Source organism: Xyrauchen texanus, chromosome 8, assembly GCF_025860055.1.
Source record: "Xyrauchen texanus isolate HMW12.3.18 chromosome 8, RBS_HiC_50CHRs, whole genome shotgun sequence".
In the NCBI taxonomy this organism is placed as follows: Eukaryota; Metazoa; Chordata; class Actinopteri; order Cypriniformes; family Catostomidae; genus Xyrauchen; species Xyrauchen texanus.
Genome location: NC_068283.1, coordinates 11269663 through 11410216, shown reverse-complemented (window position 1 = coordinate 11410216; position 140554 = coordinate 11269663). Strand labels below are relative to the sequence as shown.

Sequence of the window (140554 nt, the reverse complement as noted above, 5' to 3'; positions counted from 1 at the left end):
GGAGTATTTGGGGTCAGGACCACCCCAATCCCGTGGGAAGAAGAAGCGACGTGGGGGGCGGCTGGAGTGGCATTCACTTTGAGGAATGAAAGCCGCGACCGCAACGTTGCCATGGTCATATTCTCACAGTGAGTACATGTACCATCCACAAACGCTGCCTCGGTGTGATCGTGACCCAGACACACGAGGCAGCGCCGATGATCGTCGGATTTGGAGAGATATCGACCGCATCCAGGAACTACACAAGAGGCGGAAGGGAATCTTTATAAAGACGCGTCCTGAAAAGGAATTTCAACCCCTGCTGTGTACTACTCTTTTAAGAATGAAAATACTCTCTTTTTGAGAGGAAAATACTTCTCTTTTAGAGGGTATATGCTCTTTACAGAAGTGCTGTCGAAGCACCCAGGGGCGTATACTGCACAGCGTGCAGAGGAGAAAGCTGCAGGAAACACACCATAAATCCAACAGCTATGCTCTAATAGAGGTGAGAGGAGCTGTAGTGAAACTCAGCTTGCTGCTGCACAACCGCTCGGCTCTGAAGAAAAAATCTGACTGACAGACGCATGTCCGCTTCCCTTTATACCCGTATGTCCGGGGCAGGACATGCAAATTCTGTCTGCCAATTTCTCATTGGCCTTTTCTCAAATCCAGAGGTACGCGAGACTCTCAAGAAAGACCCCTTGTGTCACTACAATCGACACAACGTCGAGTGATTGACAGAAGGGGAACAGTGTGTTTACAAAATTATAAGGGCAAGGGAGAGGTTGGAAAATGGTCAGGTAAAGGTTTTTGGTGCAAGAAACTAACATTATTAGTGGTCTTCGGGAGAGGATATAATGCCAAAAAAGTGTAGAGCATGGCCTCCTAAACGTTTTTGGTGTGAATACTGTATATTTTCATGCATCAGTGATGAAGAGCTTTCTGAAATACAAACATTTTCTGAACTCTTGACACTTGATTATCTCCCATGTGATGTGAATCATCTGTCAGTTCATCTGCTTGCAACTTAATTCTGCCATGAAGAGATGCAAGTTAAATCACTAAACCTTCCTATACAAAGCAGAGGGGAAAAAAATTACAACAGGCATATTTATTTTCATACGGGGAGGCTGTTCTTGGGTGTGTGACAGGATTACTCCCCAAACAGTTCACCTCTTTTTGAACTCGACACATATGTGGTGATGTAAAATCTGACCTCCAATACATTCTTTCCCTATATTTTACCTCAATAGAACAGAAATGCTAAATGAAATCAACATGTAAACACTTTTGCAGCACCACTTGAGGAAAATGCTATTGCAGAGACAAAAACTTAAAGGGATAGTTCACCCCAAAATTAAAATTCACTCATTATTTACTCACCCTCATGATATCCCTGGTGTTTATGACTTTCTTTCTTTACCAGAAAATGAAAGATATCTTAGCTCAGTAGGTATTTAAAATGCCAGTGAGTGGCGATTTCTCATTTGAAGGTCCAAAAATCACAGATAGTCAACACAAACATCATCCATACGACACCAGCTGTTCAATTAATGTCTTCTAAAGCAACATGATTTTTTAAACTCTAAATCATGCTTCTGATAATAAGTTTTACATGCGTGTGGAATAATCGCATTGGCATTTGAAACATGCGAGAACTGACGTATGTGCGTTACAGACGGAAGAGCAGCGCTGTTTACAAGTGAGAAGGAGGAACGCTTTACAGAAGCTTGGTTGGTTTTTGTTTATATCTGTTATTATCTGTGTCTTTATTTACAATTGTGTGTTTGTTTGCTTATCCTGGATGTCTTAGTGGAGAACATGAGATTACTTCGGTATCCATGGCAGCATGAACATATCACATGAGAAACCGCATGGACTCCACTGTGGCAGGGCAGATGGCGGGGCTGGGTTGTGATGCTACACACACGGCCCCTAATCAGGCCAATCAAGCCTCAGAGAGGGATAAAAGCCATCTGGAGACTGCATTGGGACAGAGAGAGAGATTTACGGGCAACTGTCTGACACATTTGTGTGTTTGTCTTTTTGTTTAGTTCTTCATTAAACTATTAATTTATATCGTCACGCCGGTTCTCACCTCCTCCTTGTTCATTAATCCCTTTACACTGGTGCCAAAATCCGGGAAGGAAGAGGGATGCGCCGTAGTAGAGTCTTCGCCACTACCGTCCGCCACCGACCACGAGGGGAGGAGGAGCTACTAATCAACCGCCTGGAGCGGTTACAGCTGCCAGGGGCGGGGGAGACCCCTACTGTCCACCAAATACACAGCGGGGCATTCCGTCTGCCAGGGGCAGGAGGTCTTCCTCCGATCCATCCAGGGAGGCGCAGCTGTCATCCAAGCTGATGACCAAGCTACGGCATATCGGAAAACCGGCGAGTAAGTGTATTTTTTCTCTCTCTCTCTCTCTCCCCTCTCTTCCACTGCCACTCTGTGTTGGCCTTTCCCTCTCTTTTTTAAAATGTTTTTGTTAATTTGGCACGATCGCCGTTACGGCGTGTAGGTGCCACATTTTGTTTTGTTTCCCTCCCCTTGTCCCCTCCCTCATCCAGGTAGATGGGGGTGACCTGCCGACAGAAGTAGCGTTAGGCACGCCCCTCCCCAGGGAAAGAGAGGGGGGTTATAAGTCATGCCGGGGGCTCCCCGGCCTGAGAGAACGAGGGAGGAATGTGGCAGGGCGGAGGGCGGGGCTGGATCGTGATGCTACACACCCGGCCCCTAATCAGGCTAATCAAGCCTCAGAGAGGGATAAAGGCCGAATGGAGAATGCAGTGGGACAGAGAGAGAGAGATTTACGGGCAGCTGTCCAACACCTTTTTGTGTTTGTCTTTTTGTTTAAGTTCATAATTTAAATATTATTTATAATCTCATGCCGTTTCTCACCTCCTCCTTTCCATTAATCCCTTTACATCCACCCTCTCATGAAGCATTGGATTATAGTTAGAAAGTACTTAAATATTGATATTTTTCGCATCAAAAGTATCGTGTCACTTTAGAAGACATTAATATAACTGCTAGAGTCGTATCGATGACGTTTATGCTGACTGTCTGTGATTTTTGGACCTTCAAAAGAGAAATCTCCATTCACTCGCATTTTAAGGAACTACTGAGCTAAGATATTTTTCACATTTTCTTCAAATGTTTTCTGCTGATGAAAGAAAGGCATACACATCTGGAACATCACAAGGGTGAGTCAATTATCATTTAATTTTTATTTTTTGGTGAACTATCCCTTTAAAACATTTTCCCAAATGTTTTGAAGAATGAAAGCCGTGACCGCATCGTAGCCATGGTCATATGCTCACAGTGAGTACATGTACCATCCACAAACGCTGCCACGGTGTGATCGTGACCCAGACACACGAGGCAGCGCCGATGATCGTCGGATTTGGAGAGATATCGACCGCATCCAGGAACTACACAGAGGCGGAAGGGAATCTTTATAAAGACGCGTCCTGAAAAGGAAGTTCAACCCCTGCTGTGTACTACTCCTTTAAGAATGAAAATACTCTCTTTTTGAGAGGAAAATACTTCTCTTTTAGAGGGTATATGCTCTTTACAGAAGTGCTGTCGAAGCACCCAGGGGCGTATACTGCACAGCGTGCAGAGGAGAAAGCTGCAGGAAACACACCATAAATCCAACAGCTATGCTCTAATAGAGGTGAGAGGAGCTGTAGTGAAACTCAGCTTGCTGCTGTACAACCGCTCGGCTCTGAAGAAAAAATCTGACTGACAGACGCATGTCCGCTTCCCTTTATACCCGTATGTCCGGGGCAAGACATGCAAATTCTGTCTGCCAATTTCTCATTGGCCTTTTCTCAAATCCAGAGGTACGCGAGGCTCTCAAGAAAGACCCCTTGTGTCACTACAATCGACACAACGTCGAGTGAGTGACAGAAGGGGAACAGTGTGTTTACAAAATTATAAGGGCAAGGGAGAGGTTGGAAAATGGTCAGGTAAAGGTTTTTGGTGCAAGAAACTAACATTATTAGTGGTCTTCGAGAGAGGATATAATGCCAAAAAAGTGTAGAGCATGGCCTCCTAAATGTTTTTGGTGTGAATACTGTATATTTTCATGCATCAGTGATGAAGAGCTTTCTGAAATACAAACATTTTCTGAACTCTTGACACTTGATTATCTCCCATGTGATGTGAATCATCTGTCAGTTCATCTGCTTGCAACTTAATTCTGCCATGAAGAGATGCAAGTTAAATCACTAAACTTTCCTATACAAAGCAGAGGGGGAAAAAATTACAACAGGCATATTTATTTTCATACGGGGAGGCTGTTCTTGGGTGTGTGACAGGATTACTCCCCAAACAGTTCACCTCTTTTTGAACCCGACACATATGTGGTGATGTAAAATCTGACCTCCAATACATTCTTTCCCTATATTTTACCTCAATAGAACAGAAATGCTAAATGAAATCAACATGTAAACACTTTTGCAGCACCACTTGAGGAAAATGCTATTGCAGAGACAAAAACTTAAAGGGATAGTTCACCCCAAAATTAAAATTCACTCATTATTTACTCACCCTCATGATATCCCTGGTGTTTATGACTTTCTTTCTTTACCAGAAAATGAAAGATATCTTAGCTCAGTAGGTATTTAAAATGCCAGTGAGTGGCGATTTCTCATTTGAAGGTCCAGATGTTTATATCTGTTATTATCTGTGTCTTTATTTACAATTGTGTGTTTGTTTGCTTATCCTGGAAGTCTTAGTGGAGAACATGAGATTACCTCGGTATCCATGGCAACATGAACATATCACATGAGAAACCGCATGGACTCCACTGTGGCAGGGCAGATGGCGGGGCTGGGTTGTGATGCTACACACGGCCCCTAATCAGGCCAATCAAGCCTCAGAGAGGGATAAAAGCCATCTGGAGACTGCATTGGGACAGAGAGAGAGATTTACGGGCAACTGTCCAACACATTTGTGTGTTTGTCTTTTTGTTTAGTTCTTCATTAAACTATTATTTATATCGTCACGCCGGTTCTCACCTCCTCCTTGTTCATTAATCCCTTTACACTGGTGCCGAAATCCGGGAAGGAAGAGGGATGCGCCGTAGTAGATTCCTCGCCACTACCGTCCGCCACCGACCACGAGGGGAGGAGGGGCTACTAATCCACCGCCTGGATCCCTACTGTCCACCAAATACACAGCGGGGCATTCCGTCTGCCAGGGGCAGGAGGTCTTCCTCCGATCCATCCAGGGAAGCGCAGCTGTCATCCAAGCTGATGACCAAGCTACGGCATATCGGAAAACCGGCGAGTAAGTGTATTTTCTCTCTCTCTCTCTCTCTCTCTCTCTCTCTCTCTCTCTCTCTCCTCTCTTCCACTGCCACTCTGTGTTGGCCTTTCCCTCTCTTTTTTAAAATGTTTTTGTTAATTTGGCACGATCGCCGTTACGGCGTGTAGGTGCCACATTTTGTTTTGTTTCCCTCCCCTTGTCCCCTCCCTCATCCACAATTTACAAAGAGGTAACTTTTGCTTCTTCTTAAATGCACAGATCACTCAAGCTATAAAAAGTTTATGAAACAAAAATATATGTGAATATATTGGAAAATATAATGTGATATATTGAATAATACATTTTCATATATTTTTCAATATTCTGCAATATATGCATGAACCATGTATGGCTATATATTGATACACATAAAAATATATATATAGCAATAACAAGACAAAAACTGTACTACATTTTACATGTATTAGCTTTATTGAAACACTCAAATAATTGCTCATTCATTAGTTAACGCATGGGTTTACATACAGCATTAAATGTCTCAAAAATATTTTCCCAATATGCTTACAAAGGTCCCCAATTCTTTGCAGATTCAGGCAAATGAAGACATAAATGTAAATTCAGTTACATATTTACTTTCCACATAGTATTTCAAACTGTTCTACAACCATTTCTTTTGACATTTTTCACAGATTACAGTTTTTTTCAGTCGCTAACAAGCGTTTGTCCAACCAGTTGTCACATTTTCAAAACTCTAAACACAATTAGCACAGCATCGGTCTTTTGTGACCATACCATTCACACATTTCATGTCGTTTTCACACAATATGCAGTCAGTGAACACATTTCCACAATGCTTACATTTTCTTAACAGACAAGCTATACCTCCCAACTAAATTGTGGATTGTTTTTGCAGTATTTACAAATGTTAACACACACCATCCCACAATAGCAAAAACAATATTCCAAACCTTAGATACAGTATAAAAACCTCTGCTTCTGCAATGATATCAGTTCAAAAACAATATATCTCAGCTGATAATAAACAAACAATTGAATAATTGACACAGAGCTGATTCCAGTCTGGCTTAGACAGGGTTATTTTTTTCTATTACATTGAACTTTGAGGAGTGATGTTTTTCGAAACAGAAAAAGATAAACACTGTAATGTCTGGACGAGGAAGAGTAAGAGCAAGAGCAAGGGGCCCAGGGAGAAGAGCAGGCCCACTGAGAGATGCAGTGAGAGGTGCAGGAGCAGTGAGAGATGCAGTTAGAGATGCAGTGAGAGGTGCAGGAGCAGTGAGAGATGCAGTGAGAGATGCAGTGAGAGGTGCAGGAGCAGTGAGAGATGCAGTGAGAGGTGCAGTGAGAGGTGCAGGAGCAGTGAGAGATGCAGTGAGAGGTGCAGGAGCAGTGAGAGATGCAGTGAGAGGCGCAGGAGCAGTGAGAGATGCAGTGAGAGGTGCAGGAGCAGTGAGAGATGCAGTGAGAGGTGCAGGAGCAGTGAGAGATGCAGTGAGAGGTGCAGTGAGAGGTGCAGGAGCAGTGAGAGATGCAGTGAGAGGTGCAGTGAGAGGTGCAGGAGCAGTGAGAGATGCAATGAGAGATGCAGTGAGAGGTGCAGGAGCAGTGAGAGATGCAGTGAGAGATACAGTGGGAGGTGCAGGAGCAGTGAGAGATGCAGTGAGAGATGCAGTGAGAGGTGCAGGAGCAGTGAGAGATGCAGTGAGAGGTGCAGTGAGAGGTGCAGTGAGAGGTGCAGGAGCAGTGAGAGATGCAGTGAGAGATGCAGTGAGAGGTGCAGGAGCAGTGAGAGATGCAGTGAGAGATACAGTGGGAGGTGCAGGAGCAGTGAGAGATGCAGTGAGAGATGCAGTGAGAGGTGCAGGAGCAGTGAGAGATGCAGTGAGAGGTGCAGGAGCAGTGAGATTTTGAATGTGAACATTACTGTACATGTGGACATACAGTTCCCAACCAAGAAATTTAGTGTAAAAACGGTGGATTGCATGTTTTGCATGCAAATACCTGTAAAACTGAAACATAAAAGTCTATGCAGTTTTTGTAATGTCAACAATAGCCAGTATTTTGAAACCTGGTGTACTTTGATTGACTGCATGTACCTTGTGAAGTGAAAACAAGTGTTATTCTTTGACAGAATAATTTCATTTTGAGTCAGATTTCCAGTGTTTTGGTAAAGTTAGTGTGTGCAGAGAAAGATGTGTTCTATTTTGAAATGAAGAGTTAGTATATAATTAACAAAATGTGTTTTTGAGAAGAAAATAATCCATTTGGCCAATTGTGTTTTGTAGGTGTGAGTCTGTGTTAAGAGTTTAGAAAAAGTTTCTGAAGTATGGGTAAGCACTTGTTAGCGATTGAAAAAAACTGTAACACACACACACACACACATACAAAATGTGCATGGAAATAATGATAAGATCAGAGTACTCACTTGCCTAATAATTGGGATGCAGTGTCACCTCACTTTTCAGATTGTTCCCTTTCCCGCAGTTGCAAGTGTTCTCCTCATAAGAAGTCCAAATCTGCTAAAAATCTGAAACTACTATGCTACTTTAAAGTACATGAAGGATTTGTGGAAGCTGGTTGGCAAGGGGCCTACCTGGAATTCAGAGTTATGAATCCAGATGTGAACGTGTTATTCAGTCACATGACTTTCATTGATGCACATTTTGTATTCCTAATAAATTTAAAAGGGTTTTATTCAGTAAATGTGTTTTCACTCAAACACACGGATTCATTTTTAAACAAAACACCACAATGCAGAGAGCAGAGTTGGGCTTGATGCTTCGGTTTCTTTTGTCACTATTTTTGCTATTTTGAAGAAGTTATTTAATTTGCTTGTTTGTTGTTGAGTTTTGTTCTTGAGTAATTGTCTTATTTTCTGGTAAAAATATCTAAACAACCTAAAAACTAGAAACAACTAATACTCGAGAAGGAAGCAGAATGGCATCAGATATTAAGTCTTGTTTTCAAAGAAATCAAACAAAATTTGGTGGGGTTTTTAATTAAAATAAGACATAATGATTTGCCAATATGGTAGAAAAATATAATTTTTTCCCTCTGAATAAATACTTTTTTTCTTGTTTTAAGCCTAAATCTTTATTTATTTATTTTTATTGATTTTTTAGAATGATTAGATATTTTTACTGGAAAACAAGACAAAAATAGTAAGTAAAAAGAAATGTTCAGTTATAAATGTTTGCATGTGGTTCTTGTTTGTAAAGAAACTGCCAATCATGTTTTCTTTATTTAATCAAAGGTGGTGGAACTTCCATCCCAATTTAACTTTTGTGAGAACGCAAGCAGTCCACTCAATTTGTGATGAAATTACTGTTGGAGAGAGAACACTGTTGCAGATATTAATGGGGGCTGAGGCAATTGCAGGTTTGAGTGCAGACAGCTCAGTTCATCACATATTTTTTTAGGAGACAGAGATAAAGACAGAGGGGCTAAAGTTTTTCACCAGAATGAACCTTATGGTAAATCAGCTAGCACAGAAATTAATTCTAAGCTGTTTGCAGTGTTAGCAGTTGACAGCTAGTAAAAAAATACTCAATCATGTGACAATGCCCTTTTTTCTTTCTCTTTTGCCTTGCATCTTGTGCTCTAATAGTGTTTGTTAAAATGTACACTGGCGGCCAAAAATTTGGAATACTGTAAAGATTTTGCTGTTTCGGAAGGAAATTGGTACTTTATTCACCAAAGTGGCATTTAACTGAACACAAAGTATATTCAGGACATAAAAAACAGCACCATCACTATTTGAAAAAAGTTATTTCTGATCAAATCTAGACAGGCCCCATTTCCAGCAGCCATCACTCCAACACCTTCTCCTTGAGTAATCATGATAAATTGATCATTTGGTACTAGAAAATCACTTACCATTATATCAAACACAGCTGAAAGCTATTTTGTTAATTTAATGCATCTTAACAAGGTATTTGTCTTTGCCATAGTATGCAATAGACTGGCATGTCTTAAGGTCAATATTAGGTCAAAAATGGCAGAAAAGAAACGAAAAGAAATGAAGACTATAAGAGTGTTATGGATCTTAACACCGTTGAGCTTTTGAAGGATCAGCCGGACTGTAAGGTGCATGAGAAGTGCCCGACAAGACAGTCACATCTATGGCAAGTGCTACAGGAAGTGTGGGGTGAAATGTCACATGAGTATCTGGACAAACTGACAGCTAGAATGCCAAGAATCTGCAAAGCTGTCATTGCTGCACATGGAGGATGTTTTGATGAGAACTCTTCAAAGTAGTTTAAAAAGAATTGTAATATTAATTTTTATGTTATTAATGTCCTGACTATACATTGTGATCAGTTGAATGCCACTTTGGTGAATAAAAGTACCAATTTCTTTCCATAAGAACTAAATCTGTACATTATTCCAAACTTTTGGCCGCCACTGTATTTAAAGTCCAAGAAACCTAGGCTGAGGGTGAGCCATCTTTGCATGTGTGCTGGTAAATGGCTGGCTAAATAAATTAAGTGAAATGTCCTGTTAGTACTCTACTGAAAGCAAGATCTGGATCATCCTGTTATTCACAAACAATGACTCACACATTCCATCTCAGAAGATGCAGACAGAGATAAAAATGTGAGACAATCGGCTTGCACAATAAGAGGAACACATTGTGGCTTACCCTTATCTTTTTATAAGTCAGACAGCTTAAAATGTTTTAATATAAACATCATATAAAGGCAGGACTACTAAACATTAGTTCCCCGTCTGTCACTCACTTCGACGTTGCGTCGAAGAAGCGACAATAGGGGTCTCTCTTGAGAGCCTCGCGTATCTCTGCCAATTTCTCATTGGCCTTTTCTCAAGTTCAGACAGAATTTGCATGTCCTGCCCCTGGACATACGGGTATAAAGGGAGGGAAATAAGTCTGTCCATTCAGGTTTTTGCCCTGAGGAGCCATAAATGAGGTTCGGCCATTACAGTGGCTCGGTTCAGCATCGTGGCCGGGAGTACACAACGTCTCATTCCCTCCATCAGGGAACGGAGGTTACAATAGCCTAGACGATCTCTTTCAACCGAAGCACTAATTATAAATTAAATTATTATAGATCATAGTTTGGATACACTCTGTTTGACTGAAACATGGCTTAAACCAGATGAATATATTAGTTTAAATGAATCTACTCCCCCATGTTATTGTTATAAACATGAGCCTCATCTGATGGGTCGAGGAGTTGTTGCTACAATTTACTGTGAAGTTTTTTGTCAATTCAAGTTAAGTCATTTTTATTTGCATAGCGCCTTTCACAACACACATTGTTTCAAAGCAGCTTTACAGAAGATCAGGCATTAAGACGTTGGTTAATGGAGAAAAATAACTTTGGGAGAAAACAGACTCACTGTGGGGGCCAGTTCCCCTCTGACTAACATCATGAATATAATGCCAATATTATACTTATTTATAGTGCAATTCATATTTAAAAATTATTAAACTAAGTAAGTGTTCAGGGTCAGTGTTTAAACAAATATTTTACATGAACTGTAAGATTAATGACTAATGTCACTGAAGTCCATCCTAGAACAACTGCAGAAGTTCACATAGATGCAATTGTCCTTGTTGGTTGTCTGATGAAGTCATTTGTTGGCAATTAATTGATTGTCTATGTATTCCATTTCAAGAGTGTAGTCCATCAATAGACAGAGGTGATATATGATGCAGGCAGAGATGAGTGAGGTGCATCGCAGTTCGACCTGGACGGTATTTGTGGTGGGGCCTTTCCTAAGTCCAAGGTTCAGGCAGTGGCATATGAAGTATCCCATGTCTTATGGTTGGAGTTGGCATCAGTTCATCCTCTGAAGTCCATCGTAATAGACTGAAGTGATGTTTGGCTGGCAATGGCTGCTATTAGTCATCATCACACAGCAACACGTAGCAGTGGAATCCAACACGAAGCAGGAATGGAGCTGGATCCATACGGTTCTGGTGACCTCAGGATAGGAGTCCCGATGTTGAGACATGGATAGAATTATATTAGTATAGATGCCATTCCATTTATTGCAGAGTTATAGATATTGATCAATGTTTCTGGCTCAGGCAGACCTAACTAAAGCAGCCTAATTGTGAGTTGATGCATAAATTAGGTGTATGGCTGAGTCTTTAGTCTAGATTTAAACTGAGTGAGTGTGTCTGCATCTCGAACAGTATTAGGTAGATTATTCCATAGTTTAGGAGCCAAATATGAAAAGGATCTTCCTCCTTTAGTGGATTTTGATATTCTAGGAACTATTAATAGGCCAGAATTTTGCGATCTTAATGAACGTGTTGGAATATAGCGTGGTAGAAGATCACTTAAGTACTGTGGAGCTCAACCATTCAAAGCTTTGCACGTAGTTAACATAATTTTAGAATGAATACAGAATTTAACTGGTAGCCAATGTAACGATGATAAAATGGGGCTAATATGATCATATTTCTTGGTTCTCGTCAGCACTTAGGCTGCTGCATTTTGAACCAATTGAAGTTTATTTATTGATCTTGCTGGACATCCTCCCAGTAATGCATTACAATAATCTAGTCTTGAGGTCATGAATGCATGAATTAGTTTTTCAGCATCAGCAACAGAGAGCATGTGTCTGTCAGGATGCCGGTTTGATCAGCCTCGTTGTGTTTGTGTCTGTGTCGTTGTTCGTCCGTAGCGCTTCGCTGTCTTGTTTGTCCGCCCGCGCGCTTCGGCGTGTGGTGTTTGTGTTCATTCACCATGTGTGTCTGAACGTGTTGTTTTCCATGCGCGCAACTGTCAGCTGTCGCCCCTCCCTCTTGATACCTTGTTAGCTCAACATTACACTCACGTGTCACTCCTCATTAGCCTCTCTTTATATTCCCCTTGTGTTTTTTGTCTCTTGCCAGATCGTGTTTTTGCGTGTGTTATTCACGTCGAGCTAATCTTGCTCTTTCTTGCTATTTTTTGGTAATCTAGTTATCTAGTCAAGTTTTATTTTTTCTTCTATTTAGATTTGCTTTGGATTCCTAGGGTTTTCCTATTTTTATTTTCTTTTGCTGTGTCTTTATCCAGCTTGCTCAACCCTGATTTGATTTTATTATTTTTTATGTTTGCTATTCATTTTGCTATACATTAATTTTGTATAGTTTATAGATTTTTGCTTCATTTTTTCTCATCACCTGTGGCTTGCATTTCGAACAGTTTAGCCTTTCCCCTTTTTTCCCCTTTTCCCCTCTCCAGTCTCACCGTCTTCCAGGCTGCTGGACAGAGCCTATTCCCTCGCCGCCTCCGGGCTACCAGCGGTCATCTCCCTTCCCCCTCGCCGCGCCTCACCTGCCTGCACTGCCCGTTGCTTCCCCCGTCTCATTCGCCATCATCATTGGCCTCTTTTGCAGACTGCTCTTGGATAGGAGTTACCGTCCGATGGACCCATTCTACGTTTCCTGAGGCCGTTACTGTCTGTAGACCTCGTCTTGTCCGGCCCGTGATGGTCAACTTCCCAATAAACTGTTTTGAACCCTGCAATTGAGTCCTCTTCCTTCTGAACCCTGACAGTGTCTTAATTTAGCAATATTTCTTAGGTGGAAGAATGCTGTTCTAAAAACATTGGTAATTTGAAAGGACAGACTGGTATCAAATATAATACCTAAGTTCTTTGCTGTTAAAGATGATGTAACAGTACATCCATCAAGAGTCAAATTATATTTTAGTGGCTTATTTTTAGTCGTTTTTGGTCCAATAATTAGTACCTCTGTTTTGTCGTAATTGAGTTGAAGGACATTTCTGGCCATCCAATAATTTAATTGATACACTCTGCTAATTTAGAGAATTGTGAAATCTCATCAGATTTTCAAGAAATATAAAGTGGTATCATTGGCATAACAACGGAAACTTATTTAATGATTCCTGATAATATCTCCCAGGGGAAGCATATTGTTACGTTCCCGTGTTGTCTGCCCCGTGTTTTCTGTTTCACTCGTCACTGATCACGCTCCATGTCACGTTTTTCCTTGTTGTCCGCCCTGTGTTTCACTGTCCTTGTCTAAAAACTACTATTCCCACAATTCCCGGCCTCCCTCACTGCCTGCACTCATCATTGTTCTCACCTGTGTCTCGTTCAGTCTTCATTGTGTCTGTGTATTTAAACCCTGGTTCTTTGTTTAGTGACTGTCGATCGTTGAATGTGATGTTCCATGTTTCCAATGTTTTATGCCTGCTCTTGTTCCCATGTTTGATCGTTCGTGGATGTTTCGTGTTCGTGTGTTAATTTAATTTTCCCATCGTGGACCTTTAATTTGTTCCAGTGTTAGTGTTCTTTTCACCCGTGTGTTAGTTTGTGTTTGAGTTACTTTTCCCATCCTGGACCGTTTATTTTTGTTCTAGTGTTTTGTGTTCCTCCTATTATTATTTAATAAAACTGCGTTTGGATCCGCACCTCTCGTCTGTCTTGTCCTGCTTCCACACCAGTCGTGACACATATACAGGGTGAAAAGCAGAGGCCCTAAAACTGAACCCTGTGGCACTCCATATTTTACTTTTGTTTGGTTTGACAATTCTTCATTTACATAGACAAAGTGGTAACTAAATAGGACCTGAACCAAGCTAATGCAATTCCACAAATGCCAACATAATTCTCCAGCCTATTCAAGAGAATGTCATGATCTATTGTGTCGAATGCAGCACTAAGATCTAAAAGCACTAAAAGTGAAATGCAGCCACTATCAGATGATAAGAGCAAGTCATTTGTAACCTTGAGAAGTGCAGTCTTTGTACTGTGATGAGGCCTAAATCCTGACTGAAATTGTTTATATATACAATTTATCTGTAGAAATGAACATATTTGGGAGGATACTACCTTTTCTAGTATTTTTGACATAAACATAAAATCAGTCTATAATTAGCCAGTTATTCAGGATCAAGTTGTGGATTCTTAATAAGCTGTTTGATAACTGCCATTTGAAAGTTTCTTGGGACATGTCCTAAGGATACCGAGGAGTTAATAATATTACTAAGAGGTTCTGAGATTACAGGGAAAACCTCTTTTAAGAGCTAGGTTGGTATAGGATCTAACAGATATGTTGTGGCTTTCGATAATTCAATATGTTTTGTTAGCTCTTCATGACCTATGACAGCAAAGGATTGAAGTTTCACATGAGGAAAATAATGAGACACTGTTTTCTGAGGTGTTATGACCAGGGGCGTCGGACTGGGGGGGTAAAGGGTACCGAGTACCCAGGGCCCGAGGCAGGGGGGGCCCCTTAGAAGTCAGTTTTCTATACATACATATTTGGTACGGGGGCCCAGCAAGATGGTTTGTACCCAGGGCCCAAAATTTGGTGCTACGCCCCTGGTTATGACAGATGATTGCATAATTCCAATTTTATTTCTGATTATTTCAATTTTATCAGTAAAGAAATTCATGAAGCCATTACTCTTGTGCTGCGGCATAATATCTGGTTCAGTTGAGGATTTATTCCTAACCAATTTAGCCACAGTACTGAATAAACACCTAGGATTGTTGTGATTATTTTCTATGAGTGTACTAAAATATGAGGACCTGACAGCTTTTAGTGCCTTTCTGTAGCAACAGACACTATCCTTCCATGCACAGCGAAATACCTCTAATTTTGTATTCTTCCACATGCGCTCCATTTTCCTAGCTGCTTTCTTGAGAGCATGAGTGTGATCATTGTACCATGGTGCAGAGCTTTTTTATTTAATTTTCTTTAATCGAAGGGGTGCGACAATATCAAATATTTTTGTGTTACTCAGAGGACAGGATATAAATTTAAGTCTTTTGTACTAATAATGCTTAATATGACACCGTCAGATATAAATAAAAGCAACTCTGTTGTCTTTTGCCCTTGCTAATTTCACAGTTCTCCAAATTAGCAGAGTGTGTCAATGAAATCAAAGATTGGATGTTCAGAAATTTCCTTCTACTTAATTCTGACAAAACAGAGGTACCAAAAAGCCACTAATATATATTTTGACTCACGATGAATGTGCTGTTTCGTTATCTTCTACAGCGAAGAACTTAGGTGTTGTATTTGTTACCAATCTGTCCTTTGAAAATCAAATTACCAACGTTTGAAGAACAGCATTCTTCCACCTAAGAAATATTGCTAAGATACTACACATGTTCTCTGTTCTAATGCTGAAAAACCAATTCATGCATTCATGACCGCAAGACTAGATTATTGTAATGCGTTACTGGGAGAATGTCCTGCAAGTTCAATAAATAAACTTAAATTGGTTCAAAATGCAGCAGCCAGAGTGCTGACTAGAATCAAGGAATATGATCATATTAGCCCCAGTTTATCATCGTTACATTGGCTACCTGTTAAATTTCATAATTATTTTAAAATGCTGTTAACTATCTACAAAGCTTTAAATGGTCTAGCTCCATGGTACTTAGGTGACCTTCTACCATGCTATATTCTATCACGTTCATTACGATCACAAAATTCTGGCTTGTTAATTATACATAAAATATCAAAATCCACAAAAGGAGGTGGATCCTTTTCCTATTTTACCTCTAAACTATGGAATAGTTTGCAAACACACTCACTCAGTTTAAGTCTAGACTAAAGACTCATTTATTGAGCCAGGCATACACCTAATTTATCCATCAACTCACAATTAGGCTGTTTTAGTTTAGTTTAGTCTGCTAGAACCAAAAAACATTTCTCATAATTTATATCTGCAATAAATTGAATGACATCTTCACTAATAATATTTTATTTGTTTCCCTGTCTCAACATTCTGAGGTTACAGAGCTGGCCAGATCCACCTACATTTCAGCTTGGTGTCGGACTCAACTGTCGCTGAGTTATGAAGACTAACTGCAGCCGGTGTCAGCCAGACATCACTTCAGTCTATTACGATGGACTTGATGAACTGATGTCAACTCCAACTGTAAGACATGGGATACTTCCTATGCCACTGCCTGAACCTTGGATTTAGGATAAACCTCACTGAAACGACTGCCAGTTGAACTGTGATGCAGCTTATTGATCTCTGCCTGCATCCAGGGCTGGACTGGTAATCTGGCGTACTGGGCATTTTCCCTGAGCGAGCCGGAGGGGCGACCGCGAAACGGACCGAATGGACTGCGATAAGCTAAAATGAGCCGACGCGTTATGCAGAACGGACCACAAAACGGTGCCGTGATATGCAGAAAAGGCCAGCAATTCAAGCTTGAAGTACCACCTGTTTTCAGCAGGGGGCAGTAAGCAGAACTCCGGCTTTGTTGGCAACGAGCAGCAGGTCAGACTAGAACACTCCTGCACAAGATGAAAAAGCATTTTTCCTTTGAAAAAAAGCTGGATGGAGCGCAATTCTTAATGCAGGGATCTCTAAATGTGTATTTCTAAGTTTTAAAATACATTTAACTTGACACAGCGACCTAAAAACGCTGTTTATAACGCTAATAAGACCCTCCAAAAGTGTCTGTCTGATGCAGGCGTACATTAACACATTCTTAGACAAGCCCTAATAACAAATATCTTGGACAGATTGAAGATTTCATTTGAAAAATGGATTGCTGTTGATTGTAGATCAATGAAAGCTTGTTCAATGAAATGGAAATAAACAATATATTGTCTTCTGAAGTCTCTTTGTATTGACTTATCAATGGTTTAATCATCTGCCACAAAAAATTGATTAATTGCAATTAATTCGATTTGTTAATCATGTAATTAATTTGATTAATAAATTCAAACAATGGAAAGCCCTAATTTTTATACAAAGATAGTCACATTACATTCAAGCTATACGTTTTATCATTATGTGCTTTCCCTGGGAATCACACATGTGAATTTGGCTGAAAGTAATGGTCGATATTTTCCTGTGTCATTCTGTTGCTGTTCTAACGGCAAGAAGCATTTGGGCTCAATGCATTAACCATACCAAGGCAACACCCTGGGATGAGGTAACTCCACACCCTGTCCTCTTGGTGTTCAGAGACAACTCATACTAGATATGCAGGAAATGCTTCCCACAGAGGTCTATCTTATGACCTGTCCTCACCTACCCTATCTCTCTGAACCCCCGAGAGTGTTAACGCTAACAACTGCCATAGCCTCCTGTAATGGCTGTTCATACCCGGGCTCTCAACTCCTAGGTGGAGTTGGCTCTGTGCAACATGGTGGAATTTTTAAGGTAGTCCACTGCTCCCTACACACTAAGCCAAGGATATCTGTAGACGTTCACTTAGTTACAAGAAAAAATTATTCATTTGGAATGCCCTGCAATGTCAACAAACTAAAACAACACGAGTCACACAGATTTGGGGTTTTGTGTGTGATGACAAAATATACTTGTTTACATTGAAAGTAAATACCCTATAAAGTACCAAACTCTAATATACTGTATACATGTATATAATACAAGCTAGTCTATTTATCATATAAAAATATAGAGAATTTTTATATAAATTTGAATGAATATAGAGTATAATTGTCCATTTTGGAAATTCCAATATTTATTGATAAATTATTATGTTAAATATTAAATTACATGTGATTTGATAAATGTACATGTGTCTTCTTAACTATTATGATCTGATCATGATATTGGCATTGCAACCAGACTGATCTTACTGTAAATTCGGCAACAGTAGATCGAAAGTTCTTAAGCTGAAATCGTACGTGCCAACCGAAATTCAAAGTACTTCCCTCCCAGTGGCCAAAGTGGAAGTGTTGTTGAACATATGGACATGTGCGAGTTACAGTTTAAATGTAAATGATGTAATACAGTCATTAAGAATGCAAATGTAATTAACCATACACCCCAACCCTAAACCTAACTGTCAGTGGCATAATCCTAGAGCGAAAATGCAACTTCTGAGTCTCAGAGTCTCATTAGGTGAGTGCAATTTCTAAACGACCTGTTTTCAAAACAGAACAAGAACTTGTGTCTCTAAAGCTGCTGATGTAGCATTAGTAGTTTGACAAGAAAAGGTAAGCACATTTCAGTTGATTAAAAGATGTCTAATGAGAGATGGTGCTTAAGGGGGTCGGCATAATGGGGTCAGTGTCAGGGAACCTGTCCTGAACATTCAGTAGCAACATATTGATATCCTGTGTGATCATGTTGTTATAACAGTCATGCACTCAACACTTGTTCACACTGTTTAAGCCAGTAAGATCTCCAGTAAAGGTGTTTAAATGCAGACCAATTTTGAGGTAATGGGCACAAATCTACAGTATGTGTGCCAATCAGTTTTGTTTTTACTATTTATGATCTTACCCCAATAAAGGGTAGCTGCCTAAGGTGATTACATGACCTTACATGTTGACAGCTTATTAAGCATAATCAGTGTAAGATCGTGTATGTAAGCATGATCAATGAGTAATTGCTACATATTCAATGTGATGGTTAAACATTCTCAGATCAGTTTTTTGTAATAATTTTGCAATCTCTACTGCATCACCTTCTTAAAATGAGATGAAATAAGTTCCACATGATATCTAGAAAGAGATAGCAATGTTTATTGGACTATCAAACCAGCAGGAACATTTTGGGGTTTGGTAGGGAACAATTGCTGTAATCCGAGTGAACTTCAGCCCAGACACCAATTGAGCCAGCTTTTCACTGTGTCCAGATGAGTCTGGGAAAATCTGACCCCTTCCAAATCTTTCACTGGTTCACTGTCACCTCCTAAGGCCACTATAAGACCAATTCCTCCAGCCGTATGACAGTCTGAAGCAGTGATAGGTTTGTGTGTGCTGAAGACATAATCTCAAACAGGAAGCCAGGGCTAATGATTCGCAGATGGTTGGGATGGATGGAGCTCTGAGGCCTGGGATTCATCATGGTGCGTGTTTGTGGTTTATACGCGTGTTAATCTGGAAGATGCCATAGCAGAAAGGGATGAGTTTAGGGATGAATGGGCAGGGTCGCCCGCAGGATTCTTATCCATGGTACGCAGAAGAATTTTTTTATTGTAATCACTACTCGTATTTGAACCCCAGCAGATATTCTTTTACATTATGCTTTCTTAGTTCAAATGTTTTAATTTAACTTTAATTTATATATTAGAATTTAATCTTACTTTAAATAATGTTATGATAAACTAGCATATAAACCTCTTAAATTGACAGTTTATTTGTACAATATTTTATATGTGCAAGATCTTTCAATTGTCCTAAATTAACAAAGCAATAGTCTTACATTTCTGATTAAAAAAACAATGCCTACCTTAAATTGAAAAGTTTATCCCCCTGGTCCCTGACATGTCAAATTAATTCAGTACTTGCTCTGTTTATTCCAAAGTCTTTGTGAATGTTAATTAGTGCCAAGTCTGTGATGCACGTCTCTGTCTTGCAGTTCCTTAAATATGTTGGATTTATGTGTGCAAAAAAGTTCCGAAATTGTGCAAGGCAGAGGTGTTTTGCATTAGTTAAAATGCACATTAAGGTGATGGAAACCTTTTTTTTTTTTGCAAAAAAAGTGTTTTCACCATTTGTGTGGTTGTATGAGTGTGCTATAGCTTGATGACTGGCCCAACGACAGGTATGGCCTTGGCACACAACTCTTTGAACAGAGCCCTAGACATTAGGAAATGTTTATCCCAAAGTGGGTCCTCACAATCCAACAGAACAGTTTTGAGCAGGGGCATTCTCAGGTATGTGGAGGCTGGTGCCATGTGGGCTTCGCAGCTCATTTCAGCCCTCATTATATCTGATATTACACCTATTTTACGGCATCTCCTGGCAGCATTTAATAAAACAAGGTACAATTGCTCCATCACGACAAGGCAGCTCCCTCAAGATAATGCTCAAGATTTTGGATGGAAAAACGCAAGGATTTATATTTTCAGCTAAACATTTCGATGGAAGCCTAGCTATTGTTAAACGATTCTCCATATCAGCTCCGGATAAACAACCAAATATGTAGAGCATCCCACCAATCACATTCTTTCAAAAATAATTACAGTTTCGCTAATGGTTTGAAACATCTGAACACATTTTATTCATTTTGTATTTTTTTCTAATGTATTTTATTTAGTGTGTAATATAAATTTGCTATTCTAGTGTGGTTAATATTCCCAATGTATTTTAACATAAAAATACACACATCACCTTTCATTTCGAAATGATGTAACAGGGAATTCATATTTTCTGGCAATGTCAGGGTACGCAGTGTGCACCAGCGCATAGGCAGGGGCACCACTCATTCGTTGCTCCTATACAGAAAGGTGAGTGCATGGAAATCAAATTGAGTGTTTTGCTAAAATCTCCTGCTTCTCAGGTTTGTGCAGCATTAAAAAACTGTAGTACATGTCTTATCTCTGGTAGGTGAACACAATTTATGCCAACAAATTTTTAATTTGAGAAGTAGAGCACTAAAAGTGACCACTCCCATTATAATGAATAAAGCTGTGCAAGTCAGCTTGCTCTTACATTTAGTAGTAGTATTTAGTTTTTGTTCACTCAAAAGTCAAAACAGTCAGCAGTATTGAACAAAGTTCTCAGCCCCATTTGTTCACAAATGTGAAGGTGCCCTTTTAAGCAGAGGTGCCTTTAAGAGGGCAGAGATTTAAGCAAAAGTGGGTGAAAAAGCATCTGGGCCCTGTGCTTTTCTTGTCTTTTGTTTCCAGAAGACCCGGAACACTTCATCTTCACAGATCTTAAGTGCTTGTTGAGTAACAGGAGAGGGAAAAAGGGTGGTGGCAGGAGGTGTAATTGTTTGTGTGCTGTGAAGGTTAGAGTGGGTGTGGGGTGTGAAACTGGGCATTTCAAATCTACAGTAAAACACATTCAGGTCGTTAGATTGGATGGTGTCTTGTAGTTGGTAAAGTCTTTCAGGCCTCTCCACACTGATGCAGGGTCTTTAGCTGGAAAGAGTTTTTTTCAGCTTTTCAGAATAGCTTCTTTTAGCCACTCTGTATTTAGCCTGATTGTATAAGATTTTATCCCCACTTCTGTAAGCATCCTCTTTGGCCTGCTGAAGCTGCCTGATTTTTGCTGTAAACCATTATTTGTCTTTGTTGTATGTAAATTAAGTCCTAGTAGGAATGCACATGTCCTCACAGAAACTGATATGTGATGACAGTATCTGTGAACTCATCCATGTATGTGGCTGTAGATTCAAAAACACACCAATTAGTGCAGTCAAAGCAGTAGTGATGGGCATTCCGGCTCTTTTCAGTGAGCTGGCTCATTTGGCTCAGCTCACCAAAAAGAGCCGGCCCTTTTGGTTCCCAAATGGCTCTTTAAAAAATATATGTTTTGTATTTTTTTAAGTGAAACAGTTTTCAATAGTTTGACTATAATTGGTGTTAAAACAATTAAAATGAAATGAAATCATACTCTACTTTAACCACAATGAATATAAAAATGCATTAGTTTGTTATGAAAAAGAATGCTATTACACATTTGCATTTAAACTATAACTTTTTATTGTATATAAACAAAGTGCATATAAATCTAACCATTCAAAACAAATACAGTCTGAACATTATAATAGACAGGGCCACAGCTTACCAAATTGAGGTTCGGGGATTCGTCTATGTCTGCAACTGCTTTCGGGTCCTTTAATAACATATAACCTGCGATTAAGTGCAGCCAGTGGATTTTCTGGTGCCCTCCTAGGGTAAGATGGTTCCCCCCTAGGGAGTTGATGCACTACGCAGACTGCGTAGTATGCGTGTAGGGTGGCGGTAATAGAATATTGCACCATATCAAAGAAAATAATTAACAATTTGCAAAACTGCAGCATCCCACAAATTGAAATAAATGTAAAAAGAAGAATGCTATTTCACATGTGCATTTAAAGTATAACTTTTCTAATGTATATATACAAAGTGCATATAAATGTAACAATTCAAAACAAATACAATCTGAACAGCATAATAAGCTGGCTCCGCCCTCCCTCGTGCATTTTTGGTTCATTAGTTGACACAGCGTGTCTGATTGACAGGAATGTCTCTGGTTACTTAACTGTAACCCCTGTTCCCTGATAAAAGCGGAACGAGATGCTGCACTGATTTAGCGCTTTGGGAACAACTTTAGGTGTGACCAGCTGTGAATATGTGTGCAACACTTCAATTAAATTGACCAGAATTTATAGCCTCTGCTGGTGACATCATTGGATGCACCTTTAGCAGGGCTATAAATAGATGCGTCACAGGTGCATCGTCAGGCATTTTGTCTGAAGAGCAGTCCTGGGGCATCCCAGTGTGGCAATGAAGTGCAGCATCTCGTTTTGCTTTTATCAGGGAACAGAGGTTACAATTAAGTAACCCGAGATGTTCCCTGTCAAAAACCTACACTTTGATGCTGCGCTGATTTAGCGCTTTGGGAACGAGAATACCCACACCGCCGCACTGTGGCCACACCCCTTACGGTTGTGTAGTTGTGCTCACAAGAGTGCGAGAGGTCTCAGAAATGAGCTTGTGATGTTGACTCAAGGACATAAGAGCCCGGAGTGGCATGACCATCCAAACTATAAGCTCTTATGAATGTGTGCGGAGAGGACCAGCCTGCAGCATCACAAACATGCTGCAGAGGGACACCTCTAGCCAAGGCTTTAGAGGAGTCGACCCCTCTGGTAGAGTGAGCACTGATACCTACTGGCGAAGCTTGACTGCACGCCTCGTAGGCCAGGGCAATAGTGTTCCTCACCCAATGCAACATAGTCTGCTTGGTGGCGGCCGCCCCCTGTTGCGGCTTCCATGGCAAACTGATAATTGCCCTGACTTCCGCCACTGGCTAGTGCGGTGGACATAAGTCTGAAGGGCATGGACTGGACAAAGTCCGTGAAGTCTTTCCTGCTCCGGCGTGGTAAAGGGCGGGGAGCAGAAGGCTTCGAGAGTGACCGGATGTACAGTTGAGAAAGGAACCTTAGGCAGGTAGTCAGGATGAGGGTGCAAAATTGCTTTAGCCATTCCTGGGACAAAATCTAAGCAGGCTGGCAAGACTGGCTGGCATATCCCCAATTCTTTTTAGAGAAGTAATTGCCATAAGAAAAATCATCTTGAGAGTCAGAAGTTTATCAGACACTGACTCTAGAGGTTCGAAGGGGGTCTCAACCAGACCCTCAAGGACTATTGCTAAGTCCCATGAAGGGATCCTGGTCCTAGCAAGAGGTCTCAGTCATATGGCTCCATGAACGAAGCGAGTGAGCAGAGGATGTCTCCCCAACGGCACCTCGTCAATCAAGGGATGGCAACCAATAGAGCGGCCACGTAAACCCTGAGAGTGGCGGGGCATGTGCCTGCTGACAATTTTTCCTGCAGAAAGTCCAGAAATTAAGCAATCTGGCAGTTAACTGGATCTACATTATGTACACTGCACCATCTTTCAAAGACACCAACATTATTGGCGTAACTTCTTCTAGCACTTAAAATGGTCTCGATATCTTCAGGTGAAAGTCCCTCAGTTGGTACCCTTCAGGGGCCAAACATGAAGGTTCCACAGCTCGGGCCAGGGATGAAATATTGTTTCATACAAGGCGAGCCGTCGAGGAGAGACATTATCTCCGAGAAACATACCCTGTTCGGCCAACGCGGCGCTATCAGTAAGAGGCAAGACCCTTGCTGGCGAACTCTGAACAAGACTCCCGGGAGCAGAGAAACTGGAGGAAAGGCATACAGGCATATTCTGGGCCTTGTATCAGAGAGAAGTAGATGGGACATTGCGCAGTCTGTTGGGAGGTGAAGAGGTCCACTTCCGCTCTGTAAAATCTCACCCAGATTTGTTCCACTACCTCAGGGTGGAGTTTCCACTCTCCCGTCGGTATTTTCTGTCTGGACAGTAATTCTGCTCCCACATTCAGGCATCCAGGGATATAAACTGCTCTGATTGACAGTAGCTTGCACTGGGCCCAAAGGAGAATCTGCCGTGCCAGTCTGTTGAGCTGGCGTGAATGTAGACCTCCTTGATGGTTTATGTAAGAGACTACTGCTGTGTTGTCCACCCGCACCAGGACATGGCAGCCTCTCAAATACTGGAGGAAGTATTTCAGAGCCAGAAATATCACCATCAACTTGAGGCAGTTGATGTGCCAATCGAGCTGATGACCCTCCCATTCCCCTTGAGCTGGACGACCACTTAAAACCGCACCCCAGTCCGTCAGGGAGGTGTCTGTCATTAGCAATTTGCGACGGCAAGACGCACCTAGAGTGGGACCCAAAGTGAGGAACCGGGGTCTGAACAACATAGAAAGTGTAAGAAGCATGACCCTTATCTGCCTTAGGGGACTGGTCATTGGATGAACATCATGATCGAATTCCATACAACGCACAGATAGGTAATTTCCTGAGTGGGAGAGAGAACACTCTTTTTGACGTTGAGTCTCAGACCCAGAGAAACCAGATGAGCTAAGATGATATCCCTGTGCTGAACTGCAAGTTCTTGTGACTGTGCTAGTATCAGCCAGTCGTCTATGTAATTCAGAATGTGGATGCCTCTGAGTCACAAAGGGGCCAGTGCATCCATGCATTTCGTGAATGTGCGGGGTGATAGGGCTAGGCCGATTGGAAGAACCCGATATTGGAAAGATCCGCCCCCGAAAGCAAACCTCAGGAACTTCCTGTGTTGTGGCAGAATTTCTGTATGAAAATATGCGTCTATGAGATCGATCGTGACCAACCAATCGTGATGTTGGATTTCAGACGCAACCGTCTTGACAGTTTGCATCTTGAACTCGAAGGCCCTGATTGAGCGATTCAAGCCTCGAAGCTCTAAAATCGGACACAACCCCCCACCCTTCTTGGGAACCAGGAAGTATCTGCTGTAGTAACCTTACTCTTTCTCTGGAAGGGGATCATGTTCTATGGATTTTCTACTGTTCTTAGAACCCACACAGAAATACCTGGTAGTAGCTTCCACGCTGCCAGGTTCTCTAAGATGGGTATAAATTTTGACATTTCCTGTTGAGGGGATGTCGAGTATTCCACATCCTGGACTAAGGCAGGAAGCAATGGAACACCCAACATTTTGCTGGAAACCTCTAACTCCCGAAACACCAGTGGTGACGGGAATGTAGAGGTTTCGTGGGGGTATCGGGAAGGTACAGGTGAATGCTTACAGGCGAATGGGCTACCCCCACAAGGCTGGGTGCAAGACCGTATGCGTTATTTTCTTAGTAATGACTGCCCTGAGGTCTTGCTTTGGGAGCTTCTGAGGGCGAAGTGCCAGCCCCCAGTTTCTACGAGGGGGAGCACGACTCAACACACTTTGTTTTTGAGCCTCCCTTCTAGAAGGGCGGGGCTGGGTGGCCGACGGCCCCTCCCCCTGAGTGCGGCGAGGAACGAATTGCCCGAAGGCTTCCTCGTGACTCTTTGCCTCCTGGAACCTGGTGATAACTACATTCATAGCGCCACCAAATAAGCCAGAAGGCGAAACCAGAACATCGAGAAGGAAAAGTTTGTCCTTGTCTCCGATGCCCGACAGGTTGAGCCATAAGTGTCTCTCCATGCTGACCAAAGCAGAAAAAGAACGACCAAAGGTGCGAGCCGTCTCCTTGGTCACATGGAGAGACAGATCCATGGCTCGACGAAGCTCAGAGAAAGCCTCTTCGTTGACCATGGTGCACGCACTCAGGTCCTTCAACAGATCAGGCTGGTATGCCTGTAACCCTGCCATAGTGTGCAGGGCAGCGCCAGCCTAAACTTCTGCCTGATAAGCCTTCTCCACAAGCATGGAGGTAGTCCTGGAAGGCTTTGTGGGGAGAGTGGGTCTCTTTAGTAATGATGGCGTGTCTCTTCTACCGGCAGCATCACTGAATACCCCCGTGCCTCGGCACCCAAGATAGTCGAATATGTCGACGTTGAGGGCACGAAGATACGGAAAGTATACGTTTTCCTCCATGAACGAGAGAGCTCGTCATGGAGGTCATCAAAGAAAGGAAGGGACTGATATAGCGTTCCCTTTTTTCTTTTTTTTTGGCCACCAGACAGAAATATGTCTTCTAGTTTGGAGCATTTGGGGGTCTCTTGTTCGTGTGGCCAGTCTAACTGTAGTCTGGCTACAGCCCGAGTAACCACCTTGAGTAATTCCTCAGCCGCTTTATTATTGTGCGTGGAATGTTCAGAGGTTCAGTGTCCCCCTCATGAGCCGCAGAGGCACCAAAGCACACTTCAGGCTTACGAGAAGGATCAGCTGGATCTGGGGAGATCGCGAGCGATAGGGACGGATCCGTCTCTCGCTTCTCAGCCAGATCTATGAAAGACTGGGTGTTGGCTCTTGGAAGTAAGCGAGATGAGTGTGAAGTATTTTGACTGTAAACAGATCGCACTGCTCGCACCCGCCCTGCCCCAACGCAAGAGCAGCATGCTCTTCCCCCAAACACACAAAACAAAACTGGTGTGTGTCCATTTCAGCCATAGAGCATAAACATGGGAACACACACCACTTGCTTTGTTTATCAGTCTTTATTTTAAAGAAAAGAGAAAGAAAAAGGTTTCTGCGCACTGCCTAACAAAATCTAACTCCTAACAGAGGAAAGTAGAAAGATTCTGGCTGGCTCATGAAGCACAACACACACAGAGTGATCTGAAGACAAAAGATCTGACGATGCACCTGTGACACATCTATTTATAGACCTGCTACAGGTGCATCTAATGATGTCACCAGCAGAGGCTATAAATTCTGGTCAATTTCATTGACGTGTTGCACACATTTTCACAGCTGGTCACACCTAAAGTTGTTCCCAAAGTGCGAAATCAGCGCAGCATCAAAGTGTAGCTTTTTGACAAGGAAAAACAGGTGAGGTTGTTAGTCTGAGCAGACAGTCAGAACGAATGTGTGTGCACTTGAGCATTTAGCCCCATATTATTTTATTTATTTCTTCGTTCTTTGAATTAGTTATTCTATTCATTTAAATGTTTTGATTATTTATATCTTAATTTGTTTATATTTTTATAAATAGATTCGGCTCTTCTGATATGCGAGCCGGCGCCAACGTTCACCTACAAGAGCCGACTCATTCACTAATGACCCATCACTACAAAGCAGGCTTGTAGTTCCAGCTCAGCTTCATTGGTCCATCATTTCACAGTCTTTACTACAGGTTTAGCTGATTTTAGTTTCTGCTTGTAGATAGGAAGCTGAACCAGATAGTGATCAGAGAGTCTCAAATCTGCTCAAGGGACAGAGTGATATGCATCCTTTATAGTTGTGTAGCAATGATCCAGCTCTCGTGTGGATTTTATTCTTAGAATGAGGCATATTGTCAAAGATAACAAATTTTAATGTCACATTAGTTTTACATGAAGTGTTGTCAGCATGTGTCTCATATATAAATGCTCCTCTAAACACCAGCCCCAGCAGCATTGGCAATGTCCTAGGGGAATTTAAGAAAAACATCTGAGACAAAGTTGATACTTTAGTGAAGCATAGCTGAGAAATCTATTATGTCTCCCAAGCTATGAAAATGCAACTTCTAAACAATAAAATTTGCCTCTGGAAACACTCTTTGTGTATTAACTCACACTTGGCTCAGTCTTTAGAGATCATATTTTTCTGAAACAACATCTGGCCTCAGTGAAATGTGCGTTGCTGGATCTAGATATGACACTAGCATGGGTGTTTAAGCACTGCCATGGTAAGTGTGCCATTGCTTTCATTCAGGCTGATTCATGGTCCCTCTTGCCTGATATCTGATAGTCATTGAGCGAAACATAAACATTCAGCCCAGTTCTCAGAGCCGAGCCCCTCACAACAGAGCAACTTGTGTAGGAACCATGAAAATCTTGGACGGTGGTCTGAGAGAATGGGAAAGTAAAAGCAGCAACCATAATTGTAGCCCTCCCACAACAAACAAAGCCTTATCTTTCATTATGCCTCAATACAGTTGTGAACTTTTGTCTAAGCTAAAAGTAGCCAAAAGGGACATGTTCTGCAAAGCCTGGTGGAGGACCAACGACATTCCTTCTTCTCTTCAGTGGCCAAAGTTCTAGACAAACCCACAGCCCTATCTGTTGATTTCAACTTAGTGACATATGTGAATTAATGGTCCTCTCCTCCACCCTTTGCATTTCAATATGTTAGCCTCATCTGTTCAGGCTGTACTCCCTCAGATTTGAAGCAGAGTACTCTGGTGACATAATACTCAATTTGATCCACACCCGAGTAGCTTTATTTTTCTTCCTTTCACTGTCTCCGGCGCGAGTCAATGACTTCCATTTGCTCCATATTCCACAGGCTTCACTCCAGAATGATGGTTTCTCTGCCCTCTAGCCAGACACATGAGAAATTCCCAAGGTCGATTTGCATCCAAAACTAATAATGAAACCTCCCTGATTTCTGTCAAACTTTTCCTATGTGGCATGCTTTGAAGTGCCCTCTCGAGCCAGACCAATCCCTAGGTGCTGACTCACCAGGACAGCTCACGCATGAGGAATGCCAGCCACAAATAGCAAAACTACTCAGGACATATTTCACTCATTCAACATTTGACACATTCCATGAATACGTGTTGGGTGTAACTGATTACAAAGTAATCAACAGTTGCTGTAATCTAACTTTTTAAATGTAGTCAAAAGTAGTGTAATACATTGCTTTTTATATTATTGTAGTCAGATTACTGTTACTGACTTTCAGATAAGTTAATTACTTTCAAGTACATTACTTGGTGTGGCAGGGCGGAGGGCGGGGGCGGGTCGTGATCCTACGCACCCGGTCCCGTATTAGGCTAATCAAGCCTCTGAGGTTTAAAGGCAGACTGCAGAGTATCGTGCGGGTGAGAGAGTTCGTTTACGGACATGTCCGTCATGTGTGTGTTTATGTTGTCTTTTAAGTTTCTCATTAATACTATAAGGGGATTAATAGAAAGGAGGAGGCGAGAACCGGCTTTTCAATATAAATAATAGTAAATGAGAAATTTAAAAGACAACATAAACACACACATGACGGACATGTCCGCTAACGATCTCTCTCTCCCGCACGATACTCTGCAGTCGGCCTTTAAACCTCAGAGGCTTGATTAGCCAAATACAGGACCGGGTGCGTAGGATCACGACCCGGCCCCGCCCTCTGCCCTGCTACACTTGGGTTTCACATATTTCTAAATAATGTTATTAATTTAGAATACATTAAAAACATGAATTATGTTCATATGTACGTCTATATGCATTTCTATGGCAGTGTAAACATTACAATATAGACATTTTTCAACATTGTTTGAGCGGAAACTCTTCAGGGTCAGTGTTTTAGAAAGTAACTTAAAAGTAAAGTCATAAGTAATGTGATTACTTTTTCTACAAAGTTATCAGTAAAATAATCTGATTACATTTTGAGAGACTTAATTTTTAATCTGTAATGAATAACTTTTTTAAGTAACTCACCCAACACTGTTGGTCTCTCATTACTTTTTGTATAGCTTGGGACACCTGGTCTGACCCACCTCAGAGGTATTTATATTTTCGACTGTAACAATGTAACACTCTCAATCTTACAATAATGTCATAATTTTCAAATAAACAATTTAAGTAATTTTCAATCAGCTGTAGTAATAAATAAATAAATAAACAAAAATACCAAAAACATAAATACCCTCATTTTGTAAGCAACCCTGTTGCATGAGGTATGATTTCCCCATTATATGAAAATAATTTACATTCCTTAAAAAAATGTACATCCTAGAAGTGACATTATTTGGATCTTTTCTACAGCATGGCGGGAAAGCAAGTAAATAATCTCATTACATTTTCTCGAATATTACCTATATTGTAGCTCAAATAATCAACCCTGTTAACCAAGTTTTTGAAAAAGCTAGCACCTACTGAGTGACAACTTAATTAAGGCAAAATCTGCAATCCTGTTACGTAAAACTCGTTCACCCATTCTGCTGTAGGATTTTTAAAAATATATATAAATTCTATGCAATTTTTATGTTTATTTAAGGTTTATTGCCTAAATATGTTTAATTTCAATGTATTCTTAATTGCAGAAATACAGAAATCAGGATTTTAAACTACAGTATATTAAGACCCACATTTAATTTCCCACATTTTAGTAACAGGGTTACTGTTTTAACTTAATAGAAAATAGAAAATAAACAGCTCATATACAGCATTTATTCTGACCTCCTAAGGTTTACGTTCAACATTTTCTGAAGGTTATGTACCTCTTTCCTTAACTATTTGTTGAAAAAGAAAAGAAAAAATTATTTTGAAGAGTTTCAGGCCCTGTTTTGTTGAAACAGCCATATGGTTTGAGACATCAAAGTGTTCAACATCGAGCTTTTGGCATGTGATAAAATGTAAACACTGCAAAACACATTTGAGATTACAGGAATATGAACACAGAACTTGTCCGTCATTATTGGGCTGATTGATGTGGTGCAGAACTTGGATGTAATCTAACACTCAAGCCAAGTGGTTTCCACCAAACAAACAAAAAGTACACTCTGATACCATGCTTGATCACTTCAATTGACAGTGGCTATTCAAAGTTTATTTCTCATACATTCATTTTAACCATGTGGTACTTTGTTGGGATGTTGAGAAACAGCTGATTGTCCATTAAATACACACCATGACACTGTGATGATCTATTCTTATTCATTAGTGGTCAAGAGACTAATTGAAGACAGACTAAGTGTTCTCTGACTCATAGCCTGTTGATTTAAACCATACACTCTCATCTCAATCGTGAGCCATTTTGGCATCATTAACTGCATCAACACAAGGAAATGTTTAAGCTAGAATATTGAATTTTCTTACAGTAAATAGATGTTATTAATACGATGAAGTCATTTGGCCTGTGGCTCTTTCTGTCAAGCTTTATAACAAACAGTCCCATTAAATTGCTGTTGCATCATTCAGTGTTAATTCTGTGTATAATGGGAGCAAATATGGGACATGATTAAACTTCACAGGAAAGAAACCCTACCTTTTATATGCCTGATCTATCAAGTTATTTGTTCATTGTGCCTTGGTACTTGTGTATTGATTGACTAATCATGGATGCAAGTCTTTTCCATCTTTGATAGGAATAAGTAATCATCTACATATTGTATGGATATAATATATCTATGAAATTACCTAAGTCATACAAGTTTGAAATGGCAATGAACAATTCCTTTAATGGTCAATGAAAACATCACTAATTGCAGACCTACATCTATCCTGCAAGCAATGCCAGAAATGCAGGGCCGGCCCTGGCCAATTTGCTGTCCTAGGCAAGATTTCACCTGGTGCCCCTGGAATCACAGACAATTCCACCACTGATCATTGTGTTCATACACTCACACAGAAACAAACTGCGCAGCTTTGTCTTGTTTTTCTTTATTTTGAAAATATTTTGGAAACACACACACACACACACACACAACTAAATTATAAATATAATATAAATAAATGTATATTATAATATTATTGCGGAAAAAAAAATACGGAAACAAAAAGATACACAAAAAAATAAATAACTATACACAAACTGGAATGCAAAATGTAGCAAATGTTCTACAGCCTTACTCTCCTTGCCTTTCTAGCAGCAAAATCATCTATGATATCATCATAAGACAGCTGTTGGGAGACCACATGATTTATGCTAAAGACTGAAAGTCCACTGAGATGTTCTTGAGCCATTGTAGATCTCAGGTAGTTTTTAATCAGTTTGAGCTTAGAGAAGCTCCTTTCAGCAGCAGCGACGGTAACAGGTAGAGTGGCAGAGACTCTCAGAGCGACCCACATATTGGGGTAAATTTCCGTCAGCTTCTTCTTGTGCAGGAAAGTCAGGAGCTCAATGTTTGTCATGTTTTTTGATGGCAGATGTGGAAAGTTTTGCATTTCCAATACAAGTTCCCTGCCATCAATATCTGGCTGTCCATCATGACTTAAAGCAGTGCTCAGGGTCTGACAGTGCTCTACCAACTCTTCTTTGGACATGTTGGGAAAGTTGAGGAGCACTCCAAATATAACAACAATAATATCTTAATAAAAACCTAAAGTAATATTGACAAACTATATATCATTTGAAACCTCATGTTTGTTTTCATGCCAAGAGTTCAAAAGATAACACCAATTCAATTTTATGAGGAAAAAAAGGTCTGAAAATGTTTTAAATATAAAGAAAGAGATTATGGATTCTCGATTTGTGATGTGGTTGCGAGCTATAACGCACATATGTGCTCTTTTTATGCATTTATTAGAGGTTGAATTCAAATCAAATACTAAATACTACAATTAAACACACAAACAGCAAGAATAATTACATCTGGTATTCATGCACAAAACTATATTGAGCACTTCTCTAGCATACATACAGTAGTTACATTTTCAAAAAATAAATTTTGAAAGTGTTTGTTTTCCAGTAACAGTTAGATGGTAGCAATGTCCTACTAACTACACATTACTAATTTAGCCAATTCAAATAAAAATACCATAAAATAGTGCACAAGTAACTGTCATGATAAGCTATTTCAAATTAGCAAACGTTACTAGCATCGATCGTCGAACTAACTGCTAACTTATGCATAATGCATCATAGATAAACAGATCCATAACATTCATTACCTCTATCTTTATCCCGTTTTTCTTCCTCTTCGGTCTTTTTGACATAATGATAATTTATCTGTGAATTCGGCCATCCGTCACAATATCAAACAGGTAATGGATGTCTTTAAGTGCAGCAGGGCGGGGGGAGACTGATACGTCACTCGGACCGGGGTGGATCGGGAAAGCAATGTAGTTATGTTTTTGTGGGATGATCGCTTTTTATATATATACATATATATATATATATATATATATATATATATATATATATATATATATATATTTTTTTTTAATCTGTAGTATTAAAGTTGTATTGTTAAAAAATAATAATAATAAAAAAACTCCTTTGGACGCCTAGCATTTGCCTATTCCGCCTATGCCACGGGCCGGCCCTGCAGAAATGTTAGATTCAGTCTCTTTACTAGAACTTTTTCAGTCAGAAGATATCCAAATTTACTGTTTCATAACATCGCCCAGTGACATTGGAGACCTTAAAAATGAGACAGCTTATCTCTAAATTGTGAAGACATACAGCTCACTTTTATGGCCCTCCCTATGACCTCCATCAGAGAGATCAGGGTAAACATATCACCCTGCCACTGCTAGCCAGTTACTTTGACCCATAATCCATTTCACAAAACACAGAGCCCTAAAGCTGAGCCAACCCAAAGAAATGCTGCCCAGCGCTCAAACCCGCTGCAGAGCGCAGCAAAACAGGGCTGGCACAGGGAATGCCTCCCTCACTGTATTTACAAACACAGCTGCTGTCATGGGACTCCTGAGGAGGGTGTGTCGGAGAAAGGAACGCTTATGGTCACTGCACCAAAACTGTGCTTAAAAGTCCAGTGTTGAGAGGGTCAAGCATTTGTGAAGAGTTATGAGCAGAAATGCAGATGGTGTGAAAGATTATTGGAATAAAAGTTGTGTTTACATTTTGAGTAGACTTCAGAGCAACTGTGATGGGTTTGTGGGTGTTTAACATTTATTTGCAATGTACTCCAGATGCTGGGGTAAATAGACACATGCCAACATTCTGGGCATACCGTGGGGCCACCGGGAGGGGCCTGTGGAGCTCTGCACACACACACACACACACACACACACACACACACACACACACACACACACACACACACACACACACACACACACACACACACACACACACACGGCTATCCTTATGAGGACTTTCAGCATTTTTACTTGTTAAAAAAAACCAAAAACATTATTTAGTACGTTTTTTTAAATGATTTGAATTATGGGGACACTAGAAATGTCCTTTAATGTCCTGTAATTTTATAATTATCAGTTTGTAACATGAAAATGTCCTCAAAAACCAAACAACCCCCCACACACACAGAGTGCCACTAAATAGGCTAGCAGTGTGTCAAAATGGAGGACACAGCTGACCTCGCTGTATGTGCAAAGCTCAACAGCTTTGTTTAGCATGCATATTGGAAACAAACGGCATAATTTTGTGTAAACATGCATGTTTACCCTGATATAACCAATGTGCCTGCATGTGGGTCAATCTTTTCCCTCAGTCTTATAAGCTGAAAAACGTTCAAATCTTGTATAAAGCACGTGGATAAATGCATCTGACATCGTTGCGTATTAAAAACTATTTTTCATGTTCTATCTAAACTCCCAAAGTGACAAGTTAAACTTGTTGTGGGAGAAGAGAGAGAAAAGTGTGACGTAGTGACGCTCCAGGGCGGTGTTCTCACGTTTCTGAAAAAAAAGAAAGGAAAAAGAAAAAACGCAAATAGTGGTGTGGTCCTACATCTGGAATACAGACTCGTGCTTTGAGAATCTATAGTGGGATCCCATAGTAAAGTAACCCAGTGTTTACTTTCTGCTCTCTTTCTTTTTCAAAGATTTTACTCAGTCTCTCCTACCTGTAAGTTTGAGCACTACTAAAGTTTTGTTTTTACTTGGGTTCATTGATGGATTATGTGTACGTCATTTCAGGAGATCCAGAGCCACACTTCAGTTTACTATAATTTTCCACCTGGATACTGATCGTCTTTTTGCACATCGTTTGCTACTTTTTCCACAATTTGTGCCCGAAATTTTACGTTATTCTTTTGTTATTATTTTGTATAAAGTTTATTACGTCGTTTAATAAGATGTTATTGCTAAAATGACTAGCTTTTTTAAAAAAAAAAAAAAAAGCTTTAATATTCTTGTTGAAATGTTATGTTGTTTATATAAGATTTTCGCGCATTTTCAATTTTCTTTGCTGTGAGTCCCTGGCAGAGTTCAGCGCAATAACGGGTCTGAATCAAAACAACTCCGCTGCGCAGGAGAGTTCTTCCCTCCTTTTCTTTTTTCTGCTTAGGACAACATACTCGAGTCGTATTATACAAGCATATAGCTTATGTTGCTTTAATAAACTCCGTATGCTTTTAGATCGTCTTAGTGCAACTATTAATGTAATGTATTCACAAACTGATTATTGACATTAAAATGGAACTTTTTGCCGAAATAAGAAACTGTGAAAGCAAGGAGAACTTGAGTTGTGCGAATTGAGATAACGTTGTGCGCAGCGACACCTGGCGGTCAGATTGTGAATGGCAAACACTGGTCTTTGTGAAGTCACCAGGTGTATGAATGGGCGCAGGAGGAGCCGTGATTACTTTCTCTTTCTTTTGTTTCAGGCGGACCCCACCATGCTGGCCATTCTGTTTGGAACGGTAGTCTTGCATCTGACCGATCTTATTATTCTCTTCATTTCAACATGTGCAAATGTAAGTATTATTTTGGGGGCTCCTGTTTTCTGAATTTCTTAATTAGAGTCTGTTGGTGACTGTGTTTGAGTCGGAATTTGTTTCATGTGTAATTGTAATCATATGGGTGTGTCTGAAAAAAAAAAAAAAACAGGCCTGGAGAACACATGGAGACACAAGTTATGAACTCTGGTATGACTGCACACATACCAATGGAGGCTATCGATGCAAAGGGACTTCTGATGCTGGTAAGACAAATCCGACTCTATAACAATGTCATTTTAATGCATAATATTCTATTACTGTTAATTATTTTTATTTTATTTGTTATTATCAATGTCATGAATATTTGGACATTTTGAATATATTTTGGAAAAAAATAATAATAGCAATTTGACTGTAAAATCAGCCTATCAAACTGACTTGGTGTACTTCTTCATTAAAGTGTCAATCTGTCAAATTTGCAGCAGTAAGGGAGACCAGGGTTGTAAGATTTTTCCAATTTTTGGGTAAATCTCAGAATAAGCTTATCTATCAATTTTCTGGCACATTTGTCTGTTAAATAAATATTTCCATGATGTAAATATCTAAAGGTATTCTAAATAAAAGGAAGCAAGAGAAATGTTACAAATGATTTTGTGCATGAATTTTGTGCATGATTTTCATTAAAAACACCTATAACCTGTAAAAAGATAAGCAAGAGATTAAACAATTGCAGAGAATAGGAATGAATTGCTTTAGCCAACATGAAAACGACATAAAATGGAGAGAGTATAACGGTTTAATGATTCAATACATTTTTTTTTCATGACATTTTTTTTTCATCAACACTGCTCACAGGAGATGCTCACATACATTGAACACAAATTCTGGAGAAAAAAAAAAAAAATATATATATATATATATATATATATATGTGTGTGTGTATACACACACACTCAACAAACAGCCACAACATTAAAACCACCTGCCTAATATTGTGTAGGATTCATATTATATCAGAAAAGCATTCTGAGATGATATTATTCTCACCACAATTGTACAGAGCGGTTATCTGAGATACTGTAGACTTTGTCAGTTCAAACCAGTCTGGCCATTCTCTGTTGACCTCTCAAATCAACAAGACATTTCCATCCACAGAACTGCTGCTCACTAGATGTTCTTTGTTTGTGGTAGCATTCTGAGTAAACTTAGAATCAGCAGTTACAGAAATACTCAAACCAGCCCATCTGGCACCAATAATCATCCATGCGATTATCTAATCAGCTAGTTCATGTGGCAGCAGTGCATACAATCATGCAGATATGGGTCAGGAGCTTCAGATAATGTTCACATCAACCATCAGAATGGGGGAAAAAAAATGGATCTCAGTGATTTAGACCGTGGCATGATTGTTGGTGCCAGATGGGCTGGTTTGGGTATTTCTGTTACTGCTGATCTCCTGGGATTTTCACACACAACAGCCTCTTGAATTTACTCTGAATGGTGCCAAAAACAAAAAACATCCAGTGAGGGCAGTTCTGTGGACGGAAATGTCTTGTTGATGAGAGAGGTCAGCAGAGAATGGCCAGACTGATCGAACTGACAAAGTCTATGGTGAATCAGATAACTGCTCTGTATGTATATATATATATATGCATTAGTTATTAAAGGTCAAATGATAGTGGATTTTGCAGTTACAATAAATAATGTGGTGGAAAAAGCAGATAACAGATTAATCAGACAATTTTTCTACCTTGGTAACTCAGTGGTAAAGATGCTGGCTACCACCACTGGAGTTTGGTAGTTCGAATTCCAGGGCATGCTGAGTGATTCCAGCCAGGTCTCCTAAGCAACCAAATTGGCCCATTTGCTAGGGAGGGTAGAGTCACACGGGGTAACCTCCTTGTGATTTCTATAATGTGGTTCGCTCTCTGTGGGGCACATGGTGAGTTGTGCTTGGATGCTGCAGTGGATGGCGTGAAGCCACCACACGTGCTATATCCCCTGGCAATGTACTCAACAAGCCAGGTGATAAGATGCGTGGATTGACGGTCTCAGATGCGGAGGCAGCTGAGATTCGTTCTCCGCCACCCGGAATGAGGCGAGTCACTACACAACCACAAGGACTTAGAGAGCATTGGGAATTCCAAATTGGGAGAATAAGGGGAAAAAAATAAAAAAATGTATTTATGAAATGTTAACACAGTTTGACAAAATGAGTATAATATAATATGCCTAGTATAAAAGTTTGTTGTGCAACCAAAATCCCAATAATAACCAGAAAAAATGCATAGCATGAGACTTTCAATTATAAACAAGCCCAAATTACACTAGGGACTCAAGGGAAACAAAACATTTACTGTACCAATCATCTACAATGCATTACAGTAGAAACACTATAAAGTAACATTTGTCAATTGGGCCAATAAATACTGCATGAGCAGTATTTAATATACAGTAGATCATCATTAATCAATAGTAGATCATCAGCCATCTATAGTTAGTTGTCTTTTTGTGTCAAGTGACTTTAAAACATTTAGCATTAATAGTCATGAATTAGTCCATAAACAGTGATGGTGAGTCTTGGCTCTGTTACAATGCTCTATATGTAAATATTCACCAAATTAAGCCTTTTGTAGTCTTATTTATTTACCAGATGAAGGGTTTTTGCCTCAGAGGAACACTGAGGAATTTAAAAAAACAAACAAACTGTAACTAAAGGCATCGTTTTAGCAGATAAAATATTTTAGTTCCAAAAAGCAATTATTGGCACTGATTAATCAGTACAACTGATATTTCGGTCGACCTTTTATAGTAAGGCTTAATCAGCATTTATTTAGAATAACTAACTTTGCAGGTTTGCAAAGGGAATGGGTCAGTTGTAACACTGTTAAAGTTGACCCACCCTATCTGCCATGATGAAATTGTTAGCTACATGCTTCAGCACTGACACATGTCAATCATGCTAAATGATCGCCAACTAGACAGTGATAAAAACAAGACTATTTTTGTTTCATTTACATAAAAACTGACAACACAATCACAAATGTTTTATATTGCAATAAATTACATACAAGTAGCCGTAAATAGGTAGAAAAGGAGCAATAGTAACAAAAGTATTAGAATTTAATTATAAGATGTCAGATATGTATCTGTCCCTGTGTATGTCAGATTGGCTGCAAGCAGTGCAGGCTCTCATGATCCTTGCCACCATCTTCTGCCTCATCTCCTTCATCTTCTTCCTCTGCCAACTCTTCACCCTTGTAAAGGGAGGTCGCTTCTTTATCACGGCTGCCTTCCAGGTCCTCGCCAGTGAGTGTTACTTTGGCTGATCCATTAGATCCCATCTCAATAGTTTCTTCTGAAAAAGGCTACATGTTTGAATTAACTCTCTCTCTCTCTCTCTCTCTCTCTCTCTCTCTCTTTCTTTCTGTCTCCTGCAGGTCTGTTTGTGATAAGCGGAGCCATCATCTACACAGTGATGGGTCCAGAGTGGAAAAATGAAAGTGAAAGTTATGGATACGCCTTCGTGCTGGCTTGGCTGGCCTTTCCTCTGACACTCATCAGCAGCTTAATTTACATTATCCTGAGGAAGAAAGAATAAGAGTATATCCTTCAGGTATTTTTCTGGAATTGAGAACTTTACTCAGCCTACAGACTCAGCAAATGGCCATCTCCTCCAGGGCTGACTATTTAGACCAATGTGATCAAAGAAAGTGAGAATTCATGAAGACTCAATACAGCAAAGACAGTGTGCATGACACCAATGGGTGTCTTTGGCTGGTGAGCCTATTTATATCACTTTTACATAGCTTTTTTTTGTGTAAATATGAATGCTATGACATGTCAATACAGGCCCTGACATTTTAAGATTTTACTGAAGGTGGAGAGATATAGGAAACATATCAATCTTTTTTTTTTTTGTTGTATTTTATCATAACCCTTTTCAATTATCACATTTAATAAAATGTTATAATATAGTGTATTCTCAAAGGTAACGTGTTGATGTTGACTTGAAATGTTTTCTTATAGCCATATAATTAAACAAAGTGAGTTGTTGTGTTGCCTTTGAATTCATGTAAATGGTGCTATGTATTTACCATCATTGAATTTCATTGCTAGAAATACATATAGGCTCAAATGTTGTGTAAAAACATTTTACAGTGTGTATTTTATCTGTGACTATATTACTTTATGGGACATATTTGTTTCTGTATTATTGTTTGTTTGAAGAATAACTACATATATAATTTTTTTCCGTTGTGTCAATTTGCAATACTTAATAGGAACACTAAAGCTATTATGCAATGTGCACAGAATTACTAGTAAGTTGTCACTTTGTAATTCAGACTTGTCTGTTATTTTGAAGTGGTAGATTATAATTCTTATTTTGGTTTCCAGTCAGAGATGATCTAAAAAGTGAAGCAAACCCCTCCCAAAAGAAATGGGGAGTGAAGTCATTTTACTGGCTTTCTGTGAGTGGAGGAGAAAAACAGATGTGACAAAGAGATGACTTTTCATGCACGACCTGCAAGTCATCTCAGAGGATCCTTAGAGCAATACAAATCAGAAAAGTCAAAAAGAAAGCTAACAAGTAATGACGAGTCAGTGTGTATAAGTAGAATATAAGCTCTCTGCCTAAAGGTTTTTAAACCAACTAGAAAATATTATTATTTGTAACAATAAAATATTTCAGTCTAAAAGAAAATCTAAACTACATTGTGAAGTCTACGAATTTCAGTTGAAAACATTTGCATGAAACCCTGTTTTTGAATACTCAAAGTCTATACGCTTTCATGGTGGGGAAAAACATGCATCCAGAATCCACTGAACTTGAAATAACTTTGAAATTATGTGTGCTGTGATTAATGATTCATTTTAACCATTGTTGAAATAATGGTGGTCCACGCCTATTACTAATCTAGCTTTCATTCCTTGTTTTTTATTAATTACTTTCCAGATTCATTTTCATGTAAAAACTACAGCTTCCACACAATAACATTCAAAAAGCACAAATAACATTCTAACAGTCAGTATAAGATTAATATAATATTCTGTTAACATTTAAACCTTATAATACAATGATTTAAGATGAATATCTGTCTGAAGAACAGTGCATGAGGAGAAATGAAAGGTAAATTAATAAAATGGGGAAAAAAAGAAAAGCAGCCAGATTGAATGAGAATAAATACATTAGTAATAATATAATAAAACAGAAAATATTGCATAGTTATAAGTCAGTTTAATGCCACTATTGCTTATTTAAGAGTTTTTCTTCAACACTGGGTGCTACCATGTTCCAGAGGTTGGATTGTTTTTTGTTTTTTTTTATCGAATCTAACAAATTTAGACTTTTTTTTTTTTTCTTTTTTTTCTATTGCCAATGATGGTCACATACATTGACTCTGAAACTTTTTACCATGCCTTTATAATTTATTTTTGGTAATTTATTTACTACTGCAACATAGGCTACTTTATTCTACATTTTTGTTTTAGCCTTATCCCAGATCTAGTTTTTCATTGAATTCTAAAAATGTAAAAAAATAAATTATGGCTGTCCCACCTGTGACGTAATTTCCACCACACCAAACAATTTTGACTACACTCAAATGTACACATTTTCATCAAACTGAATTGAGTAATCTTTAATAAAATATATAACCTAAATATTTTATAAATAAAATTGTTTTATTCATTATTAATTTCTATGACTTTCAGAAGGAAATAAAATGACAAAAATGTCACAGGTTAATACTCTTGTGATGCAAGCATGTGCATACATTGTTGGACATTGTTAGTAGACAGCGAGAATCTGAACAATGTTTAACGAGACTTTACTTTCTAAGCCGCATTCTTCACATGCTCAGCTGTTTTAGATTTCTCCACTAGATGGCGCCAGACACTCGCTTGAAAGTCTGATGGATGGCCAAGTGTTAAACCTACAGCATATCACAACATTAGAATGTTGACATCAGGTAATAATGAAATTTATTAAGAATAATTAATTATGAAACATTCATTTTAGTTTAACAAATCTTAAGTTCTTTAAACATTAAGGATTTTTTTAATGAGACACCAATCCTCTTTCAGAATTACCATGTACAAAATTCAACATCATGAGCCTACTGGATTATTTGAAGTGGTCTGTCTTTGCCTTTGATCTATTGGATTATCTCAAATCCATCATGATATGATGTACTGGAAACTCCAGCAGTGTCTAAATGTGATTTGCATTCACTCAACTAAACATCTGGAAATTTAGTAAATATCTTGGAAGAGCGTCAACAGTTGTAGTTTAACACTGATATCACCTCAACAGCTGGAAATCACACTGAACCACTGTTTAAATTTTAGCTGACAAATTGATTGGGTTTCAGCTGCCTCATAATTGCCTGAAACATTTGGAGACCACTGTATTTCTATCAAAATCCCTTAATTACTTAAATAAACATGACTAGGTGAACCTGTTTTTTCTTATCAGTCCTAATGATTATCATCTCAACATGTATCGGCCCACACAAAAACCTGCCTGTGTGACATAATCTTCTACAAGTGTTCATGTTTACATCAAACCTCCACTATTCAAACACCTCTCAGACTTGATTCAAGAGGTTCTAACAGCATAATTTGTTATATACACTTGGCTATTCCTTTACAAAACAAGTACCATCAGAAGTTCTTAACCAAGGCAGAGAATGCTGATAACATAAAACTCTGCTGCATTTCAAACATGGTTAACCTGAGAGGTTATTTATCACCTACTGGGTCGTGAGAGTTGAACAGTATTTACTGCAGGACAATTCGATTTTCATCACGGAATCAGTTGGGTGTATTTGAAGGGTTAAAAATGAAGAGGACTTTACTTTTGTTCAAAATAGAATACTAACATGCTATTCTTACTAGATCTGAAGTATGTATCAGTATGTAAGCAGATTTTCCACATTCATATACAGACTGATTTTACAGTGAAATCGGAGACAAAGGCTGACTTTTCTTTAGCTGAAATCGGCCCGCGCTTACCAAAATTAGAAATATTGACCCCAGTGGCCAAAGCAGTAACTGTTGTTGGGCGTACGGGCACGTGTGAGCTCCATTTTCCGGGTGTAATGTCCAGGGAGGGGCGCTAAAAGCGAGCTGTGAAGCTTGTTTTCAGCTGTACAGGCTGTAATACAATGAAGAGGAATGCATATTTTATAAACTCTTAAGCCCAACCCAAACCTAACCATTAGTGGAGTAAGAATTTAACGTTAGAGGGAAAAATGCAATCTCCGAATCATGATTGTCACTGATTCATACTTCTTGGTTACAACGCCGAATTTTAACAATATAAATCTATTTTTTTTTACAGAATTTATTCATTTTTGTTGGTTAAATACAGTTCATTGGATAGTTCATGTTGCATTAGCTTTTGATTTTAAAAGTTTATTAGTATTTGTTGAAATTAACTAAGACTAATAAAGTGTGAAAAAGCTTTGTTAATTGTTAGTTCATGTTAACTAAAGCCATTAACTAATTTTAACAAATGGAACCAAAATTTTATAAAAAATGCAAAATACTAGTTTTTATTTCTATGATAACTGGATGTAACTCACATGTAATGTGATGAGGTCATGTGAGAACAATGTAGTAAACTAAAGCTTCCTAAACTTGTTTACTACACACTAAAGTAAGTAGTAACCAAGTATTCCATTCTGAATATTTCCATAGTCTTGATTATTTTACTACAACTGTTCCCTGCTCTCTTATAGGTCAGGACAGAAATAAAGCATGATATATTTACTGTAAAGGTTAGTTCAACCAAAAAGAAAAAGAAAAGGAGATTTTATCCAGAAAGTTATGTACTGACAGCCTCAGTCACCATTCACTTTCAAAGTATGGAAAAGAGCAGCATCATTCTTAAAATGTTCTCCTCTTGTGTTCCATAGAAGAAAGTAAGTCATAACAGTTTTGGAGCAATTTGAGGGTTATTATACGATGACATAATTTTTAGTTTAACTACTTGAAGTCATAGGCACTTTTCATCATCTTGACACAAAATTGAAGAGGAATGGGGCCCCGAAGGACCCAGTTTGTTCTTTCTTCTCCTGTGGATCCACCTCTTTGATCCACATTGGCCCACATCAGCTGAAGGGAACCTGAAAAGAGCATCTCCGGTCAGCCGGGTAGCCCTCCCCTCACCACCCCTCTTTCAGTGCATCGCCTTTTCATCCCAGGCGTCAGTCTCCTGGAACAAAAGCACTCCATTTAGATCTTGGTAAATGATATAGAAAATGAGAAACTGAGTATATTCAGGCCTGATTTCATCACGCCCATAATCTCAGACAAATCAAAGCTCAGTCCCCATCCAGACCCTCCCCTCACGCTTTGTCTTGATAATACACATTAGGATGCGGCTGGCTGGTCGCTTTGACGGCTGCTGCAACAAGAGTCGCGCGGCACTGCAGATGCACACCCCGGAGACGCCTTTGAACTCTAACCCCACCACTGGTGTGAGCCAAGGAACTCATGAACACCCAGGAATCTCTCTGATTGACTTTCAGCCTCCAGAGGTCTTGAGACATGAATGTCTAAAGATGGTGAGGAAAGAAAAGGGATGCAAAACCTATTGCAAGCAGAATTTTGTGTCTTCTTTCTAGACTATTGCAAACATTTTTATCCTATAACCCTTTTAAGAGCCCACACTTTGGTACCAACAGTGGGACGATAACACTGCTACCAGAGAGGAATGCATTTCATTGAGAGCGTGGAGAAGAGGCTTTTCTAAAGCCACTAAATAACCCATCTTGCAGACCCTCACATTCTTTTCTTCTCTGTGACCTCTTCACCTTCCGATTCAGTTTGTATGGGGACAAAGCATTCCTCTGCAGTCAGCTAAATTGAGTGATCTGGGGAATTTTTCTTGCAACCGTATTCTTTGGCATTATGATTTTCAAAAGCTTAGAGAAGCTTCCTGTTCTACAGGGGCCACCACAAACTTGTCTTTAAAAATAATGGGGGAACAATTGCCTAATTAACTGCTGTTTTTGAGCCCCAAAGAAATGCTTAGGCCTACTGTCCAATATACCAACTCAAAGTACTGTACATGACCAGTCAAAGTTGGGCACACCTTCTCATTCTTTATTATTGCTATTTTGCATATTTTAGAACAGGAGACTGGAAAAAAATTTCACTAAGGAGACAATTTCTTTGTTATTTTTAGTTGATTAATTTTTTCGAAAGAGCCATAGCACAAACTAATAATTTACTATTTTCAAAAAACAAAAAGAAAACAAATATGCAACAATTGGTAATATGTTGTAATGTGGAATTGAGTACACATGTTTGTGTGGGTGTCCAAAAAAATATTTAATTTAACAATTGTTTCATGAAAAAGTTCACTGCCGTTTTAGGATTGGCGATATGCAAAACAACATTTAAATATAATTGACTTAAAAAATATTGCGATATCCAATTATATCGTCAAACCTCAAATCCCAATGAGCTCTAAGTCCTCATGGTGGCATAGTGACTCGCCTCAATCCGGGTGGTGGAGGACAAATCTCAGTTGCCTCTGCGTCTGATACCGTCAATCCACACATCTTATCTTGTGGCTTGTTGAGCATGTTACCGTGGAGACATAGTGAGGTTTCACACTATGCTACACGGCATCAATGCACAACTCACCACGCGCCCCACTGAGAGCGAAAACCACTAATCGCGACTACGAGGAGGTTAACCCATGTGACTCTACCCTGGGGTGGTAATCAGCATCAATACTCGCTGAGCTATCCAGGCCCCACCAAGGCCACAAACTTTAAAAAAAAGGATGCCATCAGAGGAATACTGTGAAAATAGAGAAAATATTTCAAACCTTAAGTCACAGTTAAAAACATGTGTAGTGTCTTGTTAAATGTCGACAGCTGAAAATTGCCCATTTGCAGAGTGTCCTGATCATTAGCTTTATAGCTAACCTGGCTGACTGTATGAGTCTGCTATTTTAATTTTAACCAAGTTTCTTGACTGAAACTCCTAGATACATAATGGAAAATGTATGAACTGTATGTGTAGTCTAAACCTGTACTCTTAAGGTTACATGGCAGATCAAAACAGACACGCTGCTAGACACTACAAAAATCAGTAGTATAGGTAGTATCTTTATAAAAATGAATCATATTAGATGATCTTAGGTACACAAACTATAAATGAATACCCTATATTACACAGTGTACAAGATCTGATATGCCAATAATTTGGTTTCACATTATGTTAATGTATTTAATAAAAGTGTTCTTCAGATTACCTGTTTGTCACTGCTAGCTCGCATGCGGTAGGTTCACAGAGCTTTAATACTCAAAAACGTGAAATATTAATTTGTATTAAGCATTCCTCTCTGTAGATCAGTGAATCAGGCCACTACATAATGATTATGTCATCATCAATAAATAGCCAACAACACCTGATCACATTTTCTCTCAGATTTTCATGCCATAACGAATGTGTTTTATAATCAGCCAGAGAAAATCTTTTTGTAAATTTTTTTTTACAGTGTAGTAATAGCCCAAGCCCTAGCTGTGCTAATCCTGCTGCCACCGACCAAAGCACTGTAGGCTTGCTACGGGCCGTAGATTAGCTTTACCTGCCTATCCACCATTTGGTCTGTAAATTTTTTTGGCGGGGAGGGGGCCCATACATACCTTCGCCTTGGGCCCCCAATTTGCTAAATCCGCCACTGAATGCAAATGATAAATGAGTCATGCGCGCTAGTAAAAGAGATTAGATGTCATAAGATAGCATTGTGTGAGGAACAGGGTGAAAAGTTGAGGCAATAACATGAAAGTAGAAATAGATCCATGAGGATATAATTGCATGTCAACTCTTTTTACTGTGGTCGATTAGTAAATAAAATTAAAGGGGGATGGTGTAGTGTAAGGTTCACCCTTGTGTCATGTTCTCAGAAATGTAATCTTTATGTCCAATTTGATTTCATACAACCATCAAGAAAAAAGTATTATATTTTCTTTGCACCTTTAATACATGTTTAAACTTAATTATTAATTGCCCAAAACGTTTTCAAACACATGTATCAAGGTAAAAAGTAAAAAAAAAAAATTTTTTACTTTAAGCCCCAGAAAAAATATCAAAATGACTTTAAACTCAGAAATGTAAATTATGCTCATCGTAGAAGAGGTGTATTCTAGTCATTGTTTAGTGTGAACTGCATTTTTATTTAATGTATTTTTAATTTAATAGATCTGGGCAAAAATGAGAGTCACTTCATTGACCCTTAGGACACTTGACCATAATATGCACCTGTTACCCTCTGTTATTGTATTTTACGATGAATCTTGTGAAAATAATCCACAATATAATCACGGAAAAAGTTTTTTTCTAGATTGCTCGCCGACTGTCACAGACACATTTTTTCTCTACTCCAATAAGTGAACTAGTAGAGAAGGATACTTAAACAGTGATATAACATAATGTTTCTACACAAAAAAGCATTTTATGGCCAAAACCTTGAAAATAGTTTGAATTAAAAACATGTAGGCTTACATGTTGTAACTTTACACTCGTCATAGCAATATCTCTGATTTTGAAAATTTGCATTACCTTCAGTGGTGTAATTTTCATGTGAACTCACTGGGAAGGACAAGTCAACCCATCGCTAAACTCCGAAATACATGTTTGCCAGTGTTTTCAGAAAACTGGTGTTTTTTTGCAGTGGAGAGAGAGAGAGCTTGTACGCTCAAGGTTGCCCGATTGCATGAATAAAGTGTCACCCTGGCAGAATATATCCAAACCATACATGTATCCATATCTGATTGGAGGACTTCACCTACAGAAATCTGGCAACCTCACACATCGAAATATAATTCTGATTAGCTAATTGCCCTTATTTAAAGTCTGTTTTTATCAAACTTAGAAAATTGTATATTTTACTTGCATGATAAAGTAATACATAACACAATTGATCTAAAGGGGATGGTAAGGGGGGATGGTGGTTTTACAAGGGGGATGCTTTTTGGTATTTCTTGCAACAAGGGGGATGGCATCCCCTCCCACTCAACTCGAGCCCTGAGTGTATCCCCTTGTACTTTTTCTCAGTTCTGCTCTGAACTTCGGAGACATGATTCGTAACAGACCTACTTTGCAGAATTCCAAATGTTTCTATGGTTTCTTGCCTGGGCATGCCAATCCTTGTCACCTTGTCAAATCTGTCTGCTCTCCTACATCTTTATTCAGCACACTTTTGAAGAGAGATCTGAAAGGGTTTTCCCTACTTTGTTGTGTTATTGTTGTTTACAGAGGTGGGAGAATGAAAAACTGATAAAGGTGGATATGGCTCTTAACAAAACTGCATTGGGTCTAAACTTTTGTATACAAAAGTACAAAGAAATTACTTTTCCAGTACTATGGTACAGTGTTGGTAATAGATGATTAGGACTAGGTAAAATATAGATTTTCTGATGCTTCGCCATCTTCATTTAAACAATCTCAATATTGATTCTTAATTCCCAAGATCGATCTTTTACTGGACAACCCTCTACAATGGGATTAAATTACTTGTACAGGTGAAACTCGAAAAATTAGAATATCGTGCAAAAGTTCATTAATTTCAGTAATTCAACTTGAAAGGTGAAACTAATATATTATATAGACTCATTACAAGCAAAGTAAGATATTTCAAGCCTTTATTTGATATAATTTTTATGATTATGGCTTACAGCTTATGAAAACCCCAAATTCAGAATCTCAGAAAATTAGAATATTGTGAAAAGGTTCAGTATTGTAGGCTCAAAGTGTCACACTCTAATCAGCTAAACACCTGCAAAGGGTTCCTGAGCCTTTAAATGGTCTCTCAGTCTGGTTCAGTTGAATTCACAATCATGGGGAAGACTGCTGACCTGACAGTTGTGCAGAAAACCATCATTGACACCCTCCACAAGGAGGGAAAGCCTCAAAAGGTAATTGCAAAAGAAGTTGGATGTTCTCAAAGTGCTGTATCAAAGCACATTAATAGAAAGTTAAGTGGAAGGGAAAAGTGTGGAAGAAAAAGGTGCACAAGCAGCAGGGATGACCGTAGCCTGGAGAGGATTGTCAGGAAAAGGCCATTCAAATGTGTGGGGAGCTTCACAAGGAGTGGACTGAGGCTGGAGTTACTGCATCAAGAGCCACCACACACAGATGGGTCCTGGACATGGGCTTCAAATGTCGCAGAAGCGTCTTACCTGGGCTAAAGAAAAAAGAACTGGTCTGTTGCTCAGTGGTCCAAAGTCCTCTTTTCTGATGAGAGCAAATTTTGCATCTCATTTGGAAACCAAGGTCCCAGAGTCTGGAGGAAGAATGGAGAGGCACACAATCCAAGATGCTTGAAGTCCAGTGTGAAGTTTCCACAGTCTGTGTTGGTTTGGGGAGCCATGTCATCGGCTGGTGTTGGTCCACTGTGCTTTACTAAGTCCAGAGTCAATGCAGCCGTCTACCGGGACATTTTAGAGCACTTCATGCTTCCTTCAGCAGACAAGCTTTATGGAGATGCTGACTTCATTTTCCAGCAGGACTTGGCACCTGCCCACACTGCCAAAAGTACCAAAACCTGGTTCAATGACCATGGTATTACTGTGCTTGACTGGCCAGCAAACTCGCCTGACCTGAACCCCATAGAGAATCTATGGGGCATTGCCAAGAGAAAGATGAGAGACATGAGACCAAACAATGCAGAAGAGCTGAAGGCCGCTATTGAAGCATCTTGGTCTTCCATAACACCTCAGCAGTGCCACAGGCTGATAGCATCCATGCCACGCTGCATTAAGGCAGTAATTAATGCAAAAGGGGCCCAAACCAAGTACTTGAGTACATATGCATGATTATACTTTCAGAGGGCCGACATTTCTGTATTTAAAATCCTTCTTTTTTATTGATTTCATGTAATATTCTAATTTTCTGAGATTCTGAATTTGGGGTTTTCATAAGCTGTAAGCCATAATCATAAAAATTATATCAAATAAAGGCTTGAAATATCTTACTTTGCTTGTAATGAGTCTATATAATATATTAGTTTCACCTTTTAAGTTGAATTACTGAAATTAATGAACTTTTGCACGATATTCTAATTTTTCGAGTTTCACCTGTATATGCAACCCAATTGTATTACACTGTAGTATATTATATCTTTTAATATTCATATTAGCAGTCAGTTGATCTAAAAACAACAAAAAATAAACATTTAAAGAAGCCATTAGCCATGGCATTGAATGACCATTGTAGTCATTGTCATATACATGACACATGGTATTAACATGGTACATCTCCAAAAACACATGGCACTACCAATGGTTTTCTTAGTGAATTCACCCAGAAGATTCATTTAATAAGTAGTTTATAGTTTACTTTACAAGGTCTTTAACATGAAATCAAAATATATTTTTGCTTTCTTAATATATGTTCATCAACATTGGACATTATTCTAAAAACATAAAGTTTTCATAGTTGTTTATTAAAGTGAAACAACTCTCTGCCTTTAAATGGCCTTTTCTTCTATTGTAATAGTCTGCTTTCCATGATCTAATCTTATCCCAATACATAAAACCATGTTTTGGCCATAATTTCCCACTTCACTCAAAGATACTTCAAATTATCGAGGTTAACTATGTTAAGAATGTTGTTTCTTGTTTTTGTCTTGTTGTCAATATTTTAAACTAGGGTGACCATACGTCCTCTTTTTCCCGGATATGTCCTCTTTTTCGGACCTTAAAAAAAGCGTCCGGCTAAATGTCCGATCGACTTTAGTTGCATTGTGATGTGCACCTGGTCTTAATACTTAATTGAGTGCGCGCGCATATTTGCATTGCTTTAACCCCTCTTTGTAAGTCCCGCCTTCTCGCACACCAATTGGTCGATTATAAGAGGCTTGTAGCAACTATTGGCCAAATTCCTGCCTGTCAAACTCTCCGCGAACGCGCGAAGCACTTTTGTGTTCGGCGTAAAACAGTTGCTTCACAGTAGCAGCAAATGACAGCTGAATGGAAACAATGCCCAAACGAAAGTGCAAATTTACACAAGATTTGAAAAAAATTCCCACGCTTTCGTCCAGGTCGAGATTCGTGGGAAGCAGAATGTATAACTTGTACAGCTGGCACTTATGTGTCAGTTGCTAATAAAGGTGCAAGTGATTTAGAAGCACTCTGCGAAGCATAAAGGGTCAGCAAAAAAGTTCAGTGAATATTTGTGACCAGGTAAAATTGTTACCACATTGCTTCATTTTCCATGGCCATTAAAAATAATAGAAATAGTAAATGAAGGTACACTCATTGCATCAAATATTTTATATTAGTTCATGGACATTAGAAAAAATATTGGACATTTTTATTTATATATATTTATTTTATGCTAATAGTGTCTTTTTCACTGTATTAAAGTTTGCATTTATAGTAACACTGTTTTGAACCCTATATTAACCCTATTATACATCCATGTCTCTGTCAGCAACAACAACTACATAAAGGATCATCAGCAGTGAGAATGTAAGGATAGTTTGACATACAGTACCTCATTAACATATGCACACAAACACCAAGTGTATGTATATTATGCATTTTGTTTTCCTTTATTCTCTGGATCATGTTTGTGTAACCCAGATGTAAATTGCGTTCTAAATAAAAAGTGCATATTTAACTAAAATATGTGAAGAAACTAAAGACAACTAGAAACAGAATGAAAACCAAACTGTCAGAAAAATATGCAAAATTATATATTTAATATTAATACTTGTAAATATATGTAAAATATTTTGCAGATAAACTTGACCAATAAGAGTCTGGATCAGCGCTGCAAATGTGATTTTCCAATCAGCCAATCTTGCTGTAGCCGCTGAATCCACCCTAGAGTTAACACAGACAAAGCACAGACGAAGAAGCGAAGAGCAACGAGATGCCGATCAACTGCGCTGTAAGAAATTTATAGCAGCAAAAGTCAAAAAAAAATGTAAAACATTTGTTTAATCTTAAACTAAAGCTCTACAAAAAGAGAAAAATACTTACCCGAGGAGTGAATCTTGATGTCCAATCGAGTGATAAAGTAAAATCTTTTATTTCAATGTTCATCTGGATAAAACCTGTAAAAAGTTTAGTTATTTATCGAGGAAATCGGTAAGATTAATCTTTTATTCTAAATATAAATGAGAATTAGAAACGTAAGCTTGTTTATTGAGTGAACGTAGTTGAGAAACTGTGTTGTGTAAATGCTACCACGAGGTATAGCATTTAGAGCTAAAGCTAATTAATGTATTAAGAGTTAAGTAAAATAATTGTCTGAAATGATAGGAAAATGTTTCTGAGAATGTTTTCCAGCTTTGTACTGGCCAGTTTTTGTATATATGTGTTTTGTTCGAGTTGGACCACATTTTCAACAAGGATAGTGGAGTTTGCATCGTGGATGTTTCTGCACGAACTTTCTGTAAAGTTTCACGGCGATCAAAAAACCCAAGAGTCTTATCTGAACTGTGAATATCTTCTGTTTGTGAATTTCCGAATAATCTTAAATTCATCTCTACTTTGCATTCCTTAGACAATGAAAAGGTCGAGATATTTGTGAATCTGGACAATTATTGAATGTTTATTCTTGAAGAACTGAATTTAGTACATTTGGTAATTCAGTTGATTGATTCTTGTTTGTTTAATTGTATAATTGAATTGTATAGGTAATTAATAGGTAACTGTAATCTTATTTGTTTTGTTTTAATTACATTTCATTCATTTCAATTAATATCATTAAACAATTGATTAGATTCCACTAAACTAAATAGGCATAATTAGATAAAATTAAAATAATTTGAAGAGAAAGAATATTGAATTTAATATCTTATTATGTTTACTGTATTTTATTTAAGATTTATTTGTTGTATTGTCTATTGTTTTATCTGTGAAGTTTGTTATTCAAGGCATTCAATATAAAAGTTGTTGAGTGTGTATGTGTACCCTTTGCCTCCTTCAAGTACACTAGTTATCTTTTGATTGGCCCAACTCTTTGCCGCCCGGGTGCCATCACACATGCATCCCACACGCTACATTTGTCCTTTGTGCCAGCATTGCATCTCACGCTGCTTTGATGTTCCTGGCATGTCAGTGACAGGTGAAGCAAAAATAATAAGATAGAATATTTCTTGTCCTTTCATGGAGGAGTGGAATCAATCTTCAAAGTACAAAAGCTCAGGTGTGAAATGCATCCTGCTTCACAATCATGTTGTTGTTTAAAGAAAAAAGTCAACATGAAATCTAGATGAACAACACTGCATGCTCCTGGTCTTGTTTTCCACAATTTATCAAAGCAATAATTTCACATCAAAAGTTGCTTGTTTTTCGTAATCTTTAATCAATTCCACTCTGACTCTGAAATAACTTTTATTTTCAGCTAATATCATGAATCCCTTTTACTTTTCAAACTCACTCCTCCAACCACCTTTCTCCATTCTAGTAACACTCACTTTTCAGTATACAATCAATTTCCGAAGGATAACATTTTATCTTGCCTTAAGTTTTTTTCTCATTTAACCATAACCCCCATGAGGGGTTATGTAAGAATAAAACAGCATTTATAAGGTTACTGATATGACTTGATTCTTCATCATTTTAGTACTCGTGATTTTATACATACTTTTGTGGCACCTCCCTTTTTAACAAACTACATTTTCTTCCTCTGATGATATTATGTCCTTTGTTGACCTTTATTCTACACACCTCTAGGATCTCTGCCAGCTTTCGCAGAACCTGATAATGCCATCACCTATGCTGTCCTTATGCCAAGGCGGTCTTGCACCCAGCTGACATGTGCTGCAGATTGGCACTTTGGGCCTCATAGAGGGGACAACTCCCCTCTTTACCATACTACAAAGACAAATTTCCAGGGCTTGGAAGAGTGTCATAGGTGGATCTTATTAGTAAAACTGGCCTGGGTTATCCTTCACAGGTCTGCCCATACTAAAACCCTATTAGATGCACCTTCCCATACTGTCCAGTGCCCGTTCTGCTGCTGACTGGCTGCTCAAATCATATACCCTTCTTCTTACATCCAAGTTGATTCTGTCACTACAATCGCTTTCTTCTGTGCTTTTTTAGAGGCTGCTGACCTCAGTTTGGGTGCCATCCCTCATCTAAGGCTTGATCTTCCTGATAGGATTCTTCCAACAATCTATTGTTGCTTCAGTCTTGAAATAACCCTTTTTACAACCTCTTGCCTTTCAGGCACAGCTAGTTCGGACCAGGTACTCTGGTTTGGTACAGTGACGAGAAAGCCAGTGAGGGAGAGAGAGTCCAGTCACACAGACCTGACATTCCATGAAGCTAAATGCTGCAAAGATGCTGAACTTAAATATTTAGGATTTTATGTTGTCTCTTATGACTGAAGCTAAAGTAGATACCTTGTTGTGAAGCTGAAGAGTTAATGCCCTGCTGTGACTCTGAAAAGCAGAAGACTGATTGTTAGACTGGGAAAAAGCATTAAAGCTTGATTTACCTGGAATGCCATCCCGCTTCCGCTTCCTTATTGTTGAATCTTCTACACCGAGCAGTAACAGCTAACAGCACAGCTTTCCACTGGTCAGCATTAGAATGCAGAAGAGCTGATTCATCTGCGGGCGGAGGTAGCCGCACCGGTGCCCCTCCCTGAACCAAGACGTATCTCCTGACCAAGCTTACGGAGTAGGATGATGTTGAGCCATACTTGCACACATTCAAGGTGGTTGCTGGCCATGAGGGATGGAACCCTGCTGAATGGGTCCCTATTATTGTCCCCTTTTTAATGGAGGAAGCCCAGCAGGTGTATTACTTGCTGCCGGCCACCTCTTTGAGTGACTACACTGTTTTAAAAAGAGAAATTCTTGCCAGGGTTGTGTTCTTACTGGTATGTGCTGTATTTTCATCCCCATGTTCCGAAGGTCCAGGCGGCTCTCATCTCTCTCGGCTGGCAAATGTGTGGCTCCTTGCTGGAGACCCCACAGCAGCAGATGTATCAGAATGTGTGGTGACTAATCAAATGCTATGGGCTCTACCTTGGCCCCACTGCAGGAAGGTTGGAATGAAGAATGCCACATCCTTAATTGAGCTTGTAGTGCAGTGGAGCTATCAGAATCAGCTCACTTGCTATACACTGGGAAGAGAGCTGCACCATACCCCCGGAGGGCTCCAGGGGAACAATGTCTGCCAGAGGGTGCCCACAAACCTGTAAACTCGCCGTTAGCAGGAGGAGCTCAACCATGCAGAGGCATGAGCCTGGATGGCGGGCTGCATTGTTCATCACCAGAGCCTGCCTACACGAGTCTCAGAGCAAGAAGTGCATCTGAATGGATACAAAGAAAAGGCAGTGTTGGACACCGGGAGCTCTGTCAGCCTCATGCTGCCCCACCTTTAAGGATGGGGAATCCCAGTCGGAGCCCTGTCGGATACTAGGTATTTCCCTGCCCAATCTATCACCATCTCTGCTGAACCTTGTTCTTGGACCCTGGAAGTGGGTGTGGTCAAGGATCTCCCTGATCCACTGCTGCAGGGAAGGGATTGGCCAGGGATGGATAGGCTCCTCAAAACCAAGATTCATCCCACAATCTGAAGACACCCAAAGACCCTTCGGAAGGTCCGTGCCCAGCTGGCTTACCTGGCCACAGAGAGCAAATGAGAGGGTCAAAGAATGCACATCCCAATGTTTATGCAGATGCTGCATCAGGTGGTAGCAGAGGATGGGCAAGACTGGGACCTCAGACTGCCATACATGCCATTTGGGATCCGGGAAGTGCCCCAGGCCTCAACAGGTTCTACAACCTTTGAACTCCTATTTGGGCGACTGCCACGGGGACTGCTAGATGCAGCCAAAGAAGCTTGGAAACAGTAATCATCACTCCATTGCTACATACAGCATGTCATAATTATTCAACCCCTATTGCATGTAGCTGTTTCTTAAATAAGTAAGGCTACACAAGTAATTGTTTTAAAACAAAATGCAATGGCACTTTTATAAGTTTTAAAATATAACTTTAACGCTGTAAGCAAAAATGTATTTCTTTGCAAAAAAATGCAATTAAAAATAAGCTGCCTTAAAAGCTAATAGAGGAGATTATTTCATTACATGTGAAAGGTCATGGCTATAAGTACATTTCCTAGGCACATCAATTTCCAATAGACAAAGATGGCAGCACCATTCATACATTTAAATATGGTACAACAGCAACCTTCTTGGGGTGTGGAAGAAAGCAAAACTTCACCAAGGGAAATGTTGACTGAATATTCATGAAGTAATTAGGAAATACCTGTGGAGTCCTGGAAGAACATTTTATAGACATATTACACTAAACTGAAAATTAGATTTAGACCCATGGGTCAGCAGTACGTCTGGAGTAAGATTTCAAGGTGATGACAGGTTTTAGTTTATGTGTTTTAATTCACATCACCAGAATGTATTGCAACTGTAAGATGATATTGCTCTTGAACTGAAAACCTCAATTCAAACTCGCTGAACAACTTCCCTAAGTGGCAGCTCTCTGTCTCTGGCCTATAGTGAGCGGCTTATAGCAGTTCTACCACTTCATTGAACGTGTACCATGAGGGGCTGTTCACAACCAATTTTGCACATCTGCATTGTTTTTCATTTGTTGTCTACATGCTAGATGGATGTCTTTGACCATTGTACTGTGGCTCGTGCATGTGTCACACAAATTTGACATTCTAAAGAATTTCAGGCTGCAAAGAGAACTTCATGTGACTGTAACTAACACATGATTCCAGATTGTTCTGCACCAAGCAAAGTTTCAGTGCTTTATAAATGGTAAGGCTTTTTTTTTTTTCTGGCTTCTCTGATGTACTGAGGGACTGCTGTGCCATGTTATGTTTACTCTCTGTGGATGTTTACTGTTACTATACTGTTATGAAAGTTGTCTACAATGCTTACATAAAGTACATCCTATTATTATGAGAAGAAATTATAAAGTGAGTTCTATCAGAAAGACAGGCTTGGTAAAGTTGTTGTGACATTTATTTGATGAAAACATATTGAACCAAAGAATATATTTTCTCTTTTGGAATAAGCCCCATCTGGCAGTCCAATTAGATTGCTACTCAAACCATTAGATCCTGATGGAGATAGGAGGCTGGGGGGCGAAGATTCTACCCAAGTGCAAGAAGGGACTCATCTGGTGGCGGAGGGGAGGTGGAGGTTGCTGTGTTGACAATCTGAAACACAAAGAGGTAGATTAAAAGCAGGGTTTTAAAGCAGTTGCTGATGTATGATTGGCTAGGTGCTAACTAGATAATGGTGTGATGATTTACAACCGTGAGTCTGCCACCATGCAGCCCTCTAGTGCATGTACATACAAGCTAGAAAAAGCGTTTTGAAATCACTATCTATCTATATACTATATCAACATTAGAAGTACATTTGTATTAAACCCATGTGATATCTTCTATGGAGGGATTACATTTTTGAAAATTTGATATTCCAAAGTAATACAGTATATGCTAGCCAAAACTCTTGGAATGTGGGTATAGCTCTTTAAATTTGAATCCAAACTTGGATCAACCAGTTTTAATTGGACATTCACTGACTATGAATATACATATTAAGTGAAGTCTTAAGATCAGGTTCCATAAGCCAAATGGGGTGAGAGGTATGCTTCTCAGACCATCAAATGACAAGTTTTGTAAACAAAGCAAATGAAAGTTGAATGACCACAAAAGCTTCAGAACATTTTATTTATTTACATTCATCAACGCTTGGGGATAGTTCACCCAAATATGAAAATTCTCTCATTATTTATTCAGCCTCATGATATCCCAGGTGTGTATGACTTTCTTTCTTCACCAAAACACATTTTAATAGAAAGAAAATAGACAAAATATCTTTGCTCAGTAGGTCCTTAAAATGCAAAAATCACAGACATATAAACACAGCATAATCATCATCGATACAACTTGGTTAAATGAATCTTCTAAAATGATACCATCACTTTGGTGCAAAAAAGATCAATATTTTATCAATAGGACACAGATAAAATGTCTATAGCCACAGAAAAATAGCCACAGAAAAAACTTGAAAGGCTGCTTCGCCAGGAAGAAGCCACTGCTCCAAAACCACCATAAAAAAGTCAGACTACAGTTTGCAAGTGCAATTGGGAACAAAGATCTTACTTTTTTGAGACATTTTCTCTTGTCTGATGAAACAACATTTTAACTATTTGGCCATAATGCCCATCATTATGTTTGAAGGAAAAAGGGTGAGGCTTGCAAGCCAAAGAAGCATGGGGGTGGCAGCATCATGTTTTGGGGGTGCTTTGCAGCAGGAGAAACCGGTACACTTCACAGAATATATGGCATCATGAGGAAGAACAATTATGTGGATATATTCAAGCAACAACTCAAGACCCCAGCCAGGAAGTTAAAGCTCGGTCGCAAATTGGTCTTCCAAATGAACAATGATCCCAAGCATGTCTCCAAAGTTTTGGCAATATGGCTTAAGGACAACAAAGTCAAGGTATTGGAGTGGCCATCACAAAGCCCTAACCTCAAAACGATAGAAGATTTGTGGGCAGAACTGAAAAAGCATGTGCGAGCAAGAAGGCTCAATGGTTCTTGCAATATGATGTCATTACATTTATTCACTATTTCCAATGAGGTTTGATGTTATCAAATTAGCGCCATATTTAATATTAGAAAAATTTAGGGGGCCTGGGTAGCTCAACGAGAACTGATGCAGACTACCGCCCCTGGAGTCGCGAGTTTGAATCCAGGATGTGCTGAGTGACTCCAGCCAAGTCTCCTAAGCAACCAAATTGGCCAGGTTGCTATGGAGGGTAGAGTCATATGGGGTAACCTCTTTGTGGTCGCTATAATGTGTGGTTCTCGCTCTCGGTGGGGCACATGGTGAGTTGTGCGTGGATGCAGTGGATAATAGCGTGGGCCACCACATGCGCTATGTCTCCAGGGTAATGCGCTTAATAAGCCATGTGATAAGAAGTGCGGATTGCCGATCTCAGATGTGGAGGAAACTTTTGGAGATTTATCCTCCACCACCCGGACTGAGTCACTACGCCACTATGAGGACTTAGAGCGCATTGGGAATTGGGCATTCAAATTGGGGAGAAAAAAATATTAGCAAAATTTTTCACCTTTGAGTGAACAATTCTTTTAACTGAAAGACAGGACTTCCGTTCCTGCAGCCGTCAAATTGGGTGTTGCAATTTCTCCCATTCATTTCAAACATGCAGTGAATTAATTAATTGGTGTGTTTACAGGCATGCCTGGAAATGCCTGTCTATGTGAAGAAAAAGGAAGAGTTTTATATGTTTATACACTCACCTAAAGGATTATTAGGAACACCTGTTCAATTTCTCATTAATGCAATTATCTAATCAACCAATCACATGGCAGTAGCTTCAATGCATTTAGGGGTGTGGTCCTGGTCAAGACAATCTCCTGAACTCCAAACTGAATGTCAGAATGGGAAAGAAAGGTGATTTAAGCAATTTTGAGCGTGGCATGGTTGTTGGTGCCAGACGGGCCGGTCTGAGTATTTCACAATCTGCTCAGTTACTGGGATTTTCACGCACAACTATTTCTAGGGTTTACAAAGAATGGTGTGAAAAGGGAAAAACATCCAGTATGCGGCAGTCCTGTGGGCGAAAATGCCTTGTTGATGCTAGAGGTCAGAGGAGAATGGGCCGACTGATTCAAGCTGATAGAAGAGCAACTTTGCCTGAAATAACCACTCGTTACAACCGAGGTATGCACCAAAGCATTTGTGAAGCCACAACACGCACAACCTTTAGGCGGATGGGCTACAACAGCAGAAGACCAATTGGGCATAGTTTAAATGCCACGGCCTACCTGAGCATTGTTTCTGACCATGTCCATCCCTTTATGGTCACCATGTACCCATCCTCTGATGGCTACTTCCAGCAGGATAATGCACCATGTCACAAAGCTCGAATCATTTCAAATTGGTTTCTTGAACATGACAATGAGTTCACTGTACTAAAATGGCCCCCACAGTAACCAGATCTCAACCCAATAGAGCATCTTTGGGATGTGGTGGAACGGGAGCTTCGTGCCCTGGATGTGCATCCCACAAATCTCCATCAACTGCAAGATGCTATCCTATCAATATGGGCCAACATTTCTAAAGAATGCTTTCAGCACCTTGTTGAATCAATGCCACGTAGAATTAAGGCAGTTCTCAAGGCGAAAGGGGGTCAAACACAGTATTAGTATGGTGTTCCTAATAATCCTTTAGGTGAGTGTATATTGCTATCAGATTTATTGTGTGCATACTATATGTATTTAGGGGCAAGGATAGAGTTGTACAAATTAATTAGATTTATGGAAGTTTTTGTGCCCATTGGAAATGAAGAACATCTTGGTGGGAATGTATAATAACGGAGACCTGCTCTTGAGTGTTGCTCTCACAGCTCTCTTGAACTCAACAGACAGTCTAATATGCTTTTGATAATATTTTCAGTGCTAATCAAACAATTATCTGTCATTGTCACTAATCTTAATTTATTCCTGCAATTGTCAGAGATGCCAAAGTGTGCCCTGTCCCCGAGAAAGAAGGTCCTTCCTCAGGGGAATTTGCCAGCGATGTGCTGCAGTGAGGAGCGTGAGATTGGAGAACCAAGTCCGAGTGGGCCATTAAGGAGCCACTAAGGTGACTTGTTCCTCATCCTCCCTAATCTTGCACAGCCCTAGTGAAAGAAGGCTCACTGGAGGTAATGCGTACTTGTGCAGCCCCGAGACCTGGGTGTTGAGAAAAGACTCAAAGCACTTACCTTGCTCCGCGAACCCGGCATGGGTAGTCGTGGGTCCGGAGGCGAGGTGCCTGCGTCTGGGGAACCGGGACTGTAGGATTTTGATGCCGGGGCACCGTAAGAATGGCACGCACTGGGTGGATGACCCAGGGAGTGAGGAAATTGCTCTTTTATTGACAATGTGGGTACCGCAGCCCGAAGGGGGTGCGGCAAAAGAAAATAAGAAAAAGATTTTCCTCCTGTCCTTCAACCAGGGGACGGAGTGGTCCTGATACCAGCTCCGGAGCAAACATCTGACTGGCTGGGTCTTCCGTCTCAGGAGCGCTTAGTAGCTTTCTAGGTCCTAGAAGGGGTCCTGGAGACCGGGGTGTATGCCGCATGCAGGGCGCTCGATGCTGGGGCTGAGAGCTGGGCCCGGGTTGAGGAGGAGCTGCCTGTTGTTTGGACGCAGGGGGATGCCCTCTGCGGGCAGACGGGGCGCGGGCTGCTCTTGGGCAGCGCCACGGCATGATGTGAGAGCCTCCGTCTGCCTCTTTGCCACCGAAAACTGCTGGGCAAAGTCATCGTTGGTGTCGCCACAGAGGCCAAGCTGGGATATGGGGACATTGAGAAAGCGGGCCTTGTCAACATTGCGCATCTCGATCATGTTCAGCCAAAGGTGCCGTTCTTGGACCACAAGGGTGGCCATCACCCACCCAAGTGCCAGCGCTGTGACCTTCGTGGCTCTGAGAGCGAGGTCAGTGACAGAGCACAGTTCCTGCAGTGTCAGGACTACCCAGGTGCAGTTCTTTATGTGCCTTGGCTTGGTGACCTGCAGGAGAGCCATGGCATGCAGGGCGGAGATGGTCTGTCCGGTGGCGTTGTAGGCTTTCGAGGTCAGCAACGACATAATCCTACAGGCCTTGGAGGGGAGTACCGGGCGATCCCACCAGGTGGCGGCGTTCTCGAAGCACAGGTGTATCGCAACCGCTCTGTCCACCTGGGGGACCTCCGTGTACCTGTTGGCCGCCCCACCGTCAAGGGTAGTGAGACCAGACGAGTGAGGAGACCGGTTCCGTGCAGTAAAAGGTACATTCCACGACCTCGTGAACTCGTCATGCACTTCCAGGAAAAGAGGTACTCTGTCTGCCAATTTCTCATTGGCCTTTTCTCAAGTTCAGAGGTACGCAAGGCTTTCAAGAAAGACCTCTTGTGTCACTACATTCGACACAACATTGAGTGAGTGGCAGAAGGGGAACATAAATTAGGCTTTTCAATCCTCATGTCACAACACTTACAAAAATGTACTATGGATTTACTGTAGTAACACTAACTGTACTGTATAACCTATGGTAGTTGTGGCAGAAAAACTTTCTAAATGTATTTAGACTGCTGAGTTTTCATTACAAAAATGCCATAGTACTTTATATAGAAACCATAGTTACTAACCATGATAGTGAGGAGCCATGCATGGTTTTACCTATGGTTACCGTGAACTACTACAAATATCCTTGTTAAAACTATGGATACTATGGAAGGACTATGGTGCATTTTCATAATTATGGACCAAGCTATCAGTTTTCCATCTGTGTAAAATCTGTACTCTTGTAATGCTCTCTAAATGTAGGAAAATGCAAGTTGCTTTATTTGCCTTCAGCAATTCCAAGACATGACTGTGAAAGGAATCTGTAAAGAAGACCCAACTTAGTCATACTGTCAGAATATTTCAATTTAGCCATCTAAAAATGTGGTGCTTATTTTTTCCACAGATGTTACTGTTGTTAATATCATAATTTTCATCTGCACCCCAACCTGAAAATCAATGCTGTACTGTCAAATGTGCATTTCAATGCACATAACATGTAATATTATTTGCACAAGTGCTACCAAAGCAGGTGCTGATGTCACATTTTCAATGGGCCCTTTGAGGGCACAAATAAACCCTGATGTGGCCCAAGCTGAAATTGAGTTTGACACCCCTGTTTTATTCTATTCTTTGACCAACACGTGTTTATGTGGGTCTACAGTTGTGGGCTTGTGGACACGTGCACAACAGCACTGCTGCTGTAAAAAATCCTAAGGGAAACACTGCTATCCATTCTACCCTACAAACCCCAAATACAGTAACTAGGCCAACAATGAAACTGAGAAAAATGGCTTCAAGGTTTTTGGATCGTCCAGCTAAATGAGGATTATGGCATCTCAGCATTTTCTATGAATCTGGGATTGTTGAGCCAAACCCATCTATCATTGTAAAGATCTGATTTCGGTCACAACTCCATTTGACAATGTATAGTTACTGGTTTTTGGCATTGTAGTTTATTGGCTGATGCTGATAATCTGAAAATGGTCAAATATCAGACGATTAATTGTTCTGGCCAATACATCTGCCTTTCATTTTATGGTCCACATTATAGCATATTCTGGGCAATAACGGCTTCATTACACAGTAGATCAACCACAAGTAAAGTGATCAACCACAGTTTGAATTGTTCTAATGTTCTGTTTAATCCCGATAGAGCCACCATGATCATTAAAATCTTTTTTAAAACAATAATTGTAATAAGATTTCGCATCTCTGCAAACTCTTGTGCTGTGAAGAAAAGTTCTCTCAGACACATGTTCAGCTTCAGCGGCCACTCAGAGGCCACTGTTAGATGAGGTCAAGGGGCAAATGAGTCATTAGCACATACTTGCACCGATGGTGACACTGATGGCCACTGCAACAGAGCACACAAGCTTTTGAAGAACTCACTCACAATAAGGACAAAAGATCCTCAATTGACAATATAAAGAGAATGATAGAGTGCTTTTAACAGATCCAAGCAATAACAACACTAGAGGTTTCAAGTTAAAAGCTCTTTGATGAATGTTATGATGATTATGATGTTGGCCTTGAAAGACTTTACAGTATGTATCAAAAATACATAGACTATCAATAAACTGCACAACAAAAGCCTTCATTAGCCAACTAACAAAGGACAATTGCATCTATGTGAACTTCTGCAGTTTATCCAGGATGAACTCCAAAGACAATTGTCATTAATCTTACAGTTCTTACAAAATCTTTGACCCTTAACACTTACTTAGTTTACTCATTTTAAACCATGACTTGCACTGCACAAAAAAATAACTAATATTGGCATTTTATTCATGTTGTTTAGCCAGAGGGGAACTGGTCACCACAGTGAGTTTGATTTCTCCCAAGGTTATTTTTCTCCAACATCTTATGGAGTTTTGTGTTCCTTGCCAAAGGTACCTTCGGCTTGCTCACTGGGTTTCTAAATACAATTATTATTTAATTACTTATTTTTATACACACTTCATAATCATATTTAATCAAACTGCACAATGATGACTCTAAGATTTTATAGATATTACAGTTTTATTTTCTGTTCAAGCATGATTTTCTGTAAAGATGCTTTGAAATTATGTTTGTTGTGAAAGGCACTATACAAATAAAAATGACTTGACCTAGGTGAATGCTCTCGCATATCAGTCCTTGAATAGTTTCTTCAATTAAATACTTTCATAGTGCTTATAAATACATACAGAGGTAGTCCGAAACGCATGTAACCACATAACATTTAAAGTGTTAGTGCAAATACATGGACAAACGAAGTTACTTCATGAAGTTTTATGTCCACTTGTGACCAAATCACCCAGAATGGATGCTAATTCCAGGTGTAAACACAGCCTGCTTGTTCTCTGACATGACTTTTTCTTTTGCCTTTGCACAACTCTGCAAAGATCCGCCATCAAACAGCCACCCACCTATGGGGTGGCATACGTTTATTATTTTCTTGTGTGACTGTTTTTTCTAACAGACTCTGTTTTAAGCCACAGGTAAGACTGACAGTCCTGAATTGCATGCTAGATTGCTCTGAAACTGGGCTAAGCTTTGGTTTTCACCTTTTTTGGAACATTCGGATGAGGCATGTTTTGGACCAATGTGTTTTCTCAGTAAACCAACATTCACATAATCTTTGACCTGGCAAAACACAATTGTGCTGTCTTGCTCAGACCTGGACAATTCTGCTGTCATGAAGGTTGAGAGCCCGACTGAACAAGAAGACCCTAATAATGTAGAATTGGAATGGCCATAAACTTAATTAGCAATTACTTTGACATGCACTTTGCTGAATCTTTGAACTCAGTTGTTAAGAGATGTTCAGGCACTATTAAGTGTCATGTAGTGATTATTCACAGCTGAACCCTAGCCTTGAATGTTTCATTCTCCTGTTGAGACTTTGAACAGGGAAACACTAAGCAAAATGTGTTTTAGATTACACCATTAAATGCAAGAGTATTAATATTGAACTTTAAGACACTAGTTACCCTCAATATAACACTCATTAGTAATTTTGTTAAAGGAATAGTTCGCCCAAACAGTATGCTGTTAGTTTTTTAATGGAACACAAGAGAATTTTTGAAGAATCATTATGCAACTTTTTTCCACACAATGACAATTCATGATGACCAAGCTGCAAAAAGGAAAAACATTATAAAAGTACAATAAAGCAGTGCATACAACATATTCTGCACTAAATATGGAGTCATCTGAAGCCATATGATAGATTTGAGAGAGGACCATACTGAAATGTAAAAAACAAAAACAAAAAAAAAACAATTGAGTTTTTGCATAAAGATTCTTCAAAAGTTCTCCTTTTGTTTTCTTTGGAAAAAAATTAAAACAGCATGTGGGTTTGAAATGACACGGGGGTGAGATGATAATGACAGAATTGTAATTTTTTTGGGTAAACTATTCCTTTTAAGGAACTCTCAGTATTTTTTTTACTCATTACAAATTTGTACTCCTTGTGAAGGGTAATTTTTTAATATTTAATTTTTTATTTTAATTACTGCCCTGTTACTGGACACTTTTACTCATGGATTAAATTAATCATGCCTGAAAGTGAATAGTGAATTCCTACAATAGCATGTGAAATGGAAAACTATCGCTTTTAAATGATGCTGCATCCAGGCCCCTAGGTGTCAGTGTGAGTACAAAACAATATGCATAACAAACGACTGAGTGCACCTTTAAGGACACTGTACTGAAAATGAGAAAACCTTCTATTCGTCATTTGACAACATTTTACAAAATATAGTGCAAACAGAAGGAATCTCAAACCTTGCAAAAATCACACAAGTAGCACAGCTGCTTGGCTGAAAAACATTCTCCATAAAAGTTTATGAGACCAAATTCATGAAGCTCTATGTGTAAATTATTAACCAAAAGAACACAATGGAAAATAAGCTTGATAAAAAAATTGCAAGCCTGACTACTGAAAACAGTATTCATAACAACATTGTTAGTGTATTAGTGCAATACTCAATTATGTGTCATCATTAACAGCTTGAGAATTGCATCATAAAGAGTTTGTATTCCGTTAATCTCAGGGGTATCTCCTTGAGGGAGGCAGACACAGAATAATACTGAGACTGTCTTAAGATGCTTCACAAACCTCGAAATGAGGTGAAAGTAAACATTGATGGTGTAAATACTGAAATTAACAATGTTATCATCTACACACAGACTTATCTACTCTCTAAACCCTGTCACATAGAGTGAGGTATTAGTTTGAATTTGAAGGCTTTTAAAGGTTTAGAGTGGCTGACAAAGTCCAAATGAACCTGTCTGATACATAAGAGGACTATGGGAATATGTGTCTCAAGCATTTCACTGTTTACATTTGTCTATATGTGCCTATATGTCTAAATTTTACCTTGTAATGGAACTTTTTATTTCTAGTTACGTGATTCATGAACTACCCTGAATTTTAAAGGGATGGTTCATCCAAAAATTACATTTCTGCTATTATTTACTTATCCTCATGTGATTCCAAAGCTGTATGCTGTTATATGGACTACTTTTAGGGGTAATTTTTCATATAGCTTGACAACTATGGTCATGGTAAACTGTGGTTGAATTGCAAAAAGCTGCATATAGATTATTTAAATTGGTATATATCAATTTACAACCACAACACCTTCAAGCAATTAGAAACTGACAGTTAACTTGCAAGCTAGCAAGATTAGGGTAACTGTGGGAGGCATGTGCAGATCTGATCTCAGCAGATGCTGGTTGTGCATGCTCCTTTCATAACTGAGGAAAAAGCTCTTCTAAGGAGACTGTCTAAGCAGAGGTGACACTAATGGGGCTTTTCCACTGCATGGTACAACTCGACTCAACTCGACTTTGCTGCGCTTTTTTGGGGTTTTCCACTGTGGATTGTACCTGCTACTTTTTTTAGTACCACCTCGGTCGAGGTTCCAAGCGAGCCGATACTAAATGTGATGTCAAAATCCTGCAGATCACTGATTGGTCAGGGAGAATCGTCACTACCAGCTTCACTGGATTTCCGACACGTGACATCAACCCGCTAGTTTTAAAGTTAGCAACAGCGATAAAAGTCTCATTGTTCATGGGACTTTTGAAATTATAAAAAAGAAATGGCTGTGCGCAAAACCACACCATAGTCAATAAATGAGGTGCAGACGGTCCACTCATTAGCGATGAGCGATGTGGAGTCCACAATGGAGGATGGTACGTTATCTTTATATTCTGCTTGAAAGCTTCACTTTATTTAGTTGACCAGCTACTGGGAAGCTTGCTTCTAAAACAACCAGGCCAATTTACCTGTTACACTTGTGTAAAATCACCATGCAACAACTGCTTTATACAGCACAATGAGCTAGTAGCTAACAGCTAGCGGTAGTGTTATTGTTTTGGTCGGTTTGTGTTGTGTTTAAGATGATGTCACAGCAGTAGAGGCAGCGCAACTATAATCCCACCCACATTGAGATGGTACTAAACTGCAGTGGAAATGCAAGATCAGAAATGTAAAGTGAGTAGAGTCGAGGTGAGTCGAACTGTAACGTCCAAAAAAGTGGAAAAGTGCCTTTATAGCCATTGGGGTAAACCTACCATTTATTTGGTTTGGCAGTGGATGTTCAAGTGTCTGCAACTGTCTACATTCTCTGGGTGAAGTCTTTGGTCAGGCAATTAATCTGTCTGTGCCACTCTCATCAAAGTCTCCATCAGTCATTTGGGCTAAAATGTTTACTCAAGGAGTAATGCGTGCTCTCATTAATCGAATGCCTGGACTAGGTCCACTGGGCCCCTGATCATTACTCACAGAGGAAGAGGGTTCGAAGGGGCCAAGCAAACAAACCCATTTAAGCAACACCTCTTGAATGTAAACCTGGAGCACTTTGACACTAACAAACTCAGGGCTGTAGGTAAGGAGGTCAGAGGTGTTAAACTAACTCAGAGAGGTCACTCCAAATCATGTTGTTACCTATACAGGATTCCACTGCATAACAATCAAATTGAGACATTTGCTATGTCCCAAACAACAAACTATACACTCAGCACTTACAAAATATACTATGCACTTAGTGAATGAATTTTCAAAGTGAAAAAGGACACAACGTTTTTTTAATACACGGTAGTGTTCACTGTTTAACAGTTGGCGGAATGAACTTTAAAGAGCATGTGATCTGTTGTCGCTAGATTTAGCACAATATCAAACCTCAGTTCAACACTTGTATCTTAAAAACGTACGCTTGGGGTGATGGTAAAGCATTCAACTCACATTTGTAAGGTGCTGTATCCACTCAAGTTTTGCTAGCTGCTACATTCTTCATTATTTACAATTTTGTTAGACCAGCAGTGGTAACTCCGACCCTTCCGATATGTATGGCAAACTGCGTGCCATACATAGTCTCCAACATTTCACATTCCAGTTGCATCATCCGATGCTTTAAGTACACTTCTTTTTTTGCTGCAATTTCAGTGTTAATATACTACTCGCACTACTCACACTACAAAATGACGTAGAAGAGGGCAAAAGTAAGGAATTGTCCCAATCACATGTTGCAAGCATCACTTTTGCTATTGCTCTTACTTTAGGATAGGGATTTGTACAAACCCCTCACCATGAGTATTAAACTTGATGCAGAACAATTTTTTTGCTACATACATGAATGATAGCTCATTTAACATGTTTTATTTTTGTTTTGTTTTTTGAAGAAAGATGTGTAACTACTTTTCTCAGCAAACAGATTTACGATATACAAATCTCATAGATCTACATTGAAGAAGGGACCTGAGCAATATTTTAAAACCGCAATATTATAGAGCATGTGCACATCCAGAACTCCTTAGCAACTGCATTGCAACAAACCAAAATATCCCAGCAAAAACACAGGAATAAAGTAAAAATACTCAGAAAACCTTAGCAACTGCATAGAAACCACCCAAAATACCCTAGAAACAACATACAATTGAAGTCAGAATTTACATACACTTAGGTTGAAGTCATTAAAACTAATTTTTAAACACTTAATATTAGCAAACTATAGTTTTGGCAAGTCATTTAGGACATCTAGTTTGTGCATTACACAAGTAATCTTTCCAACAATTGTTTACAGACAGATTGTCTCACTTTTAATTGACAATATCACAATTCCAGTGGGTGAGAAATGTACATACACTAAGTTAACTTTGACTTTAAGCAGTTTGTAAAATTCCAGAAAATGATGTCAAGCCTTTAGACAATAAGCCAAATAGCTTCTGATAGTAGGTGTACTGAATTGGAGGTGTACCTGTTGATGTATTTTAAGGCCTACCTTCAAACTCATTGTATCTTTGCATGACATCATGGGAAAATTAAAAAAAATAATCAGCCAAGACCTCAGAAAAACAAATTGTGGACCTCCACAAGTCTGGTTTATCCTTGGGAGCAATTTCCAAATGCCTGAAGATACCACGTTCAACTGTACAAACAATAGTACACAAGTATAAACACCATGGGACCATGCAGCCATCATACCGCTCAGGAAGGAGATGCATTCTGTCTCCTTGTGATGAACATAGTTTGGTGCGAAAAGTGCAAATCAATCATAGAACAACAACAATGGACCTTGTGAATTTGCTGGAGGAAAAAGGTAGACAAGTATCTATATCCACAGTAAAACGAGTCCAATATCGTCATAACTTGAAGGTTTTCTCAGCAAGGAAGAAGCCACTGCTCCAAAACAGCCATAAAAAGCCAGACTACAGTTTGAAAGAGCATATGGAGTCAAAGATCTTACTTTTTGGAGAAATTTCCTATGGTCTGATGAAGCAAAATGGTCATAATGACATTTGTTATGTTTGAAGGGAAAAGGGTAAGGCTTGCGAGCTGAAGAACACCATCCCAACCATCATCGTGTTGTTGGGGTGCTTTGCTGCAGGAGGGACTGCTGCACTTCACAAAATAGATGGCATCATGAGGAAGGAAAATTATGTGGATATATTGAAGCAACATCTCAAGACGTCAGCCAGGAAGTTAAAGCTTGGTCGCAAATGGGTCTTCCAAATGGACAATGACCCCAAGCACACCTCCAGAGTTGTGGCAAAATGGCTTAAGGACAACAAATTCAAGGTATTGGAGTGGCCCTGATCACAAGCTGATAACACATCTGTGGGCATATCTGAAAAAGCCCTACAAACCTGACTCAGTTACACCAGTTCTGTCTGGAGGAATGGGCCAAAATTCCAGCAACTTATTGTGAGAAGCTTGTGGAAGTTTACCCAAAATGTTTGACACAAGTTAAACAATTTATAGGCAATGATACCAAATTCTAACAAAGTGAATGTAAACGTCTGACCCACTTGGAATGTGATGAAATAATTAAAAGCTGAAATAAATAATTCTCTCTACTATTATTCTGACATTTCAAATTCTTAAAATAATGTAGTGATCCTAACTGACCTAAGACAGGGAATGTTTTCTAAGATTAAATGTCAGGAATTGTGGAAAAAATGTGTTTACATTTATTTGGCTAAGAGGCATGTAAACTTCTGACTTCAACTGTAGCAACACATTAAAAAACACTAAGAAAACCTTAGCATGAACCCTGGCACCCACAAAACCCTTACAACCACATCACAGCACAGTAAAATAATGAAGGAGAAGTGAAAGTGGAGGTTTATAGTAAAAAAAATTACTTAATATTAATCACATATCATCTTTTGGATCTATTATGCATATTTTGAATCATATATAGATATGGATTTAACTACTGGAGTGATGTGATTTACTTTTATGCTGCCTTTATGTGCTTTTGGAGCTTTAAAACTTTGGTACCCATTCACTTGCATTGTATGGACCTACAGAGCTGAAATATTCTTCTAAATTCTTAGTTTGTGTTCAGCAGAAGAAATAAAGTCATACACACTTGGGTTGGTATGAGGGTAAGTAAATGTTGAGAGAATTTTCATTTTCGTGTGAACTATCAATTTAAGCTTTTAACTTTTTTTTGTATACAAAACAAAAGTTATTGCCTAAAATGAAAATAAATAGTTTCTGCTCTTTTTCTTGGTCACAAATCAAATGTAAGCACATTTGTGACAATGAACATGTTTTCTTTACTTTCATTGAAGCACACAAAGAAGCTCTTTGGAATATTAGCATCATGCTAGGATAGCATGGATCTTCAGGTTTCACACAAACTTCCATACCAGCTCAAGTGCATGCTGTCATGAAAGCAAAAGGGGAACATACCAAATACAACAACAATACAATAATAATAATACAATTAACAAATGTTAATTAAAGTTTTCCCTCAAAGGGTTTTGCTGATATAATAATGTATAATTAGCAACGAAACATGTTGTGTTCAATTGTAAAATTAAGTATTTTCACTAATAATCAGTCTTATGGGTTCTAGTATATACTTTTGGATTGGGAGCTGGTGCAAATGAACCTCCATTCTCTAAGGAGATGACAAATATATAAAGGAATTGAGGTTGAAATATTCATCCTTATCTCTAGGTAGCAAGCTGGTTAACCCACTGTACCTCAGATAGGCAGTAAGCTCCTGAAGACGTTCCTTTACATTTAGAGCTTTCCTAATGGATAAAGGTTACACTGTCCTCGGGTCATATGGTATGGGATGTAAGGACAGATGGCAGATAGGCCATTGTAATCCCATTGGGGGTCCTCTCACACCTGTACTGTGATTATGAGGATGACAGTGGGTCAGGGTCACAGTCCTACAGTGGAAATAGAGGGTCTCTTACTCTTTTTGTCCTTTCGAGCTGAGATAAGGCTTATTTTAGGTCTGTTGCCAGCAGGGGATATATTACCATCTGCTACTAATGTAGGAACAGTGATTTGTCATATTGACAAATGAGGCTTTTTGCAGCTCTGGTAGAGGCACTCTGATATTTTCATTGGGCCATGGAATCTGAGGTTGGCCTGCAGTTTAGCATGACGTTAGTGGGGAATGCTTTCATTTGTAAAAAGGCACCATTGATGTCATGGTTAAGTCTCTTAAAAATATCACATAAATGTACCTTTTTATGAATTGGCAAGGTTAGTTTAGATTTTCAAATGAAAAAAATGCATGATATTGTGTATATAAAATAATATGTATAGCAAAATGGTTTACCTTGAAAAATATGTTGCAAAACTATGTACACTAATGTGTTCTCTGGGTGTGTATATATATATATATATATATATATATATATATATATATATATATATATATATATATTACTTTTACATCAAGATTACGTTTCATGATTTTAGAGGCATTTATTTTTTGTATGTATGAAACCAACAAGATTTAAGGAGCACATTTTTAAAGACTCTTAAAGAGAAAAGGTTAAATAAGGACTGGAAATTGAAAATAGTGAAAGAATATCCCTCATGGGCTTTGAAAGGTCACCTACAATATGTGATTTTCTTAAGACTCTTGCATCAAAGTATTATTCAAACCTATTACCACATTTACACGTGCTGCTGTATATCTAGAATCATTGTGAATAAAGCTTTTTTCAAGGTTAAGTAACACTGAATTTATAAAAAGCTTATATAGTCAGCAATAAGGGCATTTTTATGACAGTGAAATCCAAGTGACTATCAAACTCGGATAAGGGACCATGTTGAGGACCATATGTAAAATTCAGTAATCTTATTTGGCAAAGCTTAAAGCTTACATTTAAGGCATGGCTGGTATTATGAAAAGCATACAAGAGCTTAAACAGCTACTGAATCAAAAGGGATTTAACCTCTGTTCAGAATGTTGCTCCTAATACCATTATGTCTTATGCTCTCCACCAGGCCTTATACTGTTAAGTTATAATTTGTTTTAAAAAGTTTATAATGAGGATTTACATGATAACACTAAACTAAAATAAAACAAAGTTTACCAGTATGATATATATATATATATATATATATATATATATATATATATATATTTATAATAACAGGTTTCCCAAACACTCCTCCATCTGCCATTGGTTGGGCCCAAGGGTCAAGGTTTGTCTAGCTTGTCTAGCTTTTCAGTTAGCTTTTTACCCAGAATGCAAATTAATCACAAACATTTCTATATATTATAGTATCCAGGTCTGTATGAGTCAGCCTAGCAACTGCCGTTGAGCCTTTTTACAGACTTTTAAACTAAAACTGCAATTGTATGAGGCTGATACAGAAGAACCAAGGAAATCATAAAGGTTGGAGAACCCTGTTTTTCATTATCCTGCAGTGTCCTGATGGAGCTAGCAGCCATGGTGACTGAAACACTGAGTGCGTTTATATGCACGTTTTAACACTTTTTCACCGATTATGCTTAATAAACCAACAACGCTTTTGGTCATTTAAATACAATGAACGGCATTCTTTTATCGGTGTAAGGTCGGTGTAATAAACGGCTCCACAAGGGTAGATTATTGCCCATTACAGTGAGTTCGTGTGGCATTTAAACACCTTAACCGACATTCATACCGTCTCAACCACTGTGCGTACACGTTGAGCGCATGCCTCTTCGCAGTTTGACATCAAAGGCAGAAAATAATGTGATTATTTCAAATATCTTTCTTGCCTTGTAAATTTTTGTAAATGTAACTAATTTTAGAGACTAATCAGCATAGTGGTGTGCATGTAAACAAGCTCATTGCTGTTATAGATATGAACTGATGAAGTCTACTTACTAGTCTTTAACTACTGCTGTATGTACTAACGTGAAAATAAATACAATAAAATGTATTTACTTTGTAACTCACATTATTCACATTATTTATTAGATTACTATAATTGTGCAGCTCTAACATCAATACAATTTTCAGCTTTTCATGTACATTTTGCATATGGTATTTTTTAATGTTAATGTTATGAAGAACAGTATTAATTCAGTCTCTTAACTCTTATCACATGGCTTGTTACAAGTGTCCTTGAACTGGATTCGTGTTTTAAGTCGACATTGGTCAAAGCCAGTTCTTAAGGCGGGCATGGAGCGATTATCGTCTGTCATGTGAGCTCCCGACCGATTCTTTCTTGTTGGGAGAGATCGTGTGGAAATCGTGGGTGCCCATGTGTTCGTGGCTCGCATTGTGTCAGAGGAATTGCGAGCGCAGCCTAGGGACTTAAGAGCAGCTTATGACCTCCCGATAATTTTAAAAAATGTTAAAAAAATTCTGGCTGATTTGGCGATTTACCTGAAGTTGACCAATCAAGTAAAGGTGTTACAACTCACATGATCAATGTAAATTGAGTGTTCATGAAGCTTTTAAGCATTTGGAGAAAATGGTTGAACTGTTTTCCCCATATTATTCATGACCACATTACTGTTTCACGAATTCTACAGAAATGCCATGTTGTTCTCTGCTCTTCAAACTAATAATTTGCCATATGGGTTGTGCTTGAAAACAGTCTTTATCACTCTGATGGACAGAGTTTTCACATTTCCGTCATGGTCTATATTTATTCATCAAACTATCAGTTCTAGGGGGACATTTAGGGGGTATAGCATCTATTATAATTGTATATACACGAGAGTGGATATGTGTTAGAAGATTTATTTTTTAACAAGCGTGTGCCTAGTGAAACAAAGGTTCCCCTGCTGTCAGTCACTCGATGGTGTGTCGATTGTAGTGACACAAGGGGCTTCATTCGGGAGCCTTGGATACCTCTGATTATGAAAAAGGCCAATGCCAAATTGTTGAAAAGAATTTGTATGTCCTGGACATATGAGTATAAAAGGCAGGGATTGTGCATCTGTTCAGTCAGATTCTTTCTTCAGAGCAGAGTGTGTATTCAGCGAGCTGAAATCTCACTCAGTGCATTCCACACCCCTGGGTGCTTCGACAGATTTTCTAAAAGAGCAAACATAAAGTATTATTTTCTCTAAAAGAGTTAACATATTGCTGTTGAACGTCTTTTTAAAGACGTGTCTTTATCAAGATGCCCTGGATGCGGCAGATATCTCTCTGTTTCTAACACCAGGTGCTGCCTTGTGTGTCTGGGTTGCGATCACACCGAGGCAGTGTTTGTGCATGGTTCATGTACTCATTGCAAGAACCTGACCACGGCATCGTTGTGGTCGCGGCTTTTCTCAAGCGAACTGCCACTCCAGCCGCCCCCCGCGTTGGTCCTGTCTTCCCACGGGATTGAGGACGACCCGGCTGGCAATGGAGGTGATTTGGGGAGTTCAGCGGGTGCGGTTTCGCCGGGTAAATCCCCATGAACCACCCGCCCCCCAGCACATTCGATTGCTTCCATCCGGGCTCGACGTTAGGCTGGCTCGCCTCATGGTTAGTCTGATGTCTCCGTTGGTGCCATGGAGCAGGATGATGATGTTGCCGCTGCATCGGAGAGCGTCGCAGCGTCTGAAGCGGGGAACTCAGCTGGGATTCTGCCTTCGGGTTTGCCTGCCCAGTCAGAGGCTAACGCTCAGATATCCGATATGCTTGCTCGGGCAACCGTGAGCGTGGGGCTGGACTGGAACCCTCCATCCTCCCCTCAACCCTCATGGCTAGACGATTGGTTCCTCGGGTCAGGGCACCGGTCGAAGCCACGGTTGCTTTCTTCCTGGAGGTGCATGACGAGTTAACGAGGTTGTGGAGGGCACCTTTTACTGCCTGAAACCGACCTCCTTACTCGTCCGCTCTCACTATCTTTGATGGCTGGGCAGTCCACGGGTACACGGCAGTCCCCCAGGTGGACAAAGTGGTTGCGGTGCACCTGTGTCCACAAAGTGCAACCACTTGGTGGGATCATACCGCAATCCCACCGGACAGGCCGCCTCCACCTTACATGCTATGGCCCTCCTGCCCTCCTGTTCACCAGGCCAAGGCACTAAAAGATCTGCAGGTGGGTAGTCCTGATCCTGATGTGCTGCAGGAACAGCACTCAGCTACCGACCTCACCCTCCAGGCCACGAAGGTCACAACGATGGCACTCGGACAGGCAATGGCCACCCTTGTGGTACAGGAACGTCATCTGTGGCTGAACTTGGTCGAGATGCGGTAAACTGACAAAGCCCGCTTTCTCAACGCCCCATCTCCAAGCTCGGCCTATTCGGTGACACCGTTGAAGACTTCACCCAGCAGTTTTCGGTTGTGAAGAAGCAAACGGAGGCCATCCAACAAATCCTACCTCAGCACCAGTCTTTATCCAGCTGAGCCCGTCTGCTCGCTGAGGGTGTCCTCCTGCTGCGGCAAGAAACCAGCAGGTAGCTCCACCTCAACCAGGGCCCAGCTCTCAGCCCCGGCATATAGCTACCCGCAGGAAGCGGGCGACACCGCCACATCCACGTCTGAATCACGAGCCTCTAGAATCAGTCGAGCTAAGTGCCCTCTCCCAGAAGACGGCCATCCTGATTGTGCTCACTTCCAACAAGAGGGCCAGTGACACTTGCCTGGAGTTCGGTCCGGCAGATACTCATGTCATCCTAAGACCTCGACTGGGCTATGTGCCAAGATTCCTACTACCCCTTTCAGGAACCAGGTAGTGAACCTGCAAGCGCTGCCCCGGGAGGAGGCAGACACAGCCTTATCGTTGCTGTGTCAGGTACATGCTTTGCTTACCTATTTGGACCGCACACACAGCTTTAGACTCTCTGAGCAGCTCTTTGTTTGCTTCTGCAGACAGCGGAAAATGAATGCTGTCTCCAAACAGAGGCTTGCCCACTGGGTAGTTGACGCCATTGAATTGGCCTATCAGTCCCAGGCCGTGCCCACCCCCTTGCGGGTTCGAGCACACTCTACAAGAAGTGTGGCATCCTCGTGGGCACTGGCCAACGGCACCTCTCTAGCAGACATCTGTAGAGCAGCGGGCTGCGCGACACCAAATAACTTTGCGAGATTCTACAATCTCCGGGTTGAGTCAGTTTCGTCTCCAGGTCTGAGTATGTAGAACTCGTTAACACAGGACGACTGACCGGGTGTACCACTTGCGCTACTGCCTTTCCCCTCCACTGAGGTGAACACATGCACTTTTACTCCCAGGTGAGTCCACTAAACTTGTGCTCCCTGGATGTCTTTCCTCCCTAGCCCTCTGGTCTGCGAATTCAGTGGAAGAATTCCGACCAGACCCACTACGGGTACTAACTACTCTGTTCTGGAATAGGTGCTCCATGGGGTTTGGCCATCATGGATTAATACTCATGTGCATATGCTGGCGGACCCGCGTCTCCCTTGGACAGTTCCCTCTGCCCCCTGGTCGCCGTGTTTTGTAGCAACTCCTCCCTCGCTAGGTCGGATCTACCACCATGCCAATTCCACATGTGGCCTGAAAACCCATGTGATGTATTTGCCCCCCCCCCCACCCCCAGCCTGGCCAGGTTGTGGTCTCCATGGGTTTTTTTCCCCCTGAAGGAATAGGACTGGAAAAGAATGCCTTCCCCGATGCATGTTATAGCTAGATGGCCCCAGCCGCATCTAACACTCTGTGAGGAGAAACATAAAGAGGAAAAGGCTACCACACTTGTTCCCACCCCCCAAGGGAATCCTTGATCGGATGTCGGGAACCTAACAAAAACAAATATGACGTCTTAGTGGGTGTCGGGGAGGGTTACATGCAATCTGATGCTCATACTCCTTTGGCATGCTACAGCTTGCCGCATCAGCATCAGCAGATCACGTAACATGGTTCAGTGTAGGTGGCGCTATTGAATAGGGACCCCTTGTGTCACTAAAATCGACACAACGTTGAGCGATTTACAGAAGGGGAATGTCTAGGTTACTAGTGTAACCCCCGTTCCCTGATGGAGGAAACGAGATTTTGTGTCCCCCTTGTCAAAACACTGTACCAGCCGCTGTAATGGCCGAATCGGCTCCTCAGTGCAGAACCTGACTGAACAGATGCACGATCCCCGCCTTTTATACCCGTATGTCCAGGGGCGGAACATGCAAATTCTTTTCACAAATTTGGCATTGGCCTTTTTCATATTCAGAGGTATCTGAGGTTCCCGAAAGAAGCCCCTTGTGTCACTACAATCGACGCATTGTCTCGTTCCCTCCATCAGTGTATGGGGGTTATTCTAGTAACATAGACAACTTCTAGGTTGAAAGCTCTACCTGTCAATCAACCGTTGAGCCAAAACAAGATTTTTTAATTTGCAGTGTGGGACTTTAAAACACATTCACAGTGTCAGAACTCGCATCGTGTATGATGGGCCTTTTAGTCAACCAAGGTGAACTTTATTTATAGGAACAGATGGTTGTCTCTGGGGTTATGTGATCTCTCTTAGAGGTAGAATATACTATTTCTAAGGACATCTCTGAGTCATTTCATGTACATGTCCTCAGGAAGGCCACACTTCCAAACATTTCCCCATTCTTGACATGAGAGTTGAGTCCTAGTTCCTAAACCAAAGGTAACATTACACAGTAAATGCCATGGTTGTGTGACATGTTATGTGTGATATTTTATGCTCAATACTAAGGCTCAATATACAGTATGAGGCAATTTTTCACAGTGTGGGGCACACCTCACCAGATTTAAGGAAATATCTTCAAGAATGAACTATAAACCACACCCTGGTGTATGCAATTGTCAGAACACAGTGTTTTGGGGCCCCTTTGCTTTATTCTTCACTCTAATAGCAGCAGGGCTTGTCTGCTCACTCATGTTGTGGACTGTCAGGTGTCTATACTATGTTTTTCTCACCTGTCAAACAACAGCAGCTTAGCAGAAACAACCTCCTAGCTGGGGAAAAAAAAACATTTACAATTCTACACCCTCTTGGTATAATTGAGGAGCGCTTCTTCAAGAGTTCTGGCTGGCATCATACTATTGCCAGGGGCTTCTTTTATGACCTGCTCACAGCTAAATGAGTGTGATTTGTAAGCAGTTAAAGATTGTCTGACAATAGATGAAAGTAATAATTTGCTTGTTGCTCACATATAATTGGCGGACTGGAGAGAAAAAACATTCTACATGTAAAAATAGCATCCAGGTTGGAGCTGTTCATAAACAAATCTGCATCAGTCAGCACTATTATTTAAGTGTAGGTCTATGTAAACATGCTAAATGAACATGTTTGTTTGTCACACCTAGCTGTTTTTCAGCACCTTGTGCCATGATTGCTTATAAGACCCTGTCAAGTTAAAGCTGAAGTGTGTATTTATTTTTATTTGATAAAATACTTTGTCTTTTCCAAGCTTAATATGTAGAGATAGCTATAAGTAAACAACATAGAAACATTGGCTATAGTTATTAAATACTGACAATCTGTTTACTCTATCAATGGCAGATGGGTGAGCGTTCAAGAAAGTCATTATGTTTGCAGTTTTGTTTGGTCTGCAGATATAGTTCAACTTTAATTTATTGTGAGACCCTGTTTGTACCTCATGTTTTTAATGCAAGAGTGCGTCCTGTGTGAACAGCCCCAAGTAAGACTTTTCAGTGCAAGTTGTAGAGAATAAACTTATTGTGGAAACTTTTTTAAAATGAAATACTTGTGTTGATTCACAGAAACATGAGTATTTTACAGTTGTGTTCTTTAATTTGTTATTTAACGAATGGGTGGTACATGTCAAATGTGGGCACACTGAATTATTTGCAAGGCTCTAATTTGCCTTCGATCACCAAGGTAACGGTGGTCTAGATGTGTCAATTAACAGCAGGTGCTGTTTCATAAGCCCAAGGGAAATGTATCCACCCTCAAAAATATCTCTTATGACCTGACAGGCTACGCTGTCTCTCCTGAAGCTCCAGATAAAAGTAACCAGGTTGAAATACAGTGTGATTGAGTATAGACAGAGAGTACTACAGTCTTACTGATAGATAAGCATGCAAGGGGAAGGGAATTTTTAGAATTTTGTGAATGCCAGGCATTACAATTCTGTGGATATTTGCAGAATTCTGTTTTGGCCTACACATTAGCAGACTGTTCAAAAGCATTGAAAATGTTTCGTCACATCTAGGACAAATTTGCATGCTTCAACATCATGCACTATAAAAATAAAATAAAATGTTTGTTTGCAGAGCTATTTCTACCTTGTGACCCTTAAAAATACTTCTGTTGGTGTAACCTAATTTAGTCAGGTTGATTTAGTCACATAAAATAATGTTTAATTGAATAAAACCCAGTTAATTTAGATGTTACCACATGAAACACATTACTAGGTTTTACAGTGGTAATTTTACTGATTTAATAACTAGGTTTGATTACATTGCATTCACCATTTTGAGGTAAATTGTGTATAACTAAATATCCCTTTATAATAATTCCCATTAGTGTTGGGATTAAAAACATTATTTCACACTTACAGATCAGTATATATGTACATTAAAATATGAACATATATAAAGGTTTCATGACTCTTCTAACTATTTGAATTAATGTTAACTACAGATCACTCAAGCATTATATAAAGTAATGAGGCTGCGTAATGTTACTATTGAACCAAAGTGTAATCCACCCCTTATTTTCAGTATGCATGAGCTACCAGACTTTAATGCATGCATGTACAGTATATATATGGTATCATAATACTTTACACAAACTGACTATCATGCCAACCATCTATTGGGTCAATAAAGCACACAATAGAAGAGAAGACATGTTACGCTCCAGTAAAAATAGGGTTTATTTCTTCACGACATAAAAATACTCTGTGTTTTGCACCCCTGCCAGACTGTTTGGTTTGAAGAAACAAAAAAAATTAACACAATAATTTTTTACTCATTTTATCTAATTAGTTATAAAAACAAGTGGCAGACAACATTTGAGCCTGATACAATAAGTCAATTTTGAAAGTACATAAAAAGGGTTGAATAAAACTCAACCATTGATGTATGAAAAAAAATTAAAAATATGACGAGAAGTTCCACTTTCCCTTTTTGCAATTCTTGCAAGTAATGAAACAAGTTAACTGAACTTGTCCCTATTATATTCATTCTGAAAAGGCCCTCAGATTTTCAAATACTGAGGTTTTATGAAAGGTCTTACAGTCATATGAGGCCATAATTTAGACAGAGGTGTTTGTGCTTTTCTGTGTAACAGAAATTCAAAAGAACTTTTTGCCTCCATTTCTCTTCTTAATCATGTAACAAGAACTGCAATCACACCACACAAATGCAAATACAGACTCGGAGTATTGTGCACTAATGTAATACACAGTTTCTGGGGTAAAACCAGTTATTATATCCACTGGTATCGTGCTGCACCATGCATATAAATAAAGTCAATACGGGAAATTGCGGCATACAAATAGCTTTCGCTTCCTACTTAGTGTATTCCCCTTTTGTGCTTAATGCTGATGTATATTTACATAAATCATGTTAAACATATAGCTGGGGTCATAAAAATGGTGCCAGACAATAAATGTTTATTTTTTTCCATAATGTTGAATAACTTTATGCGTATTGATCCTTCAAAAGTGGCTTTGGAAAAACTGAAACGAAATACTGACCCTTTAAACTTTAGGTCCGTAAAGAAAATAAATGATGGTATGGTCGTATTCTTGTGTAACAGATTAAATAATATGTTTATTAAAAGAAATATGAGGCCCTATTACGCAACGGAATTAAGAATTGATCAGAATATTCTCTCTGTGCAGGACAAAGAGATTTATAATATACCCGTAATTAGTTACATTGTGCTTTTTTCCTTTGTCAAACAAATTTGAAAACACAAATGATCAAGCTTATTAAATATCATGCTTACAGATTCAACTGGAATGTATCAAGTAGAAACTTACAGTTTGTACAACAACAATAGGCAGCAATAGGCAGCTAAGTGAGTATTTTACTCTCAAATAAATTAGGATAAAATAGACTTCTTACAATTAATTATCTTCCAAAAAAAAAAATCTCAGTCCCAGCCAAAATCCTGGCCTGTCATATGGAAGAACTTTTTGTTAAAGGGCTTGTAGAAGTCTCTCAATCTTTGAATCACATCCGGATCAATGTTTGGGTGTGTCCGGCCTTTTGTTTTGCCGAGGCAGTGCGGTTTGCTGTTGCTTTCGGGCCTTTTGAGGCAGGGGAAGCCCTTGGCGGGGTTAAAGTGGAAGTGTTTGTGTGAGACTACTCTTCTAAGGCCCAGGAAATGCTGTACATGGGCCATCTCTCCTGCGGGGTCGCTGATCAGTCGCTCCCCACTCACAAACAACAACTGGCTCATGGGGAAGAACTGCAGCCATCGCTCCAGATGTCTGGCATACATGCCGATCTGAACAGCGCTCCATGAGGTGTCTATTATATTTCCTGTGATGTTCTTAAAAGTCAAGCTCTCAAAGGAAGGGATGTCGGGTTTCTTTGAGCGGGTCTGCGTGTAGTCCGAAATCGCCCGGGTTACGGGGTCTCTAACCACAACTATCAGCTTGGTGTCCTTGGACATGGCATGGATCCGGCCTGGAACCTCCTTGGTTACAAAGTAGCTCGGTGTCTTCTCCATGGTCAGCTGACCCTCCAAAGTCTTCGGCATTAGTTCCCTACGAGCATAGAGGCACAGGGAGGGTAAGTATTCATACTTAAAACACATTCTGATAGACACACTAATATGAAAAACAGCAGGACGATCATGGTTCATCTACACACAGACTTTTTCTGTTGTCCTAACAAAGCCCCCAAAGCGGTTCCCTGTCTCAAAGAGGATATACTCAGTCTCAGACGACACGCCTATGGATCACTCATAGACTGTCTGATTCATATTTCACACAAAAATAGTAAAATTATATTTAGAATATTTACAAATTGCTACAATAGAGCGCAAAATCTGGTTCTGGAAGTAAAAATCGCATTGTTTTTTCTATATGGAAATTGATTTTTAATGATTACATATAGAACCTTAAGTGTGAATATAAAAACCTTACTGTGAGCTCCTAGGTTGTTAATTGATGGTATATGCTCCAAATTAAAGGCCATCTATAAGAGTTATTTCAATTTAATTTAAAAAACAAAAACAACAACATGTTTTATAGCATAATTCCAGGTGAATAACCACACTATAGGAGATTCCGAGGGGGAAAATTCACTTATCAGAGAATAGCGGCAAACAAAGCACTCCAAAAGAGTTTTGCCTTGCATAATCAACAACCTAAAATCAGCAGTTTTATGTATTTCCATTATTTTAATTCGATCACATCACTCGCAATGTTTCATGGAATTTTTGTTTATTCCCCATTAAAGACATTAAGTACCTTTGACGTTTTGTGTGATTTTTAAAATACATATTTATTTTTTGCTTCAAATCAGAGCTTGTAATTTTGTGATTCACCTCTGAGCTGTTTAGTTTGGTTTATTGATTAGAACTCGAAAGCATTTTATGAAATCCTTATTGAACATATGAATGGAGAAAACTTAACATACTTAAGTTAAAACATACTTCCGGAACCAAGAAGCCTGAAAAAGTGGATGGGCACTGTTGTGTTCTATTAGAGCTTCAGAGGAAGAGTTAGTCACTAAATTTGCAGATTTGTTTTTCAAACTCTTTAAAAGATTTAGAATTCAGTTTCAGCAATGTGATAGCAAGTACAGTTGAAGTCAGAAGTTTACATACACCTTAACCAAATACATTTAAACTCACATTTAATTGTAGAAAATATTCCCTGTCTTAGGTCAGTTAGGATCACTACTTTATGTTAAGAATGTGAAATGACAGAATAATAGTGGAGAGAATTATTTATTTCAGCTTTTATTTCTTTCATCACATTCCCAGTGGGTCAGAAGTTTACTTACACTTTGTTAGTATTTGGTAGCATTGCTTTTAAATTGTTTAACTTGGGTCAAACTTTTTGGGTAGCCTTCCACAAGCTTCTCACCATAAGAGGTATGCTTGGGGTCATTGTCCATTTGGAAGACCCATTTGTGCCCGAGCTTTAACTTCATGGCTGAAGTCTTGTTATGTTGCTTCAATATAGCCACACAATTTGCCTTCCTCATGATGCCATATATTTTGTGAAGTGCACCAGTCCCTCCTGCAGCAAAGCACCCCCGCAACATGATGCTGCCATCCCCATGCTTCATGCCTGGGATGGTGTTCTTCGGCTTGCAAGCCTCACCCTTTTTCCTCCAAACATAATGATGGTCATTATGGCCAAACTGTTAAAGTTTTGTTTCATCAGACCAGAGGACATTTCTCCAAAAAGTAAGATCTTTGTCCCCATGTGCACTTGCAAACTGTAGTCTGGCTTTTTTATTGTGATTTTGGAGCAGTGGCTTCTTCCTTGCTGAGCAGCCTTTCAAGTTATGTCGATATAGGACTCGTTTTACTGTGAACCAGACTTGTGGATGTCCACAATGTTTTTTCTGAGGTCTTGGCTTATTTCTTTTGATTTTCCCATGATGTCAAGCAAAGAGGCTCTGAGTTTGAAGGTAGGCCTTAAAATACATCCACAGGTACACCTCCAATTCAGTACACCTCCTATCAGAAGCTCATTGTCTAAATGCTTGACATAATTTTCTGGAATTTTTCAAGCTGCTTAAAGACACAGTTAACTTAGTATATGTAAACTTCTGACCCACTGGAATTGTGATATTGTCAATTAAAAGTGAAACAATCTGTCTGTAAACAATTGTTTGAAAAATTACTTGCATCATGCACAAAGTAGATGTCCTAAATGTCTTGCCATTGTTTGCTAATAATAAATCTGTGGAATGTTTAGAAAATTGTATTTAATTACTTCAACTTAAGTGTTTGTAAACTTCAACTGTAAATGCCAAAAAATTACTACAGAATCATTGGTTTCTAAAATAAAACAATTAGAAGCCAAAATTTTGTTTTTACTGTGGTTGCGAAATTACAGAATTGCTTGATTTAGATGATTATACAGAAGCAAGATAGAAAGCCTAATCAGCAGATCTTTTTAAATCAGTGTTAAAATATTCTTAGTTTTTTCTTACTGTGATTGGCGGCCCAGATAAAGAAGCTAGTTCAAATTGCAATTGATTGTAATACCAAAATACCAATAATAACCAGAAAACTAAAGATTGGTGCGTAATGTCGCATATTTAACTACACCCCAATTCCGATATATTTGGGACAGTATGGAAAATGCTAATAAAAACCTAAAGGAGTTATTTGGAAATTCTATTCACCCTGTGCTATAATGAAAGCACTACGACAACACATTATTTTATGTTTTATCATGTAAATTTAAATGCTTTTTTGAAAAACAGCATCTAAACGGCATCTTATGCAGGCCTAATAATTTTATTTAAAATGTTTTAAGAATTATTTAATCATTTGTTCTCCAAGTAGGATTTTGCCTAGGGCCCTCATGTACTCAGAAACGGCCCTTTGTGCTATTCTGGTAAACAAGAATTTTTAAAACAAACTTTTTGCCTTTTCTCTAGTGACACAGTCAAAATCAAAATGATCCCAACAATCAATAAAGATTATTTAACAATCTCTCATGTTCTCCCTTCAAGTTATTATATTCATTATGCGCCACAATAATCAGTAATGTTTATGCGACATATTGGAATGTTTTAGAACTTTATTAATTAATTTAAAAGAAAACTAAATTGTAAATTTGGATCTTAAATTTCACATTGCCATACAAACAATTAATCAGTAATTAGGCTGATGTTAAGTTTAATGAACCTTAAGTACACATTCCAGTTACAATTCTCGGTTCTCAGTGCGTCTGAGATTTATTTCCTTTATATTTATAATGACGGTTACCTTCATCAGTGTGAAAATACTGCAAATTAAAAACCTGACCTTGAACCTGCTTTGTTATCTTCTGACACCTCCATTGGACCGAATTAATAACCTTTTCACAGTCTGACTCACAGTTCAGTGAGGTTGTCAGTTGTTAACTCACTGACTACTAATTTTCTCTATGATTCGCTGATGAAGTGACTTTGATTCAAACCTTTAACTCGCTTCCGATTTCAAAACCAATTTATGAATATTTTGGGGTAATTCATTAAAATGATCCTGTTCAAAAGAGTCACGACTCGGACATCATGGCTCGTGCTGGGTATGTATTGCACACAAAGAGTTCATCTCAAATGAAAGAGTGAAAAGCAAGCGGAAGACACACTGCTGCACAATCAAAAGATGTATTTCAATAACCCACAATATAATATCTGACAAAACCACAAATAAACGCGCACAAAGAGTTTCCAACTGATTCGATATTAGTTATTTTTGTTATCAGTTGTGACCATTTTAGTCATAGCATGGAGCCCTGAAAACCATATTCATGAGCAAACATGTATACTGTTACATACAATTTCACATTTGCCCTCCTTTTAGTGAGTGGTTGTTGGAAAAGTGGACCAGACTTAATGCTAATAGTCAAAGTAGATTGGACCGGAAGCTCTAGGGCCAATGAAAGCTATATTTTCAGAACCATATCAACCCATCATTACATTTGAGAAATTACAGACTGCAACATGGACACTGGAACCAACCTTTGGATGAGTTTTAATGAGTTATAGCAAAGTCTTTTTAGAAAGTCAGTCCACTCGATGGCCATCTTTAGAAAGCTCCTCTCCAGCTAATATGAAAATAAGCAGCATACAATTGCAGCTCTTATCAACTTGAATGGGGAAAGACCTAAATCTCCAAAACAGTTGTTCAGGATTACAATCAAAGAACATATTTTTAAATCAGCAGTAAAATCTGACAACACTGGTGTCATAAATGGTGCTTCTTTACCTCAAATTATGCTAAAAAATGCTAATTTTCTCTGCTTGTCTAGCTAATGAGCATATGTGTTACCCAGTTGATTGGCAGGCAATGTCTGTATTTAAAAGGTGATTGAGTCTTTTACCTTTAAGGTGGGACTTCGGGCCTTCTCTGCTAAATATTCTCTGGTTATAGCACGAGCTTAGGATCACTGCAGTCATTTGCCTAATACATTACAAAGTTACTCTTCATCAATGAAGTTATATTTAGCTCACAGAAGAAAAGACATTCATCTCTTTACACTCCCTAATCCCTCTTACAGACTTGAAGTAATCCTTCTCTGCTAAATTAATGCTATCGCTCTATAAACAACACAAGCTGAAACACTCAAAAGCTTGGAAATTTACATAAATGATACAGCACTCTTCCTTTTCCCAATATTTTGTTTCATGCTACATTTGTGCATGCGTATGAAGATGAGATTTCTCTCCCATGGCAGTTTCAGGCCAGCTGTTATAATTGGCAATTTAGCCTTTAGCTAGCAAGGGGTGAATTGCGAATGTAGGTCAAATGGGGTTTACACAAGGCCAGACAATTGCAATAAAGCACATAATAGTGGGATCAAACTTAGGGCCAATGCGGTGTCATAAAAGGTAAACAGACAGGTCATAAGAGAACAAGATACTCCATATACTTCAGTTTACTTCATTGCAAATGCTATCAATGCAAACATTTACAGTCAAACCTCCAATCAACAAGTAATTTCTTGAAGGGGTCATATCATCAGGAATTAAACTTCCCTTGATCTTTTGAGATATAAGAGTTCCTTGTACTAAGAAAACGTTATAGAATTCAATCTCCTCCCTATTGAGAAAAAGACCATTGACTGCCCATATTTACATGCCTGGATATATACTATTGCAGTAGTCCTAAATACCCGAGTTTGCCTTTTCAGTCTGATCTTAACCATTTGAAAGGCATGTTTATGCATAGATTGTTGTGTGAATCTGTCACAATGCAAGGAAGGCTTTGCAAAGGGGCTGTTATTAAAGGATGATGTAGTTACAAACAATATTTTACTTGACAAGAAACCACAGCTCGCATACAAGTTCAGCGGAGATTGATTCTCATTTCACAATTCTTGGAGGCACAGCAGCAAAAAAAGTCAAATTTAATTTTAAGAGTCAGAGAAAGGGTGGACAATGATCATTAAAAGCCAAATTGCACCTCTTTTACATTCACAATCCCTTAGATAAACAAGCAGAACCTTCTAAGCCTTTTACAGTGGCCTGGAGGGAAAGCACAACACAACTGATCAAACTTTCTGCTTGGTCCCCAAGCAAAACAGACCTGCGTCAGAGCTGCATTCATTATACACCTACATGCTGTATTGTATTAAAAGAAAGAAATGCTGTCAGTAAAGGTGCGGCAAGCTCTCGCAATTTGTTCTTTGCGACCCAGAAGCAATGGAATGGCAATGGAAGCCCAGAATTAATGGCTGTTAGCATTCAAATCCATTAACAGACAGAACTCACTGCCGTATGCTAGCCTAATGGTGTTGTGAGTGGTTGCTGAGGTGTTCTGTGTGATTGTTAGCACGTTGCTGTGTGGTTGCTAGAGTGTTCTGGGTGGTTGCTTACTGGCATATATAGGCATAGGGACAACCAAAAATCTTCATGTCGAATGTATTATTTGTTTTATCTGTTTTATATGTTTCTCTGTCATTTTATCATCTGCCAGGTGAAATCTTAAAAGAATAGTCCACCCAAAAATGAAAATTCTCTCATAATTTACTCACCCTCATGCCATCTCAGATGATTTAAAAAAAAATATTTAAACTCTGTAGGGCCATACAATGCAAGTGAATGGTGGCTAGACCTTTGTCTGAAGATATGGATTTAACCAAAAGAGTCATATGGATTACTTTTATGTTTCCTAAATGTGATATTTGGAGCTACAAGGTCTAGCCACCATTCACTTGCATTGTATGGTGGCTAGACCTTTGTAGCTCCAAATATCACATTCCAAAAACAATTGCTAAAAACTTGCTGTAAATTTGCAGTAAATTCACCACTCATTAATTTTAGCATGCAAATGAGCTTTGCAGCGTCTCTTCATTGTCGCCCCCCAAAACAAGGGTCACCCCCCCAAAATGTCTAGGTTACTTCTGTAACCTCCGTTCCCTAATGGAGGGAAAGAGACATTGTGTCGAGTGAAGCAATACTAGGGCACTTTCTTGAAGGCATCGGTTACCTCTGAACTTGAGAAAAGGCCAATTAAAATTTGGCAGACCCCCGGACATACGGGTATAAAGGGAGGGAATCATGCATCTGTACATTCAGGTTTTGCATTGAGGAGCCGAGAATAAAGTTCAGCCATTGCAGTGGCTCGGTACAGCATTGTGGCCAGGGGGACACAACGTCTCGTTCCCTCTATCAGGGAATGGAGGTTACAACAGTAACCTAGACTTTCCCGTCTGTTGCTCACTTCGACATTTTGTTGAGTGAAGTGACAGTAGGGGTCCCTATTCAATCACGCCATGCACTGAACCACTGCTTTTGCAGGTGCGACAGGCTGCGTCAGACTGCACTTACCCTTGCACAACGACCCATAAAATCGTCATAAACTTTTTAGGTTCCCGGCACCCCGAAGGGGTGAACAAAGCGAACAAATGCCATGCCAGCCACGCCTTTTCTCCATCTATGTTTCTCGCATAGTGTTAAAGCGGCTGGGGCCATTTTAATGTCCAACTCCTATTCTTTCAGGGGGAAAAGTTCCCGTAGAGACCACCACCTGCTGAGGCTGGAGGGAGGTAAAGAGTGGCGAAATATGTCACATGGGTTTTCACGCCACATGTGGAAATGGCGCGGTGGTAGATCCTACCTGCTGAGAGGGAGGAGTTGCTACAAACACGCCGACTGGGGGGCAGCGGGGACTGTCCAAAGGAGATGCGGGTCTGCCCGTAGGGGGACCGTACCGTGGAAAATACACACAAGGGGATTAATCCACAAGGGCCCATCCTGTGGAGCACATATTCCAGTACAGAGTAATTTTATTACCCATAGTGGGTCTGGTCGGGGAATTCCTCCACTGAATTCGTGGACCAGAGGGTTAGGGAGGAGAACATCCAGGGAATGTTAATCTAGTGGACTCTCCTGGGGAAAAAGAGCACAAGTGATCACCTGGTCAGCCGGTCAGATGTTCCACATTCCCAAGTTCTACATGCTCGGAGAGAACACGAGATGAGACCGAATTAACCCTGAGATTGTAGAATTTCTTAAATGTATTGGGTGTTTCCCAGCCCGCTGCTCTGCAGATGTCTGCTAGGGAGGTGCCGTTGGCCAGTGCCCAAGAGGATGCCACACTTCTCGTCGAGTGTGCTCAAACCCACAAGGGGGCGGGCACTGCCTGGGTGAGAAAGGCCAGTGCGATGGCATCAACGACCCAGAGGGAAAGCCTCTGTTTGGAGACAGTGTTCCCTTTCCACTGTCCACCAAAGCAGACAAAGAGCTGCTCAAAACATATAAAGCTGTGCATGACGTCCACAAAGGTATGCAAAGCATGCACTGGACAGAGCTGGGTCTGGCTCCTCCCGGGGCAGCTTCGCTTGCAGGTTCACTGCCTGGTCTCTGAAGGGGGACGTTGGAACCTTGGGCACGTAGCCCGGCCGCGGTCTTAGGACGACATGTGTGTCTGCAGGACCGAAATCTTCTCTTGATGGAAATGAGCGCAATCAGGAGGGCAGTCTTCAAGGAGAGGGCTTAGAGCTCAACTGATTCTAGTGGCTCAAAGGGGGGGTCTCTCAAGGCCTGAAAGGACCACGGAGACATCCCATGAGGGGAATAGGCATGGCCTGGAGGGTTCAGCTTCCGGGTGCCTCTAAAAAACCTTATAATGAGATCGTGCCTTCCTAGGGACTTACCGTACACTGCGTTGTGGTGAACCGATATGGCGGATACATAGACCTTCAAGGTGGAGGGGGACAGCATCCCCTGGGGCCAGTTGTGTGCCAGCGAGTCTGTCCCGAGGGGAGCCTCCGCTAGGGAGTACCAGAGCATGGAGGTCTCTTGGGAAGCAAACAGCTCTACCTTGGCTTTGCCGAACAGCTCCCAAATCAGCTGGACCGCATGGTGGTGGAGCCTCCACTCTCCACACAGCACACCCTGTCACAACAGCATGTCTGCTGCAGTGTTGGAGTGGTGGTGGTGTAGTGGTCTAAGCACATAACTGGTAATCAGAATGATGCTGGTTCGAGCCCCACAGCCACCACCATTGTGTCCTTGAGCAAGACACTTAACTCCAGGTTGCTCCAGGGGAATTGTCCCTGTAATAATTGCACTGTAAGTCGCTTTGGATAAAAGCATCTGCCAAATGCATAAATGTAAATGTAAAATGTGTTGAGGTTGCCTGGGATATGTGTGGTGTGCAACGACCTGAGTTGCAGCTGGCTCCAAAGGAGGAGATGGCGGGCGAGTTGCCACATGTGACGAGAGCGCATGCTGCCTTGGCGATTTATGTACGCTATCGTGTTGGAGCTGTCTGAGTGAATCAAGACGTGCTTGCCCCGAAATAGCAGGAGAAACCTCCGCAGGGCAAGGATTACAGCCAGCAACTCTAGGCTGCTTGCCTGTGGCACACGGAACCCCAACCCTGATTGGAGGCGTCTGAGGTGACCAGAATGCGTTGGGACACCTTCTGTAGGGGGACTCCTCTCCGCAGAAAACATAGGTCTGTCTGAAGCGGAGCTTTCTGTTGTTTAGAAGCCACAGGGGGATGCCCTCGGTGAGCACGCGGAGCACGACTCGAGCTGGAATGGCAGCGAGGCATGATGAGGCCTCCGTCTGCTTCCTCACTGCCAAAGACTGCTGGGCAGAGTCTTCAGCTCTGCCAAACTGGGAGACGGGGTGTTGAGAAAGCGGGCTTTGTCGGGGTCCTGCATCTTGACCAGGTTCAGCCACAGATGTCATTCCTGGACCACGAGTGTTGGCGTCGCCCATCCGAGTGCTGGAGCAGTGACCTTTGTGGCCCGGGGGCAGCACATCAGGAACACCCAAGTGCAGATATTTAAGTGCCTTGGCCTGGTGGATATGTAGGGTCATGGCATGCAGGGTGGAGACCACTTGGGGCCGCTCCACCATCGAGGGTAGTGAGATCAGAGGAGCGAGGAATCCAGCTTCGGGCAGTAAAAGGTGCCCTCTATGGCTTCAACTCGTCATGCACCTCCAGGAAGAAAGGAACCGGGAAGAGGGGCGTGACTGTGATTGACGCCCTGACCCGAGGAACCAATCGTTCCTATGCTTGCCCAGTGGGGATATATCCGGTCAAACCGAGCCCGCTGCCTTCATCGCCGGCCCCATTCCCGTAGGAAGGAGGCGCGGCGGGTGGCTGAAGTGGCTTTCTTTCGGAGGAAAGATAGCCATGACCACAACTTTGCCATGGTTATGTTCTCGAACTGAGAACATGAACCATTCATAAAACGCTGCCTGCATGTGATTGCAGGCCGGACACGCGAGGCAGCTCTTATGACCATCAGAAGCGAGAGATATCTGCCGCATCCAGGAACTACTACATCTTTAAAAAGATGCGTCTTTAAAAAGACGTTCAACGCCAATGTGTATACTCTTTTAGAGAAAATATACTCTTTTACTCTTTAAGGAAATGCTGTCGAAGCACCCAGGGGCAAAGCTGCACTACCATGCAGAGAAGGAGAAAGCCACTTATATAAGTTTAGAGTTAACCGAGGCCTTTAAGAAATATTTGAAAGTTTTTGAGGTATTAATCTCGAAACGACTAAGGGTTCTTTTATTTTGTCAACGATTACAAAGATAATTTTGTCACGAGACAAAACAGACGCAGCATGACAATAAACAAACCGATTTTAATAAAAACCTAATGTTGATAAAAATATGGCAATAATACAGCAAGATATTAACAAAGCACTAACTGTCACAGTTCCCCCTGACACTCACAGTGCACACACCCCACGATCTCTCTCTCCCGAATTCTAATCACCTGCACCTGAAGCTCGTTCCCACATTCATCAACCTCACAGTATTTATGCTCCACTCCCCCGTCACTCCTTGTCTGGTCTCAACTACGATCACAGACTCACTTACCTGCTTCTTCCAGGAGACTCTCCGTTATATCCCTAACTCGCCTCTCCAACAAAGTCCTGTTCCTAGCTCCACTCCTCCTTCTTCCAGTTCCGGTTTCCTAGCTATTCAGTGTACTGCAGTCATCACCCAGGTTTCCTCGCTATTCAGCAAACTGCAGTCATCACCCAGGTTTCCTCGCTATTCAGCGAACTGCTGTCATCACCCAGGTTTCCTCGCTATTCAGCGAACTGCAGTCATCACCCAGGTTTCCTCGCTATTCAGCGAACTGCAGTCATCACCCAGGTTTCCTCGCTATTCAGCGAACTGCAGTCATCACCTAGGTTTACTTGCTATTCAGCGGACTGCATCCATCACCCAGGTTTCCTCGCTATTCAGCGAACTGCAGTCATCACCCAGGTTTCCTCGCTATTCAGCGAACTGCAGTCATCACCTAGGTTTACTCGCTATTCAGCGAACTGCATCCATCACCCAGGTTTCCTCGCTATTGAGTGAACTGCATTCTTCACCCAGGTCTTCTCGCTATTCCGCGTATTGCAGTCATCACCCAGGTTTACTCGCTATCCAGTGAACTGCAGTTATCACCCAGGTTAATCCGCTATCCAGCGAACCGCAGTCATCTCCCAGGTTTACCCATTCCCCTATATCCCTCAATAAACTACACCTCCGGGTTTAACACTACCATCGAGTCTGAGTATCTGTTACACTAACCCTGTTTTTGATTCATTTTATTTATTTTAAGGAAGAAAAATGTAACCCTTGATGTTACACACTAGTCAGAATGCGAAATTTGCGTTGCGAATACACAATTTCTTCAAAAAAATTCAGTACATGCATGCTATCTAAACATGAGGAATTCATGACAGAATTCAGTATAATCATTAATATGATATCATTTCAGCTGAGATTTCTCATTGGGTTATTCTTACATATTAAACATATTAATCATTAATCAAATGTTATCTTTAATATGTTTAAATAATTGTAAGTAGTAATGTAATGTATGTTTTTTTATATATTTGTTTAAAGTTTGTGTTACAGTTTGATACATAATTTATCATTTTGCACATTATCATTAACTAAAATATGTTATTTGACTAAAATGTATCAATGTGACATTATGAAATATTATAACATTGAAAAACTAATTTAAAAGGACAATTTCATTTAAAGTAAAAAAAAATATGACTACAATAAAAAAAACTGTGTGATAATTAACACTGCATTCATGTCCATAGCACAAACATTCCAGGATGAGTTACGAGCCACTGTTGAACAATTATAGCCGAAACATACTTTACACAGACACTTCTAGCTACGCAAGCTTGATTACATGTGTTGTTGTGTTCCAAAATGTGTCACGTGTGTAGCATGTTAAACATGACTGGCAATGCCAAGCACTTACATCTGCGTAAATTATGTTTCCGGCCTTAGGGTTAGAGGGCACCTCTAAAACCTTTGCAAGCACTACTTATAAATAGGGATTTTAGTGAGCTTTAAAGAACAGTATAGTATTTCTGTAGACCAGGGGCTGACAATTTATGGCAACCAAGGGTAATCACTAGTAAGCTAGCAATGGCGAGAGAGGAGTAGACTGTATTATAAATTCCACACCTGCATTCCAATCTACATCTTGATGTAATCCTTCCTCATGATCACACAGCATGTTTTCATGAGCTGAATGGTAGGATAAATAAAACGTTAAAATGTGATGAGACTGCAGTTTTCCTAACAGACTCGTGCAGCATGTGCAAGCCATTTGTACATCATGAGTCTGTTCTGCTCAGGATGTGCTACCAGCAGTAAAAATGGTGATATGTAAAGATCAGTTAGGACAACTCTCAGAGTAGAATAACATATACTGTATATAAATGACATAGTATGGGCTTGGTCTTGGTCTTTTACCAGACTAGATCTGCTCTACGCATGCTGCTGCTGCTACTTGACATGAGTAAATACACTGCTGCTTTTGCATGGAACCCATGTGCTGCTGCTGCTGCTAACAGAGAAACGTCTCGGGTTACTTAACTGTTCACTGAAAAAGCGGAACAAGATGCTGCGCTGATTTAGCGCTTTGGGAACATCTTTAGGAGTGACCAGCTGTGAATGTGTGCAAGCGAACCTCAGGAACTTCCTGTGTTGTGGCAGAATTTCTATATGTAAATATGCATTCATGAGATCGATCGTGACCAACCAATCGTGATGTTGGATTTGAGACACGACCGCCTTAACGGTTAGCATCTAGAACTTGAACGCCTGACTGAGCGATATATATAATTTCATGACGACAAAAGTTGTTCTGATTGGTTAACATAGCAAGGCGTGCCAGGGTGACCTATCAGTCTGCGCCACAGAGTTTCCTAACTGAACTTAATTTATCATATAAAACATGGGTAACTCATGTCGGGAGGCATGGGAGAACCGGTCGGTATGTACTACAACAGCATGAAATGTGTTAAAAACCTAGGTTGCACATCTTGTCAGGAAGATAATACCTATCAGGATGTGTTACCAGCATAACTATCAGATAGTGAAATATGGTGAGAGGCTGTACTAAGACCCTAGCCCTACCCCAAACCCTAACTCTAAAACTATGCAAATATAGCATTGGTAGCACATCCTGATAGGTAGCATATATTTTCAGGACACAGGCAGCGCTTCACTTTCGGTTAATCGTGTGAGTAAACGCACCAGCATTTGCTTCGGTCAGCTGCACGGATGACAGCCTACATTTCATGTTTAATTTGTTTCTTTTTGCTTTCAGAACAGCACGTCATTTAATAAGGAAGACACCACTATTTATCCTTGAGATTTTGCATACTGGTACACCCTCAAACCATGGTCAAACTCAAAATTACATAAAATGATTAAAAGAGAAAATATAAACCCACATCGTGCGGTTTAAAAATCAGTCTATTCAAAATATTGAAGGGGGAAAATTCTAATCCCTCTTTGCTCTTGAAAGTTATATCTCATAATTCATAAACCTCACTTATTCTTATTATATTAATCAATGTTCTGTTCTCTTTTCCTAAAAGGTACAAGTAATATGTATGTAATCTGGGGGGTGACTGAGGGTCTGGTCCTTGCCAGGAGTGAAGTAACAGTGATTATTCATTTAGGCTGGCTTCCAGAGAATGTGCATTTTATGTTGTATTGAATTTATTCCATTACTATTTTATATTACAAAAGAAATCATATACCCTATTTAACCATTTGATTATATTGAGGATTGATTCATCACAAGTAGTAATGTAAGAGAAAGATCGTAGTTATGATTTTTTGTTATCTTTGTTTTACGGTTCAGAAAATAACCATGGCTTGACAACACATCCTCATTATTATCTACCTCATGTCATCAATTAATTGAAACGTTTGGTTACGTATGTAACCTCCGTTCCCCGAGGGAGGGAACGACACGTTGTGTCGGAGAAGCGACACTAGGGGTCTCTCTTGAGTGCCGATATCCACCTCTGATCTATGAAAAAAGGCCAATGAGAGTTGGCAGCCAGTATTTGCATGTCCCGCCCCCGAACATACAGGTATTTAAGCGGCTCAAATACGGGAGTTCATTCAGGATTTTTCTGAGGAGCCGGAAATGGTCCGGCCACAACAGTGGCTCGGTTCAGTGACATGGCGGAGGAAAGACACAACGTGTCGTTCCCTCCCTCGGGGAACAGAGGTTACATACGTAACCAAACGTTCCCCTTCTGTCGCTCTCTCCACGTTGTGTCGGAGAAGCGACACTAGGGGACCCATTCCAATCTTGCCATGTGCTGAACCGTGTACGTGAACTGCCGATACAGAGGCGGGCAGGGATTCATCCAGTGCCACACATCGTCTGTACCCGGCTGCACGTACTCTTCCCCAATGCCCCATACTGAACATCGGGATCCTTCTAGTTACCCTGGGAGGGAACAAGGCGATGTTTGCCAACATGGGAACGGGCCAGCCTGGCTTGGGCCTCTTTTCTCTCTATGTTTCTCGCATAGAGCAATCACGGCCGGGCCCTTACACGCATATAGGGAAGGGGTCTTACCAGACCCTCGCGGAGACCACACCTGCCCTTTTTCTTGGGGAGGAAAAGTGGTAGACACGCCACACGGCCGTCTTAGGGCTCGTGTGGAAAGTATGGTGCGGTGGTAGATCCCAGCCTCGAAGGGGGAGTTGCTACAGCACGGCGACTGGGGCAGCTTTAACTGCCTAAGGGAGACACGGGGTCCGCTCAGTAAGGGGACAGAACCGTGGAAATACGCACAGGGGCGCCCGCGCGAGGAGGCCTTCTATTTTACCTGTGGAGCACCTATACCAGTACAGGGTAGCCATCAGGATACCCGCAGTGGCTTGGGTCGGCGAAGTTCCTCCGCTGAACCGCGGACCCGGAGGGCTGGGGAGGAATCGACCAGGGTCCCGACTCGGAGTGGGGCGCCCTGGGAAGAAGGCGCACTACTTTACCTTGACGTCAGGAAAAGGCGCTGAGCGCAAGAGATCCACCCGGCCGGTCGGTTCACGTGTTACCGAGTTCTACGGGCTCGGACCTGAGAAAACACGAGACGCAACCGACTCAACGCGGAGGTTGTAAAACCTCGCGAAGGTGTTGGGTGTTGCCCAACCCGCGGCTCTACAGATGTCTGCTAGGGAGGTGCCCTTGGCCAGTGCCCACGAGGACGCAACACCCCTTGTTGAGTGAGCTCGGACCCGTAAGGGTAGGGGCACGCCTGGGTGTGATAAGCCAGTGTGATGGCGCCGACAACCCAGTGGGCGAGCCTCTGTTTGGAGACGGCATTCCCTTTCTGCCGCCCCCAAAGCAGACAAAGAGCTGCTCAGAGCGCCTGGTGCTCTGTGTGCGGTCCAGGTAAATGCGCAGGGCGCGCACTGGACACAGCAACGAAAGGGCTGGGTCTGCCTCCTCCCGGGCAGCGCTTGCAGGTTCACTACCTGATCTCAGAATGGTGTGGTAGGAACCTTGGGCACATAGCCCGGTCAGCGGTCTTAGGATCACAGACGTATCTGCCGGACCGAACTCCAGGCAAGTGTCACTGACAGAGAACGCTTGCAGGTCCCCGACCCTCTTAATGGAGGCGAAGCGATCAGCAGGGCCGCTCTTAAGAGAGAGGGCCCTGAGTCCAACTGATTCGAGCAGATCGATGGGAGGTCTCTGGAGTCCTGCCAAGACTACCGAGAGATCCCAGGAGGGAACTAGGCCTGGCCGGGAGGGATTCAACCTCCAGGTGCCTCTCAGGAACCTGAGGATCAGGTCGTGCTTACCCAAAGACTTGCCGTCTACAGGATCGTGGTGGGCGGCGATAGCAGCAACATACACCTTGAGGGTGGACGGGGACAGCCTCCTGTCCAGCCTCTCCTGTAGGAACAGAAGCACTGACCTAATCACGCATCTCTCGTGGTCTTCGCCTCGGAAGAACACCAATCTGTGAACAAGCGCCACTTTAGGCCGTAAAGGTGCCTGGTAGAGGGGGCTCTGGCTTGGTTGATGGTATTCACAACGGTCGCCGGTAAGCTGGCTAGCTCTTCCGTGTCCCGTCCAGGGACCAGACGTGGAGGTTCCAGAGGTCTGGGCGCGGGTGCCAGAGCGTGCCCCGTCCCTGAGAGAGGAGGTCCTTTCTCAGGGGAATTCGTCAGGGAGGAGCTGTCGCGAGGAGCCTGAGTTCCGAGAACCAAGTCCGAGTGGGCCAGTAGGGGGCCACCAACGTGACTTGCTCCTCGTCCTCCCTGGCCTTGCACAGCACCGGTGCAAGAAGGCTCACTGGAGGAAATGCGTACTTGCACAGCCCCGAGGGCCAGCTGTGTGCCAGCTGCCTGTCCCGAGGGGAGCCTCTGTTAGGGCGTACCAGAGCGGGCAGTGGGAGGTTTCCTGGGCGGCGAACAGGTCTACCTGGGCCTTGCCAAACCGTTCCCAAATCAGCTGGACTGACTGGGGGTGAAGCCTCCACTCCCCGCCGGGCAGGCGTTGTCGTGATAGCGTGTCCGCTACGACGTTGAGCTTGCCGGGGATGTGAGTGGCACGCAGCGACTTGAGTCTTGACTCTCCATAGGAGGAGACGGCGGGCGAGTTGTGTGGCAGGAGCGTACGCCACCTTGGCGATTTATGTATGCCACCACCATGGTGCTGTCCGATCTCACAAGGACATGTTTGTCCCGAACTAATGGGAGGAACTTCCTGAGAGCAAGAAGGACGGTCAGTAACTCCAGGCAATTGATGTGCCAACGCAGTGGGGCCCCTTTCCAATGGCCCGCTGCTGCGTGCCCGCTGTACATGGCACCCCACCTGGACCGGGAGGCATCGGTTGTGACCAGAACGCATCGGGACACCTGCTGCAGGGGCACTCCTGCCCGTAAAAAGCAGAGGTCTGTCCAGGGTCGGAGTGTTTTGAGGCAGGCGGGGGTGATCCTTACCCGATGCGTGCCGTGGTGCCATGCTTGTCTCGGGACTCGAGTCTGGAGCCAGTGCTGGAGTGGTCTCATATGCATCAACCCCAGCGGCGCGACCGCCGCGGAGGATGCCGTATGCCCCAGGAGCCTCTGGAAAAGTTTTAGAGGGACCACTGTGCCTGGCTTGAGGGAAGCGAGGCAGTCCAGCACCGACTGAGCACGCCGCTGCGTGAGACGTGCTGTCATTGAGACTGAGTCTAACTCCAACCCGAGAAAAGAGATGCTCTGAACCGGAGTGAGCTTGCTCTTTTCCTAGTTGACCTGAAGCCCCAAACGGCTGAGGTGCCGGAGCACCTGGTCTCTGCGGATGCCGGCTACTTGTAGCGGGGCAAGGGCCGCCTCTGCGACCTTCGTGAAGACGTGAGGGGACAGAGACAGGCCGAAGGGGAGGACTTTGTACTGAAACGCCTGGCCGTCTAACGCGAACTGTAAGAAGGGTCGGTGTCGTGGCAGAATTGAGACGTGGAAGTACGCGTCCTTCAGGTCTACCGCTGCGAACCAATCTAGATGCTGAACGCCAGCCAGAATATTTCTCTGCGTGAGCATTATGAACGGGAGTTTTAACAAGGCCCGATTGAAAACTTGCCGGTCCAGGATTAGACGTAAGCCGCCGCCTTTCTTGGGTACAATGAAGTAAGGGCTGTAGAAACCCTTCCTCATTTCGGTTGGAGGGACGGGCTCTACCGCGCCCTTGGCTAAGAGGGGTGGGAGCCGGGCAAACTGAATTGCGTAACCGAGTTGAATGGTCCGGTGCAGCCAGCGTGATGCATTGGGGAGCGAAAGCCATGCTTCCCAGCTCTGCGCTAGGGGCACCAAAGGGACGAGTATTTTGGACGTACCCGGCGGGGCCTCGCAGCCGGGCGGAACAGGTAATGCAGCGTCGGGCGGCTTCGTTGCGGCCCGAGGCTGAGGTGCTGAGAATAGACTCAAAGCACTTACCTTGCTCACGCGCACTCGGCAGGGGCGGGTTCGTGACTGAGGAGGAGGTCTGATGCTGGCGTCCTCTGGACTCGCCTGAACCGGCCGGCCGGGGACAGTCGTGGGCAGGCGGAAGGCGGGATCGCCGCGTCCGGTGTACCGGGACTGTCGTAATCTGAAAGCAGATTGCCGTGAGAACGGCATTTGTGGGCCAGGTGACCCAGAGGCAAAGGAAATAGCTCTGTTAATGAGAATGTGGGTACCACAGCCCCCGCCAGGGGTGTGGAAACATGAAAAAACAAAGGATTCTCTTCCCGCCCTCCACCGGGAACGGAGCGGTCTTACCACCTCCGGAGCTAACATCTTCGGCTCTGGGTCGGCTGTCTCAGGAACGCTTGGGAGCCTTCCGGGTCCTGGAGGGGTTCGTGGAGACAGGGGCGTGCGCCGCCTGCGGGTGCTCGACGCTGGGGCTGAGAGCTGGGCCCGGGTTGAGGCGGAGGAGGAGCTGGTTTCTTCACAGGGGACGCCTCGGCGGGCAGATGGGGCAGGGCCCGTGAGCGGCAGGTCTGCGGTGGGGCATCATGTGAGAGATGGCCTCCGCCTGCTTCTCCACCACGGAGAACTGTTGGGCGAAGTCCTCGACGGTGTCGCCGAAAAGGCCAATCTGGGAGGCAGGTGCGCCCAGGAAGCGGTTCTTATCAGCCTCACGCATCTCGACCAGATTGAGCCAAAGATGGCGTTCCTGGACCACTAAGGTGGCCATCGCCTGTCCGAGTGCCTCGCGCTGTGGCCTTCGCCGCTCTCAAGGCGAGGTCGGTCGCTGAGCGCAGTTCCTGCAGCACATCAGGATCAGGTCCACCCCGTGCATGTTGAGTGCTTTGGCCTGGTGGACTTACAGGAGGGCCATCGCATGCAGGGCGGAGGCAGCGCGTCCAGCCGCGACTGTAGGCCTTCGCGTTGAGCGAGGATGTTGTCCTACAGGGCTTGGATGGGAGTACGGGCGGCCCCGCCAGGCGGTAGGGCTACTGGGGCATAGATGGTACGCAACTGCCCTATCGACCTGGGGAATCGGCCCGTATCCGTGGCGCTCTCCGCCGTCGAGGGTGGTGAGAGTGGAGCGGGTGGCACCTAGACGAGCCGGAGAGCGGGCTCTCCACGTAGACGCCAGCTCATCATGCACCTCCGGAAGAAAGGAACCGGGGATGCGAGGCCGCGAACGGCGCCGCCCCAGGAACCAATCATCCAACCGTGAAGGCTGTGGGGAGGATGGAGGGTTCCAATCCAACCCCACGCCATGGCGGCCCTGGCAAGCATGTCGGACATCTGAGCTGCCGACCTCAGCCTGGGCCTGCTGGCCCGGCGGCAGTCCAGGGGAGTCCTCGGCATCAGACGCCGCACTCTCCGATGCAGCTGCGAGCTCATCTGCTTCGGACTCGGGAGGATAGACAGCCAGGCCGTGAGGCGAAGCTGCTATCGCCACGAGCCTAGACGGAAACCATCGAGCATGTCGGGAACGGGAGGTTCGCGGGGGGGGGGTTACCCGCGAAACTGCACCCGCTGCCGCCCCCAAATTGCCCCCAGCGCCAACCGCACCGTCCTCAATCCCGTGGGAAGAAGGAGCAATGCGGGGTGCAGCTGGGGTGGCCATGGTCATGGTCATGTTCTCGCAGTGAGAACAGGAACCATCCACAAACGCCGCCTCGGTGTGATCGCGGCCCAAACACACGAGACAGCGCCTGTGGCCGTCTGAAGCGGAAAGCACTCTACCGCATCCAGGAACGACACAGGGGCGGAAAGGCATCTTGAAAAAGACGCGTCCTTAAAAGGACGTTCAATGCCGCTGTGTTTGCTCTTTTAGAGAAATTACTCTTTTAATAGAAATTTACTCTTTTAATACACAGTGTGTGTGTGTGTGTCTGCGCTGTCGAAGCGCTCAGGGGCAACAATGCACGCCGTGCAATGTGAAGGATAAAGCCGCTGTTGTGCGCCGTCAAGATCCAACAGCATGCAGATCGTCAGAGGAAACAGGAACGTTTATAGTGGTGTGTAACTCGCAGCAAACTGCAGACAGACCATCGGCTCCGAAGAAATTTTCTGAATGAACTCCCGTATTTGCGCCGCTTAAATACCCGTATGTCCAGGGGCGGGACATGCAAATACTGGCTGCCAACTCTCATTGGCCTTTTTTCATAGATCAGAGGTGGATATCGGCGCTCAAGAGAGACCCCTAGTGTCGCTTCTCCGACACAACGTGGAGACAGCGACAGAAGGAGAACATGAATTTACTTCCTGACTTTACTATAATAGTAGGCAACTAGATGCAGCAATGGTGTGCTCTCTTGTGCTCTTTGGTTCCTCTCTGTGCTCTGTCCTAATGTTCCACAGATGGTGAGGTCTGGCATTCCATCAAGGTTGGGGAGAAGGCCTCTATTCCTGAAAATAAAATAACACCTGCACATTGCATGTCTAAATAACTCATGTCTCTGAATTATTTACGGTTATTGTGCCCTCTCAAAGGTGACATTGCCATAGTCGAAAACAACTTCCAAGGATTTAATTGCTTTCCTTGGTACCCCTTTGACATAAAAAAATAAGGGTAGCCATAACTGATAGCTAACCTCTGATATCTGACCATAAGTTTGTTTCAACCAAAGATGTGAACCCGATTCATGTTGTGGCTAACAATTATTTTTTGCACGAAGACGGAAACAGTCCATATTTGTAATATGTTTAAATGTTTTAAGTAATTGACCTACCTTAATGACAGAAATTGTGGCACGATGACACCCTTAAATGTAATTTGCATCTGACTATAATTGCTTTGGAATGTTTGTAAAACTTCACTTCAACTTCCGGTATTTCTATCTGTTGTATCTCATCAACTTGTGATGCCTATTGAACCTACAGAGAACAATCAGTAAACTCTCTCATTTGATTATTGCAAAACCTGTCTCTGAGTTTTTATTCTTCAACATCCTTATTGAGGACCCAGCTGTCGACCCTTACAATATAAATTAAACCTGTAAAATAATGTTTTAGGATTTTGCAGTTGCGTTTCACCAAAAAGGGCTAAATAGTTGATCGTCTTGTGATGTGCGAATGGCCTGCATGCGCAGAGCGAGTCTCGTCACATCGTAACTTTATTTAAAGCCTCCCATTCAGCTGATGAAAACACATTATAAGCAAGGATTACATAAAGATGCAGATTGAAATCCAGGAGCAGGAAACTTTATATCAATAAAATAGCCTGCTCCTCTCTCACAGTTGCTTACATGCCCCTCTGTGTGATTTTGAAAAATGTATGACATAATATAAGAAATATTTAAGATACCACACACTTTCGTTATCAGTATCAAATAAGCAAATTTGTGACTAACTGTATTAAATCATTTTGTTCAAAAGGACAGGTTTTCTTTCATTAAAGCTCGCTCACAAGATGCTTTGTGAAAATTCACATGTAGGATCATTATATCATAATCATCGTGTTTTGCACAAATTTTTCACTCAAACTGTTATGCTGATAAAATCATTTATAATGAAAAATTGGGTTGGGTTGGCACAGCCATTGAACAGGAATATAAAAAATGGCACTCCATGTCTAAAGATTTTCCAACCACTACTGTATGGTATGGCATAATAAAGTATTTTACCAGCCACAGTTTGAGATGAAGCATCCCTCTTGGACTGGTAGAGAAATTCAGGTAAAGCGTTATATCACAGAGTTAAATTAGAGAGCCTGCTGTGTTAGATGGCTGTTATTAACTTGTGTTTTGTCTAGAGGGAATTGAGCTGTGTCTACACTCAAGCATGTTTTTGAAGAGCTCTCTGTAAGCCTATGTTTATGTTATCTGCTGTCAGGTAGCACCAAAGGCTCATGTGTATGCATTTAAAATCTGTGTGAGTCTCACTGTTTGAAGTTCCCTCAGGACAGTTTATGATGCTGAGAAGATGGTTGTCATAGAAAAGCACTTTGCAGCAGGGTTACTGTTTGTTTACGAAAATGTAGTTATTGCTCAGTGAATGTTCACTCTGTGTTCCTGTTTTAATTGCAGCCCTGATAGCTTGTAAGAATAACCTTCAGCAAAAGTGTGACATTTATTATCTAGAATACCACCCTTTTAAGACGTTTATAAGATGTTAGTACACAAATTATGCTTTCCAAAAAGTGTGTTCTTTAATAAAAGTCTCTGCAACATACAGTTTATGTATAGACATTGTTAAAAAAAAAAATCTGTAAAATTTACGGTAAATTACCAGCAGCTGTGGTTGTCAGAGATTTACCATGAAAAATGCAGTAACCATGTTTCAGGATTTAACGGGATGTAATTTTGATGCCTGTATAATTTACGGTGCATTACCGCTTATATTATTACAGTTTTTTAACAAGCGCTTACCCATACTGCAGATACTTTTTCTAAACTCTTAACACAGACTCACACCTACAAAACACAATTGGCTAACTTTACCAAAACACTGGAAATCTGACTCAAAATGAAATTATTCTGTCAAAGAATAACACTTGTTTTCACTTCACAATGTACATGCAGTCAATCACAGTACACCAGGTTTCAAAATACTGGCTATTGTTGACATTACAAAAACTGCATAGACTTTTATGTTTCAGTTTTACAGGTATTTGCATGCAAAACATGCAATCCACCGTTTTTACACTAAATTTCTTGGTTGGGAACTGTATATCCACATGTACAGTAATGTTCACATTCAAAAGCAAATCAGTTTTTTTTTTCCTTTACTGTTTCCTACAGGAGGTACAGTAGAAACACGGTATGATAGAACAGAAAACATTCTACAGTATTGCTTACAGTGAACAAAATATCCATGAAACACGCAAGAGCATTCTGAACAAAAAAAAAACCAACAGCATAAAGCCCAGATAAAAAGGGGGGGGACTAAAAAAAGCACAAAATTACTGCATCTCTCACTGCTCCTGCTCCTCTCACTGCATCTCTCACTGCTCCTGCACCTCTCACTGCACCTCTCACTGCATCTCTCACTGCATCTCTCACTGCATCTCTCACTGCATCTCTCACTGCATCTCTCACTGCTCCTGCATCTTTCACTGTATCTCTCACTGCTCCTGCACCTCTCACTGCTCCTGCACCTCTCACTGCATCTCTCACTGCTCCTGCATCTCTCACTGCATCTCTCACTGCATCTTTCACTGCATCTCTCACTGCTCCTGCACCTCTCACTGCATCTCTCACTGCTCCTGAACCTCTCACTGCATCTCTCACTGCTCCTGCACCTCTCACTGCACCTCTCACTGCATCTCTCACTGCTCCTGCATCTTTCACTGTATCTCTCACTGCTCCTGCATCTCTCACTGCATCTCTCACTGCTCCTGAACCTCTCACTGCATCTCTCACTGCATCTCTCACTGCTCCTGCATCTCTCACAGCATCTCTCACTGCTCCTGCATCTCTCACTGCATCTCTCACTGCTCCTGCATCTTTCACTGTATCTCTCACTGCTCCTGCACCTCTCACTGCATCTCTCACTGCTCCTGAACCTCTCACTGCATCTCTCACTGCTCCTGCATCTCTCACTGCACCTCTCACTGCTCCTGCATCTCTCACTGCTCCTGCATCTCTCACTGCATCTCTCACTGCTCCTGAACCTCTCACTGCATCTGTCACTGCTCCTGCATCTCTCACTGCATCTCTCACTGCATCTCTCACTGCATCTCTCACTGCACCTCTCACTGCACCTCTCACTGCACCTCTCACTGCACCTCTCACTGCACCTCTCACTGGGCCTGCTCTTCTCCCTGGGCCCCTTGCTCTTACTCTTCCTCGTCCAGACATTACAGTGTTTGTCTTTTTCTGTTTCTGTTTCCAAAAACATCACTCCTCAAAGTTCTCCTTTTACTGTAAAAGTGTCAATGTAATAGAAAAAAATAACCCCTGCCACTGAGCCTAAGCCAGACTAGAATCAGCTGTGTGTAAATTATTCAATTGTTTGTTTATTATCAGCTGAGATATATTGTTTTTGAACTGATATCATTGCAGAAGCAGAGGTTTTTATACTGTATCTAAGGTTTGGAATATTGGTTTTGCTATTGTGGGATGGTGTGTGTTAACATTTGTAAATACTACAAAAACAATCCACAATTTAGTTGGGAGGTATAGCTTGTCTGTTAAGAAAATGTAAGCATTGTGGAAATGTGTTCACTGACTGCATATTGTGTGAAAACGACATGATATGTGTGAATGGTATGGTCACAAAAGACCGATGCTGTGCTAATTGTGTTTAGAGTTTTGAAAATGTGACAACTGGTTGGACAAACGCTTGTTAGCGACTGAAAAAAAACTGTAAATGATAATCTTGGTTCATTAACCTTCTGAAACGGCTTTATACATTATAATGTATTGTTAACCACCGTGGTAATTACAAAAAGGCACATGATGACATGAAGTTCATCAGTAATGACCCTTCTAAGAGCAAATGACTAATAAACATGTAAACATGCTCAGTGTCACTCACACAAACACTAAACACTCTCAGGGTAACACATGTGAAATTAAAATTAAGCAAAAAACATAAACTAAACTACATCAGATATAAAACAGAACACCCCAATGTATCAAACTGATATAAAAAATATGAAGAAACATAACTATTCCCATAAAATATAATAAAATGTATTGGTCATGCAGAGAGTTCTGGCAACACCCGATTATTGTTTTTTTACTGTAATTTTAACAATCATTTACCATAAAAAGTACATGTACGCTCTTGTTAAAACAATTTTTTTTATTTTTACCATTAATTATACAGGAATTCATTATACAGAAATACTCAAACCAGCCTATATGGCTCCAACAATCATTAATGTGATTATCTAATCAGCCAATAGTGTATAAATTTATGCCGTGCATAAAATCATGCAGATACGGTCAGGAGCTTCAGTTAATGTTCACATCAACCATCACAATTGTGAAAAAATTTGATCTCACTCATTTGGACTGTTGCTTGATTATTGGTGCCAGACAGGCTGGTTTGAGTATTTCTGTAACTGATGATCTCCTGATATTTTTACACACAACAGTCTCTAGAATTTACTCCGAATGGTGCCAAAAACAAAAAACATCTAGTGAGCTAGTGTTCTGTGGATGGAAACGTCTTGTTGATGAGAGAGGTAATCAGAGAATGGCCAGACTGGTTCGAACTGACAAAGTCTACGGTAACTCAGATAACCGCTCTGTATAATTGTGGTGAGAAAAATATCATCTCTGAATGTTATACTGAGATGTGGCTTGATGCGGTTTTGGCGACACGAGGGGGACCTACACAATATTAGGCAGGTGGTTTCAATGTTGTGGCTGACCGGTGTAGAACATAGACAGCATATAGTGCATCAAATGCATGCTCTTTACACGATGACCATATTAGAAACCCTGATAGCACACGCACATCAAACAGATATTTGATATGTGTGTTTACATCTGGAAGATGCATTTTTTAGGTTGTTTGCTCATCTGCAATATGTTACATTTATATTATCAGATGTATTTGAGATGATTATGATATAGAATGTTTGTAAATCTGATCTTTTTAAGATATGTAGCAGATGTTAATTAGTCATGATGCTTTCCAGATGAGACACTCTAAAAAAGACATCTCTGAGATGAACTGTATGTGTGCAATCTGGGAACTTTCTTTTGGCTGAATTCCAAGGCAGAATCACATGTAATCTTTATGGAGAAAACAACAGCAAAACGCTTTGACACAAAATCCAAAATTCTATCCAAGAGGGTGAACGTAGTAAATTATATGTTGATAGGTTTTTTTATTATTCATTTAATTGTATTAAGTATTGATAAACTGTAGATAAAAAATAGATTATTTTGCCCAATTATTGTGTATGGTATGTATTTTTAATGCTTATTAATGTATCGCTTTGTTAGCTTAGCAATATGCCAGCACCAAACTCCATTGAAATCAATTGCAATTCAAGTAATTTTTATTTGTAAAGTGCTTTTCACAACAGATGTCGTTTCAATGCAGCTATGCAGGAAATTATGCTAGAACAGAAAATAAGTGGGTGGGTTTATAGGCTGATTATCATAGTTGCGCCGCCTCTACTGCCGTGACATCATCTTAACACAACACAAACTGACCAAAACAATAACACAACCGCTAGCTGTTAGCTACTAGCTCAGTGTGCTGCATATAGCAGTTGTTGCATGGTGATTTTACACAAGTGTAACAGATAAATTGGCCTGGTTGTTTTAGAATCAAGCTTCCAGTAGCTGCTCAACTAAATTAAGTGAAGCTTTCAAGCAGAGTATAGAGTTAACATAACAAAACAATCCATCGTGGATCAACGCTGTGACTGAGTCCAGGGCACTCTCCCTCCCATTGCTCGCCGGTTTAGATAGTGTCCATTTGGTTGAACCACTTCCACTTTTCCTTGATGGTTCTGTAGTCACTTAAGTATTTTGAACTTTTCCCTACACTGTTGGTAGGTCTGGTGGTAGCCGTGTGCTGCCAACAACAGAGACACTTCTTGAGAAACTTTTTCGTTTCGCTCACTGCTAACGAGTGGACCGTCTGCACCTCGTTATTGACCATGGCGTGGTTTTGCGCACAGCCATTTATTTTTTCACAATTCGAAAGTCACGTGAACAAATTGTATACAAATACTGTTATCGCTGTTGCTAACTTTAAAACTAGCGGGTTGATGTCGCGTGTCGGAAATCCAGTGATGCTGGTAGTGACGATTCTCCCTGACCAATCAGTGATCTGCAGGATTTTGACATCACAATTAGTATCAGCTCGACTCGCTTGGAACCTCGACCGAGGTGGTACTAAAAAAGTATCAGGTACCATCCACAGTGGAAAACCCCAAAAAAGCGAGCAAAAAAAGAGACTCGAGTCGAGTTGTACCGTGCAGTGGAAAAACACCATAAAAGAAAAGAAGAGACATTATGCTACCATTCAGGTTAATGTTCCAGTGAAGAGATACGCCAGTGGTTTATAAGTAATTAAATGTAAGGCTTTGTGCTTTTTCACATAAAATACATCCATCATTCTCTTCAATTAACTTCTGTCTTACAATACTACACAAGTCTAGCAGCAATTTTATCACCAAACATAACAGCAAAATCTATCCTTCAACACAGAAGAAAAGTTACGAGCTTGTTTTTAAGAATACCCTCTCTTTTTCCTTCCAGTGCTTTTTTTGAGAGAGATCCTGCTGTGTTTTTTAAAAAGCACTTTCACACTCTGAGCACATTTGCATACAAAGTGAAGAAAGAAACAACACAATTCACTCTAATCGCCTGCTCTTTCTCACTGGTGTTAATGCAGAACCTCAGGGGTTCCACAAATCCCCTAGTGAAACATTCACTGTATTAGCATTGCACTCAATAGACTCACTTTCAATTGACTGCCAGCATCTGCCATCCACAAACAAGCTACTGCCTGTAACTCTATCACACAACCAGAATATTTAGTTCCGAGTCAGTGAAAGATGCAATATGATTGCTGCAGATGACTTTTCACCATGCAGGTCCTTTTCTAAAAATATATCTGATTTAGTATCCTTTCAAAGGGATAGCTGTGTTGCAGTTGTTTTTCATTATTAAAAGGAGTAGTTCACCCCAAAATGAAAATTCTCTCATCATTTAGTCACCCTTATGCCACCCCAGATGTCTGTGACGTTCTTTCTCCATCAGAACACAAATTACAATTTTTTTAAAGAATATATTAGCTCTTTTGTTATATAATGCAAGCAAATGGTGACCAAAATTTTGACAATCACACAAGTCAGCATAAAAGTACAACCCCAATTCTATAAAAGTTAGGACAGTATGAAAACTGCTAATAAAATCAAATGTAGTGGTTTGTAAATTATATTCACCCTTTGCTATTTTGAAAGCACTACAACTACATATTATATGATGTTTTACCTTGTGAATTCATTGTTTTTCTTTTTTTAAATGTACTGTAATTTCAAATCAGTTGATTGTAATACGCTCCAAAAAAGATGAGACAGGGGAATTTAAGACTAATAACAATTTGACGAGTTGAAATAACAGGGCGATGTAAAGGTCATAGTGCTGTATACTGTATATGGAGCCTCCAAAAACAGCCTAGTCCTTCAAGAGAAAGGATCATTCAAGAATTGTCAATTTGCCAAGAGATGCTTCACCAAATAATCCAGCACTTTGAGAGCAATGTTCCCCAAAGGAATCTGAAAGGATTTGGGGCATTTCACCCACTACCAGGGGTGGAAAGAGTATTGAAAAATCATAAACAAGTAGAAGTACTGTTACTTCCCAAAACATTTTGTTTGAGTAGAATAAAAGTACCTGTCCTTAAAACTACTCAAGTAAGAGTAAAAGAGTAGCTCATTTAAAAGTACTCATGAGTAGTAAGTATGGAGTACCGAGTTGCAAAACCTATGCCCCATTATAATGAACAATGTATTCCAACTTTTAAAATACATCACTTATCTATGATAAACACTACATGAATCTGATTCCAAAAAATAAATGAAAAGACTAAAAAGTTATTTTCAATACACTGATCACCATCTTAAATCATAATGTATGAAACAATTACATTAAAATCAGTTTATATGTAGGGTCTAAATTTCCCTTAATGCCGACTGAGAGTTATTGTTGTGCATAAAACATGTTCAAACAATACAAGAAATGCAAAAAAATGCTAAATAAGCAGGATCACTTGGCATGTCATGTCCTGCACAATAGAGTAGTTAGAGTAGGCATGGGAACATTTGTTTTGGTACAGGGGTTACATCATGCTTAAAAAGAAATAATTAACCCAAAAATGAAAATTCTCTCCTAATTTACTCACCCTCATACCATCCCGGATGTGTATGACTTTCTTTCCTCTGCAGAACACAAATTAAGGTTTTTAGAACAATATCTCAGCTCTTTTGGTCCATACATTGAAAGTGAATCGCTGCTAAAATATTGAAGCTCCACAAATCACATAAATCAACACAAAAGTAGTCTAATCCATGTGCCTCCAGTGGTTTAATCAATGTCTTCAGAACAAAATGTTAGATGTGGTGAGAAACAGATCAATATTAAATTCCTTTTTTACTATTAATTCTCCTCCCTGCTCAGTCAATCTCCACTTTAACTTTCATATTGTTGTTCTTGTGTTTTTGGTGATTCACATTCTTCATGCATATCGCCTACTGGGCAGAGAGAAAACGTTCTAGAAAAATTTGACTTAAATATTTATCTGTTTCTCACCCACACCTGTCATATCAATTCTGAAGTCATGGATTAAACCACTGGAGTTGTATGTATTACTTTTATGCTGCTTTTATTTGCTTTTTGGAGCGTCAACATTTTGGCACCCCTTCACTTACATTATATGGACGTACAGAGCAGAAATATTCTTCTAAAATCTTAATTTGTGTTCTTCTGAAGAAATAAAGTCATACACATCTGAGTAAATTATAAGAGAATTTTTATTTTTAATTAACTATTTCTTTAATCTTGAACAAAATACCAATAATTTGAATATTGACTATGTTACTGTACATTATAGGCCTTTATAGGTCACATTTTGATTTCAAGTTGTCTTTTAAGACCTTAAGAAGTATATTTCTTGTACTCTTCGATTACTGAAACTTCTAGGAGTATTCACTAAAAACCGTACCATGCACTTCTATATTTCAAAATTACAAACTAAATCTTAAAGATCAACAAATGAATGGCCAATATAACATTGCTCAATTAATTCACTATGCCTTCTTGTTCTTTCAAAAGCTTTGTGTGTAAAGTCAAGCTGCATGTACAGTTATAAAGCCCTGCTGTGCTCAGTCACCCTTCTAAACCCTACCAAAGGGAGCACATGGACGCCACCTCAGTGTTGGGCTAACAGAGCAGCAGAGCTCAGTACTTCAGCCACCTGGAGTTACATGCTCTCTCTCCATGTTTCTGCTTCACAATTAGTCTGCTGTGAAAGGAGCTCATCCTGCTCTTTGCCACTTTATTGTATTGTCACTGTGATGGTGAAGGAACTGGGTCCTCAAATTCCTCCATAGAAAATTCAATACCAGCTAGAACAATGGCAAACCTAATCTTTGGGATACATCTTCCTCTGCTCATTGGTCCATCAGAATGGGGGGACATTTTGAGTACATGCAAAACTGTGATTGTTGTTTATATGGAACAGCTTTCATATAGTTTTATTTGAATTTGTCACTTTGGGACAAATGGATACAACTGGTAGTAGAGCACAATAAAATCTGTTATGTTTGTGCTACCCTAAAGTCTTAGTACGTTTACTAAAAGCTGTCTTTAGATTAGATTAGATTAGATTCAACTTTATTGTCATTGTGCAGAGTTCAAGTACAAAGACAACGAAATGCAGTGACCTGCAAAAGTTCAAAATAGCACACTACCCAATTTAGGCTCCATACTGGTACTTTATCATTATATCTGGGTACACATGATTCAACAACCTTCAATGGATCTATAAATTTTTTAAACCTACCCTTTTAATATTGCCATGCTGACATAATGCAAGTAAACTTGCAACTGGCATAAGCCCAAAGTATACTTCAGTCAGCAGAGTGCACAAGCACTGAATGAGTGCAGACAGATTTTTCAAACCGTGCATCTCTGAACGTGCAGAATGCGCATGTGCCTTGAATTATTTGTACTGATTAGTGGGTCCACAAGGGGGCAGCACTCAGAGAAGTGCAAGAAGATGTAATCACGCTAAACAACAGGAGACGAAGTTGGAAACAACAACAGTGGACGTGCACATCAAGAGCGTGTGAGTGAGGAGGTCTGGAGCTAACTGCCTTTGTAGAACTCGAAGGAATATAAAGACATCTTTATGGGTCTAAACTCCAGAAGAGAAACAATCCAGTAACTCATGGCAGTCATAGCGGACATGTGCCAACCGCCTGTGTATGCGCGCACAGTCAATTGGAGTATAATTTGAAAGGCTAATTAAAGCTAAGACTGTATGCATACACTAAATATTCACGTCAAAACCAAGGTATAATTTGTGTTTAAATCTCAGACTCAGACAGCAACTACAGAAGGCCAACAGTCCGTTCACTTACTATCTGATGAATAGTGCACAGAAACCTAGAAAGACTTTGTAACAAGTAGAATTAGGTACGGCGCCTTTAAGATGAAACGTACTCTGGTACTCCCTCACTCAGAGTGGGCAGTCGATATGAGAAGCGCGAGCTGTAAACATCGCATGTATGCGTGCAGGCCCGTTTTATATTTCTGTTGCTCTTATTCTGCTTTTATTTCTATTCAGTAACGCAGTTGTTGTTAGCTGTGTGTTTTGCAAACTGCCCATGTGTGCATGGGACCGACGACGCTGATAATAAATCACCCTGGTGGAATATCAGTTACGTCTTGTGAGTCTTTGCTTACACCTGACTACAACCATTTAGGCAAGCTATCCGGCCCCTTTTCGATTAAAAAAAGAGTTACAAGTGGCGCCCGAACATTTTGTCTCTGGCCTCGGATTGGACCTTTGGAATTGTCGATCGAGGATATTATCTTTCGTTGTGGATTTACGCCGAAGCTCCGACAAGCACGCGGATAATTTGTGCACGGACACGTGAGATTCATTCTGGCACGTGTGATTTGTTTCGGATCGTGAAAGGAGTCATTCACCAGCGACTCAATAAAACCGTTCAAGAGTTTCAACTGAAAAAAAAAAAAAACGTGTTCTAGCTTGGACCATAGACCATTGAAGGTTTGGACAAAGACCGTGCAACTGACTGTATATCTTATTTCGCGGTTGACCAATTGACTGATTCATCTGAATCTTACCGGGATTCGAACTGAAGTTGCGTGCACAGCATCATCAGAACTGTTCAACAGGTTTGCCATGAAAGCTCACATGATGTTTTAGGATTCCTTTGTGGAAAAAAAAAAAAATTGTTATATGGTTGTAAAGATGTTTCTGACTCATTAAGAGAAACGTAAACTGGGTTATTTCTACGTTTTTTTTATGTTCTGAGGTTGAAGAGTGCAAATATAATTAAGACTATTTTGCTTCCATCATTATTGTCATAATGTGAAAGTGGTGACAATTGTTGACCTTTGTTGAAAACTGTATAATTTACTGTTTTACCGTATTTACTGCATACCAAGCTGATCTAATATTGCCTATATTGAATACAATGGCCACACATGGTATGGCAGATATGACTGACCTGACTTTACCTTTTGAGTCTGTGCCTAGGAGGAGAGCACCAAAGCCAACTGTTTGTCTGGAGACACAGGTTGAGTCGTTAAAGACTGAAGTAGCAGTGCTGCGAAAATGCTTAAAGGAGTCCCTTGATCTGCAGAGAGGTATTATTGACGATTACACTCAAAACATGTTCACAGCCGCTTCAAACCGCTTACCTGCACGTAATGATCCAATTGCCTCTTCCACTCCATATGCCCAGGCCCAACCTGTTCACGTCATGCCAAAACTTTCAGCGACAGCCATTGATTGCAACATCGCACATGAAAATGCAACAGACATTTCTCACACTTCTTCACTGCTTAATAGCACAACTAGAGCATTAGCTTCAGTCTTGAATCAGTCAAAACTTGAGCCCCCTATGTTTGGAGAGGATGGAAAAGTTCAGCCTGAGGATTGGCTTCAGCTTGTGGATGTATACAGAACCTCTTTGGGGCTGAGTGACGCCCAGATCCTTCTTGAATTACCTCGCTTCCTAGCCAAAGAGCCCAGGAAATGGTTTTCAGTATTGAGTGAACACATAACAGCCTGGACACAATTCCGCGCGCTATTTAAAAGTGCGTTCCTTCCATCGGACAATCAAGAGCACATCTTGAGAGGCATCCTTGACCGTGTTCAAGCGCCTGATGAGCCTTTTCCAACATTTGTAGCGCATCTATTGAGCGAATTCAAAAAGCTGAAGTCTCCCCCAACAGAACAAGATCAAATTGAACTGATTTGTAAGCATGCATTGGAGCGATACAGAGTCGCAATTTATGGTACAGAGATCACATCAGTCATTGACCTCCTGATGCGGGCACATGAGCTCCATTCTGTTCTTGGCCCAAACAGCCATAATGAGCCCCAGCTTCCAATGAAGGAAAAAGCACGTGAACTTTACTGCTTTAAATGCTCTAAACCTGGTTTTACGTCCCGAAATTGTCTGAACTGTAGCTTTGTGCCACAAGCAGATGTTTTCCCGGGTGTTGCAAAGCAGAACTTACAAAGAGGATATGGAACGCCAGGCTGTAATCAGAGTAGCGAGAACCAAAGCAACAACAACAGGGGTGAGCAGGAAAATAAATGTGACCAGCAGAAGGGAAACTTCAGGGGAGGAAGGACATTTCACAGGGGCAATCCTTCCTCCAGAAGGTAAATATGCCCCAACATTCTCCGGTGTCCACACTTGAGCAACTCGTCCTGGGTCATGTAGAAGACCCGGCTTCTTCTTCCTTCTGGAACACCCCATTCATTGTCAAAGTAAACCTCTACAACAGAGCATTTGATGCAGCTCTTGATACAGGCGCTTCCCTTTCTGCAATTGGGACTAATATTATTTCTGGCATTCCAGGAAGCTCTGAAAAAGTGCACCCTTGGTTATCGCCCCCCATTCAATTAGCTAACAGAGCAACTTGCAGCCCAACCAGCATCATTTGGCTGAATATTGGATTCCATGGAAAACGGTTCTACCATAGATTTGTTATTGTCCCTGATCTCGCTTCACCCCTTATCTTAGGGATGGATTTCATGTTAAGAGCTGCAGTCAACATTCATATTCCCTCCAGGACAGTAACCTTATGTGACACTAGTGCGCCAGAACCACATGAACTAGCGGGTGAATGGATAGAGACTACAGCGGTAGGGCGCATGATGTTCATGGGTGTCCAAAAATCTGACTTAAATGGGAAAGTCGAGGAGGCATGTTTAGGACAGGGACAAAAAGCTCAGTTCCTTGCCCTGGTGGAAGATTTTTGGTGCATGTTTGATGGTCACTTGGGCCATACGTCAATGGCAGAGCACATGATCGACACCGGTAGTGCGAAGCCTGTAAATTTGCCACCTTACCGTACTTCCCCTGAGAAAAAGCAGATAATTGAAAGCCAGATAAAACAAATGCTGGAGGAAGGAATTATTGAGCCGTCATCAAGCCCATGGGCTGCGCCGGTCGTGATCGTAAAGAAACCTTGGGGAGAACCCAGGTTCTGTGTTGATTACAGGGGTCTAAATCAGCTCACACTGAAAGATTCATATCCTCTACCCCGGGTGGATGAATCACTAGACTTTCTGTCCCGTGGAAAATTTATTACCACTCTGGATCTATCTCGAGGGTATTGGCAAGTGTCCGTTGAGGAAAAGTCTAGACCAAAAACGGCTTTTATATCTCACTGTGGCCTATTTCAGTTCAAAGTCCTTCCCTTCAGGCTCAGCAATGCCCCGCTACATTTCAAAGGGTCATGAACACTGTCCTCGCTGGCCTGACTTATAAATGCTGTGCAGTGTACTTGGACGACATTGTAATAGCTTCACCGACCTTTGAACAACACCTTGAAGACCTTCGGGAAGTTCTGTTAAGACTGCAGACAGCAGGTCTCTCTCTAAAGCTGAGCAAATGTCAGTTCTGTCTAAGTGAGCTCATATTCCTTGGATACCGTGTCACACCAGAGTGTATATCACCAAACCCGGCAAAAGTAAAGGCGGTGACTCTGTTCAGAACACCAAAAGACACAAAGGATGTCAGAGGATTCCTTGGCCTTACGGGCTATTATCGACGCTTCATCCCTGGCTATGCGAGTAAAGCGGAACCACTTTTCCGCCTCACCCGAAAGAAACACCGTTCTGCTGGGACGAAAATTGCCAGGCTGCTATGGATTTCTTGACAAAGTGTCTCACGTCAGCACCAATCTTATGTTTTCCAAATTTCACACGGCCATTCTATGTACACACAGACGCTTGCGACCTGGGTCTTGGTGCGGCCCTAATGCAAAAAGACGACATGGGACGGGAGGTTGTTGTAGCTTTTGCAAGCAGAACTCTACACAAGGCTGAGAAACCCTACTCGACGCCTGAAAAGGAATGTTTAGGAGTGATTTGGGCTCTGGAGTACTTTAGACCCTATGTAGAGGGCCTCCATGTAACGGTCTACACAGACCATAATAGCCTGAGATGGCTGATGAACCGCCCAAACCCTTCAGGACGTCTAGCGAGATGGTCCTTACGCCTGCAGGACTTTGATTTTAGTATTGTGCATAAGCCAGGTGTTCAAAACAAGGTCCCCGACGCTTTGTCTCGCAACCCGATTCAATGCGAGGCTGCCCCAATAGACATTCTGCCAGATTATGCAATCATTGGGGGGATGGATCTCCGTAGCCTGTCCTCAGTCGTGCTGACAGACAAAGCACAGTTGAGGCAATTACAGGAAAATGACCCAGTGGTCAGTGATCTTTTATGTGCCCTTAACAGTGCCAGAAAAGAGGATGTGGATGAAAAGTATGTCATTCACAAGGGTTTGCTGTACGTCAGAGACTCTAAAGTGACTTGTGGACTACATCCAATGAAACAGCTCAAATTCTACGTGCCTACATCCATCAGAGGTACTTTGTTAAAATACTACCATGACCACCCTACTGCTGGACACCTCGGAATTACCAAAACATTGACCAGACTAAAGATTAGGTTCTTCTGGCCAAAAATTACAGAGGATGTGAAGAGATACGTTACCTCATGTTCCGTGTGTCAATTGACAAAGCCTAGTCAAAAGAAACCAGCGGGTCTGATGGTCCCAATCAAACCACAAAAACACTGGGAATACACTGGAGTAGACTTTGTGGGCCCTCTCCCTCGGACGCAGACTGGAAATGAATATATCCTTGTGTTTGTCGACTACTTCTCGAAGTGGGTAGAAGTAAATGCAGTCCGAACAGCGACAGCGCAAGTTGCTGCAAGTAAGTTGCTGAGCGAAATCTTTGCCAGACACGGTGCACCGACTTACCTGATTTCAGACCGTGGTATGCCATTTGTGAGTAACCTCTTCGAGGATGTGGTGGCCACCCTGGGTACAGAACACAGGTTGACTACGGCATATCACCCACAGACAAACGCTACAGAAAGGGTGAACCGTACCTTGAAAACAGCCATTCGTGCATACGTGGGGGACAAACACACCTCATGGGACAGATACATACCTCAGATATGTTTCGCTCTTCGTACTGCGCCACATGAGAGTACAGGCCTGTCACCGTCAATGATGTTGTATGGACGTGAGCTTGAGACTCCACTTGATTTGGTCACACAACCGAATGTTGATGGAGTGGATGACCCGGAGGTAACATACCCAGAGAATTTGAGAGCTTCCTTACAAGACGCTCATGATCACGCCAGGGTAGCTCTAGAGGAAGGACATAAACGTAGGAAACGATACTATGATCTAAAACGGCGTTCGGTTTCTTATGTTGTGGATGATCTGGTTAGAGTGAAAACACACCCGAAGTCTAATGCAATAGCACTTTACAGCCAAGCTGGCTCCAGTATACTCTGGTCCATACAGGGTCTCAAAAGTACTGTCTGATGTCAACTACAGGCTGGAAAAAGTCGATACTGGAGAGGATGTTGGTGTGTTTCACGTTGTGAACCTTCAGCCCTTTCACTCATGGAATACTGCTTTGTCCAAACAGAAACTCCCTGATGATTGTGACAATGGACAATCGTGGGATGAAGGAGCCTCTATCCAAAACGGGGCTAGAGAATCTGATAATACTGCCTTAAGTGTTGCTGGAGACTGGTTGACCGAACTCCCCAATGACGTTTACACCGAAAGCTTACCTGAACAGACACTTGATGGTGCTGTTTTTACAGACACAGAGTGCTCTGATACAAATGACCCATTCCAGGGTACTGACCGTTATAACTTGAGACCGAGACAGAACCCAAGAATTACTTCTGACTGGACAGTTAATAGGTGGACTAACCCATATCATACACGCAAGATTGAAGTTAAGTAAGGAGAGATGAAACAATGGTTTTGTTTGTCACTTGTTGTTTATTGACATGTTCAAGGTTTGATGTTTTGGGGAAAAAAAAGGGAAAGGGAAAAAACAATGTATTCCATATGTGGGTGTTGCACACAGTTGTTTTGTTTTATTGAACTTAAGTGCAATGTATTGTGCTTTATTTTTGTTTTTCTCACCCTGTAACAGCTTTTCAACTGTGGCATGTATGTATGGTTGTTAAGTGAAACAGTCAGGCTCCCTGGTTGTGTACGGCTGGGGTCAGCCTTTATTTGACAGGGGGGAATCTGTAACAAGTACAATTAGGTACGGCACCTTTAGGATGAAATGTACTCTGGTACTCCCTCACTCAGAGTGGGCAGTCGATATGAGAAGCACGAGCTGTAAACATCGCATGTATGCGTGCAGGCCCGTTTTATATTTCTGTTGCTCTTATTCTGCTTTTATTTCTATTCAGTAACGCAGTTGTTCTTAGCTGTGTGTTTTGCAAACAGCCCATGTGTGCGTGGGACCGACGACGCTGATAATAAATCACCCTGGTGGAATATCAGTTATGTCTTGTGAGTCTTTGCTTACACCTGACTACAACCATTTAGGCAAGCTATCCGGCCCCTTTTTGATTAAAAAAAGCGTTACAACTTGACAAAATAACATGCAGGAATCAGATCGCTTGAATTAATATGCAACATCTAGGAGGTTTGACAAATTTAGCCATTATTTGAATATTTATCCAGACCAGTCTATCATCTAGTTATAAACAGAGAAATTGCATTTAAAAGAACAAAATGAACTGTGGTTGGTAGCTTCACATGTTGAACCAATGGTCTTTTCCTGTCAAAGTTCATAGCCGAAATGAATTCAAAGTGGATCAGACTTCATGATGATTGTCAACGTCTTAGCGAGACTACAACTTGCCAAACCAACTCTTGACTATCACATGTAATCCACATAATGGAAAGACATGTATAGCTAATTGCTAATTTATAATTATTCACGATATTGCTATTTGGTGAAAGAATAAAAATACCAGGAATCAAGGGTTAGGGTCAAACTAACTCCCAATGATTGATAAAGTTGTGCAAGTTCACCTGACTATGAGGGGTGTTACACAAGCAGAGAGCATAATGTTTATTTAGGCTGTTTGTATTGAGCACATTTTATCTATGTCTAGTTCACCATTCCCAAACTTCCCAGACTGGCTGGAAATATTTTATTCCCACAAGAACTGTGGATAACTGCATGTTCTCACTCAACAAATTGCTATTTCTCTATAGCTTTGTGATTTAAAAAAATGATATTTCTAACTGTTTATCTGTCTTTCTTTGCAATATCTCCAGATTGTACTTTAGTAAATTTCTAGGAAGTTTCTTCTCACCTTTGCCAACTTTGGCTTGCTCATTGGGGTTTGTAAAGCTATATTCTCTGTAAAACTTATTCGGAACAAAAGATTATTGTGAAAAGTGCAATACAGATAAACCTGTCTCCTCAGGTTTATATACACCTAAAATGACTCTAATAGTGAACAGGAAAAAAAAGATATACTGTCAACTTCATAAAATATATGTCTTATTGGAAAATATTAACTCTGTCTTTAGGATTTAGTACAATGAAAATAGTAAAGCAAATTATTTACATTTTGCAAACAACATGTTGTCTTTAAAATATCACATAGTTAATGGGTCTTTATATTTGAAAATATATAGCTCTCTTTATATTTTGGGATCATAAATCATCAAAAAGTTTGAAAACCCCTGGTCTAAAATTCCCTCATACTAAATATTATTAACATGGAAACCATTTGGATCAATTTTCTGCCAACCAAACTGACTAAAAGACAACCAGCAGAAATCATAACTTTTTAATTGATGATCATTAATACTAGATAATTATCTTAATATTCTTTCTTACAGTACATGCAACTGAAACCAATAGGACAAAGATTCCTCAGTTTATTCATTATAAACCTCATTAGCAAATGTCAACTTATTGTTAGAAAAAAAATAGGCCTCTTTATTATCTCTCAGTAGCCTATTATTTTATGTTGTACAATGTATGTATGTATATATATGTGTATGTATGTATGTATATATATATATATATATATAAATTAATTTCTTATTTTCTGTCACATTTTGTGTATTGATGCTTAGGCAATATGGAAAATAACTAACAAAAATAAAATGTATAATTAAAGACTATTGATTGGTTTTCTGTTTTCTCAAAGTATTCTATAAATTCAATCTGCACAGGTGACCAAATTCTCCGATCATTACGAAATAATGCTTAATCCACTTTTAAAATAATGGTGCGAAAACCCGTATCAATAACAGCTCTCATTATACTGTTTGCTCTGATTCCACCCGAGGTTTTTAGGGTGTGGATAAACTCACCTGTACCACTCGAGTCCTTTCTCATAGTTGCGATCAAAAAAGTGCGGCTCCGCTCCCACCGCGCGGATATCCGGATGGAGGCGCAGAAACTCCAGCAGTGCGCGCGTTCCTCCCTTCTTCACCCCGATAATTATTGCTTGAGGCAACCTTTTGGTCTCGGACCCGTTCGGGGCACCTGTCACTCCAGAGTCCTCGTCATAAGTCACATCGACCTTATTTTCCTCCCAGCCATCTCCTCTGCTATCAGCATCACTCTCGTTGTTTAATAAGTCCCTGGATTGGCTTTTGAGGATCACCTCCGGATCTTCAGGCTGGTTCTGGAGAGCTCTGGGTGGCGGCATCCTCCTGCTCCGTTCATCAAGCATAAAAGTCGGTGTGGTGGAGCAGTAACCCACGCAGCAGTAGAGCATGTACACCCACAGTGACAGCATTATGCACAACACAAAAAGTTTATTTTTCACCGGCGGAGAAGTGTGGCAAAGCGCACTATATTCCATAGGACTCTAAGGTGTATACTACCAATGTCCAATAGGGCATATTGGCAAAGTTACATGCTCCTCCGCATAAATCCCTGTAACGTGCAGGCATCTCCGCAGAAGAGGGAAAAGAAGAGGATGAATACCCGGCAGATGCTGAATTCATTTCATTTTGGTGTCACTGAGAGAGCTGGAGATGTGGAAAGTCATAGCTGTTACACTGGCACGAGCGTGTGTTTGCGCATTACTACACCGCCTCCCGCTGGTAACTGTGTCATCTGGATGAACCAGCGGCCTGCACAGTATTTAAATGAGAGGGGCGTGTGATTGGCAGCAGGATTGACAAATCAGAGCACATCTATCATACTCGAAATGCCCAAGTCTTTCAGCAACAATTGATTGAAACCTTGACTTTATTCGGGACATTTCATTTACACAAATGCAAATATGGTATCTAATCGATGTTTCAAAATATTTCTAATTTAATTTACTTTAATACTAAATAATGAAAAATCTACACTGTATAAATGTTTTCATTCAAATACAAAAAAATAAATAAATCTGTCTATTTTCAAGATTTCTGCATTTCAGCTGTATGATAATAGTGTACATAAGCTATTATGAATTAAAAATAGAAATTATTTAATAAAAATTAATTAGGAATATTAACTTTTTTATAAGTTTTAAACAATACAGTTTAGTAAGTATAAAGCATACATTTAATTTTAATAATTAAATTAAATTATAATTAAAAATAATAATTATAAAACACACTTTTAACACACATTTAAATTAATTTAATACTAAAAAGTAATATTATTAACATTGAAAAAATACATATTTTATATAGTATTCAAATTTATATCATTTTTTATATTATATTTATATGATAAAAAAATATTTAAAATAATTTATTCAATTAATTTAATTAAACCATTTGCTTAAATATTATATTTGTCGGGCCTGGGAAGTTCAGCGAGTATTGACTCTTGACTACCACCCCTGGAGTTGCGAGTTCAAATCCAGGGTGTGCTGAGTGACTCCAGCCAGGTCTCCTAAGCAACCAAATTGGCCCGGTTGCTAGGGAGGGTAGAGTCACATGGGGTAACCTCCTTGTAATTGTGGTTAGGTGTACTCGCTCTCAGTGGGGCATGTGGTAAGTTGTGTGTGGATTGGGGAGAGTAGCATAAGTCTCCACAACAGAAAATAGAACAAAATGTAATAAAATTTGCGATCATTATATGATAAAAACATAAAAGAGAATTATAAAGAATCATGAGCCATGACAGCTGTTCCTCTGTCTTTAACAACATTTTACAAGGATGTAAAGATAAACATGTCATTCTTGCCATTATTGCTTTGAAAACTACACTGGTAAATGCATCTCTAAAAGAAAGGAGAATATCCAGCTTTGCGCATATCTGATTTCAAGGAAGTTCTCGAGGTAGACTTTAAGGATGATTTAAAGCAACATAAACCAATCATCCATGCCACGAGTTGTGCCATATAATGAACAACAGTTGTTTTCACTGTCGTCTCATGGCATATTCACGATGCAGAATTGTGTAGGCACAAATCCAGCAGATGTTTGTAAAACTCCCGCTGCTTGTTTCTTGCTCGTGGCTGTAAACATGTCACAATGGCACCAAACACTTAACATGAAAAAGATGCTGGGTGTAGATGATGTTATTCTAAGACATGTTGAGTGGGGAGGCAAAGTTAAAAGAGACACATTTGAACTTGAGAACTGTGTGTGTGTGTGTGTGTGTGTGTGTGTGTGTGTGTGTGTGTGTGTGTGTGTGTGTGTGTGTGTGTGTGTGTGTGTGTGTGTGTGTGTGTGTGTGTTTGGCCTCAGGTCAGGGGCCCTGGACCTCTATCACTTTTAGCATTCTACCAGATTATCAGGATTACTCCAGAGCTGCCATGTCAGTCAGATCTTGAGCAGCACACAGCCACTGCCCATTAATCTCTTTATCTCATCTACCACACGGAGTGTATGTGTAGCCTATATTTATACTTCCTGCATGCACTAGTATCAGTAGTGAGACAAGTTTGCTTCCTGTCAGAGCATGCCCTCCACAAACAAAAAGCAACCAGACAAACAATTGCATGTGTTCTAAGCAATGAAGTTTGCCTCTTTAAAGCTACGATTAATATTATATTCACCTACATAAAGTTATGTAAGAGAAGGTTGGTGCATTAGTTGACTTTGTTGATATCTTATCTTTTTCACACTCTGTGTAAGATCAAGACAAATTTACAGTAATACTTATTTGTTGCATGATCTACAAAATCTACAGGAAATATAATTGAAATATAATTGTATGCATTCAACAAAGACCGGAGCATGGTTCTCAGATTGCAGATCATTGGGCATTAAGTGGCGACCCAACACAGTACCACAATTGTGTATAAATATAAAAAAACATTCCATTAAAATGTATTAATATTACAATGAATTGCATTGGCACAAAAATATGCAACATTTTTAACATAGCATGTTAAATATACTGAATAGGAAATTATTTTGGTTTCCAAATGTCTCTTGTAACTTCCGATGGTTAAATATTCAGACAATAATTAACTGCTTAAAAACAAAAAAAAAACTTTGAAGAAAAAGAAACAGCTGAAATGCTTCTTCGGTGTGCGTTGGAGTTCTGTTGATGTTTATTTTGTAATGAATGACTGTCTGACAGCTCATTATCCAGCTCATTAAAAAACTACTTGCCAAATAAATAAATAAATGCTCATGAAACAGATTGAGTTAAAAAAAAAAAGAAATTGTGGAATATTAAATCACTTTGCAATGGATATATTAGACAAAGGTTAACAGCTAATGAACCATGTAATTAGTTTGTATAAAAAAAGCTTTTTTCTGAAAATTGACATTAATTCACTTCATACCTTACATCTTACTTTGGTTTGATTCAACTCAGTCAGACACAAAAGCATGACATTTTAATTTGATCCATCCAAAAAATAGCATAAAGTCTTTGATTATCTAATAATGGTGTGCAGTAAAAGGGTTAAGTGATCAAATATATTCTATAAAAAAATTGTTTTCACACTATTCTGAAAATGTTGACAAAATTACATATTTTTCTTACTTAAACATGTGTTTAACTCTGAAACCATTATGTTTGTTTCCCTCAGCTGCCTATATAACCTACACTACAATGCCAACATTATTCCACAATTCTTAACAGAAATCATCATAATGGGATTATGGAGATGACATGTTGTAGCTGTGACCACAGAGACTTAAACTTTGATTGCTTAAAATATGAAAAAAATATTAAACTTCGTACTTTTGCATACACCATAAGCAGCAAGTGGGAAAGGGGTCCTCAGAGTTATAGCAGACTATGACATTGTGTGATTTATTCAGGATTATATACAAAATGAGTCGATCCAAAGTGAGGACACAACTTTGATACCGTTTATTTATTAAAAATATAATTGTATTTATGTATTGTTTGATATCTAACAGATCCATACTTTAAATTTTATATTGATGAATTTATTGCATTTTTAAGCACTTTGGCAGTTTAAGATTGTGACCCCTGTGCTTTCAAGTATAGAGCATGCATTTTAAAAGATTATAATGAAATTATTAAAAAATATAAGTAGTAATAATTACCCTAAGTATACATATTTCCTTTCGCATGAACTTTTTCTGTATTTTAAGAAGTATGAATTTCTTGATTTTTAACATAGAGAACTTTTGTACGAAAGATGTGTTTTGTCCCTTATCTTCAGAATCAGTGAGAGATTGCAGAAAAGATGCCTAGATATAGAAAAGATGACTTGCAATATCTGGGTGAATGGTCTGACATGTGGATGTGCGGTTTTTATTTAGAAATATAAGACCGCTAGATGGCGCCATTGACCAATCAGAGTAGAGTACTCCAGAGCACCATGTAATAAGCCTATTTATTTCGCTATACTAACTATTGATAGTAACCCAAAAATGAAAGGGTCACAGAAAGCAGGAAAACATTATGCTAAATGCAATTATTAAATTGCAACTAGTTGCAATTTAATAAATGCATTTAGCATAATATTTTCCTGCTTTCTGTGACCCTTTCAGTAAAGACCTGCAACCCATTTTTGGGTTACTACCAACAAGTTGACATAAGGTGTGGTCACACATACCTTTGCACTACAAAAAAAAATGCACACAAAGTCATAGAGAGATAGATAAAGAGAAAAGCCGAAAAGTAATTTATTCTGTGCTGGCAGTTTGTCCTTTGTGAGCGGTTCCTTTATACTTGATTGGCACTTCAAAGTATCTTGGGGACTAGAAAGGAGGAGACGACATGGTGGGAACAAAAGACACCTGAGGGGTGGGAGTGCAGTGATGTCGACCGTAGACTGCTCCAGCATCCGGAAGACCATATGGGCAAATCAGTGCAGTAAGTTATGCTTCGTGATGCACAGACACACACACACACACACACACACACACACCACTCAACCTGACTGTGTGTGTTTGCAAAAGGATTTATGAGCTGTTCAGTTAAAACATCAAAGGACTCGTGGTCTTGTATATCTCCCTCAATCAAATATCTGTAACTGTACCATGTTAACATGTGTTCCACTGATCCCAAATTAGATCAAATACTAAAGTAATTTCTTATTTGCACTGCTTTACTCTCATTTATAGAAACAACAACAACAGCAGCAGCAAAAAACTGGTAACTAGTTAGCCATACATGAAAGTAATAAACTTCAAGGTTCCTTGCACTTTATGACCAATACATTTCCATAACTATTCTAAGACCTTTCCAATCCTTTATGAGCACTGTCAGTACCAAGTGCATGGTCAGGCTACAGTCTTCATTTGTACATAACATTATGTAAACTCAAATATTTGAAGGAAGGACATCAGCTGAGGAAATGCCAGCAATGCGTGCTGCTTGTCAACTCTTTTGGAGGATGAGCACACAGCCGAGGCCAAGAGAACTGAACAGCCTTCATAGATGAATTGATTTTAAAAGATACTGTAACTTATAAAGCTTTAAAGACAGACCTACCATGAGCTGTGAGTTTGTTCATCAATGGTATATGCCTCTGTTGAAGCCACCCATCTGCTTTATTTCAACTTCATTGTTTAAAAGTCATGGTTAATAGCGGAATTCATGGTAAACAACTTCCTTACCCATGGTCCAGCAGAGAAAGCTTGACCAATCAGAGAACTGTGGCCAAGAAAGACTGCACAGAACTACAGATTACAGAATACATGCTATAAAATTTTTATTTGCAATGTATTTTGAGAGATTACTCAAGATCAGTAGTGTATTCTAAATAATTTGGATTAATTCTTCAGCACTGGTAGATTTTTTTCACTTGTTTTGACTATAAAAACTCTGCCAGTACAGTAAGACAAAATACACATCTTAAAAATACATTCTCTGAACAACCTAAATATCTTCTGCAGTGTTGCTTCTAAAATAAGATAAATTGATCTTATTTTTAGATATTTGTACAGGAAAACAATACAGAAATTATCATCAAGAATACAATCTTTGCCCCAATATCAAAAGGTCTTACTAGAATTTTTTTTATTGTGATCTAACGTGAATTTTCTGGACAAAAATAATGAACATAAATGGTAACATGTGCCTGTAAAATGGCTAGAAATAGCATTTTAGCTTAGCGTAAGGCTGACAATTTACACAAGGTTTATTTTTATTTCTTCTGCTCCAAACTTACTTCTCTGTCTGCTCGTATGAACGTAACACATCATAAGAAAGTGTTTCACCACTGTTCAAATGCACTATAAATTGCATCATTTATATGTAGTAATGTTTTCCATCTGAAAGGTACAGTGGCCCAGTAGTGCACAACACAACGAAATTCAAAAAGCAAACATAAGTTCACAACACAACGGAAACAAGCCACAACACAACGCAAAAAAGCCGCAACACAACGGAAACAAGCCACAACACAACGGAAATGATCCCGACCACTAGGGGGCAGCGTCGGCACTAAAAAGCCGATATTTCCTCAGGAGATTTTATTTTAAAATGATCATATAGGCCTAAAGGCGCACACATTCATTTTGACTGTCTGATCAGCCTCACGTTCTGTTCCTGTCAATCATACACAAGGTGTCAACCAATTATACGGCATGAGGGAGGGGCCGAGCCATCACACACTCACACACACACACACACACACACACACACACACACACACACACACACACACACACACAGCGTCAAACTCGGAGGAGAGGAGAGGAAAAGCACATGTGAAAACAAAGCAAAAGCAGGAAAATGAGTCGGAAGCACAGCAGCATTTGGAACCACTTTAATGATGTGGACAATGTTAAAGCACAGTGTAGAATTTGCCAAAAAAATATCGCATAAAGCCGGTTCTACGTACAACCTACACCGGCATATGCTGAACTGTGCACCCAACTGTGAAGCTAGCGGAGCTTCGAGAAACAGCTTTTTCTTTAATATGGGTTCTATTATGTTCAGATTGTATTTGTTTTGAATGTTGTTTCTATACATTAAAAAGTTCTAATGCAAATGCTTAATAGTATTATTTTTTCATAACAAATCAATGCATTTTTAAAATTGTGAGACATTGCGAGTATGATTTCATTTAATAATGAATTAGAATTGTTTTCACACCTATCATAGAGAAAAAACATTTTTTTTAAAGAGCCGTTTGTGAGCCAAAAGAGCCGGCTCTTTTCAGTGAGCTGAGTCAAACGAGCCGACTCACGAAAAAGAGCCGGATTGCCCATCACTAATCCAGACCGCCAGCGATAACGCATGGGAGATTGAGAGCAATTTCCGGAGACCACCTGTCCCCCTAGTGGTCGGGAGCATTTCCGTTGTGTTGTGGCTATTCCGTTGTGTTGTGGCTTGTTTCCGTTGTGTTGCGGCTTTTTTGCATTGTGTTGTGGCTTGTTTCCGTTGTGTTGCGGCTTTTTTGCGTTGTGTTGTGGCTTGTTTCCGTTGTGTTGTGAACTTATGTTTGCTTTTTGAATTTCGTTGTGTTGTGCACTACAGGGCCACCGTAGAAAGGACTAAATATTAAATGAAACAAATGACAATAAAATGCAAAGTGATCTTTCAGTAATCAAAATACTTTTTTGAATGTAACTTTCCTAATTACCAACGATTTAAATTGTAACTGTAGTGGAATACAGTTACTTGTATTTTAAATATGTAATCCCATTACATGTATTCCGTTACTCCGCAACCCTGCTCACATGACACTGTGAACAACGTAATGGAGTCGGTGCCTCTTCACCCTTAAACTACTTATCTATTTGTACAAATCAGAATATTTTGCAAGAAACTTAAAATATATTGTTTTTATACTTCCAATCATCAACCTTCAATAAATAGTTTTTGTCTATTTGTCTGATTCTCAAATACTTTTTTGCCTCAAAACTAAGTTGATGTTGTGATTTACCTAGGAACTGGTTGGTTTGGTTCATGGCTTACAACTCTCTTATGAAGGCTTTAATTAAAAATCTAATGAAAAACATTAATGGGAAAAATGCATCTGGAACACAGACGGCTGAATAAGTGGGAGGGCACTGTTGCGCACAATTGTGGACCATTTAACATGTATACATGCTGGACAAGGCCGAGCGATGATCACATTATCTAGGTCTGTTAGTCCGACTTCACAAAAATCAGTCTGGTGTGATTTCAGACAGACTGAAGCATTTACATGACATTTTAGTCAATTTAAAAATGTAGACAAAAACCTTCAAGGGGCATTCAGTAGTTCTCTAGCTAGCGTTATCTACGGCCATCTATCGACATGGATCAGCATGATTGTCTCTTCTGCCCCACCAGCTCTGGAATATCATTTGCATCTGGAAAATGTCAAACTTGAGGTAATTTCTCAAGTTATTTATTACTACAATAATATGATTGCTGAATGAATCTTTGGAGACTGTCTATGCTTCGTTATTTCTAAAGACAGTTATTACCTTGATAAGAGATCTGCTTAGTGTAAAATAAACCAACAGTTATTTAGCGATACAGAATGTTATGATTAAGGAAAGATAAGAATTGTTTTTGATGATCAAATTTAGGATGTCCATCAATACCGTTTTTGTCTAACTCATTTTGTTTCCAAGCAAACCAACGTCATGGTTTACACAAAATCCACAAATCTCTGTGCCAAGTTCCTTTGCACTAAACGAATGAAGACATAGATGCCTTACCGTTACTGAAGTTTGCTCTAGTTTTTTTGCCTTTGCCAGTCTTGGTCTTCTTGGTTCAGACCTTTTGTTGCTTCTACAGCAGTACAGCTACTGAATCTCCCATTGTCATCGCTTATAATGCACGATAATAAATATGTTTAGTGGAGTTATTTTCGCTCTTTGCGTCACAAAACAACAAAACTGTGTGCTAAAAAAAAGTATTGCCAGGGCTGGATTGGCAATCTGACATTTTCCTGGTGGGCAGACGCATTTTGGGGCCGATCAGGGGCGGACTGGCCATCGGAAGACCTGGGAAGCTGAAATGAGCCGCCACATTATGCAGAATGTTCCATATAAGAGCACCACTATATTCCGAAGGGGGCAGTTTCTCTGCAGTTTGCATACTCCAACAACCGATCCACTGATGATGCCATTGTATCTACACTACACACCGCTCTCTTCCACCTGGAAAAAAAAGGATGCTATTTGTAGACTACAGCTCAGCATTCAACACCATAGTTCCCTCCAAGCTTGAACTCCGAGCTCTGGGCTTCAACAGCTTGCTGTGCAGCTGGATCCTGGACTTCCTGTCAGGCAGACTGCAGGTGGTTAGAATGGGCAGCAACGCCTCATCACTGACCCTCAACACTGGAGCCCTACAGGGTTGTGTTCTCAGCCCACTCCTGTATTCCCTGTACACACATTCCCTGTCAGGAGCACAACCTATCCCTCAACGTCACCAAGACCAAGGAGCTTGTGGTGGACTTCAGGAGAAAAGACAGAGAACACAGCCCCATCACCATCAATGATGCACTGGTGGGGAGTGTAAGCAGCTTCAAGCTCCTCTGTGTCCACACCACAGAGGCCGTTGTGAAGAAGGCTCACCAGTGCCCATTCTTCCAGAGTTGGCTGAGGAAGTCTGGAATTCTACACCAGCACTGTAAAGACAACTGACAATAATGTTATCCTTCTCACATTAACACAACAATTGTAACACTGGGACCAAGAGATAGACTACTTATGCAGGAGAAAATATTCTCTGTGTGTCTCTCTCTCACTGGTGAAGACTGTTGTGGGCCTCTTGTACTGCCAATGAAGGGTGATGAACAACAGGTGGGTCTCATTATCCTGCTTAAATGGAGAGCGAAAGTGACAAGGAAAACACAGGGAAACACAACACACAATAAACCACATTTAAATATCACTATCACAATGATATACAGTAATATATGTCCCTCGAGACTTAACAACAACAAAGCAGTAGGTGCTCTCATTAGTTGCCATCTCCAGGAGGAGCACAAACAGCACAACAGGAAGAGCAGATTTCAGTGATGTTTATGACAGACTTGTTAAATATACAGAAAAGCAGATCAACGCACTGCTCAGGCTCCTTAAGTCATGCTCCAAAGTGATTTGCTCAGGCTGAGACTGTTTTAAATTTCTAAAAATTCCCACAGGCCTGCTGAACTTCTGTCTTATCTCCTCCTCTGAGGTCCAAGTTTGCTTGGATTACAGGGCATTATCCTTTAGAGACAGCTTTAACCAGCTATTCTGTCCTTCTGTTGCCGCTGGCAAATGTTATAAAGCGAAATGCCACTTAATCATATAAGCTTAGAGGCTCTTCAGCAGGACTGTGTGTTCAGAGTCTCTGACCAGCGACTTCTGCCCTGGTTAACATTCTCAGAGACTCTTGGACGACTCCATCTGCCCTGATGATTCCCATCAACTCTATGGCGCAATGACACTGTACAACAATGGTATTGACAGTTCTAGTTTTACTGAAAGTTTGGTGGTGGAGTACATCTTTTCTAGAAGTGCAACCAGTTATATTATCAACTAGAAAATTAAAGTTAATCAAGACAAACTTTGATTGTTGGCTTGACAATGTCTTCTCTTGAAATAAAATAATAATTAGAATAATAATACAAATAAAAATAGTTGAGGCCTAATGCAGTTTGAATACTAAGTAAAGAGAGTTTTGTTATTTAAAAGCTATGTGGTTCCTAGAGAGTTCTGAGTGGTTACTAGGGCATTTTTAAGTGCTTGCTAAAGTGTTCCCTGTCAAAAGCTACACTTAATGCTGCACTTGATTTAGTGCTTTGGGAACGTCTTTAGGAGTGACCAGCTGTGAATATGTGTGCAACACGTCAATGAAATTGACTGCAACCTTTATAGGTGACATGTTGGTGACATCATCAGTATGTGCCAGTACCAGGGCTATAAATAGATGTGCCACAGGAGCATCGTCAGGTCTTTTGTCTTCAGACCACTCTGTGATGTGTTTGTGCTTCTCAAGCACTCTTTTCTCTTCTTATAGGAGTTAGAAACTCTTAAATAGTGATCAACAAAGCAAACAGTGTGTGTTTCCATGCTTACGTCCTATCGCTGATTCAGACACACACCGGTTTTGCTTTGGTTGTGGCTCGCGTAAGGATCTTGCTGAGGAGCGAGAGATGGGTCCGTCCCTATCACTCGCTCTCTCTCCAGCGCGTCCCGGCGCCTCTTCAGTTCATGAGGGGGATGATGAATCCCTTGGGTGTGCAGACTTTGAGTTGCCTACCTCTGAGCATTCCTCACGTTATTACAAAGCGGTTGAGGAATTACTCAAGGTCGTTACTTGTGCGGTGGCCAGATTACAGTTAGACTGGCCATGCAAACAAGAGACCCCCAAACGATCGAAACTATCGAAACTATAAGACAGATTTCTGTATGGTGGCCAGGGCAAAAGAACACAAAAGTTTAAAGAACTCCATGATGAGTTATCTAATTCATGGGGGAAACCTTATACTTCCCATAACTTTGTGCCTTCGACGTCGACATATTCGACTATCGCGGGTGCTAAGGCACGGGGGTACACAATGATGATACAGGTAGAAGGGCCTGGTTCAGCATCATCACTGAAAAGACCAACTCTCCCCACAAAGCTGTGTAGAACCACCTCAACGCTTGTGTGGAAAGCTTATCAAGCAGCAGGTCAGGCTGGTGCCGTGCTACACACCATGGCGGTGTTACAGGAATACCAGGCTGATCTGTTGAAGGACCTGAGTGCGGGTAGTACAATCAATGAAGCATTCTCAAAGCTTCGTCGAGCCACAGATTTATCTCTCCGTGCAACCAAGCAGACGTCTCGCGCTATCGGCCATTCAATAGCTGCTTTGGTCAACACGGAGAGGCAGCTGTGGCTAAACCTCATGGTCATCAAGGATAATGACAGAGTATTCTTACTTGATGCCCTGGTCCCAATCTTTATTTAGCAACACAGGCTAAATACAGACACTCATCTCATAACTGACATTTTCATGCACTTTAGGTTTGCAAGTAAACACACTTTTAATTCCAGTTATGTGTTTTTAAAGAGTCTCAATAGTGTAATATTATGTGTTTAGGATCATATTTTTCAAAATAAGGGAAAACATTACCATAAAATAGTGTCAGGCGTAAATCCAAATGCTGGATTCATATTAAAGATCAGTATTTCTATAATGATCCCTTTATTAAAAAAAATTGTTTTGCTAAACTATCCTAATGATGGTTAATGATACATTCCAAAACTATACAAAAAACAATACTTTCATCTTTCTCGCATCTATATTTATCTATGTCATTCCTTTTTTGCATCTACATGTATTTAGCCATATAGCTGCATTTACACCATAAAGATGGTGTTGTGTTGGTTTTTCACGCACAGTTTAGTGTCACAATAAAAGCAAAGCACTGCAGCTCTAAAGCTGATTTCCTTTACACCTAAAACGTCTAGGTTACGTATGTAACCTCCGTTCCCCGATGGAGGGAACGAGACGTTGTGTCAGAGAAGCGACACTAGGGGTCTCTCTTGAGCGCCGATATCCACCTCTAATCTATGAAAAAAGGCCAATGAGAGTTGGCAACCAGTATTTGCATGTCCGCCCCGGACATACGGGTATTTAAGCGGCGCAAATACGGGAGTTCATTCAGGATTTTTCTGAGGAGCCGGAAATGGTCCGGCCACAACAGGGGCTCGGCTCAGCGACGTGGCAGGGGAGACACAACGTCTCGTTCCCTCCATCCTAGACGTTCCCCTTCTGTCGCTCTCTCCACGTTGTGTCAGAGAAGCGACACTAGGGGTCCACTTAAAAAGAGCCATGCGCTGAGCCGTGATGCGTGATCTGCTGATACAGGAGCGAGCAGGTATTCCTACGTGCAGAACGACCAACTGTATCAGGCTGCACGTACCCTTCCCCAATGCCCCATTTAAGCCATCAGGATTCCTTATCGTTACCCTGGAGGGGGGAACAAGGTGACGGCCACCAACATGGGAACGGGCCAGCCTGGCTGGGCCTCTTTTCTCTCTATGTTTCTCGCATAGAGCAACTACGGCCGGGGCCCTTACACGCATTGAGGGAAGGGGGTCTTAGCCCTTAGTAGGGCGGAGAAGACCCTGCGGAGGCCACACCTACCTGGGAGGGGAGGCAAATTTTGAGTGGCAAATACATCTCATGGCCTATACTTAGGTCTTATGCGGAACAGTAGTGCGGTGGTAGATCCAGCCTCGCAGAGGGGGGAAGCATAAAGCACGGCACCCGAGGCACCTGTAACTGCCTAAGGAAAACACGGAGTCAACTGTGGTTTTACACACAGGGGGAGTCCGAGCAGGAGGCCTTACCTGTGGGGCACCTATACCAGTACAGGGTAGCTAGTGGTACCTGCAGTGGTTTGGGTCGGTGAGTTCTTCCGCAGAACTGCGACCCACGAGGGCTAGGGAGGAGTCAACCAGTGTCCCAAACCTGGGATCTCCAGGGAAAGAAGGCGCACTGTTTCCCCTGGTTAGGGGGAAGGGCGCTAGGTGCAACCGATTCACCCGGTCAGATCGTGGACGTGCCACCGAGTTCTACGGGCTCGGTACCTGAGAGAACACGGGACGATACTGACTCAACTCGGAGATTGTAGAATCTCGCAAAAGTGTTAGGTGTTGCCCAGCCCACTGCTCTACAAATGTCTGCTAGGGCAGTGCCCCTAGCCAGTGCCCACGAGGACGCAACACTCCTGGTGGAGTGGGCTCGGACCCGCAAAGGGGGGGGCACGGCCTGGGTGTGATAAGCCAGGGAAATGGCGTCGACAACCCAGTGGGCGAGTCTCTGCTTGGAGACAGCATTTCCTTTCTGCTGTCCCCCAAAGCAGATGAAGAGCTGCTCAGAGCGTCTGGTGCTCTGTGTGCGGTCCAGGTAAATACGTAAGGCACGTATTGGACACAGCAGTGAAAGGGCTGGGTCTGCCTCCTCCCGGGGCAGCGCTTGCAGGTTCATCACCTGATCCCTGAAGGGTGTGGTAGGAACCTTGGGCACGTAGCCCGGTCGCGGTCTTAGGATCACGAAAGTGTCTGCCGGACCGAACTCCAGGCAAGCGTCGCTAACAGAGAACGCATGCAGGTCCCCGACCCTCTTGATGGAAGCGGCAGCGATCAGCAGGGCGGTCTTGAGAGAGAGGGCCCTGAGTCCAACTGAGTCAAGCGGCTCGAAGGGGGTCTCCGAGTCCCATAAGGATGACCGAGAGATCCCAGGAGGGAAACAGGTTAGGCCGGAGGGAGTCATCCTCCGGGCACCTTTTAGGAACCTGACGATTAAGTCGTGCTTACCAAGAGACTTGCCGTCTACCGTGTCGTGGTGGGCCGTGATAGTGGCAACATACACCTTGAGGGTGGAGGGGACAGCCTCCTCTCCAGCCTCTCCTGAAGAAACACGAGCACTGACCTAACTGCGCACTTCTGCGGGTCTTCGGCTCAGGAAGAACACCAGTCCATGAACAGACGCCACTTCAGGGCGTAAATATGCCTGGTCGAAGGGGCTCTGGCTTGGTTAATAGTGTCTATGACGGCCGAAGGTAGGCGGCTAGATCCTCCGCGTCCCATCCAGGGACCAGACGTGGAGATTCCAGAGGTCTGGATCGCGGATGCCAGAGCGTGCCCCGTCCCTGAGAAAGAAGGTCCTTCCTCAGGGGAATTCGCCAGGGAGGGGCTGTCATGAGGAGCGTGAGATCTGAAAACCACGTCCGGTTGGGCCAGTAGGGGGCCACCAGAGTGACTTGCTCCTTGTCCTCCCTGACCTTGCATAGCACCTGTGCAAGAAGGCTCACTGGGGAAAAGCGTGCTTACGCAGCCCCTGCGGCCAGCTGTGCGCAAGAGCATCTGTCTCAAGGGGAGCCTCTGTGAGGGCATACCAGAGCGGACAGTGGGAGGTTTCCTGGGAGGCAAACAGGTCTACCAGGGCCTTGCCGAACCTGTCCCAAATCAGCTGGACCGATTGGGGGTGGAGCCTCCGCTCTCCGCCGGGCAAGGTTTGTCTTGACAGCGGCGTCCGCTATCACATTGAGGTTGCCGGGGATGTGAGTGGCGCGCAGTGACTCCAGTCGCTGCTGACTCCAAAGGAGGAGATGACGGGCGAGCTGTGACATGTGGAGGGAGCGTACTCGCCTTGGCGGTTTATGTAGGCCACCACCGTGGTGCTGTCTGTCCTGACTAGGACATGCTTGCCACGCAATCAACGGAAGAAATTTCTTCAGGGCAAGAAAAACGGCCAGCAGCTCTAGGCAGTTGATGTGCCAGCGCAGCGGCCTCGGTTCCACCAGCCTGCGGCTGCGCGCCGTTGCACACGGCGCCCCAACCCAACTTGGAGGCGTCGGTTGTAACCAGAACGCGACGGGACACCTGCTGCAAGGGTACTCCTGCCCGTAGAAAGCAGAGGTCTGTCCAGGGTTTGAAGGTTTGGAGGCAGGCAGTGGTAACTTCCACGCCGTGCGTGCTGTGGCGCCATGCTCGTCTCGGGACTCGAGTCTGGAGCCAATGCTGAAGTGGTCTCATATGCATCAACCCCAGTGGCGCGGCCGCCTTGGAGGATGCCATATGCCCCAGGAGCCGTTGGAAACGTTTCAAAGGGACCACGGTGCCTGGTTCAAAAGAAGCCAGGCATTCCAGCACTGACTGAGCACGCTCGTTGGAGAGACGTGCTGTCATTGAGACTGAGTCTAACTCCAAACCGAGAAAAGAGATGCTCTGGACCGGGGTGAGCTTGCTCTTTTCCCAGTTGACCTGAAACCCTAAATGGCCGAGGTGCTCGAGCACCTGGTCTCTGTGTGCGCATAGTAATTCCTGCGAGGAGGCCAAAATGAGCCAATCGTCGAGGTAATTGAGTATGCGTATGCCCGCTCCTCGTAGCGGGGCAAGAGCTGCCTCTGCGACCTTCGTGAAGACACGAGGGGACAGAGACAGGCCGAAGGGGAGGACCTTGTACTGATACGCCTGGCCGTCGAACGCAAACCGTAGAAAGGGTCGATGTCGAGGGCGAATTGAGACGTGGAAGTACGCGTCCTTCAGGTTTACCGCTGCGAACCAATCTAGATGCCGGACGCCAGATAGAATTTGTTTCTGGGTAAGCATTTTGAACGGGAGTTTGGACAAGGTCCGATTGAAAACTCGCAGGTCCAAGATCGGTCGTATGCCGCCGCCTTTCTTGGGTACAACGAAGTAAGGGCTGTAGAAACCCTTCTTCGTTTCGGTTGGAGGGACAGGCTCTATCGCGTCCTTGGTTAGAAGGGAGGCGATTTCCTCGCGCAGGGAGTGGGCATGTTCGCCATGCACTGCAGAGGAACGAACGCCCACGAAGGGGGGCGGAGACCTGGCAAACTGAATTGCGTATCCGAGTCGGATGGTCCGGTGCAGCCACCGTTACGCGCTGGGCAGTGAAAGCCATGCCTCTAAGCTCCGTGCTAGGGGCACCAAGGGGACGAGGATTTTGGACATACCCGGCGGGGCTTTGCAGCGGTGCAGAACAGGTAACGCGGCGTCGGGAGGCGCTGTGGCGTCCCGAGGCTCTGGTGCTGAAAATAAACTCAAAGCACTTACCTTGTTCCGCGCACCCGGCAGGGGGCGGGTTCGTGACTGAGGAGGAGGTCTGATGCTGGCGTCCTCTGGACTCGTCTGAACCGGCCGGCCGGGGAACAGTCGTGGGGCTGAGGGCGGAAGCACCGCATCCTGGGCGCCGGGACTGTTGAGGCCTGAAAGCAAGGTGCTGTGAGAACGGCATTTGCAGGCCATGTGACCCAGAGGTAAAGGAAATAGCTCTTTTATTGAGAATTTGGTACCGCAGCCCCGTCAGGGGTGCGCAAATGAAAAAACAAAAGATTCTCCTCCCGGCCCTCCACCGGGGGACGGAGTTGTCTTACCATCTCCGGAGCTAACTTCTCGTCCTCTGGATCCGCTGTCTCAGGGACGCTTGGGAGCCTTCCGGTCCTCGATGGGGTCCGTGGAGGCAGGGGCGTACGCTTCCTGCGGTTTGCTCGACGCCGGGGCTGAGAGCTGGGCCCAGGTTGGGGCGGAGCAGAAGGTCTTCTGGTCAGCGGGAGGATGCCCTCGGCGAGCAGGTGGGGCCTGGGCTGTGGCGGCAAGCTTGCGGGCGGCATGATGTGGCGAAATGGCCTCCGTCTGCTTCTTCACCAGGGAGAACTGCTGGGCAAAGTCCTCAACGGTGTCGCCGAAGAGGCCGAACTGGGAGACAGGGGCATTGAGGAAGCGAGTCTTGTCGGCTTCATGCATCTCAACCAAGTCCAGCCATTGCTGACGTTCCTGGACCACCAGGGTGGCCATCGCCTGCCCGAGTGCCTGCGCTGTGACCTTCGTCGCTCTCAGGGAGAGGTCGGTTGCTGAGCGCAGTTCCTGCAGCGTGTCGGGATCAGGGCCACCCCGTGCATGTTGGGCGGCGCCTTGGCTTGGTGGAACTGCAGGAGAGCCATGGCATGCAGGGCGGAAGCGGCGCGTCCGGTAGCGCTGTAGGCCTTTGCGGTGAGCAAGGATGTTGCTCTACAGGACCGGGAAGGGAGTACAGGGTGGCCCCGCCAGGTGGTAGTGCTTCCGGGACATAAGTGGAGCGCAACAGCTCTATCCACCTGGGGATCTCCGTGTACCCGTGGGCGCTCCGCCGTCGAGGGTGGCGAGGGCGGATGAGCAGGTGGCGGTGCGACGAGTGGAGAGGGGTGCTCTCCACGAAGACGTCAGCTCATCATGCACCTCCGGAAGAAAGGAACCGGGGCGAGGCTGTGAGTGGCGCCCACGCCCAAGAACCAATCGTCCAGCCGTGATGGCTGTGGGGAGGATGGAGGGTTCCAATCCAGGCCCACGCTGTTGGCTGCCCGGAAAGCATATCGGACATCTGCGCTGCCGGCCTCCTCCTGGGCGTGCAAGCCCGGCGGCAGCCCAGAGGAGCCCTCAGCGTCAGAGCCCACGCCCTCCGATGTCGCGGTGAACTCATCTGCTTCCATCGCAAGAGGGTAGGCAGACTGGCTGTGAGGCGAGTCGCCGCCACCTCGAGCGGGACGGGAGTCAACGAGCGTGCCGGGCGCTGGTGGTCCGAGGGGTGTACCCGGCGAGCTGCACCCGCTGCCATCCTCGAATCGCCTCCATCGCCAGCCGCATCGTCCTCAATCCCATGGGAAGAAGGAGCGACGCTGGGGCGGCTGGAGTGGCTTGCTTACGGTTGTAAGCAAGCCGCGATCGCTAACGTTGTCATGGTCATGTTCTCGCAATGAGAACATGAACCATCCACAAACGCAGCCTCGGTGTGATCGCTGCCCAGACACACGAGACAACGCCTGTGGTCGCCGGAAGCGGAGAGTACTCTACCGCGATCCAGAAACAACACAGGGGCGGAAAGGCATCTTTAAAAGACGCCGTCCTTAAAAGGACGTTCAACGCCGCTGTGTTTTTGCTCTTTTAGAGGAAATTACTCTTTTAAATAAAATCACTCTTTTATGAATGAAAGACTCGTGAGAGATCTTTCTTATCTGCAACTGTCGATGCGCTCAGGGGCAGGAAGTGCACAGCCGTGCAAACAGGAGAAAGCCGCTGTTGTGCGCCCTAGAATCCAACAGCACGCAGAAGAGAATAGCAGGAACTCGGTGTGTAATACGCAGCAGTCTGCAAACACGACCATCGGCTCCGAAGAAATTTTCTGAATGAACTCCCGTATTTGCGCCGCTTAAATACCCGTATGTCCGGGGGCGGGACATGCAAATACTGGTTGCCAACTCTCATTGGCCTTTTTTCATAGATCAGAGGTGGATATCGGCGCTCAAGAGAGACCCCTAGTGTCGCTTCTCTGACACAACGTGGAGAGAGCGACAGAAGGGGAACTTAAACTTACCTAAAATGTAACACTATTCTTGTGCTACATTGCTAGCTGTGATGTTTCCCTCAGGACATACAAATCTAGGTCTCATTGTGTAGTTTTAGAATAGTCCTCAGGTAGCAAAGACTAAGATGAATCCTGGCATGTGTTTAAATGTTTGGATAGATTTCAGAAAGAGGTCTGCAAAAGATTTGCCAAACTGGGAAACTAATCAGGATGTACAGCACAATTTTGATGTTGAGCAACGTGGCTGGAATAGTTGCCTGCCAGGAAGTTAGGCATCTCAGTGAGAGATATTGGGGAATGGAGGAGGCATGGGGACCCTAAATGGTGACTGTTATTTAAGTCACCTCATCTTATAGTGAATTGGTCAAATGTAGAGCAATAGGTAGCTTTAGTAAGAGCAAAAGAAAGGAGAGAGCACTGCAAACAGTGAGTTCTGAGTTCCCTTTCAGCTATGACTCACTGGCAACAATCATTAGAGTGGAATGATATTGTTACAAAATAATCAACATTCACGTCTGGCACCAGTAATACAGTGCATTTCCAAATCCTATTATTGTGGTTGATTATATTAATTATTCAAACTCTTCCATGATTCTTTGGAGCAAGTCAGGTAAATTATACCATGCCTGTTTGATAAATTAATAGTGATTCATACCTAATCATACCTAATTTGTCTGTTACAGTGGATTTATCACCTTGTGCTTTTCTCTTCTTTAGTCAGATATTTACTATGTCCAAAGCCTAGCTGCCTACAGAGGCAGAATTTTAAAGCATAATTGTGCAGTTACTACACTAACACTTGAAAACAAATTGCTTGGATTTTACTGCAACTATTACACTGACATTTTCTCAGAATCTGAGC

The 140554-nt window shown here is 41.5% G+C and overlaps 2 protein-coding genes across 2 annotated transcripts; one reads left to right on the top strand and one right to left on the bottom strand.

Annotated features, from left to right (window-relative positions):
• The first annotated feature begins 34445 nt into the window (after positions 1-34445).
• Positions 34446-41086, top strand: LOC127648000 (peripheral myelin protein 22-like). Its single transcript, XM_052132553.1, has 5 exons — positions 34446-34592; positions 35353-35442; positions 35576-35669; positions 38575-38715; positions 38847-41086. Exons 2-5 carry the CDS (start codon positions 35365-35367, stop codon positions 39005-39007), a joined length of 474 nt encoding a protein of 157 aa, XP_051988513.1. The 5' UTR covers positions 34446-34592; positions 35353-35364; the 3' UTR covers positions 39008-41086.
• A 39028-nt stretch (positions 41087-80114) lies between these two features.
• hs3st3b1a (heparan sulfate (glucosamine) 3-O-sulfotransferase 3B1a) lies at positions 80115-121605 on the bottom strand. The gene is made up of 2 exons (XM_052132838.1): positions 120878-121605; positions 80115-81860 (listed from the first exon to the last, which is right to left on the bottom strand). The coding sequence occupies exons 1-2, from the start codon at positions 121372-121374 to the stop codon at positions 81242-81244; spliced, it is 1116 nt and encodes a 371-aa protein (XP_051988798.1). The 5' UTR covers positions 121375-121605; the 3' UTR covers positions 80115-81241.
• Positions 121606-140554: the final 18949 nt, after the last annotated feature.

Coding starts and splice junctions, on each gene's coding strand:
- hs3st3b1a (XM_052132838.1), bottom strand. CDS start 121,374: ATGGAATATAGTGCGCTTTGCCACACTTCTCCGCCGGTGAAAAATAAA. Junction 81,861..120,877: donor AAAGGACTCGAGTGGTACAG/GTGAGTTTATCC, acceptor CTATGCTCGTAG/GGAACTAATGCCGAAGACTT.
- LOC127648000 (XM_052132553.1), top strand. CDS start 35,365: ATGCTGGCCATTCTGTTTGGAACGGTAGTCTTGCATCTGACCGATCTT. Junction 35,443..35,575: donor TCATTTCAACATGTGCAAAT/GTAAGTATTATT, acceptor AAAAAAAAACAG/GCCTGGAGAACACATGGAGA. Junction 35,670..38,574: donor CAAAGGGACTTCTGATGCTG/GTAAGACAAATC, acceptor TGTGTATGTCAG/ATTGGCTGCAAGCAGTGCAG.